The sequence below is a fragment of the Haliotis asinina genome, chromosome 2, assembly GCF_037392515.1.
Source record: "Haliotis asinina isolate JCU_RB_2024 chromosome 2, JCU_Hal_asi_v2, whole genome shotgun sequence".
NCBI lineage: Eukaryota > Metazoa > Mollusca > Gastropoda > Lepetellida > Haliotidae > Haliotis > Haliotis asinina.
Window position 1 is genome coordinate 73,168,040 of NC_090281.1, and position 120,317 is coordinate 73,288,356.

The window sequence follows — 120,317 nt, forward strand, 5'->3', positions numbered from 1 at the left end:
CTTCCATCATCAATCTCAACAAAATTTCATTACCAAATACCATTCTTACTTCCTATCACAAAAAAGCCTAACAGCACCCAAAAAATCCAAAAATTATTACGAAGAGAACTAAAAGCAGAAGTCAGATCTGAATTTCTTTATCTAATAATTGTTTGCTGACAAAAGCAGAAATCATTTCTTTCCCCATGTTATGCTCCATGTTGATCAAAATATGTTTGGGTTCTGGCGATGTATCCTGACAATCTGAGACGACAATTACATATTCTCAACAATCAATGATTTCATGGCAAATAATAAAGAACAAAAACTTAACAGAACATAAAGCTGCATGCTACAAAACAAGGGTGATAACTGAAGGGAATATAATGTAACACAAGGGACATAACCTGGGTCCTGCGTGTGGGCCTGGTTCTACACAGACAACTGGAGAATGATCTGCAACTTGTAAACATTTTAAGTCATGGTACTGATTTTCAAATAATTTCCTTTTGTCACTATTCATATTAAACAATTTATTACAATGAATTATTATCAGAACTGACCTAGCATTTCAGATACTGACCTAAATTGAAACTTACTTCAGAATCTAAAGGCTCACAAAGTGGAACATGTAACTATTTAGCTCAATCTTATGAATGGATTTATGTCTTCTTTAGTAAGAATAAACAGTGTTGAACAAACATCAGATCAACAAATAGACGAACAGCTGACACTAACATAAATTTGTCTGTGTAGCGACCAATGGACAACAGGCATCAGTTAACAGATGAACATGAGGGAATAGTCACATACATGCTGTATGTGATGAAACAAGCGTCTACTTGCAATGAAGGGTGATAGAAATATACACATTTACAGACTCTCTGCCAGCCAATATTCTATATGTACATTATCATATGACTGGGGAGTATATATGCATTTTAAAGCCATAACTCAAGCAAAATGTACAGATATTTAAAGATTATCTACAAATTCATTTAAATAAGCCTTCAGGAAAGTATAATATACAGATGTCAAGGAAGTACAAGAGAATAATCTTGTTCCTTGAACCAAATCGCTGTGTCATGAAGAGTACCAATAATGCACCATGATTTTCATGAGTATTCTCTTAGCAACTACCACCTTGCTAAGAGCAGGGTGGATACATGTATAGATATTAGGATCTTGAACTGAGTTTAATACTCAAGATATTGTCCTCACTTCCAGTAAGATGGATTTCTGCCAAAAATACAAAGTCAAAATCCATGTAAGTCTATGGAATCTTATAAACAGGTGTCACTGTCTCACTAGAATAGCAAAAGTTCTTTACTTTCAAGAAAAATCGATACGGTTTATGCCTCTTGGGTGCAGTTCCTGTGATCTGCTGTCAGTTAAGATATGGAGTTACAACTACTTTAATTCTAAGATTACTTATATAATGACAGTTCGTAATACCTAAGTGTTACAGTTGTTGTAAGATTATGTTGAAGTCTCTGAAAAAGGTAAAAGCACTGAGATCGCTTTGTCAAATAAGCCCCTGATGATGTGCACAGATTGTTACAAAACAGAACTTCCAATATTGGCTTTGTGATTGTCTGGAATAAGGAAAACAGGCACTGTCTGTTGCTTTTATTCTTGGACTATCCTCTACTTCCTGTTTACACCCAGACTCTTGACATCCTTAAACAACTGTACAGATCAATCCTTCGTGTGCACTTATTGATCAATCACCTACAGTTTCCATGGCAGTGATCACTGATACCGTCAACAATAGCAATCTTCTTGAAGTTCACATGCAAACCAATTCACTCCAAATCCTCCAAAATACCATCCCAAACATCAAGGATCAAACTATTCATTAGGAGAAACTAACTTCAAAACGTATTTAAGTGGTACTGGAATGTTGGGATAAAGTAGTCAAAGAGGTCTTTGTGTCTGCAAAAAAACTAGCATTTACCTGAGCTTTAGAAGGAGTGTGTTCAATTCTTTCGAGTCCTTTGTGATTCATCAGAGAACATTTCATGATTACATTTCAAAATCTGCATATTATCCATATTTGCTTCCCCTTAACAAATTACAATTTTGCTGCAACTGTGTGCGCTTACAGACGTTTCTCCCATTATACTGAAATGATACTCCAAAAGTTCCTGGAACATTTCAGTCAGACATGTCTAATACCTTTGTTTTAGCATCAGCATACTTCCTTATGCACTGCTTCCTGTTGCTTGAAAGCAATTAGCTGGACAAGCATAACATCAGAATCAAGCACAGTGATTGGATGGTAGAAGACACGTTCAACAACAAAGGCAAGGCATCAGCTGCCAATTGAAACATTATCAATACAATCAAAACAACTCCCGTCTGTTGTTTCACATGGTCTTGATTACAATATAAACAACATGAACTTACTGGTATGATGACAATGATATCAGTGATTAACTAGAAAGTGACCTAAAGATAGAAGAAAGTGTTTCAGCTTTTGGCCACAAGCTTAGATTCAAACCTCACTTGACTGAAACATGCAGTCTGTGCCTTTCACGATAAGCCTGTGTCCAAGATCACTTCTTGGGTACAATTGCAATGTAACTTATATGTTTCAAACTGAAAAATACATCCAGATATTGAGAAATATTCTCAGGCATAGATTGAATACTGAATCTCAAGATTCAAACAATTATAGAATTACAAATGTGAGCAATGACTTGAAAGATCTGTAACAGAGCACATCTGGAACAAATTTGTAAAAAATATTTCACAGCTACAGAACAGTATATAACATCAGGTATAAAAACTATGTCTGACCTGGCTTGTGAGATTCTCGTGACTGCTCTAACTTCCAGCACTACACTAACCACAGCAACTGCTCAAGCTGAATAAATTTATCACAGTTGCCCAATTTCCAAAAAAGACATACATCCGACAGCACATTCTATTTCCTGACAATGTGGGGTGTCATGAAGGACACTGATAGGTCGTCGAAAGACACAGCAGATTACCCTATGCTTTGAATTCTCAATACATATCCCATCATGCACTTGGCCAAGTATAGTACAACCAATGACAGCAAGCATCTTCAGTCCATAGGAAGCTATCATGACATGATGTATCATATCCCAGCATGCACTTGATTTGGTCACATGACAAGAACAGTAACCATTTTGAATCCAGAATGAGGCTATCATAATTCTTTAAGTCGAGCCAGCAACTTTTCTGCCTCGGATTCCTCTTTTGTTTTTTCACGTCTCCTGTGCTGTCTCCTCTCCTTCCTTTCAGGTTCTTGCGTCTGCTCAGGTGGTTGATTTGGAATCTCATTTGCGTGTGATTCATCAAAGTTTATTTCTTTCACCGTGGAACTGTCTAACTGTAGGAGGTTCTGTCGAGACCGTGATCGCGCAAGTTGAGCTCTCCTTTCCGCTGTTGAGGAAAAGGAAATGAATTAGTGTGACCAAAATCTAAGATGACTTGACAACAAGCATCAAAGGGTGGCTTAACAAGCAACATTAGTAAACCACAGCAAAATGTCAAGGGACATACTCCAAACTCAAAGTCATATATACAGCAGAAAACGTCATGTTTTGGGGGAGGGGGTGGGGGTTTCCAATGCACAACAAAGCATGTTTGAAGTCTTGATTCCATACTTCTGATGAATTTATTATTCATCCTTTGAATCTATCCTTCTCACATAAATCCCATAGCTGCAAATGTCTACCTTTACACATGGAAGAGATTTTCATTTCTTTGGTGTAAATGTGGAATTTTGGAATTCAGAAAAGTAACCTGGACCATATACAGAGCTCCAAATAATTTTTCATGCAATTGGGTATTTACTCTCATGTCTGTTTATGTACGAGTAATTGCATTTTTTGAGGAGTCACATGCATTTGGTATACTCCCACTAGTCAAAAAACAATTGAGTACTTTCACACATAGTTTCTTATCCTAACTGGGTACTAAACTCTTCTAAATATGTAAATATAGATCCATCTCAGTAGAGAAAAAGTTTTTAGCAATCGTCATATTGCCAACCATTTGGCAGCCATTTCTAAATACTCAACTAGGAAGTCATGTGACTATTAGAGTAAACTCCGGGCAGTGACTACAGCAATAATAGTACATGTATATAGGCCTCACCTACCATTAGCTAATGTTGTTGTAGAGTTAAGATGCCATGACGAATCATACCCAAGCCAGTTTAGTTAAGTAAAGTATGCAAGGTATTATAGGTTGTAAGTGATTCTGATGCGCTTTTTGTACTCTCAGATTTGTAATTAATTGGGCAAATGTGATTTTTATTGAGTAAAATATGCAAATACACACCTTTTTTATCTGGAGCTCTGATACATACAAAAAAGAGCCCAAAAGAAATTCAAATTCTTCATTTCACGAGTGAGTAGTGATACATATTTATTATTGGATCATCATGAAAGACTGTCATGAACACACTTTAAAAGAAAGACTTGACTTTAGACATAATGTGGTGAATTTAGTGTGTAAATGAAATTCATATTGATAAATCAACAACTCTCCCCACTGACGATATTTCTAGGTACATGTATTACCATTTTAGCTAACTCCACCTCAGTACCTCTTTAAGACCAGATATCACACCCAACTACTCAAACAACTTCAAATTCAGTTGTACACCCTGATATATATATTCTGCTATAAATGATAATCTTTTCAAAAACTTGTAAACAGCACCAATAAGCAACTGATGGAAACACTGAAATGGTAAAAACATCATGTAACATTATAAAATCAAATCACACAAAACATCCTTCAGAAGAAATGAAAGTACATCCAAATAGCAAGTTTTCTAACAATCTGAAAATATCTACAGAAATCATGCAAATGTCACAATCAACTGTACATGCAAGAATTTGATCAAACAATAAACAAGGGCCATACAGTAGACAACCCAAAGTCAAAGGAGTTCCAACAAGGCATTTGACAAAGTGCCTGTAATGTTCCAGCATGGAAACAAACCAAGTATCTGGCTGAGTCTTCCCAAGGGCAGGTTCCACAATATGCCTGGTTCTAGAAAGAAGTCAAAACCTAAACTATACATTGTACATGGATCCACAAAAGGAGGACAAAAATCACCAAATATCTACTTCTACAACAGGTCATGTCCAAAAATATACTGAGGGAAACAAACATGGGAAACACATGTTAGTACATGTGCACTGAATTATATTTCAGGTTTCTTGGCACTGTGATTGAAAATTTGACACTAAATAAGGAAACACTGTGATAAATCGTGTTCCCCTATTTGCTTTCCTCAGTATATATCTGAGCTGTTGAACACCAAGGATTTTCAAAGCCCCCAAATAATTATGGTTATAACAAGAGTTTCAAATCCTAAAATAAAACTGATTCTCCAAATAATATATATTTTGTTATTTTTTTTCTTATTTTTTTTTCATATGACAATCTTCAACAAACTGAATATTCTTCTCAGTGAAACTGTCAACAAGATTTTGCAGGTGCCATGTAGGTCACGAACAACTGATCATTACTGTTAATGACCTTCAACTGAAGGTTAAGCAATAAAAAGGATCAATCACACTTTATCAGCTAAACTACTTCACCACTAAACTACAATAGTGGGAGATAAGACCAAACAACTGTCACTGAAAGTGGAGATCCCATAAAGACATCTAAAGGAGGAATCCAACCACCACAGTTATCTGCCCGTTACAAGGTCAAGTTCAAGGTCAAATTAGGCAAAAAGTCAAAACCTGTTTAAGTCTCACTCCTGCCAGTCCTGAGCAGCAGAAGTGAAGGAAATGACAAATTTACTCTAAACAGTTCTGCTAGCAATGTTACATTTGTAAAATTATTTTTCCTCAAAAGATCTGCACCAAGTAAACATAATTATGTACAATGCCACTGGCTGCAGTGGCCAAACAGAAAATATAAGAATGATGCCATTAGGTATAAAAGTGTTATTAGTACAGGTCCATGCATATCATGTTAGAATACAGCAGAACGTTGTTATTTTATAAGTTCAGAGCAATAGTAGACATTCAGTTGGGTTAACAATACATGATTATTACAATCAGTGGAGTAGTTTTACGATTGGATATCTTACTGGGAGAGGCTATTATCAAATAATGGCTTGCTTCAAGTATGAAAGTGTGTTGAAAGCCTATGCTTTGGCAATTTAAGAAGAGTCCTGCAAAATAAAACTAAAAAAAACCCTTGCACATTTCTCATCAATTTTACTGTAAAAATACTCAAAGAGTGATAAACACACTTTTCTGAGGACTTAAATGTCATAGCCCTCTGTCACCATAGTAACAGTAGGGAAGCAACAACCCTAGAATGTCAGGCCATGTTGTTGGCAATTGGAACCAAACTGTTTGGATGAGTGGCTCAAGTTTTTGAAACTAAGGTCAAATCTGCGACCAATGAGTCAACGTCAAGTCTGTGGCAGATTGTCCTCCTTGGATTCACATAGAAGTACAACATACACTACGGGCCCTCTCAAACCAACAAACATTATGAAAAAAGTAAATAAAAATACTTTCAAAACAAAAGGAATTCAGTCCAATCAATCACAATTTTTCAATTGCAAAAGATCACAGTGATTCAATAATGACAAGCTTTAAGCCCATGTCCATTTTTCCAGTTGTGATTGTGATTGAGGTTGTGTCAGAAACAAAACATTGTGTGTTCTTTTGAGAGGCCAGTAAACATAGATGAAAACAGCAACATAAAAAAAATGATGACAAAACTGAAAGTAAAACAGGCAATGATGATCACATGCAAAGCTCGATGAGTAACAATAGTCACGTTGAGGTTACAATCCAAGGATCTAACTGGTCATGCACAGGTCACATGACTGCACCACATGATCATGCTAAGATAGGATATGTCACCTCAGCCTTAATAGGACTATCTTTCCATACCCGTGACCTTGACAGGTTCGATATACGGTCTGTGGAGAAGACATTCAACATAAACATACATTCAGGAAGATTTGTAGGAGTCTGATTTATGTGAGAAGCAACAGCTACAATCTGATCCTGCTTCATACAGAGTTCAGGGGAGTCCGTTGGCAATCTAGAGGGGTTGGCGTCAAGGAGTTTGTGATGGATCAAGCAAGAGCACTCAGAGTTTGGGGGAATTCCTTTTAAAACCTGGGGTGGTTCATTGGGGCAACACCTTTGGTTCAGGGTTCCATGAAAACTCCTGGATGTTCAGGAATCCAAGGAAATGCTTAGGAGAATCCATGGAGTGATCAGTCGAGTTTGTGTGCTCAGGTTAGGCAAAGTTACAGAAGAACCAAGAAAGTCTAGTGACGTTTAGACAGCGGAATCCATGGAAAATCTTTAAGGATTTGGGGAATAAAGGGAGGGTTTTGGCGCAATCCATGGAAAATCTTTTAAGGATTTGGGGAATCAAGGGAGGGGTTTGGGGGCAATCCATGGAAAACATTGGGAGGTCTTGGAGAATCCATGGAGCTGTTCAGAGACATCCATGGAAAATGTAAGATCAGAAGTGTCCATTGGGAATACACACAACTCCACAGAGAGTTAAGACATTAAAAACAAGATTGTTCAATTTTATGTATAATATTTTTGGCATAAAGCTCTTTGGCCGTAACTTTTATTACATGACTGATAATGTACGAACATTATCTCATGCAGACACATGCCCAGCAGCAAAAACACCAAGCATAAAAAAGTGACTACAAACACTTCTGCACCCTGAACTTTGTCATTCACTACAAATACTTGTACCCCCTGACAAGCTCTGTTTTCAAAGACAAGAAAATCATTCTATTACATTTCTATTTCCAGCATTCATCATGTCCACCCTCTAGTATACTGATATGGCCACTCTATTTTGAACCATAAAAATGAAAAGAAAATTAGAAACTTTCCCCCAAACCTATCAAGCAATAAATGAACCTGCACAAAAAAATGTGAAAAAATAGACAGTGTAATTATCACACACCCAGTGTGTTATGTACTGATTATTTAATTTCGAATCAAAAATAGATTTAGAACACAACATATTTTTCTTGCTAGGAATTGGAAGATGACATCTTGTGGTATGTGGAGAGCTGATGTAGGTTCCAATAAATGCTGTCTAACTCCACTGGAAGCAATATTCTGGCAAATATTGCAAAGGGTGCAAATTATTAAGTCTTAATGCTTAATGCATCTCAATATCATTGAATCTGGACCACGAAAACCTGTGTCCGACATGAGCTTCTATCTGATGAAATGGCATACACAGGAATCAAATCACCTGGGTATCTGATCCATTACCGCTTCTTACAAACAGAATAGGTCCATGGGGATCTATCTTTTCCCCCCAAATCCACAAGGATCAGGCAATCCAGTGACTGACATCATAAGGATCCATCTGATCAACAATTCCATTCAATCAACCAAGTCATTTTCATTCATAATAATGACAAGCATAGGTTCCACTAGAACCAGGCAACCCAGCTATCCTGATGGATTCTGGACAAGAAGTCCATAAGATGCTTGAGCATTGTTCAACAGCTTCAGGTGGTGAATCAGACTGCTCAGACATTGTGGCCACCCAATGCTCAGTCTAGTCAGCTTCAGGGCCTACATTGGGTACTCTGAATGTCCACTGAGTTCATGATAATTGGTGCTGAAGATATCATCAATTATTCTCATGACCTTGTGAGTATTCACTTGATTCTACAGGGTACAACTCTGAGCACCAGGTGTTAGTAATGTGTCAACAGTGAGACAGCTGGAGGGTAGGGTGGATGTGAGGGAGAGGCTACCTAAGGATGATTGTGGCTACTGACACTGGGTCAAGAGGCTAATGATGGTGGGTAAGGAGGCTATTGCAGGTGGGTAAGGAGACTATTGGTGGTGGGTGATGTGAGGTGAAATGATAATGTACTTAACATCAAGGCAGAGTTGGACAAGACTCATCAGATGCAATGTCCATATACAAATACTGAGCAATCATTATAATACAATAGAGATCTAACACAGACTGCTTGGTATTAGTTCATTCATAAGGACTGCATACACTGCAGCAGTCTTGTAAACTACTGTAGTGAGTCTTGCATACTATAACAGTGTTAAATAAGACTAAGATTTATTCTACATAGAAGTAATATTGTGAATGTTTAACCACAGCTTTGATACAGTAATAACTATGGCAATATTCCAGTAGTACATGGACCACATCCAACCAAACAGAAGACTGACTTGGAAGGAAGTTTGGCAGTTGTTTGATATTTGCTAGTATGGTAACTCTGTGTTATGAGTTTTGAGGATGCTTAGGAACATCTGATTTTGACTGTAAAACAAGTTACAAACTTATCAAGGACAACTTTCTCATATAAACAGACATCATGTAAGTATTTATACTGTCTCTGTGATGCAAACATCCTCATTAATGTGGCAGCAAATACTGCCGTCCAAAGACTTATGATCTGGAAACATATAATTCAACCATACTTTTATTTGGGAACCAACCAAATATTTAACTTTTAAAGTTAAGTTTAAGATGGGGACATCCACATCCATGCCTTCTTTTGAACACCAGTTCATCATCATCTTGGCCTGTGTGCACTACAATGTTTTAAACCCATATCTATGTAGATTTCTATGTACCTCCTGCTGCCCGCGGTGTCCTACGCTTGCCATCTCGCTTCTCCCGGTTGACGCTAAAGGCTGACCCTGTCTTGAGCGCCTCCAGCAGGTTGTCCATAACACCCTCTTGATCATCATCTGAAGCAACACAATTCACTCCAACTGTAAACTACAACACCAATCTCAGCAATACACTCCAACTGTAGATCACAACACCATTCTCAGCAATACAATCTCCACCTTTAATTCAGCAAATCTATGTTAAGATATCTTAAGATAGATCTTAGCTCAATCAGTTTCAACATCAGGAATATATCCAATTCTGGTATCTGCTAAATATGGAAATTTATTATATACAATTTGCCTAAGTTTATTCAATTTACTGCTCTGTTGATATCTATCATGTACACTGCTTGTGATCACTTTAGGTCTCAAATACAGTCTTGCAATGTAATTATCTGTTGTTGTTATGTATCTTCACTTTTTAATGTTTTTAACTATGATCAAATTACTATTCATGTCTCTGTCACTATTAGCCTGATCATGTAAAATTTCACAATCTGCCTAACTGTGGTCAAGTACTGATCACACCATGTCGCAATCTGCTTAACTGTGTTCACATTCAGTTTGGTAGTGTGCCCACCTGTGGTCATGTCCAGTATTGCAATCTGCCTTGCTTTCTTCTCCTTCTTCTCCCTCTCTGCCTTCTCCTTAGCTTCCTTGGCACGTCGTATCTTCTCCTGTGTCTCACGCATTTTGGCATTTTCTTTCATTGCTTTCTATACCAACAAAACAAAAACCTGTGAAACATGAGTCATCAGAAGATGACAAATACCACCAGCCCCTATATATTTGAAAGAACACAACTAAAGTGAAGCTCATCCCTCCATTTTGAGACTAAGTCCAAATTGTTTCCATGGAAATCATGAAAAATATACATGTCTAAAAACTGTAAACTGCAAAAGACACCACTTTAAGATCTGTTTGACATATCTGCCAAGTTCGTTGAAAGATTTTGCATGGTTTTCGACTTGTGCTCTGAAAACTAAGCTCACCCTTCCATTTCGAGACTAAGTCCAAATTGTTTTCGTGGAAGCCAAGAAAAATAGGAAAGCCAAATACATGTAAATAGCATAAGGCACCAGTTTGGGATCTGCCTCATACACCTGCCAAGTTTAACTGATAGATATTAAGTGTTTTTTGAGTGATGTGCCCAACCGCTCTGGACGTGAAACTATTGAAAATATGCCATCTCTGTGAAGATGCTCCAATGAACCAAGAAAGATGAAAAAAAACAAAACAGACACAGCCTAAAATTAATATTCTGAAATCTCTTCACAATTTAAACTCACTTGCAGTTCTAAATTCAAAAGACTACTTACATTAAATGATTCTTTGAAATTTTTTAAGTCTCCAAAGAAATCTTCAATTGAGTATTTTTTAGTGTCGAAGCACAGGTACTTGGCGAGCTCATTAAACAGGGAGTCCAACTTCTTGTACATCGTGCTGAGGACATCATGCTGCTCACTGGCAGATTTGTGGAACACGTGATGAAGTCAAGGAAATAGAACATAAGCCATGTACATATGTATACTCCAAAGCAAAACAAATGCTGGCTTTTTGACAAGTTTCTAAATATAGAAGACAAACAGGAGTGCTTTTATGAGACTTCATTTTTTAGAAACTTGAGTTTCTTTACTGTTCAGAATATTTCATCTGTGAACCCGTGAAGGTCCCAGGGTAGAATAGGCCTTCAACAACCCATGCTTGCCATAAAAGGCGATTATGCTTGTCGTAAGAGGCAACTAACGGGATCGAGTGGTCAGGCTCGCTGACTTGCTTGCCACATGTCATCGGTTCCCAATTGCGCAGACCGATGCTTGTGTTGTTGATCACTGGATTGTCTGGTCCAGACTCGATTATTTACAGACGCCGCCATATAGCTGGAATATTGCTGAGTGAGGCGTAAAAACAAACTCACTCACACACTCGTCTGTGAAAATCTAGTTTGTTGTTAAACCAACATAAACTCTACTTGTGAAAAAAACATGAAATAGGAAAAACATGGATAAATAAGGCATACATTTCAACACTACAAACGTTTGTTGAAACGTTTGTAGACCTGTAAGAAACATTCTTGGCTGAATTGGTTCCGCAGATTCAGCTGTAGTAAGGAAAGGATATCTCCATGACCGCTGCGAAACGGTCACCCTCTATGTTGGCCTTGCTGATGTTCTTGATATCAATGTCCAGCTGCTTCAGCTGCTTCTCCATCTGTTTCAGGTTCTTCTGCAGCGTCTCGTCTGACACTGAAACAAAAGACCACAGGTATGCTGCTACATGAGTAATACCAGTCTCTCTCTGACTCTGGCCACTAGTACACAGCCCGAGTCTAGTAACAATTCTGTTGGTTCATTTCTGCTACATGAGTAATACCAGTCTCTCTCTGACTCTGGCCACTAGTACACAGCCCGAGTCTAGTAACAATTCTGTTGGTTCATTTCTGCTACATGGGTAATACCAGTTTCTCTCTGACTCTGGCCACTAGCACACAGCCCGAGTCTAGTTACAATTCTGTTGGTTCATTTCTACATGAGTAATACCAGTTTCTCTCTGACTCTGGCCATTAGTACACAGCCCGAGTCTAGTAACAATTCTGTTGGTTCATTTCTGCTACATGAGTAATACCAGTCTCTCTCTGACTCTGATCTGCCCTGTGACCATGAGTAAACTAAATTATGATACCAGAAGGATATCATGTCTCTATCCCCGTGTACCTACCTCGAGCTGCCTTTTCTGTGTGTGTCAGCTCCTCTAGGTAGCCAATTAGGTCTGGGTGTTTCTCTTCAACCATCTGTGCCAGGAAGTGCATCAAAGTTGTCTTGCCATCCTGAGACTTGGTGTTTTCCAACTAGGGGAAGATGTGGCAGTCAGTGAATATGTTATGGTTGAAAATGAGATTTCTTGTTTGCTTAGTCCCCTTCAAAATGGCTAAGGCAGTGTTAAGTCACTTATAAACAGTCTGACTGGGTGCAAAAATAGATTTTGAATCATTTCTTTGGATATAAAGTGAATATCTTTTAACTATTGTATCTTTGTAATTTCAATATCGTGCCACGGCACATGAATTAAGCACTATTCTGATGCCAGTTATATCATAATGAACAGATGTGAGTGCTCTGGTCAAGAATCCACACAGGACCTTAAGCCAAAAACACTACTGCCCTTTCAGAAGAAGCTGATTTTTTAGATCAACACTACACAATTAGTCAAATCACACAATGCAGCCACATAATCTTCCAATTCATTAAATACTGTTAGACAACTCTGCCCTGAGAACATAATTCATTCAAGGTACATACCTTGCTGAGGAAACTGATCTCGAAGCCAAGTGACTGTGCATTCCGAGAGCCAGCATTGAGGTAGTTGCCTATAACGAGGATGAACTCCAGCAGACGGGCAAACTTCTTGCTGTTCTTCACTTCCTCACATGCCTCTGTTGCTGCCACTAAGTCCTGGAAGCAAGGAAAGCGTTGCATGTGTCTTAAGCACTTTGTACTAGCAGCTTGACAACATACCAAAAGGATAATATTAACCATTTGTAGTAGCAGCTCGTCAACATACCAAATGGATAATGTCAACCCATTTTCTAACAGAAACAGAACCCATTTAATGTTTGACAGAGCTATCATAAACAGCAGCAAGACATGAGTGTCAAATGGTTCTAAAGAGATGAAATACAATAAAGCTTCAAGACCTTGTACCAGAAATATAGAATACATTTAGAATATAAAATGTGACACACTCTGCTTTATAAATGAACAGCCAACACAAATAAAATGTTAATATTTTTCTTAGTTAAAGTTTGAAGCAGTAGTAAATACTGCAGTACTGATGGGTTACAATATCTTCAACTCACAGGCTTAATGTCTGCCACACTCTCAGAAAATCTCATCTTGAACAGCATGGAGTTGAGACGAGGAGTGATTCGCTTAATGGACGACATCTGTGAAAACGATAAATGACGGTTAATGATTTTGTTTGCTCAACATTTAATGCTGCACTTACTAATATTTCTACAAGTGCGTGAGTTAGTGAAACAGTTCACTTTTACACCACAATTAGCAATATTCCAGCTATATGACAGAGGTCTGTAAGCAATCCAGTCTGGAACAGACAATCACATGATCAACATAATGAGAATCAATCTGTGCAGTTGGGAACTGACGACATAAGTCAACCATGTCAGGGAGCCTTATCATCCGATCCTATTAGTAGACAAGCATGGCTAAGGCCAGTTTTAACCTACCTCCACTGCAAACTGTTCTGGTTCTGCGAGATCATTATACTGGTCCTTCAAGCTAGCGATCTGGTTCATCTGCTCCGGCGTTGGCATATACTTCAGCAGTTGTTCCAACATGGCTGCAGACAAGTTGTCATCGTCCATCTCTAAAATGCGTCGTTTTATTTCCTTATATGGCACCTTGATTGACCCCAGGAGGATAGCTGTAACACAAACAACAACATACAGGGTGCTCATCTTTGGCGAGTAGAGCTTGAATTGATCCTACAACAATGTCCATAATGATCACTTGCTAATAATTTAGGTAGGACACACTCTATTATGGCTACAACAAATAATGGATCAGGGTTTATGGAACCTGATTTTCTATTCTCAGCTGTTAGAGTGAGTATGTTTCTACACCAACTTTTAGCAATATTCCAGCAATATTATGGTGATGGACACCAAAAATGGGCTTCACACATGCACGGAATCAAATTTTGGTCTTTGGCATGATGAGCTGACACTTTAGACATTAGGCTACCTCACCACTCTTTACAAATATGAGCAAGTGCAATGAGGTGAACTTACAGAGATTCTGTCCTGCTTTAGGATCTAGCACCCGTAATTCTTTCGACTTCTTCTTCGGCTTGATGTCCACATTTTCACTTGTCTCTTTCTTTGCTGAAAGAAAAGTAATATTTTAAATGTCAAAAAATATATAACAAAACACAGAGTGGCACAAATGAAAACTGATCAAGTCTGACCATTTTGGTTACCTGGAAACTGACTTATCGATGACTTAAAGATGATAATTCCTGTGGTATAAAAGACAGGTGTATTTACCTGGTGCTTTCACAGCAAAGCATTCCTCTAGACCCTTGAACAAGACATCACTTTCATATGCTTCTGACGATGCCTTCACCCAAAGAGAATCTTTGTCCAAAACACGTGCATTCACCTTTGCAAGAAAACAAACAAAAAGCAAAATTCTCAGAATAGCTTCAAGTTATACATCATTAAGTACACAACTAAGACTGGAGCGCGAACAAGGCTTGTGGAAAACTGTATTTGGAGCAGGACCGGACAAACATGAGCACCAACATCACATAACACAGTGAGTGACATTGAATTTTACACTGTTTCTGACAATATTCTAGCAATATCACAGCAGCGGACAGCAGAAATGGGCTTCACTTTAACCTAAGGCTGCTCCACTACCCCAACACAGCAAGATAATTCATACATGTAACGACCATGCATGAACTACCAATACCTTATTAGCAATGAGTCTTTTGATGATATTTGTTGTGCAAGGCTATATTTAGAAATATTCCAGCTATGTCATGCTTCAGTGAGTGAGTGACTGAATGAGTGAGTGAGTTTAGTTTTACACCGCACTCAGCAATATTCCAGCTATATGGCGGCGGTCTGTAAATAATCAAGTCTGGACCAGACAATCCTGCGATCAACAGCATGAGCATCTATCGGCGCAACTGGGAACTGATGAAATCTGTCAACCAAGTCAGTGAGCCTTACCACCCAATCCCGTTAGTCGCCTCTTACGACAAGCATAGTTGCCTTTTATAGCAAGCATGGGTTGCTGAAGGCCTATTCTACCCCGGGACCTTAACAGGTGTCATGCTTCAGGGTCAGAGTCTCAGACAAACCAGTGGTTCATGTCATGAGCAATGGCAACCCTTTAGGTACAACAAAATACAATCAAACAGGTACTGTGCCTTACCAGGGGAAAAACATGCTACAATTATGAAACATAATGCCTCAAAATTATTCCAGCATTATGACTCTCCTAAGGGGGCTTTAACAAGCCTGCTATTTATATACGGATAAAGCTTCAAAAACCCAAAATTATTCTGTCACCTCAACCAACATTATTCTAGTAAATCTCAGAGACCTGAGTTTATACTTATCATTTCAGGAGCATCAATTCTTTGATGGGCAATATTGCAAATCAATGTTATTCGTGCCAGAGCGATCTTAAAACTAAAACTCCTTTATAACCAAAGGACCCTTGCACGAAGTGGTGGTAACCTAAACTAGACCTAAGACAGTCACAGTGATAAACTCAGTTTGGGCAAATGGTCTCTGGTTCCTTGTTACACTGTGTAACTTTCAACTGAATTATTGAAAGTCACAAGTTTGTTATTGCAAACAAGAAACATATTCTAAGGACCCAGTCTGCTTTCTGAACGCCTGACAAATACAATTTGACAAGAAATCTGTGTCATACATTTTCAACATGGACTTACCTTGTTCCAGTTTAACCGCTTGGTCTGTGTATTTGTTGTGTATTTCTTCTTGGGATGCATACCAAATGGAAGTACATTTGTTGGGGGAGAAGGGGCACCTGGGGGACTGAAAGCTCCTGGGGGTCGGGGTGCCCCAGGAGGGGGTGGGGGAGGGGGAGGCCCCCCACCTGGAGGAGGAGGGGGTGGAGGTGGACCACCTCCAGGAGGGGGTGGAGGAGGAGGAGGAGGGGGTGGTGCACCTCCACCAGGTGGCGGAGGAGGTGGTGGTGGCGGCGGGGGCGGGCCTCCACCTGGGGGTGGGGGAGGTGGAGGAGGAGGGGGTGGGCCACCACCAGGTCCCTTGTTCAGTGCACTGCTCACAACTGTCCCTATTCCCTGAGATATCTGTGAAATAGAAATTAAAATATACAATCACACACATTGTTAGCCGTGTTACTTTAATGATATCCTCGAAATATGCAAGAGCATAGATCTACAAAGACATTATATATTTGTGAAACAACCGGATAAAATATACAGCCTAACAAATCAAAATGCTTGCACTATAGGGGTAGTGAAAAATACCAAAAGCAGCCACACTGATATAAAAAATGTCATCCAAATCTTTGGCATGCCATGTTTTATACTTCATATTTTCAAATAAAAATTTTAAGGCATCTGTACAAATAACCACTAAAGGATGTGAACCAAATGTTGCAAGAATGTTTGGTAAAATATGTATATAGGGTCTTTAATGGAGCAGCGTAAAAGAATAAAGTCTTTTCCTCGTATGTGGTGAGTTAGATCTCAGTGCATGAGTTCAGTTTTATGCAACTTTTAGTAATATTCCAGCAATATCATGGCGCTGGAACCAGATATGGGTTTCACACACCGTGCCCAAGTGAGAAAATGAACTCAGGTCATCAGAATGATAAGCAAATGTTTTTAACCACTAGGCTACCCTTCACCCAAGTCAAATCTGTAATGTTGTAGGTCTTGAAGGGTAAGGTGCTGACATGGTGAATCAGGATTCAATCCCATGTTAACATGTTTTCTTTGAGCACAAGGGATGCAACTGGTTGACTGGGAGGTATCTGGGCTGCATGAGCACCAATGATGTGAAGTTTCATAATGTGAAGTTTCATAATGACCATTGATGTCAACTATACCAATAATGGCATTATAAACTTGCATTGTCTGCTGAGTTTGATTGTTATTTAACGCTGCACTCTGCGATATTCCAGCAATATGATGGCAGTCTGTCAATAATCAAGACTGGCTCAGACAATCTGTGATCATAGCCACTTATCTATGAAACGATGACATGTGTCAACCACATCAATGAGTCTGACCACTTAATCCCGTTGGTGGCCTCTTATAACAAGAATGAATTGCTGAAGACCAATTCTCACCCAGAAGTTCACGGATTGGTCTGTTAAGAAAATGAAGTTCAAGTTTGTCAAAAACACTGCAACGTTCACCATGAGATACCTTTTCCTTGAGTTGTGCTATCTCCTGCTCATAAGCCTTGATCTTCTCGTCCATACTTGTGGCCTTGGCCTCAGACTCCTGCTTGGCTGTCAGTGCTGCCTCTAGCTTTGTGTTCATCTCACCGATATTCACATTGGAATCCTCAAACTTAGACTTTTCTGATAAACTACCTGTAAGTTAAAGAACCAGTGTTGAAGTTCAATAACTCCATGGCCTCTTTGTAACTGTGATGAATGGTTTAAGAGATTATGCCACCATTACATGTCCTTGATCTATCTTCATTACTGAATGTTGGCAAACATTCCATTTCCACAAAAGGTACATCAAAATTAAATAAAGAAAACGTATAAATATTTTTATGCTGGTATTCGCTTGAATGAGTGTTTTAACTACCAAGCTGATTTGACTGACTACGCAACCTGTCGTTCACCTAGTATCTTCATATCAATATACTCAGTCATATCAATATACTAAGATTCATCACAAAAGTATTTTCAACCTTTTGTCTCCTCAGAAACATGATCCATCCTATGAGCATCCAAGGCTGGGAGAGATCCTAACCCTGACAACTGTGGTGGAGAGTTGATGAGAGAATTCCTATACTTGACAACTTACTAAGCAATGGCTCCACATCTATCTCAAATCTCTTGGTGTGCCGGAAGTCGGGATCCACGCCACTCTTGTGCAGCACTATCTGTGTGACACACTCCTCTATGAGTTTGTAATACTGAGGTCTGTCACAAGGAAAAGAGGATGACTGATGAACAAACCATTTTGGCATCCACGATTCAAAGATGTATAAGTTGTCTAGTCTAAATACATATGCATAGAACAGAAATGAGTGAAATGCCACATTTGTTTAGTCATGAGACAAGACAAAGACATCATTTCAAAGAAAAGACAATCCCTTCATGCACCTCTCCCTCCCTCTACACACCCATCCATCCATCAATCCACACCCTCACCTTGAGCTCCCTCCATCCATCTTAACCTGACGCAATACTCAGGCGCCTCCATAACTATTCGTTTCCCATTGTCAATGTTGTGCAACTCACCTTGAGTATAAGTCATCTCTGATCGTTAGCAGATGCTGCAAGATGGACAGGAAGTAGGGTTCCGACACAGTGTCCTTGATGGAAGCAGAAATCAGTTCGTAGCACTGGGAGGGATCAGTAAGGTGGTTAAGGAACACGGGAAGAAAGCGAGTGGCTGTATGTATGTGTAGCAGTCACCTCATCCTAAGATAACAGGCACTGTTCTCACTAATCAAAGATGTGTAACCCAAAACATCAACTGCAGAGATGCCAAGCCATCGCTCAAGAAATAGATTACCTCCCCTTGATCACTGTCTCACACAGCATGGTCTTTTTTCAGTACTTTGAGTTTTACTGTGGAATTTGTGGAGAGAGCAAGAGCAGGTGATGTTGAGGAGAGTTTGAAAGAAAGACTAATAATTATTTCTTCAAAGAATCATTTGTGCGCTTACAAGTATGGTGCTGCAATGTGTCACCTTAAAACAGTTCTGTGTTTTCAAGTACCATATATGGTAACATTTTTCACTTTATATTTATTTATTTCGGCAATGTTTACTGAACCCAAATCATAACAATGTTTTGTTCAGTCGTTCAAGACGCTAACTGATGAAGGATATTCTATCTCCATATGGACATTGTCGTATCTGTGTGAGAACTCTTCAGCATCTTCATCTTTGTGTTCATGGAAGATCTGAACCTGTGTCTTCACCTCATCGTCCGTCTGGCTATCTAGCGTCTGAAAAATACAAACAGTGAAAGATGAAGATGGAAGATGATGCACCCTGATCACCATAGCAACAATACCAGCAATGTGACAAACCAACTGATTTCTTGATTGACTGATTCTTTTAATGATTCATTCCTAAAGTGATTGATGGAAAAATTCATAAAACTATGAATACTGACATTATAGGAATGGTTACTGTCTAAAAGTTATCTCTTCTAAGCCCTGTTGCACAAAAACTAAGACAATCATAGCTCCAGGACTCTAAAGTAAGACCTATATATAAGTCACAGTGATCAGATCAGTTTGGAGTGAAATGAAGCCATGGACAAGAACACTTACTGGCATCAGGTCGATCATGCCCGTCCTCATGATCTCATTCCGTAGGTGTAATCGGAAATCCAGATCGTCCGGCGTACTCACAAGCGCGTTCACCAGCTGTATGCAGGCAAGCTAAAAGAACGGATGAGTACAGTTAGACATCGATGAAGAGTGTGACTTGTATTATGTCACATGAACAGCATTTGACGGTATGAATGTTAGTCCCATCAGTTGCTTCTTACAATTCTAAGCTGGACCCTTATTGGATTTGAATACTTACACTAACTTAAACCTAACGTTTCAAGAACAGTGTTGCTATACAAAGCCTGTGCTTTTCATTCTTTCAACACTATCAGGTCACTCTGTCGTTATGACAACGTAGGTAAGAGAGGTGTATTACTCACCTGCATGGGAAGGTTGTCCCTCATCCCCATCCCCATGATTATAGGGATGAAGCGCTCCTGACTCCGGATCTCCCCACACACTGTGATGCCCTCCAGAGCCTTCTCATGTCTGTACAACAGTCAGTTACACATCACTGAGGAGTCCTTTCATGATTATTACAAATAGACACATATTTGTAGGTATTTGATGGTATGTACTGACTATAAGGGCTACAACGATGGGACCATAACCTTAAGGGCTGTCAGGCTGCATACTGTTTGGTTTCACACCACCTTAACAGTATCTCATTTATATCATGGCATGTCAGTTATATGTCAAAGAAAAGCCTCAAATACTGCAGATCTTGAAACATTTACCTCTTACGTGATGCCCCCAAGCACTGGTATGTTGCTGACAAACCAACAATCATTATCAAGAAAAGCCTTTCACTCAAACAACTCATCAGAAGATAATGGAACACCAAAGGGGCATAACTCTGCACTGTAGCTCCTGGATTTCACCTATGCTCTGGCTGAATGAATATTGTCTCCTGAATGAATATTGCCCAATTGTGTATGTATTTCATGTCTTAGGACCCTCATTATATCATCCTTCTCGTTTGGTAGACTGACACATTTCCGTAAGTCATCCATACTACAGAAATGATCCCTAAAAGTATGAGTAGGTGAGTTTAATTTTATGCCACTTTAAGCAATACTCTAACAACGGCACAGCAACGGGACACCAGAAATGGGCATCGTTAACACACAGTTGCCATGTAAGGAATCAAACCTGGGTCTCCAGTGTGATGAGTGAACGTTTAAATCACTAGGCCACTCTACTGTCCCCTTAAAAGTATGATCTACACATACATGATAGCACACATTTAGCTTGGACAATTAAGAGCAAAAAATGCAAAATCTACCCAAATGATGAAAGAATGACGGTGGTGTACTTCCTCAAGTGACTGAGTTTTGGACAAGTTTTTTTACATGTTTAACACAGCCAACAACAGGTCATGCACTGGTCAGCTGGTCAACACAGCTCACAACTGGCCGTGTCTAACTACCTGACAAAAGTTGTGTATTATAACAAACACTCTACCTTGTTAGTAACGTGAAAGAGCACCATACACATACACAGTTCTGTCCTGTTTTTGCTACTAAGCAAACATGGTTTATGGAGTGGCTTTTTCAGTCACTAAATAGAGGATATTATATTCGTGTCCAAGTCACCATGTCATACTATGTTTATGACACGAGTGCCTAAATAGTAATATTTCCCAAGGGAGAGCAAGGGATATACTGATACTTAGGCAAGAGTGTCGTAAACATGGTATGTCATGGGCACGAATATAATATTCTGTTTAGTACCAAAGTCGTTATATTGAGGACAATAAACCCAAATCTACTTTCAAACATGTGCTGGCTACCTGCCATTGCTGCATGTAGAACGCAACATCACAGAAGAACCATGACATCATGGCAATGATGATGTCATATTACCATGACAAAGTGATATTTTTCCCTAGGGCATATTATGAAAAATATGAACACAAAAATGTTTGCCCTCGTAGGTAATAAATTCCAGCAAATCACATCAAGAAACCAGAAATGCACTTGAAACATGTCTGAAATTATATCACGTCTTCAGCGTGAGAAGTAAATGGTTGGTGCAAATTCCATTCACCAAGTCATTGTACTATTTGCTGGTGTTTTGGATTAGTGTGCATTCAAATCTCATTCTCAGCTTCCTGGGGAGTATAAAACTATTGCATGAGGTGCTAGAAGGTTTAGAGTCACATTCCCATCCACCAGGTACCCATTTACTACTGAGTGAACAGGGCATTGTTCAAATAACACCCATTACTCATTAAAATACCACATAGTAAGCAGGGCCCCGTTTCACAAAACTCTCGTAAGCCTAAGATCTCGTAACTTTTCTCGTAGCATCCGCAGCTCCTGTGTTACAGTATAGGAGGTACATTGGCTACGAGAAAACTTACGAGATCTTAGGCTACGAGAGTTTTGTGAAACGGGCCCCAGGACATGAACATGATATATGAATTAATTATATAATAACTTTTAACTCATTCTCACTGATTATATCACTGAAATAAAAATTCCAAAAGTCTTACCGCGTCACATGACTGAAATATATCTTCTGATTGGTTAACTATGTCACATGACTGAAATACGTCTGACTGGTTAACCTATCACATGATGGAAGTAAACCTACCCATTGGGTGGAACAAGACATATGGCAGCAAGGAGACGAACAGCTTCAAGCATGGTTTGTGGGTCGGATGGGTCGACTGTCCGAGAAAGGATGGTTAAAGCTTCCTCATGATTTAATATTTCCATCAAACCAAACTGAAATCAAGTACAACATGCATGGCGGTCACTGGTTAGACATAGAAAGCAGATGTGTTTGAGGGTCGGTCAAAAGCCTGCACAACACAACATAAAATATTCACACAGCTTAATAATAATAGATGTTATACTGCTTAAAGCATTGTCCTTGAGGTCTGTAAACAAGGTCTCTGGAACACAAATCAGTGGCCGATAGCATAAGCGATAATTAATATTAATCTTGGATAATGAGACATTACCCTGTCTCAGTTGACAGTGAGTGAATGAAGCTTTATGAGTAAACAAGAAACATTAATTGTAAACCAAAAGTTACTGTGTTCTGTAATCTGATTGGTTGAAAAACATGATTAAATGGTATTAGATTCCCGGAAACTGAAAGACTATTCACCGCGTATTGACACGTAAACAATTGTTTTGTTGTGTCATCGACAGTGGTGACGTCATTCAAATCATATTGTGACGTAAAGTTAGAATGACGTCACAAATGAGCAACTCCAGATGCTACCATGAGAACCAGCTGAAACGGCCAGCCGATGACACTTCACTGCTGTGTCCGTATTCGATGTAAACGAGTGCAGACACTAAAACCCCTTTGGTTTACTTTTGTGTTTACAATGTCGATAAACATCATGTGTTGGCCAATTTCCGGGTGTTATTGAGTATTTGAAGCACGGGAATATTTCATTTGAAACCTCCGGCTGACGCCGTCGATTCCAAATGCATTCCCGTGCTTCAAATACTCAATAACACCCGGAAATTGGCCAACACATGATGTTTATCTCCTAAATAAACAGTAAATAAACACAAGTGTAGGGATCAAATTCATTATTATTATTTTATGGTTTGCAGATATTTTGATTACCAATTCAGTATAGAGGTTAATATATATTAGAGTTTTGGACTATTGGAGTGCGATACCTTCATCAATTTCAGCAGAAAATTGTTTGATTCTGTTTGGTGATAAGGAAAAAAATATAACCTATTTGCTTTGATGATTGAAATGGCGGATGTTTGCAATATACATCAAGTATACAGTTAAGGTACAAAATATACTTCCACAAGAGAAGGTTTGTTTACATTGTTGAAGATGTTTGCAGTGGCCAGAGCTTTCATTCTGAAAGCTATAAAAATATAGGCCCCAGGCTCCAGGCCCCATTGCCCAAAAGGGACTTAGCATTGCAACAGTCTTCAGTCTATGTTAGAGCAAGGAGTTACTTTCGTCTTAGCGCTAAGAACGCTTTTAGCAAGTGGGTCCTATATGAACTTGCCCCAGAATCAAAACAGCAAAACAGATGTGGGATGTGTGCCCAACAGTGGTCTTTCAAATAGCTGGTTATCTAATCACTTGTGTAAATCAATATTCAAATTCAGCATAATTCGTGAGCGAGTGGGTGAGTATTGTTTTATTCTGCTTTTAGCAATACTCCAGCAATATCGCAGAAAGGGGTACCAGGTTCAGTCAATGTAACCACTTGGGAAATTGAACCCAGGTCTTCCACGTGACAGGCAAACACTTTAATCTCTAGGCCACCCCACTGCCCTGCATAATTTGTACTAGTTCTCAAATTGGAAATTTGAAATAGATGACCTCCCCTCATAACTGTGGTGTGAAGTGGAGCTACTGGTACCTAGGTACATGAGACAAGACGGTGCTGTGCGAGTTGCAAGATACGTGATGTCTTTGACAGGACCTAGGTGCTGCATATGTCATGTTAGTCTATGTACAAACATACAAGCCAGTTTCAGTACATTTGGTACTCTGTGAAAAGTTAGGCCTCAGCAGTTCAGAATGTAGACTTACTTTGCAAATAAACATGGTCAGAAACTTTTTCATGAAAATTTCAGCTTTGATCAAAGCATATCGTAATGTTTTTTCAAAGAATCAAAGTGTTAAAATCAAGTTGTGAAAGCTTCTGTAACACTGTGACTACATCTTGTATACCTGTCACTCCCACATGTTAGTCACACCACCTGCAGTAACATACCTAATTTGAACTGCAAACTTTCAAAGTATTCTAAAATCTATTAATAAGCAAAATAGTATGCATGAACATTAAACAATTCAACAGATTAAAAGAATAGAACTCTGAAGAGACGTAATCAAGGTGAATGTTAGACGTGTGCAGGCATGCAGTCTCTTACCTTGTTGTTCATATACGCCTTCAAGCATCGCACACACTCATATGTGCTTCTCCTTTCAGACTTTCTGGAAAAAATATTTGACAGAGTTAGAAATAAGAGAGAATGTTGTTTTTCTTTAGTGTGAATGTCGTTTTTCAGCAATACACCACCACCAAAACAGAATGTAAAACAAGCTTGGACAGACAAATGCATATCTTATATCAGTGCCAACAGCCTATGGAATGAAGTTATGACATGAAATCAACCAAATAACGGGTTTTGATAATCAATCCATTTTAGTCACATCTTATGACAACCTCTGGTGTCTTGGGCTAACTCTCCATCATAGTAGGGTAATTTCTTAATGAATTCAAACAGTCATCAATCCTATTCTAATACTTAAATTTATTAGATTCTGAGCCCCACTTTACAAAGCTATCATTGCACTATGACTGTAATAAGTCTATGTTTCAGTATAGGATGTACAACAGCTTTGTGAAACGAGACCATGGCAAATTTTCCTCTGCAAATGTGTCACAAGTAATGTATGTCAATCATAACTGATGTATCATTTTCTTAAACTGACTTGAGACACAAATTAAAATATAAGCTTGTCCCTGACATGCACTTAATTCTTTGAAAAGCATTCCAGTTCTATGACATTATGTCAGCTTGATACAGGAGGAAGGAAGGGATAAAGTGATGCAAGTTCCAGACATTCACCTCTTTGGGGAAACTCACAGGCATTGCTATGGTACTGACAAACCTAGAAATAGTATAGGGTTTGAACCCCTAGATGCAGGTTCCACAGCCAAGGGACACAACCAAGGAACACAGAACTGAAGCATCTTAGATGACTAGGACATGATGCCCTAATAGAAACAAGAAACTTTGCAGTCAATTCCATCACAATAAACAAGCTTACCAGAAACACCAATGACTGATCTAGAAGGACTGCATTTTGTTTCTATTTCACAAAAATAGAGTACTCCATACTGACAGTTTTAGAACCCACCAGCAACAAAGTGTCAGAATTAGTGGACAATTAATCACACACCTAGGAGAACAATTTTTACAAATCGACATCTTCTTTACTGCAATAAAAGTGATGTTTAGGTGTAGATATTAACATCGTCAAAATTATTTGAGTAAAAAAAGTCCTCCATCCATAAAAACTGTTCCTTCCTCCATATGATTTTCTGAGTGCATGCAATGAAGCAGAGATGTCAACCCTATTTTGGGTCTAAGTGTAATACTGGAGATCCAAAAGTGTAAATTGGACCTAAAAAGAGTAATACCTGTTGCTTCAACATGGTGCACACTTACATGAAAGGAATATTCTAGATAGAAATACATGTGACCATCATTATGAAGCTCAATACGTTGAAATTGTTGGTCATGTGGCACAAGTTGCAATGAGCTAAGAGTAAATGATTCCTATCAGTGTAAGGCCATATCTGAACCCCTGCACTGGTGTGTTACGAAACATTTCCCCATCGACTTAATTGATAGAGCTGTGACGATATATCGTAGTATCAATAATCGTGATACTTTATCAGACGATGAATATATCGATACATGTTTTCGCGATCGTGATATGTATCATTGACCTTAGACTTGTTAATTTTCACTAGAAATTGACGGCTATGTCAAAATTTACACTGTTTCTTGATATAAAAAGACACATTTTAAAAAGACTGTAACTAAAAATAGCATATCGAGAAATGCATCAAATCGAATCGTATAATTCCAAGATATCACGATACGTTTCATATCGTACATTTTCTATATCGTCACATCTGCATTTATTGATATTCATAAAACAAGTAAAAATGCGTAGCAGGTTATATGTAAAGTGCCTAATTCAATGGTCAAAATCTTAATAATTACACCAAAAGCGTGATGGTTGGCATCCATGATGAAGCAATCACAAAACAGATTTATTAAAGACCAATGTCTTAAAACACTTTGTTTCAATTCACCCAAACTTACGAATCACAGCAGTATGTCAAATTACGCAGAACAGCATTTAGTCCTTGTTCTCCAAAACCCTGGACCCAGCTGGAACGAAATTGTGACAATTATTAAATTATTCCTGCTACTGAAACTGAATGAAAAACAACCAGTTACTTTGGCACATTTAGCAATATTCTAGAAATATCACAGCAGGGAGACACTAAAACTGGACTCCACACATGGTAACCATGTGTAAGGAATCAAACATGGGACCACTTTAACCACTAGGCTACCTCACCTGCCCTTGAGGTAGCATTTGTTCATCATAAATTGACATAAATGTCGGAGCAATAAACCAATCCCATGAACTTTAAAAAGTAAATGAGGTGATCTCACTGGATCCATCATGATTAAACTTTGGGCAGTTAAAATGAATTAAAAAAATACATAAAATCTACAAAAAATGAAACCAGCTTGCTTTAATTCAGTGGGAACTGTATTCTTACTCTATTTCCAGAGTTTCTATCATTCATGGAATGTATTAACCTTATTATTTTCAGAATCATTATACGGATAAAGAGAATATTTCTCTCATATTTAAATATATCGCTTAAAGGCAAAACAATACAATTCTAATACCTCATATATATTTGAAACTTGACTAATAATCACTATCTGTACACCCTAACCCCTTATAGTAATATGGTAGGAATCAACTAATCTGTATATTCCCCCAGGCAAGACAATAAATAAGAGCACTGCCAGTGTCATGTTGCTAGGCAAATGCAGATTAAAATGCATTTGATGCCAACATTCAGCCTTGTCGCACATCAGGTGGGATCGTATTAGATTCAGAGAATCCTGGATGGAAACAGGATATAGTTAATGCTGTTAGTTGTTGTCTCAAGCATATCATGGGATGTATCGAATCAAAAACTGAGCTTTTACTCACAACTATTAGATATGTGAGCAAGATAGGAAACGAACAAAACAAAAAATTTTGTGAGATTCTCTCAAGCAAACGATGGTAACAGAGTTACTGACCTTGCATTACTACAGGATATGCTCACATAAGTCTTTGATAACTATCTTAGATAGGTGATCTATTTTGAGGCTAAAAGATATTAATGTTTGATCTGTCATGTACCTAACAGGGTTACTAGTGAGCGACACTCTCAGTGACTCCAACACACTGAGTCGCTTTGCTCCTTTGAGATCTGCATTCTTCAACTGAATGATGAAATCTTCTGCCCCATCTGGCTCTCCTTTCCGAGGCTGAAACAAGGAACTGGGTATGATAATAAAGTCAGTGTGCATGATATAATGAACAGATCTGTCATCCGAAATGTCCCGTTGCTTCTGTGCACCCCTCTGTGCCAACTGGCAACTATTATGGCAATAATGATAGTTTGTTAAATAGTTTTTTTTCTGGGATGCATGACAATTTCTAATAGAAGAATACGCATTTGGTATAGGTTTTTCAGGAACATCTTGCCTCATAAACTTTATTAACTAACTTTCTAAACTGATATATTTAGCAACTGGTGGGGGCACTCTCCAGTCAAACAGACTGTACATGCAAGGCACTTCCAGAAGACAATTAGACAGTCCCTCCTGGATTCTGTGACAAATTTTTAAGAATTCTGTGGCAAATTTTAACAAATTCTGCACCCCATTTTTCAATATCCTGCAAAACATTCTGCGGTTAAAACATTTAGAAAAAACAACAAAACATTATACAGACCTTCATAGTTAAATTCTCAAACAGATATATAAATTTAAGTCGACAGTACACATCACATCTCAAGTAAGCTTGATGACAAGGCACCGACAGTTTTTTCTGTGTTTGAGAATTAAACTCTAGCTGAAAATTATTTCTCTCCTCTCAATCATAACTTTGATGCAGATGAGCAACCTCCGGTTTCATGCAAATAACAATTTAATATTTAAACGAAATCCGAAATAATTTCCATTTTCAAAATGATCAATTTTGAGAACATAATTGCAGTGTCAAATTCATCTAATTTTATTTGAAACATGCTTAAACTTGCTTTATTAATAAAGTATCTTTAATCGTAATTATTTTGAAAACGTTGTCAGAATAAATAAGTCAGTTCGTTTTATGTGTAACCGATCCTACTTCTGACATTAACTTTAATGTTCGTTTTGGCTGTCAGTCAGTTTTCACTCAGTTTTTAAAATAAGCAAATTCTGCACAAAAATACATTTTACGCAGACCAGACGTTTTTCTGCTTGGGAAGGTAAGTTCCGCAATTTTTTCAGCAACCGCGGAATCACAGAGTCCAGGAGGGGCTGATTAGACAGTGAAGCTTGTATCATGTGTCAAAGTGAATTTATAAGAAAATTCCATCACACCTCAAGACAAATGGCAAAAAAAAAAAATTCAAAATAGACACCACTGTGGTGATGTCCTACATCAGATCCGCACTGAGTGCCTTTCTAGAGACCCAATCCCATTCATACAAACTTTCAGCACCATGGTCCTTACAGTTTAAAGGACCAGATGGCAGGACAAATGGTCAGCCCATACCACCAGCTGAACTCAAGTTCTTTCCAAGCCTGTGGGAACCCTTGAAAAATCAACAGGAATAGTGAAAAATGATAAATACTGAAGCTCTTCACAAATAAGAAGACTTTCAGTAGACCCAATACTCAGTGAGTGAGTTTGCCTTAGCGCCCTTGTTGATAATTAACATTTGTCTTTGGTGTTCTGAATCTGACTCCGGCTGTTAGTTGGTACCTTAGCCTTGCCCTTGTAATGCATTATTAGCATAGACCTCTTGAAGTTCTCATCACGGGATCGTAATGGAGCCTTCTTCTCTTCAGTCAGGTTCATGTCATCCTGTAACAAAAGAGGTCAAGGTCAGAATGTGTGAAGGTGAAGGTCAGAAAAATGCTCATTATGTCAGTGCAATGATGCAGTATGATAAATGGTAACAATGACCAATAAAATGACATTGTGGGATACCTTCTCATCTTAAATTGAGACAACTACACAATGCCATTTGGGGGAAAAAGGTCAAATGTAATATATGTTATATTTGGGATTACACTTTTTCAGCTAAGTACAAATTCTGGTACTTTTTTGAGTTGAGTCACATCTGGGATTCGAACCCATACCCTGAGAGTCAGGAATGTAATCTCCAACACACAAAGTCGAAAATGAAAGTCGGACAACTGGTAGTCTTGGTCTAGGTCAAGGTCGACTTCCATTATTCTTTTGATAACTATCTGACTCATCCTGCTCTGGCGATGAGGGGAATTACAATGGTTGGGATAAGCAGGCTCTGTAACTTTGATGGCAACATACCCATGAAGATATGTATTAGAATTGATCTTCAGTAACACATGCTTGTTTTAAGCATGGGCAACCAACAGGATTGGGTAGTCAGGTTTACTGACTTGGTTGACAAATGTCACAGTATTCCATTTGTGTCGACTGATGCTCACGCTGTTGATCACCAGATTGTGTGGTCCACACTCAAACATTTATGCCAACATATGGCTGGAATATTGCTGAGTGCAGCATAAAAGTAAAACTTACAAAACATGGCATCTTATTCTGTAGGCATTATTTATGCTCATGTGAGCCTATGAATAATCAACTCTAGTTCAGACAAACAAGCCATTCATATCATGTCTGATAATGCAACCTCACATTGTAGGAAGACACAATAAACTCAAAGAAGGTTACAAACACCTGACTCTCTATTCCCACGACAGCTGAACTACAGTAATACCTTTAGCTTAGTGCACATTGGGGCAGTGGGGTAGCTTAGTGGTTAAAGAATTCGCTCGCCACGCCGAAGACCCGGGGTCGTTTCCCCACAAGCGTACAATGTGTGAGGCCCATTTTCTGGTGTCCCTTGCTGTGATAGCGCTGGAATACTGCTAAGAGCCACGTGAAACCAAACTCATTCACTCACTCACTCACTTAGTGCACTCTAAGCGGAAATATTACAGAAAAAGTTTCTTTTAGTGATTTCCAACAGACTTGTTCATGTTTGATTTCGTTTTAAAATAAGTGACAGCTTTAAAAACAAATCTGACATGAATACAACATGAACACATATTGTGGCCAAACAATTTTACATTTTGTTTGAAAATCTAATCAATGTAACTGAATGACAGTTCCAATTTGTAGGTCATGTCAACAAACTAAATTCACAATTCCATAAAAAGTGAAATGCAAGACAATAATGAACTGTAATATTTCTTACTTAGACATTGACACTAGATAACATTTACATTTAAAATAATGAAACCCTCTCGAGTTTATAATGTATGCCTCACTGACATAAGCCAGTATTAACCATATTTACACATTAAAAGAAATTCATCCAAAAGCACCTTAAAAAAGATGGTTCTTTAAATATCCCTATGCAACTTCCATTGCAGACTTTACCGAAAAAGGATCAACTCAGTGCAATTATGTTTGAACTTCTCAAATATGCAGCACTTGAAAATATTTGCCCTGTTGTGACATTATGGTGATAATTACTTAAGCTAAGGTTCAAATAATCAAATATTTCTCCTCAAATATTCTTTTCAAGGGCAAACTTTCTCTCAAAAATGGAGCCATTATATCAGGAGATATAATCCACTGATACCTCTTAATATTTAATCGGTAAAATAAAATGCAAGTTACTAACAGCAGCCACTACTGATGGCCATCTATCACACACATGGCAAAAATGTAACGTTTTTGTAAAAATGTGAAATAGTGCATGAGTGTGACGGTGACATCAACACCAGTCAATAGTTGACATTTACTCTTTTTACTATTAGTCATGAGCAATGATCTACTCAACTGAAATATGATGACATGTGTGAGTCAAGTCATTTACCTTGACTACTCAATCCTGTCAATTGCCTCCTATGACAAGACTTACAGCAGACCAATTCTAACCTAGATGTTCACGGGTACAAGTCTGCCCATACTGAAACTGGGTGAGCACAGTAGTACACTATGATAGTAACAATATGAATCCAAACAATTTGTGAGCAATACAATTTGGAGCTGTGACAATACTTTATTTCATAAGTTCATATTCACTCACGTTTTCCAGGTAAATCTTAACCCTAAATGTTTTGTTGCTTGGGGATAAACATATGAGATTCTGCTATTCGAAGCAATCAGAAAATTCAAGAATATCCTCATAAACAGATTCTTGCACAGTTTCTGTTATTATTCACCTGTCTGTGCATCATTATGACTTGTATTGATAAAACATATTTATTACAATACAGGAGTTTACTACGCAGTATGGTGAGCATTGTGTTGGTGTACAACACTTTACTGCCATACAATTACAATACACACAGTTCTTTGAGAGTTAATCCACCCACTCTGCTCCTCAGAGCCTTCAGATTCAATACCTGATTTCCAATGGGAAATCCATGCTATAACACTTAATCTAATTTGTATCTGCACAGCATCAACAGCAAAAAACAAGGACAACTCTATCAAAACAGTTGAAAAGCACTAGTCGGTATGTAGGTAGTGTATAGATGCTGCTGCTGATTGGATTCAAGGTACCATCAGCAAGGTTATACACCTCCAGTCAACATACACTTATTATTCAGCTTGGAAAGAGGTGTCTTCCCTATGGGTGTAACTGTTCACTTTTCTCGATTCATCATTGATTTAATTCTTTGTTTTCAGTTTAATGCCATATTCAGCAATATTCCAGCTATATGGCGGGGGGGAGTATGTAAATAATCTTCACTAGTCTTTACCTGACAATCCAATGATCAACAGCATGAGTATCAATCTACACAACTTGGATACAATGATACGTGACAACCAAGTCAGTCAGCTTTCAGCAATATTTCATCAATGACTAATGACAGTATGACTGCAATAATTATCATTAAATAACCTGTAACATATTTTTGGCAAGCTATGAAAGATGAACAGTAGTAATAAGAAAAAAATCATGTGTTCAGTAACCTTGGACACATTTAACCATGGTATAAATAAATGATCAGTTGTTAAGTTTGTTTTGAAAGGTACATAATCAGCATCTTTGCAGAAAAGTATTTAATACTCACAATCTAACAAAAACAAAGATGAAATCAACATAAATTAATACAAAATGGGGACAGAAAGCTGTCAAGATATAATATAAGAAAACCTGACAAAAAAACCTGCTAAATCAGCACTTTCAATCTATTTTAAGACACATGTCAACATGTTGGGTCACGTAAGTGATTAAACCTGCACCTTTGACCTGCTAATCCTACTACTAGGGGCAGGGGTATTATAGTCCTCTAACATGAGCCCCAGCATCCAATACGTTTTGATCTACATGGCCCTAAATACTGTAATGAACACAACAGAATAACTCCCTGGAAGTTGCAACATAACATTACTGAACACGCGATTCTTTAATCACCATCTAATCCCAGAAAGTTATCATGTAAAATTACCATCAACTGCTTCAGATCATTAGGCAACAAAACAATTTATTTAGTCGAGGACCAAATATAGCTACAGGTCCCTATATAATCATGTGTGTGAATGTTTAAGCCAGAATGAACATCCAAAGTCCAGCCATACAATGTTGTTCTGCAGATTTTCAAGTCTCAGCCTGACAAACCAGTGGATGATATCCTGAGCAACATGCCTTTGATGCAGCCAGGGTAAAACAGGGTCTCCTAGACATGAAATATTGTATCCTTATTCATGAAATTTAAGAATGGGGCGAGTGAGTGAAATTATTAATAAACCGCATTTGGCACTATTCCTGCAATATCATGGCAGGGAACACCAGAAATGGGCGTCACACATTCTACCCATGTGGGAAACTGGACCCGGATTTCACTGTGACGAACAAACGCTTTAATCATTAGACAATCCCATTTCTCCTCAAGGAATGGAATCTGCTTAAGCTGACATTTATTCTGATAAGAAATACAACTGATTTTGGGACAATCCATATCATGCTTTCCTAACCCAGTTGTTATATTTCAATTCAAAGGAGGAAGTAACTTTCTGAAGTAAGGTAAAGGCACCATACAAATTCAATGGTCCATTGGCTGTTGGAAGTTGTCACCTCCGAACATTCATTTGAAAGCTAAGTGCTCCAAAATTCATAAGAGTGTCCAGCACTCACAAATCAAACCCATCTCGGTAATTCCCAGAAATGATGACCATTCATTTGTCACCTAACACAGATGTAGGTTACTGATGTCAGAGTGGCTTATAGACCATACACTGTGGCCTATATCAAATCCTACTGGGAAACCATCCTCAGCAGGAACAACGAATCAGGTAGTTCGCACGGCTCTGGGCCCTGTTTCACAAAGCTTTCATAACTTTTCTGGTAGCATTCTTACTCCTTATGTTACAGCACAGAAGGTAGAATACTACAAGAGAATTTTTGAAATGGCATCCTGTTACACTGAGGGTGGATTGATCATGACTGCAATAAACACTGACAGTCACAAACAGACAATTATATCTACTTAATGGCATTCAATACGATAAACTGATGCTTAGTCTCTGACTACAAACATTTTTGATAGAAATTAACACTTTCTTTTGAGATGAAATGGAGCTCCATTGAAAAGGAAGATTCAAAACCTGAGGAAATCTAAAACTGGCTTAATTTGGGCATTTAGTTTTCTAGAAAGGACTGGGTTGATGGGAAGATAATATGGTAGATGGACAGTGTGAGCATGTATGGTTTTATGACTCTTAAAGCAATATTCCTTCAAGATCATGATGGTGGACACCAGAAATAGGAATCACCCTTTGTACCCATGTGGGGAATTGAACCCACATCTTCAGTGTGACAAACAATGCTTTAATCACAAGGCTACCACCCCACCCCCATTATCCCAATGTCGTCAGTTTTGCCTTTCAAGGACCTTTGACACCATGTGACCTCACTGACCTGCTCGCCTGTCATCAGGGAAAAGCCTGAGATAGTCAGTAATGACCTGAGATGAGGACAGTCTCCATGTTTACATTGGGTGAACTTCACCTGGAGGCAAGCTGATGATGAGATAGATCTGTGTCACATTCCAGCCCACAGGTGTGGCAGGTAGATTGTCTATGTAGATAGTTCAACATCAGTATGTATATATATAGATGGTGTGGACACAGGATGGCCTGTATGCACATCCTAGCCCAGCCTCTGTTCATACATGTACCACCTTCACACTCATCCATGACTTGAATAAAGATCTGGACCAGTAATAAATGATGACCCCCCACTGGGATCAAACACTCAGGTTCACCTAATAAACAACAACCTAATAAACAACAAAAGTTGCACAAGCTTGCATTTTCAAAAATTTTATCAGATCTGTACATCACTCGTAATGCTGAGCATCAAATTATCAATATCATACAAAGTGTACGCCAGCCATTAAATAGAAACATAAGGGATGAATTCCATATATGAGTTGTTTGTATACAATGCTGAAGACATGTAACCGAAACAAACCGGCCTATGCAGCACCTGTGTATGTGTAAAATGTTCCCTGTAATATACATGTTCAGAGTAAAGTTTATGTGCAGTGTTTACAGTAATGCTTTTACATCACAAGGAGTAGGTGTTTGGCTACTACAGGCTTGATTTCCAGCAATGTGCACCCACACACGTTATACCCACATGACATGTACCTTAGACTTTCACTGCTAAACCTAGAAGCATGCATTTGTTTGAAAATTATATACACCATGCAATTTTAATAGGAGATACTACAAGTACTACATAATTTAGTGATTTTAAGTTAAATTAAAGTCTAATCAGCACTCATTTGACTGATTTCATAAACTCAGTGTAGATGTTCACCACTCTCTCTCTCTCCCTCTCACACACACACACACACACTAAAACTACCCAGATAAAAATTTAAACTGAGTCGTTTCGTTTTTCATGCCGACACCATCACACTCAAAATGACCGGCAGTATAATATCAATGGCAACAAAAAACATGAATAATTTTGCAATGGGAATGATCATATACACTAGGAGATACAGAAATCTGATATGCTTTGTGTTAATGTTCTGTTCACGACAAGTTCATTTGACACGACATCCTGTTGACCGATACTTAGACCTTGCAAAGAAGGCTAGTGGATAAAGCGTCAACTCTTCAACCCAAAGACATGGGTTTGATTCCCCAATGTATACAAAATGCAAAAAATGACTTTGCTGTCCATGCCATGATATTGTTGGATTATTGTGACTTAAAACCATACTCACTTACAGACCTCTTCATTGATCTATCAAAAATGAGTGATAAATCTCCTCTTAAATCAAATTTGCCCATGATTCATAATGGTAGCACAAACTGGGCAAGGAAAGACAACTCTTTGCTATAACTTGAACAAACATGGCTGACTTTTAAGGAATTAATATAAATCTGGATTTAATCTACCAGTCAACAATCAGGTGGCCTTGAAATAAATACTCATCGCAATGACCAGAAACCTTTTGGTACCAACAGAAAGCTTCATCAACACAATAAAACCTAAACTACGCCTGAATAAAATTTCATAATGAATGTCCCATTCCTGTCAGTACCCTTCCCTAAAAGCCCCTCCCCTTTTCAGCTTGTAACAAACATAATACAGCCACTGCTATCTCCTCATCAACAAGTTTATATATACGAGAGATCACATGGCGATAGGCATTCCAACCCGTTAACATACAAATCAGGTAACATCCGCTATAAACAACCTCCACTGTGTTATTGTGTTGCGTCGCATGTAATGGCTCATATGTCATTGTAATGCATGGTATCGTTTTCCTCCCTAAAGGAATCAGGTCAGCTCATTTAACACACTAGGTGTAGGCAGGTTGCCTACAGACATCTGGGCCAGTCTGTTCTGATAGAACTGGGGTGCATACATTTGTATTGCTGTGTGGTTACCGGGGCGAGTGAGGAAGTGTTCACTTACAAGAGGAAGTATATGGCCTCCTTATGACAATGTATTGCAAGTCAATTGTTTGACACAGCCCAGCGTAACATAGGCATACAACTCGCACACTGTGAATCATAACAGGTGACACTGAATACATGTACACTATAAGTCTAACAGTCACATTGACCTTGTCTATAATTGTAAAGATACTGTATCACCAGTCAATAGTATGTACCATTCATTACAAGTCTACAAGCCCCATTAAGCATGTTTAATATGTCTGTAGGCTAATAGTATCCCTAGTCTTTCAGTTTCTTCAACTAGCATGACCAAGGTCATCATAGGGGATTAAAGGATTGAGATAATAGAGGGAAGAGGGAAGTGTGATTGGAGACAAGGGCCCTTTGCACAAAGTAATCTTAGAGCTGCAGATGGTCGAAACTCCCAGGGGCAGATCCAAAAAAAATCATTAATGTGGTCTTAAGTCATTTTCAAAAGAAGGGTTTTGAAACAACAACACACATACACACACACTCCGCTGATTAACAGCATGAGCACTGTATACAAGAAATTTACAACTGTGGAAAACAACTTACAAACTGCACTCAGTGATGTTTCAATATAGACTGTGATACCACAATGCTCCAGTGAATTTATTATGTGACTATACATATTAAGTTGTGGTTTGATTTGCTTGCATATTTATTGCTTAACTTGGGACGTTATTCCAGCTATTTGGCAGAGGTTTAAATAATCCAGTCTCAACCAAAAAAGTCATGTGATCAACATCATGAGCATTAGTCTACGCAATTGGGAACCAATGACATTCGTCGACCAAGTCAGCGAGTCCGACCACCCAATCTTGTAAGAGACCTCTTATGTTAAGCATGGGTTACTAAAGATCAGTTCTAACCTGGATTCAGGAAAATTATACATGGCAATGAATTCCAATAAAACCTTGAAAATATATCTGGATTTGGCTTTGTATCCTATATGATAAGAACAGAATTCATGATATAAAATTGGTTAACTGAGGCCCTGGTGTAATGTTAGAGTAATACTTTTCCTACTGTCCTGACAACACAGGTTCTGCTACACAGTTTTGAACAGCCTATTCTAGACTTCTTCAAAGTTTACCTCTTCCCTCTTCAAGTTCAGTAATTAATTCAAGGAGCAGCTTTTATTTACAGTCTGTGATTCTAAAACAAGAGCTACTTTCTCTTGGTGTGAAAGACACTGACACCTGACACAGACAGATATCACAGACTACAACACAAGGAGACCAGAGTGTGTCACCCACAGTTAGCTACAGAAAACATCTGGTATCACACCAAGTCCAAACTCTCTATAAAAGTTAAACCCATGTTTATACATAAAGCCTGATTTATACTTTGAGAATGCCCCATTGTGTGGTCAGAGTTTTGCCCTACAGTTTGTGTCCTAAACTATGGTTAGATGAAAATAGTGGCATAGTGTAAAGTATCTACAGGATACATAGAATCTTCCCATCCCATCATTCCATTACAGGCCAAGGGGTGGTCTTGATTAAAGCGTTCACTCAGCACAACCAAGATCCAGGTTTCATTCCCTAAATACATGCAATGTGTGAAGTCCATTCTTCGTGTTTCCCACTGTAATATTGCTGGAATATTGCTAAAAGCGGCATAAAAAGTAAATGCACACTCACTCACTAATTCACTCCAAATTCCATTCTACAATTCCAATCCAAACTCCAGTCCAAATTCCATTCCATATAGTCTACACTTTGCCCAACACAGTTCATGTACATATTTAAAAAAAGAAAGAAAGAAAGAAAACAAAAGGATGTCAAAATCACACCTGACCAGAAAATTGTATTGTTCATGCTCCACATCTGATGGTACTATTCTGAATAAATGATCTTTGATTAACAGTGATATTTTTCATTAATTAACACTGAAATTCCCATCATACGCATCAGCATGTACAACATTTGGCAAAATTCTTTGCAATCAAGTCTTGAGTCACATGTTACCAACACAGGATTCCATAGTTATTTCTTGGATCCCAAAACATTAGGACTGAGGTCAAGCTCCAGGTCAATCCATGTGATGTGGCTTCCTCTACTGAGAAATGGACTGAGGTGTAGTCTCTACTTGATCAAGGATGAAGACAAACTGAAGTTGTTTACAGAAGTCCTGGGGCAGTCACACTGGACTGGGAGCTTCATCTTGTCTCAGCATCCATCTTGTAATTATCAGCTACAGATGGTATTTGTGGTGGAATGCCACAGTTTGTTGACTGACAACACTTGGGTTATGTTCTGTGGGTCTAAGACTCACCTGATGGTAAGCTGGACCATTGTATGTACTTTTGTACCATGCAGTACTTTTGTGTCATAAGTTCTCTTCCTTTCTGTAGGTGAATCACAACCCTTTCATAATTTCAAAGAACAAAGATGAGATATTGTAGGGCAGAAGAAGTACACAAGCATTGGGGGCAAAATGCAGAATCTGGTATTCATTCCCAACCAGTAAGTGAGTGAGTGAGTTTAGGTTTACATCACACTCAGCAATATTCCTGCTCAATAGCAGCCGTCTGTAAATAATTGCGTCTGGACTGGAAAATCCAGTGATCAACAATATACAGCTAGAATACCGTTGTATACAAACAACAAACAACAAACATCAAACAGACAGACAGACATACTCAAGCAACCATTTTTTGACTGGATATTACTATTAGGTGCAATACTGATAAAATTTCAAGAAACATCCACTTCCTGCTATTATCTGAGTTACTGTCATTCATTTGAGCAGCATGTCATAGAGGGGTGGCTGTTCAAGAATGGACATGGACTTGAAAAGAGTTTTAGCTTTATGATGATAATACTCTGAAACATCATCAAAATGTTCAAAATGTTCCTCATCACAATATGGCTGAAATACACACTCACTCACTCAGTCAGTCAAAATGCTAACAGTCAATAGGTCACTTTTAACATAATTTTGTGAAATTGAAACAAAAGTCCATTTCTCTCCTTGATTTATATCTAAAAATAATAAGAGATGTCAAAAATCTTTTTCCGTCAGCGTGCTTGCTGGGTTATTTGTTGGGTGATATTGTACTGAGCAACTAGTGTCCTATGTCTCTGTTAATTTATGGGCGTTACAATCCCGTTATCGCTGAGATCACTTTGAACACAAGTAGTCTGGTAGGTCACATACAGAAATGCGTAGCCTGATCTACAGGTGATCTCTATGAACTTTCAGCCGGAGGGAATGTCTTACGATAACACTCTTACTTTCTTGCATTCATACCTTACTTAATCTCACAAGGAGAGCTTATCTCAAGAAACATTTGCCCTCTTATCAATAAGGTCTATAATAAAATATGTTTAGGCTAAGCATCAAGAGTTTCACCTCAACTCAAAAACATACGGGTCCCTGGGACCTGTTATTATTAGTTTAAAGGGTCCTTACAAGCAAAGTGAGGGTCCAGAGAAGCAGTGGTGTTGAGAACTTTATGTTTTGATAATTTCTTTTGAGGATGGAATGAATCATTGATCATGTGGACTAATGGGTGACAGGATGCATGTAACTGCTCTGAAAAAACAACAACCAAACACAAAGTCATGAATGTGTTGTTGGTACAGTGAATAATATTGTTCATCCTTCTGAATTTTCTTCTGTGTTCATTCTCTACATTTGTGAACACATTTGCATTCATGTAAAACCCTTGTACATGGTGATGTTACAGCACATTTATTAGTTCTTGGGCGGTGGGGTAGCCTAGTTGAAAAAGTGTTCCCTCGTAACACCAAGGGCCCATGTTCGATTCCCCAGACAGGTACAATGTGTGAAGGGGACAAGACGTGATAATGCTTAAATACTGCTCAAAAAAAGCGTAAAATTAAACTCACTAACTCCACTAGTTTTTGATTATTTCAACTGAGACACTTCAAGTTCTGTAATAATAATCCGTACGACTGTGATGAATATCAGATGAAACAGGTTCAAGTGAGGAATATATCTTATTATGTCCCGTGTTTCATTAATCACATGAAGCAGCAACAAGGTGAAAGATAAATAACACTGGACAGATGCACTGTCATTTTGGTGACTGGTATAAATGCTACATAACCCATAACTTCGCACTCACTTCAACATCAGAGGGGTCAAGTGACATTAAGCCTGTCAAAATAATGTGTCTGGCTTCATAAGTCTGGAACTAAAAAATTATTAGTACTCAAATGGCAGTTACATTTTCAGGGGTCAACAACTGCCCTATCTGCTCATATGTGTTATTAAATTCTGTGGCTTAAAGGCCCTGTTTAAGAAATTTTTGAAGCAATTCACAGTCTAGTAGTCCCTGAACCACATTATATTCCCTTGCCCTCCCTGCAATGCTAAAGTTCTTAATGAGCAAAGTCTAGATGTCCCCTTGTTCCAATCTCTCATCTGACTGGTGTTCCCTTTCAATTTAAATGGGTTTATTTGCTAAAATAATAAAATAATAGGTGCTAGTCCACATTACAACCATCATAAATCTTTGTTAAAGAATATAAGTTATGATCACCATAAAGCTGTGTTGGCTTTGTGGAATGGACGACTGATCTATTTCAGCCAAACGCCAGGGTTGTGTACTGTGGCAAAAGATCACGGTAATTACAGACGATTATCATGACAACTTATTTCTGATTTAAATTTGTCAGCAAAAGTTTATATAATTAGAATTACAAAAATCTAGACAGACACACCTGAGCTATCTGGAAGTATTTCTAATACTACTACGTACCTATTACTTATTACTACTTACTACCGACATAACACAAATAGTAGTAAAAAAATAATTACTCAAAAATAAATAACAGAAGTAAGAAATACCATCCAATCTCTTACTGCCTGAGGATGAACTCATCAGTTTGTGTAACTCATTTTGTATTCTACACATTTGAGTGGAAAAACAAGCCATCAGCTGAAAGAGCTAAACAAACAATCTGGAATATATTACCCCTAGACCTCTGCCAGCTATTTTCAGCATCAGAGGACAATTCATTCAGTCTTTCAGGTCTGATTACTAAGAGAATGTCTGATGTTAAATGCAAGTCTGCAATATCCCATCTCCATCACACCTGTGTGTGAGGCATCACAAATATCAAGTAAATTTTCATGCATGCTATACCTTCCATATTTAGCAACCTGCTTCATTAATTCCCCCAAACTATAACAAATCAAAAATAAGTAATCCTTACAAATCTGAAAACTTCGAGATTGTTTTACAAAATACAGCTGACCATAACAGGCATATACAGTCATGTAGTAACTATCACTGGAAAATTGACTTTCATTACTATGACTACGGCAACACAAAAGAGCAATAACAATGCTTGGAATGCACACGTAAACAAATTGATAACTCAGTGAATGTCCCCTACTGCAAGCCTCACTGAGGTCTGTCAAGATGATCAGTCACGGACAATCTACTTTAAGTCATATCTGTGATGCCTGGAGACACATGATCATAAATATTTTAAGTTCTTGGTATGAAGATTTGTGTGCCAGCTTGACCACTGTACTGCAGTAAACAAAGTACAAAGTACCGTGTTCTGCCTTCAGCTGACAATGGGTGGAAGTGGCCTTCAGTGGACCTAAGCTAAGTGACTGGACAAGTTGTTCTGTTCAGAACAGAAATATACAATTTATGTGCATCAATGAAAGCAGTTTTAAACTGTCCACCATCCACAGATATTATCTGCGACCATTACATATATTTATTTTTAATGAACATAGGAATAAACATTTTGCTACATCTTCTGAGAAGCTAACAGTAGCACATGTCTCTGACAGTGTACCAGACAATCAATGATTGACAAGAGTGATGTAATTAATTATGTCCTCATCCCGCTAAGCCTGATGAAGCCAGCTCCATACTTAGCACATACACACACAGCTGTCACGTAACATATTGCCAGCTGAAGCAGGTACGATTCAGGAACTGTGAAAATCTAGGTTAGAACTGGTCATAAGACTGCATGGTCAAGCTTGCTGACTTAGTGATGTGATCGAACATGTGATCGTATCTCATTCATGACGATGATCACAGGGTTGTCTGGTCCAGACTAGATTATTTACAGACTGCTGCCATACAGCTAGAATATTGCTGAGTGAGGCATAAAAATTAACTCATTCACACTCAGTGTTCTGTGTCAGTGTGTCAAGGATGAATACTAGTACTGCTCCTGAATCCATAAAATCAATATACAATGCCTACTATGCGAGCAAAGGCTATATGAAAATGTTTCCTTAACAGATAACATTCAAAGACCTTCCAATAATCCCATAATGCACTATTATCTGTTCTAATAAAACCAACTGGAGCCATCCATTACATAATCATGATAGTTCGAGATGGTGAGTTAATGCTATATTTTTTCCAGACATCCAGTGTGAGGGTGAGCAAGTTCACCAGAAATGGGCTTCACATATGGTGGCCATGTGATGAATGAAACCTGTGTCTATGGTATAAAACAAGAGACATGTCTGAGAATGGCACCTGACACACACAAATGCATGTGCATGCATAAAAGATGGTCGAGACATATAGTGGCCAACACATATAGAGCTGATGACCAGAGTCAACCTTCAAAGGAAAACAGAAACAAGAAGAGAAAAGACAGAAAGAAGATCAGTCCTTGTCTACTGAAGAAGACAGATTATCAATGGATGACATGTATTAATATATACTCAAGCTGACATACTTTCAATGGAAGATACAAAGGGGGTCCTAAATGATAGAAAACAGAAAGGAGTCCCTGAAGATACAAATCCAGACAGACAAACAGTCAGATCTGTCTGATGGAGACCACAAGAGAGACAAGCATGGCCCTGACTGGAAGAAGTGACATGACAACAATGTAGGGACAGGACGGATGTAGAATCAGGATGTCTTCAGTCTGTCAAGGGTCAAGTGCAGAAGAATGATGTCACGAGATTGGAGCTGTGAGGAAGACAAGTCTTACACCCAGACAACAAACCATAAGTTTTACAACAGATTGTGTGAATTGTTGTATATCAGCTCAATAAGCAAATCCTTAACGGATATAAAAGTACATAAATCAGATCCTGTTTGCTACCCGAGGAAAAAGAGTCTGGAATTCATGGTAATTCAAAGACTGATCTTGGGTTAAAAAAGATCAACTACAAGTACTTCTTGTTAACACACACAGAACTGTTTCTCCATGTAGTCATGTATGCAACTCTTAACATCCTGCAATATTCCCTTATGGTATGATACAACATACTGCATTCATTAAAGATGTTTGTGACCTTGAAGCCTAAATATACTTCCCTTTACATCATATGACACAAGTCTGTCATTCTCCATAAGAATGGATGGCTTTTTTTAGAGTCTTCTTGATAAACAAAAAAAAAAAAAAAAAAAAAAACATACTTGAAAAGCAAGGATTAATATGGTTTATACGTTTGCAAGTGTTTGGGTGGCATGACAGCAAAAATCCCACGACCACAACACTTGTAAAGTGAAGCCCTACGTTGGCAATATGTCCATGTTTGAAGCAAAAAGCACTTATTCAAAGAAGATAACTGCAAATAAAGGTCTAGACTTCAACAACACATTAAATGTTTCACTCTCACAGACTCCACTCCACCTTTCTCCCCTGATCAACTTTCCTTTCGTAAAAACTTCATAAACATACCATATTACTCATTGCAGACCATATTGTCTTGTTGATATTATAGATTTTTACAGAGCACAAATGACAACTTGTATTTAAGTGCCTAGTTGTTTTATCAAAGCTTGAACAGACTGCAGTCTAAGTAAACTTAGTCTCAGTGTATTTCGTTACACTCCACCACTGAGTCTAACAAAACCTAGTAGAAGGTCGCGTCAGGTAACCTTTGAGCGACCAATGACCGTCCAATCAAACGCGAAACGGTTAAATAGATTTAACCAATCAGACAACGGCTACTATTTAGGGATCGGAGGGACTTTCAAAATATTCAGGTCACTGACACAGATCGCTTTGGGGTTTCTGTTGACATAGTTACCATTAGCTAATATTGCCACAAGACGACATCCTTGAATATTGCCAAAAACACCATTTCAGCGACTGTTTACTCACCGTTATCATGGTTGTGCGTACGCCGTGTGCATCACCCGGAAGTGAGCGAACACTAAATAGCAATTGGAATCATTCGGGTACAAACCTTTTCCAAAAGTTCTAAAGGTATGTGCGAATGTGCACTTTCGCGATTTGGTAAGTTGTGTTCTGATTGGTCAATCTCAAAGGCTTCCTGATGCGACCTCCCATAAGGTTTTGTTAGACTCAGTAGTGGAGTGTAACGAAAAGTACTGAGGATAAGTTTACTTAGACTGGAACAGACTGTTGAATATCGCTGAATGTCAGACAAAAACTTATTGAATGTGGTTTGAGAGACGGTTTCATTAATGATTCATACATTAGTAAATATCTCAGCAAATATGGTAGTAATTCTTATAAGAATAGAAGTGCAGTCAAACAAAGAATAATAGTCGGTCCCAGAATATTCCTACATTAGTCAGAATTTCACGGTTGTGTCCAACTTTGAAAGGGTCACAGTATTTACATAAATTTGTTAAACTTTGGACACAACCATTGGGTTGAACCTTAAAACCTTGAAGCAATTTTACATAGGTCTGACCAACTTATTCTCATATTATTTGTGTTCATTCTTATTCATCGTATGTATATAGGATACCATACTTTGTATTCATGAAATCCATGTTCTTTCTCCCACTTATTTCATCTACATCTTGCGTAACATCTGTTCAATTCAACAACCAACCAACCAATAGTCAACCAACAGTTTCGTTGATAATGACTTAATAGCAGCAAATCTTTTCTCTACTAACAACCTATTTATGCTCTTCCTTTATATTACATTGCTTTATATTGCTTTGCTTACACTAGTATTCTTGCAAACAATGCTTTAACTGTTTCTCATGTAGCTGCAGCTACAGCATAATGTATCCATGCCATCTGTCATCTACAAACAGAACGTAGTGTTTCCATTGACCCAAGTACTTTATAAACAAAGCAACAGGATAACCATGTTTAGACACATATATGATATTAATATATACAATGGCAAAGCCAGATTGTTTTTCTCATTGAAGACAATAAATTACATTCGATTAAAATATTAATAAAAACATTTTACACTGAAAAAAATTATAGACAGACAGACAGACATTTCAAACATGTTCAATTCCTACTTCTTCACATATAAATAAAAACATATCATGATATAAGAAAATAACTTCATACGGCTTAATGAAAAAAAGTAACATGTCTTCAGAAAGGAGAATACTACAGTATGATATACCAAAGATATACAATGTGCTGACACATGATGTAATCATCCAACACCTGTCTATACCCAGGGATAGGCATTACAGTATCATCAAAGCACCATGCCGTTTCAAAGCTCCAATGATCAATAACAACCATATACAGTAGTAATACTCCAGATAATTCCACTATGACGTCAACAATGGCAACTCTAGAAGGAGGCTATATATCACTGGTATGAGGACATCGCAAAGCAATGAACCTAGAATTAATGATACCTGAATTCTATAACAGCTGACCATTGATTTGGTGATACTTTTCCTGCTTTTTCTGCTTCATAAGGCATATTTACAGTTTTCAACTATGTTTTCATTAAAACCTTTGTATAAGATGTGCACACACAGGATTTCAGTTTCATACTGGGCCACAAACCAAGTCGCTTTCTGATGGTGTATACCTGAGCTTGTAGAATTTCAGTCTATTTATGGTCTTTGTAACATGTCCTGGTATCACAGCTTGGGTTGGGGAAACTGACGCCATTGATTACCACAGATGAACATCAAGTTTAACATTTTCATTCAACAAGAAATATCACTGATCAAATGGTTTCAAAATGAGTAATTTCACCCCCAAATCTCAAACACCACTTCAGTAAAAATATATTAACTCTGCATGTTTTATCAACCAACCGCAGGAGGAGATGAAAGTGAGTGAGTTTAGTTTTATAACTTACTCAGCAATACTCCAGCTATGTGGTGGTAATCTGTAAATGATTGGGTCTGGTCCACACAATCCTGTGATCAACAGCACGAACATCGATCTACACATCTGAGATATGATGACTCATCAGCAAAGACAGTCAGCCTGACCACCCGATCCCATTAGTTGCCTCTTATGACAAGCATGGGTTAATGAAGATCAATTCTAACCTTGATCTTAAAGAGTGAAGAGGTAATAAAAGAACACATTATGACTTAACTGTTAATCCACAAAATGCATAAAATATTTAAGTTAATTGAAATCTGTGTTTTGGAAAGGCATTTAGAAGTTGGACAAATATAAATACATGATATGTTTGCATGGATAACACGAGGAACACCTAATGAAGGAGCAAGAAATCTCTCTGAAACATTGTACAAAGAATAAAAAGTTGTTATTCATAGAAACGTGTCACGCATTCACAGTGAAAACTTGTTGAAATGATTGCAATTGTGTCTACATCATAAGAGTTGGGATGTGTAGATATTATACAGGTGATTGTTGGACCATGCAGACTCTGTATTGGAACACCAGGGCAGCACAAGTCAACACAAGGAGGTTAGTGTGACACGAGAACAGATAGTACATGTACGCTGGTGACAGAAGAGATCAGGTGTTACATCTCACACCCAACTCTGCTTCAAAGCTCTGTAATAGTCTCTATATGTCACTGTTTACTTAACCTGGTGTTGATCCAGGTGAGCGAATTATCTGGGAAATACATCTTGGTTTGTGATCAAACAGGGATCTTCCCTCAGCGGGAAATATTGGGACAAGAGTTAAGCTTTCATGTATCATACCGTATAACACTCACGTGAATATGCTTCACTTGTGGTGTGCATGAGAGTGCAAGATGTACAGTGTGTTAAAATACAAAACTGTCTCTGGGGTAAGATGATTGTAATTCCTGTGTTTCAGTGTTACTGTAACTAAGGTGGCTTGGGGAAGGAAACCCTTCATACTTGCTGGTGATACATGTAAGTCAAATGCCTAACCCACCTCCAACTTGCACAACTCATGCACACTGGTGTATCACGGCATCAGAGCATTCATCGTCCATGCACAACAAACTGTCACCCAGATAGACAGAGCCTAATAAGGTGTTCAGCCAAAGCTGCAAAGCCATGGGGGGAAGAAGCAATTTATACTCAATACTGACAAGTCCAAGTCATACTACTAGATCACCTGTAACGTGCACAAGGTGTCTGCTCATCATGCTGAAGACCATGCTTGAACTCAGCGCATGGGTACAGTGAAGTCTATTTCCGGTGTCCTCTGCATGATGTTGCTGGATATTACTAAAAGCATCATAAAACCTCACTCACTCACTCACTTTCTAACCTGCACAAGACAAGCACTCACACAAAAGAACATGCAGTGTAACAAGTTCTAAACCAAACAGATTCCCAATCACAATGATGCAGAACCCACTGAGCCATCTGGCAAAAGAGGCTTTGGGGAAAGAAGCCCTTTACACTATGTCATGCAAGTCATATGCCCAACCTGGTTCTAACCTGCACAACACAAGTACACAGGAGCATCACAACATCCATCATTAAGGCACAACAACTTGTAAATCAAACAAGCTGATTTCACAACGATTCAGATCCTAATGAGGTGTTCGACCAAAGCTGCCTCTTCATCTAATACAAGCTACCAGTCCTGTTTATTGTGAAAGGTCACATGTGTTATTGTGACATATCCCTGAGTATCGAAGCGACATGTACTCCACACGGTTGTACCCACACTAACAACTGACTGGCGCACCATCCCCAAACACTGCTACAGAAAGGCCAAAGTGTCAATGGCCTGATATCCATGGCAGAATTTTCTGCTCTGGTAATCTTTTTGTCCAGGGGGAATTATCGGAAGTTAACGACAATAAATAGCTTCTGGCTGAGCTGCTTGAGATTTCCCTGTGGTGCAACCAAAGAAATACTTTTTATTCACTAAAGCAAAGGTTGAGAACTCCGTCAAGTTTGCACTACTGTATATACAACCATGTACACAGTAGAAAGTGGATTCCTTAGGTGTGCAAGTAACAGTGAGTGAAAGAGTATGTACAACCATGTACACAGTAGAAAGTGGATTCCTTAGGTGTGCAAGTAACAGTGAGTGAAAGAGTATGTACAACCATGTACACAGTAGAAAGTGGATTCCTTAGGTGTGCAAGTAACAGTGAGTGAAAGAGTATGTACAACCATGTACACAGTAGAAAGTGGATTCCTTAGGTGTGCAAGTAACAGTGAGTGAAAGAGTATGTACAACCATGTACACAGTAGAAAGTGGATTCCTTAGGTGTGCAAGTAACAGTGAGTGAAAGAGTATGTACAACCATGTACACAGTAGAAAGTGGATTCCTTAGGTGTGCAAGTAACAGTGAGTGAAAGAGTATGTACAACCATGTACACAGTAGAAAGTGGATTCCTTAGGTGTGCAAGTAACAGTGAGTGAAAGAGTATGTACAACCATGTACACAGCAGAAAGTGGATTCCTTAGGTGTGCAAGTAACAGTGAGTGAAAGAGTATGTACAACCATGTACACAGCAGAAAGTGGATTCCTTAGGTGTGCAAGTAACAGTGAGTGAAAGAGTATGTACAACCATGTACACAGCAGAAAGTGGATTCCTTAGGTGTGCAAGTAACAGTGAGTGAAAGAGTATGTACAACCATGTACACAGTAGAAAGTAACAGTGAGTGAAAGAGTATGTACAACCATGTAGACAGTAGAAAGTGGATTCCTTAGGTGTGCAAGTAACAGTGAGTGAAAGAGTATGTACAACCATGTACACAGTAGAAAGTGGATTCCTTAGGTGTGCAAGTAACAGTGAGTGAAAGAGTATGTACAACCATGTACACAGTAGAAAGTGGATTCCTTAGGTGTGCAAGTAACAGTGAGTGAAAGAGTATGTACAACCATGTACACAGTAGAAAGTGGATTCCTTAGGTGTGCAAGTAACAGTGAGTGAAAGAGTATGTACAACCATGTACACAGTAGAAAGTGGATTCCTTAGGTGTGCAAGTAACAGTGAGTGAAAGAGTATATACAACCATGTACACAGCAGAAAGTGGATTCCTTAGGTGTGCAAGTAACAGTGAGTGAAAGAGTATGTACAACCATGTACACAGCAGAAAGTGGATTCCTTAGGTGTGCAAGTAACAGTGAGTGAAAGAGTATGTACAACCATGTACACAGCAGAAAGTGGATTCCTTAGGTGTGCAAGTAACAGTGAGTGAAAGAGTATGTACAACCATGTACACAGTAGAAAGTGGATTCCTTAGGTGTGCAAGTAACAGTGAGTGAAAGAGTATGTACAACCATGTACACAGTAGAAAGTGGATTCCTTAGGTGTGTGCAAGTAACAGTGAGTGAAAGAGTATATACAACCATGTACACAGCAGAAAGTGGATTCCTTAGGTGTGCAAGTAACAGTGAGTGAAAGAGTATGTACAACCATGTACACAGTAGAAAGTGGATTCCTTAGGTGTGCAAGTAACAGTGAGTGAAAGAGTATGTACAACCATGTAGACAGTAGAAAGTGGATTCCTTAGGTGTGCAAGTAACAGTGAGTGAAAGAGTATGTACAACCATGTACACAGTAGAAAGTGGATTCCTTAGGTGTGCAAGTAACAGTGAGTGAAAGAGTATGTACAACCATGTACACAGCAGAAAGTGGATTCCTTAGGTGTGCAAGTAACAGTGAGTGAAAGAGTATGTACAACCATGTACACAGTAGAAAGTGGATTCCTTAGGTGTGCAAGTAACAGTGAGTGAAAGAGTATGTACAACCATGTACACAGTAGAAAGTGGATTCCTTAGGTGTGCAAGTAACAGTGAGTGAAAGAGTATGTACAACCATGTACACAGTAGAAAGTGGATTCCTTAGGTGTGCAAGTAACAGTGAGTGAAAGAGTATGTACAACCATGTACACAGTAGAAAGTGGATTCCTTAGGTGTGCAAGTAACAGTGAGTGAAAGAGTATGTACAACCATGTACACAGTAGAAAGTGGATTCCTTAGGTGTGCAGGTAACAGTGAGTGAAAGAGTATGTACAACCATGTACACAGTAGAAAGTGGATTCCTTAGGTGTGCAAGTAACAGTGAGTGAAAGAGTATGTACAACCATGTGCACAGCAGAAAGTGGTTTAGGCATGCAACATATTGTGAATGACAGAGTTCAATTTTATGCTGCTTTTAGCAATATTCCAGCAATTCTGTGACACCAGAAATGAGCTTCACGTTCAGTTCAAATGAAGGAAATCCAACCTGGGTCTTTGGCATAATGAACAAATGCTTGAAACATAAGGCCACCCCAGTGCATCATGTAATTTTAAATATTTAACTGTCCTATCAGTGTTTAGTGGCTGTTATTGAAGTTCAACAGGTATTGTGTCTCATCCTGAGAATATTTCTTTTCTTCACGACCAAGATCAGAAAAACCTCAGCTAATTTGATGCTAATGCAGTGTAAAACAATATGTAAAAGCATTTCACTATTGTTAATTGCTATTTCACTTGATCAGTGATACATGTCAGATATTGTGAATGAGTGAGTGGGTTGGGATCAATGCTAATTTGAACATTATCCAAGTCACATCGGCATGTGAGTTCAACATGAGAGGGTAGCCCAAACACAGCTAAGCTGTAAACTACTTTGATAAAACCTACCAGGTTCTGGACATATTCAGGGTGAACCAGAATTTGAACCTCTAATCACTAACAGTGAAACGGAATATCACGGTATTAGTAGAGTCATGGTATCTTGTTTTCTGTACCATAATGCACGATGTCATATTCAGTTATCATACCATCATTTTGTTAACCTTTAAAACCTGTTCTAACATGTCAGAAAATCGAATCATTTTGTCCAAAACCTATATAGGTTTGGTTCTTGTCAATTTTCTGCAATATCTCATACCAATGAAACGGACCAAACCAAAGGCCTTGTACTGCTATACACACTGTACCATGGTAAGAGTGTACCATTTCAACCCTAACAATCAGTTTCACGACAAGGCCACAACCATGGGCATGTAGGAGGTTAATAAACAGAGGCACTTAGTAAAATCCAAGCAAAATCTTCAATAAGCAAAACTTTTTGTCTGACTGAGGGTACTAGTGACAACAAAATAGTTCAGGTGCTGACATAAAATGTTGGTTTATCTTAAATTAGAGTAATGTTGCAAGTATCTTAAATCTGCTATTTTTTTTTTGTTTATTTATTTTTTTTTTTAAAGAAAACTGTAACATTCTAAAGCAGCATCTCATTTGGCATCACTCACCAACTACAAAGAATACCAACAACTTGTTTGAAAAATTGGGGAGTGGCTGTTATTGGCACAGAGTGTTCAATACTGCAAAATACAGAATTTCATTTGCGTCAGTATATCAAGACACATCATTATACTCTGACCAATGGCTATATAGCTAACACCAGATAAACTACTAATACAAACAATTTGGTGCATATTCCTCAAACAAGGAAGACAACTCACCAATATGACTTCGAACCTAGCATTGACTTCATCTGTGGAGTATCCTTTGACAGTTGTCTCCCAAGACGGCTCAGCTTGACCGCCATTCTGATCCTCAATGTACTGTTTGGGATAGCTGGATACGCTTTTCTGTTTATTTCGATCCTTTCCGAGACGGAACGTTCCACCAACCTTGTCCAGCTGTAAAAGAACAGAGAAAGTCAGTTACACACACTATCAATGACACTTGTTGAATGTTAACACACAAAAATAATATTCAGCCAAATCATATTCTCTTACTGCAATAACACAATGCTTATCCTACTCCTGGGACCAAACACCTGACAATACCATGGAAAGATTTATATTATACTAAATGAAGATGCCACTCAACAGAAAGCAAGGTCTCTGATAATTTTCTGAACTGACTTGAGCTACTAAAAATAGAATTGGAATTCCCAGATGAGGCATCTCCCAAAGCTGAGTCTGAGCCTATGGGCTCGATTTATGAAACCTTCTGTCAATGTAGATAATATACATCAATATGGTTAATCTAATTTTGTCTCTTATTGTATATATTAGAACAATTAAAAGCTTTAAATTAGGCAAACCTGGTTAATACAAGTTTCTTTGAAATAATTATAAGTATTAATGAATGAATCATAAATACAGACGAAAACAGAATTTATGTGAAAAACTGAAAGATCTGCTGCAGTTGTTGTATTATGTTTAACAACACATTGAGCAATGCTCCACCTTTACTGATATCAGGCGGTTATGGTTTCACTCTGGACAAAACAAATCAGTGATTGTATAATGAACAATTTCTACACCACTGACAAGCAACAAGCCTGACCAATCGATCCATTCACAACTATTCACTAGTTCTACAAGGATTCCCTTGTGAATAAGTGAATGGAACTGTGTTCTTTCATGATTGTCATTCACTGCTCATGGCCACTAGAACCGAATATTTACAAAAATGTTTAAAAGAGTGTCTTTTAATTCACAAAATTACAGAAGATAAATCATGGGGTATTAACCAAGCTAATACAGACAGATAAACAGGTCTTAAAGCTGTATTTAATCCAACTGCTATTCTTATTCATAAATGATGATGTCTTGCTAGTCACATAGTCGTCATCATGTTTGACCGTTGCTGCATGCAGCGTCAAACAAACAGATGATTCACAATTAACAGCTCTTAAAGTGTAGCAAAAACATTTTGTCCAACAAAAGCCATAATCATGGTAACAGTTACCTCTCAAAACAAGATCTGATCTCGACTGATTGCCATTTCAAGCCATTATTCATGTTATGTAAAACAAAACGTAATGAAAAATATTTTATCAATAAATTGTAAAACAAAGATAATATACCTAACTTTCTCCAGAAAAGTCATTACATGTGACATATTACTTCAAAAGTCTAAAATTAAACGTAAAATTAATCTGACAATTTCATGAAAAGAATTCAATGGCTTATGGGCTGTGATGGACATTATGAGATTTAAACATATCGTCTTTCAATCAAATTATGAATATGGTTGGTCAAATCACCCATTTTGAAAAGTGATGTACTAGATTCTGTAAGTATACTATATATAACCTTGTCCTTTTCAATCCATACAACACTTTAAAAATAAATGTCAAGGAGCATCAGATGTTCCTGGCAACTAATTCTTGGCAAATCAGACAGCATGTGGCTGAATAAACGTCCACTAATCCGTGCTTTCTAAGACCAAGCCACAAGTACTGCATGTAAAGAGCAGACTAAGTAATGAAAGGTGTAGGTGCAAATTCAGTTACATATATAAACATATATAACCATGAAGGTGTAATGAGGAACAATGGACATTCCTAATGCACCCTCTATGTCCAGCTGGAGGTCATTAGGCACGATGGTGTAAACCAGACCTTTCGCAAACACACCCGACTGAGAGGCGTTTCCGCCTTCACTGAGGAGCATTCCACAACCTGAGGCTGGATAATCATGAACCTGCCATGAGGATGAGAGGCCATAAGGGATGACAATCAATGAATCATCATCATCATCATCATCATCATCATCATCATCATCATCATCATCATCATCATCATCATCATCATCATCATCATCACCACCACCACCACCACCACCACCACCACCATGATGCTCTACATACAACAAATGTCACAGTATTTTAATTCCGTATTGTGCCTGGTGAATACTGGTTGAAAGCCAAAGATACAGATATATACCAACACTAAAAGCGACTGTTCCGTGTTTGCAAGAAGACATACAACTTTGTGGAAAACAACTCCATTCTGTGATGTTTCAATATAGATTGTGATGTCACAATGCTCTAGTGAAATCATTATGTAAACATAAATAATATGTTGTGTGTTGATATGTTTGTTTATCAGTTGCTTTATTTTGACTTTGGACATTATTCCAAGTATATGACAGGGGTAAAAATAATCATGACCAGAAAATCATGTGATCAACATCATGAGCATCAACCTATGCAATTGGGATAGCATGACATGAGTCAACTCAGTCATCATGTCTGATCATCCTTTAAGTACTTATGAACAATTCTAACCCATGTTTTCAAGAGTGATATATGTTATAAACAACAGATTAACGTTACAACACTTAATCGAGTGCAAAATGCAATAAACCAAAAAAGTTGTAAACCATGAATTTGTGTGTGTCATTATGGACTCACCAGCTTCCAGTAAGCCAATCAAATGCTTGTTACACATATGGTGTGGAGATGTATTGTGGATAAGGAGTAACTGGGATTCAAACCCATTATCATTCTCTACAGTGTGCCATCTGAGCACAAACAAATGAATGAATGAAGGAAGGAAGTGAGGAATGAGACTGGCTGTGTGAGTGAATAAGTGAATGAGTGAAATCTATCTCGACACATTTAAAATAAAAAGTAATAACAAAACATAAAAATAAAAACATGATCCTAATACTTCACTGCAAAACAAACAGATGAACATGTGACCCATTTAACTTGAACAAGGCATATAGCATTTGAGAAACACTTTGGTTCACTGAAATTGATGACGTCCTGTCAATAGACTTAAATGGTAATTCACATGAAACAAAACCATAATATATTCATGCAACACCTGTGTACTCTATCCCCTATGTTACACTTACCGCAGCAGCCCATTTTAATTTCACTGTCGGAATCCTAGACATCCTTGACACAACGAAAACAAATAAAAGCCTTGCAGCTCTGAAGATGAGGACCTTTTACTTAGTTAGGTGTAAATCAGTAAATCCCATTTAGAATCACAACACATATGGCCAGGGTTTCATCACAAAGAGTTGCACAATGCTGACACGGTATATCCCTTTAGAAAGCTTGCTGTCAAATCCAACGTCAGAAAATTTGACGCAATATAAAAACAGAGCAAGAGTCTACAATCCTGTGTTATCACAAACATTTTGTTTTAAACATTAACCAAACATCCCGACTTGACTTCAAACAACCTGATCAAACATGGCCGACTAACGGAGTATCCGAGTCGGAAGCATCTCCCAACAGTTGTCGACATCGTCGTATCACAGCAGTTAGAAGGACGTACGTCTTCTATAATTCATGTCCTCATAATTACCAAAGGGAACACAGTGGATTCAGTTCAACCATAGCTGTGTCAACACTTCCTGAAGTTTTTACATTTCTTACACCTGTAGCTAAAAACATGCTAGCAAACACACCTGTGATTACACATAAATTAACAATACCCCGTAACACTAGGTAACACAACAACAATAGGTGGATCGTTCAGGCACATTCACCATAATCTACTGATTGTGACCATAGGAGAACATTATGTCACTCAGCTCATGATGGTTGTAGCCATTTGTCACAGAGCGTAACTAAACATAAGCAAATCATTCATGCATGTTTGACTGGTTGCGTAACTTCCCTCTGCATGCGATCATTTTGCACTATGTACGTACAATATAAGCTGGTTATCATGTAGTTACGGTAGAAAGTACTGCATAACCTGCTTGGAACTGTATCCAGACAGGAAAAAACCTGATGATCTAAATGTCAAAATATTATCAGTTTAATTATCAATATTATCAGAAAAAGCAATATTTAAAAAACTGAAATCTTCCAAAAGTAAGCGTTCATGTTTATGTCCTCCATTTAAAACCTTGTCAAAAAAGCAGAGCTGTGTTTCTTCTGCTGGTTCTAGAATTCGAACATTACTGAGAAAGTGTAATCCTTAATACAAACTGAGGTATGACTGATTGATCTTTTATGCTTCTTCAGTAGAAATGCTTCCGAGACTTAAATTAAAGTGAGTGAGTTTAGTTTTATGCCACTTTTAGCAATATGTGGGGAATCGAACCCAGGTTTTGGGCATGTCAAACAAACCCTTAACCACAAAAATGCTCCTCCGATATAATATACCAGACTTCACTTGTTCAATGATGCCACAATGTAAGTAACACAACCAGATTAACATCATGACCATATACATACCCACTTGCAACTTATTTATTAAATATCTGAGGCAGATTTTACACCACTTTTCGTGTCAGCAATACTACAGCAATATCACCGCAGGGGCTTTGTACACTGTGCCTATGTGGGGAATCGAACTTTTGATCTCAGTATGACGGAGAATGCACTAACAGCCAGGCCACCTAACTGCTCTATTCAGTATTATGCAGTGTTTGTATGACTTTGCATCATATTCATTGAGCATGATACATTAACATGATAAACCTGTCAGAGGTGAATCCACAAAATACTCAAATATGTGAGATGCTGACAAACTGTAACAGCAAGGAATACCCAATGAACCAAAAGTCTGTCTTGTGTCTTTTTCACAAGTGGTTGTCAATGCAGAAATCAATTTCAAGGATATTTAAGGAAGCAGCAACACACAAGGTTTTTCAAAACACTATTGAATTCAACTTATTTTCAAGATTTTTCATGCACTGTAATGTAAGAAGAGACAAAAATGACAAGCCACTGTGTACCATGGGTGAATAAGTCAACTCCCTCACTGGGACTTCTGAAAAACTTGAACTTCCAACATCCCCTGATAAACCATAAACACTTGGTTTAGCAGACTACTGACAAGTTGTATCTCTGCCTCATTCTTCCCTTGGGGCCATGGGGTAGCTGAGTGGGTAAAGCGTTCAACATCATGCAGAAGAGACAGGTTTGAATCACAACATGGGTACAATGTTTGGAGCCTATTTCCATTATTCTACATGCAGCATAAAAATCAGCCTGTCAGACCTTTTTCAATGGACATAAATGAAATCCAGGAAAGCAAATGCCATATATCTATAGATGTGCAGTTCAGTCTGTGGAATCAGAGACTCGCCAACCACAGAAAACATTCAAGTGGTTATTGTCACTTCACAAACATCATTTTTCAATTCAAAATGTCATTAACCCACACAAAGCAAACATGAACACAAATGAACCCTACGAACACCTGAACACCTGAACACCTGCATTATTAGAACATTACTATATTCATATTTAAGATCCATGTGACGGGCATTTCGCACAGATCTCATAAGCCAATCACACTTTCCCCGGAGACAGAGGAATTCACAAAACACACAGAACTTCCAGCAGGTCACATGTATAAATTTCTATTATTTAAACAGTCTTGTGAGCTTTCTAAAAGGATACACCAGGCTACAGTGAGCTGAAGTGGAAATGAAACCACAATCCTTTATCTCTCAAATTTCACAGAAGCAGTGTTATGTCTTAACAACATAAAAGTCAGTCATCATTATGACAAAAACCTCATGCTCACTAAAGTTGACATTGGGGCCATTATGCATTAATTACTGAATTTCATTCTACAGTCCATAATTTTCAATAGGGAGAAAATCACTGCATTAATGAAAGATTTCTTTCTGTGATGAAAACAGCTCACATGTAGTCTTAGCAAACTTGAATCTTTCGTGTGATTCTTTTGACAGTAAAGCTGGGCAAAGATGTTGAACTTTATAATTCCTGAAATAGTTAATAACATATTTGTATTTATTGTGACTCTGAGTCAAAAACTTACTGTCCTTTCTGAACAAACCACATACAAACAAACCAAAAGAACCCATACACCACCATGTAAGATGGAAGAGAAATAAGGTATCAACAACAACATGGCTGACGTTAGAAAAATCACACCAAGCTGTTGCTCCATAATTCAATGAACAACTTCCACAGAAGCTCATTGATTCAACTTCCTGGGGCAACATATTACTTTGATTTTTCCATTACAGAACAATGCATCATAATACATTAATCCCAAATGGATTATTCAGCCCTCAAACATCAGTTGTTTTCACCCAAAACTGACAAATTTAGCGGAAAAGTTAGGGAAAATAGCTTGCGTTGTCTTTATAAAGTCTCTATTCTTTCTGGATGAATGGCCGTGATCCTTCATCAGGAAGGTGTACATGTGTACATTTCAAAATCTGCTACGTTTGACAGTGTAACACTGAATATATGTCAATATCTTCATTCATCACTAATGTACTGCCATTCAAATGAATCCTGAGTTCAATCAATGATATCCCATCATAATTATGACCCGATGTACAATTTCACCCCAAACCACAAGCCAAGTACCCAAAGAGTTTCCCTTTGTGGTGGCGGTCCACACATAAACATATCATTGCTATACAGACGTTACCATCATTGTTGTGAAAGCTGGCGACTTTGAAGAGCCTGAAGTGCAATTAACATCTGAGCCTGCATATCAGATATACACAAAAACACACAAAACATTTACAGCCAACATAATCTCAGTCACAAGAACCTTGGTACAAGAATCAGGCTCATTCAAACACAGGAGCACTAACCAGTCCGAGACGTAACGTGTACGCGAGACGGCCTATCGTCTCTTGTCCGCGAGACGGTGCGCTCCGCGGTACTAACTGAAGCGCTTCCCCCTAATTAATTCAATCACCGTGGAACCACCTCGATTGGGTGCGAACACGATGCAGGGTAATTAAAGCGTCCCGTAAAATCCCCAAGGGTGGTGGGGTACTTGACAGTCGTGAATGAACAGGTTTTTCGATCTCGGATGCCACGCTTTCGTCATTTGCACTGAACAGATTACAACCTGCAGAATACAAGTTGTTTGTCCGACAAAATATTTACAATCATCCTAGGTTGATGCATACTTGGCCTCTGTATTTTCGATTTTTTCGGCACGTGAAAACATCGGGAAAGCAGAATACCACGCCCAAGGTCGGCTGTTTACACATGCCAATTACACAAAAATCAACTCATCGCTCATGAAAAGGTGATTTATTTCATTTGAATGTATTACTGGTGGAAATGTCAACGTATTCATCTTGCAGAAAGTTACAGAATATTTTGAAACTAATACGACCCCTACCGCATCTTGCATGAATCAAAACTTTGCCAATTTCGTCAAGAGTAATCCTGCGAAAACTATTAAATCATTTGCATATTTTTCGGAAGTGACGTACGTCCATTGTGTAACTCCACACAGCACACAGAAAAGGGACTCGCGGTGCCAGCCAAAGCTGACATCTCGTACTGATCAAAATTAGTGTTATACTAAAATACCTGCTTCGATATTTCATTACAGCTCATGGTGTTGACATGTGGATATCGTATCTTCCTGAGTACATATCAGTTTATGCCCGCATTAGCCGTGCATGCTGTTTTACAGAACATACAGTCCCTGTAAACGTGCGCGACTGTTTCAGCCAATCAAATGAAGCGTGAACCCCTCGTATGTGAGGTGTTATCCGAACGAAGTGAGCATGCAGTTTCATCGGTATACACACTATTTTGTAAACACATCTGAAAAAATGTTATTGATGTATGAAAATTAGGCTATGATGCATATCTCTCTGAATATCTGCACGGGTATGAATCTGCAATACTTCATTGCCCAGACGATTACAGCAAACAGATTTGTAGTCTTACCAAACCGAACCAAATGCAAACGTTTCTGAACCTCTTGAAAGAGAAATGATGTTTCTTTTAAGACCACCGTAAATAGATGTGCATTGTGTAAAATGACAGAAGTTGGGAAGAAAACAAACTAATTAGATGGTAACTGTTATAAGGTTTCTGGTGAGCCGCTCAAGCGGCTCACTGATCTCGTGTTTGCTTATTGCAAGTTGAGGATGGTGTTCCTCTGTACGGTCCAGCTTGCGAATGATGACTTGTTGATCATGAAAATGCATATAAGTAACTTGAACCTAATTTATGCCTTCGGAAATTGACATGATTTGATAAAGGCATTTAAAAAAAGAAATCACACTTTGTGACATAATTTCGAAATGAAAAAAGTACGAAAATACAAATTTAAATAAGGAAACATAACGCCCCCTGCAGGTTGTAATATCTTTCGCCCCCTCTTTCGATCAAACTCCATATGACCTGGCGGATACATTACGCATTCGGTAAGATCATGTTAAGTCTACAAATCATCATTTTCTGAAGAATTGTGCATCATGTCGGCGATTTGCGTAACATCCCTCATCCTGGAAGACATCATTCCTCCATCCCCTTCAGTGTGCACAGTATATTCAGGTAAGAATGTGTTGTTTCACTTACCCTGTACACATACAGGCAACTTCAATTAGATCGAATACATACGTATTTGCATACATACCCTTTCTACAACAAAACTAACAACACACATTACCAGATCTACTTCAGGTAAAAACTGGGACTTTCTTGTTTACACATATTCTATGTATATGCTTGAAACAGAAAAGGTTTTCGTTCCTGGAAGACAGCATGGCCAGTGGAAGACAACCAGCCCCGTGTATAATCCTGCATGCTGCGTTGGACTGGGAACGGCCAAATGCCCGTTTCCGCCAGGAGTCAGCAGAATGAGGGAACACGCACATTCCTGAGAACATTGCATTATTTGTTATAAAAATGAAAATGTATGAAGCTTTCACTGAATGTTTTAGATGTATCACAGTATGTAGTACAGCTATGGTTATGAAACACAGGTACATATTTCAAATACATCAGTGCGGCGAATTGTGCTTGTCTTGGTTCATCTTTTTGGCCGAATGCAACACAATTAACTTTCATTTGGATTACGCAATTTATTGTATCACACACGTGACACTGGAGTGAAGGCTGGGCCGAACGCGGCCAGGCATAGTTAATGACTGTAGTTGGGTATCACTGCATATACAGGTGGAGACAGGCAACAGGTGTGATGCAGTACAGCACGTTACTTCAGGGTGTGTACATCTAATGAGTTTGCAGACAGTTTACACGGCTATCTGGTGGACACGGGGGGCGATTGTGCAATTTCCTGTTTACGGTGCCTTTGTCGTTCGAGGTATATTTTATGATAGCTTGAAAACACATAATTAAATGCTAATTATATGTATTCCGTTTCCTGTTTGTGTTTGATAATCTGTGAAAGGCCACAGAAATGTTTATTTTGTGGTGACAAATATTCAAGTCGCATGGAGGTGGGCAAAATAGCGTTTTCTTACTTCATTCCGATTGAACTGATCACGTGATAACGATCTCTCACGTGATAATGAGATGACATATTTATGAGGAAGAAAGGAATAAAATTGTTCCAGATGATTACAAACTCAAAATATTGTCCATAGCATTACTGATCGACGACTTATAAACAGATTTTTATTGCTTAATGTTATAATGCTTTTCAAAGTGTTCTGTTTTGGTATGAAGGAGTTATTCTTGTACTGATTATCTTCGAAGAGTACTTGAAAGTGCTGTGCGTCGTTGTCAACACTATCATCGGCTTTCCTATCTTTTACTTTGGTAGATGATTTAAACAGTATTCATAGATAAAAACAATACATTCAAAGCCAACACAGAAATATATATTTTATGTATATGCGTGAAATAGGAAGGGTTTTCCTTCCTGGACGACAGCATGGACAGGGGAAGACAACCAGACCCAGGTACAGTCCAGCATGTTGGTTTGGACAGCCTTTTCAGCCATCATCTACAGAATGAAGAAATATGTGTGTACCAGGGAGTTTTGCATTATTTGTCATTATTACGTAACCTTTCACTGAATGTTTTATATGTATTTAGTATAACTATGGAAGTAGTTATATATTCTCGGACACAGGTGCATGTTCAAAATTCTTCAGTACGGCGAATTGTATTTGTCCCCTGACAGAATGAAACACAAATAAATTTCACACAGATTATGCAATATCACACACGACACTGTTTTCCAACAATGATTAAGCCGGAATGAAGAGGATGCAGTCAGGCGTAGTTTATGACTGCAGTTGATTAGCCCTGAATATACAGGTAGGAGACTGGATACCCATTTATTGGGTTTGGAGACAGTTGACACGGCTGTCTTGTGGACACTGCCAGCCACTGTGCAGTTTCCTGCTGACGATGCTTTTATCGTCCGTGGTAAACTTAAAAACGCACAATTAAATGCTAACTATTTTGTTTGGTGTTGTTAAGCTGGTAAAAGACAGAATCATGTTTATTCAGTTGTGACAAAAATTCAGTTGATATGTAGGTGAGCAAAATCTGCTCAGGGAAGTGGCATCTTCCGTGTGTAACAGGGATGGCTCGACTGATTTTATTGCTGCAGTTGACTAATAATACAGCTTTGAAACAATGTCAGTCTAAGTAAACTCAGTCTCAATGTTATTCCTTAAACACCACCACTGAGTTTAACAAAACCTAGCAGAAGGTCGCATCAGGCAACCTTTGAGCGACCTATGACCGTCCAATCAATAGCGAGACGGTTATATAGATTTAACCAATCAGACAACGGCTACTACTTAGGGGCACAGATCTCTCCACAAACAACAATCCGCAGAAAATACAGATATTTGACCTGCGATATATACGCTTTGGGGTTTCTGTTTACATGGTGACCATTGGCTAATATTTCTGCAAGATGAGATCCCTTGAATATTGCCAAAACACTGTTTTCGGAGACAGTTAACTCTGTTGTCATGGTTGTAATGTGCGCCGTGTGAATCACCCAGAAGCGATCATACGCTAAATAACATTCGGAATCGTTCGGGTACGAACCTTTTCGAGATAAAAAGTTCAAAAGGTGTGTGCGAATGTCCACTTTCGCGATTTGGAAAGCTGTGTTCTGATTGGTCAGTCCCAAAGGTTACCTGACGCGACCTCCCATAAGGTTTTGTTAGACTCAGTAATGGAGCGTAAGGAAAAGTACTGAGGCTAAGTTTACTTAGACTGGAAACAATATATATGAATACATAAATGTCCGTCTAAATAACTCTTTTTTTTATCACATTCACGTCATCTGTTTAAAAGTGGAGAAATCGCATTTCTATAACATTACGTGTTGATGACAATGACATAAAACTTAAGGAAATGAGTGGTAATTCCTGCATGCAGTGTGTTCAAGAATACATTTTGCTTAAACTATTAAAGATCATGCAGTCCTCCGAAGTTACTTACCACTTGATGCGACTGAACATATTGAGCACCGGGTCTGCTCCCGTGGCAAAAGGCGTCTCTCGTAGTCGTAACGATCTTGTGGGTAAGGTTTGAGTGTCTGACGAGCAGTGGGAGGAAAGTAGATGTGTTTCATCGCGATTGTACACCTATGTGCATTCGTGTACACGAACAAGTACTTATACGAGGTAAATCTGCATGGAATTAGCTTTCAGAAAATATAAAGATCATGTTTGTGTGAAATGTGCACATAGGTGAAAATTGCCGTCAAAAACTGACTACTTTTGTTCGTGCTTCTGGGAAGCGTCTCTGGTACGCGTAACGAAATTGTGAGGACGCTGTGTGTGTCTGTGACGAGCGGTGGGTGGAAAGTAGATGTGTTTCATCGCGATTGTACACCTATGTGCATTCGTGTACACGAACAAGTACTTATACGAGGTAAATCTGCATGGAACAAGCTTTCAGAAAATATAAAGATCATGTTTGTGTGAAATGTGCACATAGGTGAAAATTGCCGTCAAAAACTGACTACTTTTGTTCGTGCTTCTGGGTAGCGTCTCTCGTACGCGTAACGAAATTGTGAGGACGCTGTGTGTGTCTGTGACGAGCGGTGGGTGGAAAGTAGATGTGTTTCATCGCGATTGTACACCTATGTGCATTCGTGTACACGAACAAGTACTTATACGAGGTAAATCTGCATGGAACAAGCTTTCAGAAAATATAAAGATCATGTTTGTGTGAAATGTGCACATAGGTGAAAATTGCCGTCAAAAACTGACTACTTTTGTTCGTGCTTCTGGGTAGCGTCTCTCGTACGCGTAACGAAATTGTGAGGCCGTTTGTGTGTCTGTGACGAGCGGTGGGTGGAAAGTAGATGTGTTTCATCGCGATTGTACACCTATGTGCATTCGTGTACACGAACAAGTACTTATACGAGGTAAATCTGCATGGAACAAGCTTTCAGAAAATATAAAGATCATGTTTGTGTGAAATGTGCACATAGGTGAAAATTGCCGTCAAAAACTGACTACTTTTGTTCGTGCTTCTGGGTAGCGTCTCTCGTACGCGTAACGAAATTGTGAGGCCGTTTGTGTGTCTGTGACGAGCGGTGGGTGGAAAGTAGATGTGTTTCATCGCGATTGTACACCTATGTGCATTCGTGTACACGAACAAGTACTTATACGAGGTAAATTTGCATGGAATAAGCTTTCAGAAAATATAAAGATCATGTTTGTGTGAAATGTGCACATAGGTGAAAATTGCCGTCAAAAACTGACTACTTTTGTTCGTGCTTCTGGGTAGCGTCTCTCGTACGCGTAACGAAATTGTGAGGCCGTTTGTGTGTCTGTGACGAGCGGTGGGTGGAAAGTAGATGTGTTTCAACGCGATGCCACACCTATGTGCGTTCGTGTACTTGAACAAGTACTTGTATGGTGTAAATCTGCATTGAATATGCTTTCAGAACATGTTAAGTTAATGTTTCTATGAAACTGGCACATATGTGAAAATCGTCTTCAAAACCGACTACTTTTGCCTCTCGAACGTCTGTTGATGTTGTGAGGGCGGTGTGTGTGTCTGTGGCCAGTAGCAGGAAAGTAGATGTGTTTCATCGCGATTGTACACCTATGTGCATTCGTGTACACGAACAAGTACTTATACGAGGTAAATCTGCATGGAACAAGCTTTCAGAAAATATAAAGATCATGTTTGTGTGAAATGTGCACATAGGTGAAAATTGCCGTCAAAAACTGACTACTTTTGTTCGTGCTTCTGGGTAGCGTCTCTCGTACGCGTAACGAAATTGTGAGGCCGTTTGTGTGTCTGTGACGAGCGGTGGGTGGAAAGTAGATGTGTTTCATCGCGATTGTACACCTATGTGCATTCGTGTACACGAACAAGTACTTATACGAGGTAAATCTGCGTGGAATAAGCTTTCAGAAAATATAAAGATCATGTTTGTGTGAAATGTGCACATAGGTGAAAATTGCCGTCAAAAACTGACTACTTTTGTTCGTGCTTCTGGGCAGCGTCTCTCGTACGCGTAACGAAATTGTGAGGACGCTGTGTGTGTCTGTGACGAGCGGTGGGTGGAAAGTAGATGTGTTTCATCGCGATTGTACACCTATGTGCATTCGTGTACACGAACAAGTACTTATACGAGGTAAATCTGCATGGAACAAGCTTTCAGAAAATATAAAGATCATGTTTGTGTGAAATGTGCACATAGGTGAAAATTGCCGTCAAAAACTGACTACTTTTGTTCGTGCTTCTGGGTAGCGTCTCTCGTACGCGTAACAAAATTGTGAGGACGCTGTGTGTGTCTGTGACGAGCGGTGGGTGGAAAGTAGATGTGTTTCATCGCGATTGTACACCTATGTGCATTCGTGTACACGAACAAGTACTTATACGAGGTAAATCTGCATGGAACAAGCTTTCAGAAAATATAAAGATCATGTTTGTGTGAAATGTGCACATAGGTGAAAATTGCCGTCAAAAACTGACTACTTTTGTTCGTGCTTCTGGGAAGCGTCTCTGGTACGCGTAACGAAATTGTGAGGACGCTGTGTGTGTCTGTGACGAGCGGTGGGAGGAAGGTTGGTTTGTTTCAACACGATTGTACACCTATGTGCGTTAATGTACACGAACACGTACATGTACGAGGTAAATCTGCGTTGAATAAGCTTTCAGAAAATATCGCAAGAAATATCGCCATGTACATTACGCACGCTTTACACAGTCTCAGACTCACGACGGATGTTTTGACTGGGCAATTTAGTCAGGCATCAGTTACCTCCCATTAATGACACGCGAGACGATTCGCGCGGTTTCGAAGAAAGTAAACATGTTTCAACACAATAACAAACAGGTGTGCGTTGGTGTGCATCGAAAGCTGCATATATATTATGAATCTACGATAAATGAGCTTTCAGAAAATACTAAATGTAAGTTTCTGAAAATTATGCACATAGGTGAAATTCGCAGTTGAATATCGCCAATTTTTGCTCAAATTTTGCACATTTTTGTCACTTTTTGACAATTTAATTTCCTCTTTTTATGTTTTCATTCACGTCATCCAATAACTTGACCATCTGTCAATGACTGTAGCAAATTTTGTTTAATTATTTTCACAAATAACAATTTTAGACATGTTTTTGTGTGACATGCAGAATTTCTCTCTCTGTGATCAGGGAGTCACGCGTATGAGTGACCCCCTCTCAGGTAGTCACTTGTACGCGTAACGGGAGACCGTCTCGCGTACACGTTACGTCCTCTACTGCTAACAGTGACACCCAAAATCACACACACAAAAATATTATCCACAATACTATCTAGACTTATATTTTGAAGCCTCTTTCTATCATATGTCAAAAGACTAAAGGATATATAAGCCATGTAATAACGAGAATGTATATGAGCTTAAGTTACACGACATTCACAGAACGTTTCCAGGTTTCACCTTCTCTTTGAGCCACACAATTCTCACTTGAATCATTGCAAATATTTTTCTTATCTTGTGAAGCCCAGTTTGGGCCACTCGTCCAAAGCCCAAATCTTGTAAAATTCCATTTGGTCAAGTAATAAACTATCATACGACAACACTGAAATTTACATAAAAGATGTTATGAGCGAAGTTTGGGGTACTCACTCAACTTATCATCATATTCTTCACAAATTCTTTCCTTTTTGGACGTCTCTTGATCACAAGCTTTTCCGAGAATGCTTTTCGTATGTTTCTCAACTACAGAATCTTGATTCCTCAACGTAAGAATAGATCGTAATGACATTTCACCAACAACATACACACTGGCTAAATGAGTGATTAAAGGACTGATTGGATGATTGAGGGAATTAAGACAAAACAAATTGGCTCTACAGCCATACCATGGTGTTACAAATGATGGTGGACTCTTAAGACCTTGTAGCATCAGAATGCAAGTTTCTCAGCTACAGTGAAATGTATTTTTGCATCAATTTCCCTGGTAGAGTTTATGTATGTGTTAAGCTCCTGGTAATAATATCACAAAATGAATTTATTTGCCCTGTCCTCTTTGTGGTCTCTATGACCATAGTTATCAGTCACTAGAACCATACTGACTGGTGACAGGAACCAGGAGTATGAAAGTTCCTCTTGGGATTCGACCAACCTGGTTTGTTCGATTGTCAGACAAAAAGTTTTCAGGTATGTCATGAAAAAAATACAACATAATAGTCCCTTCAAACACCAAAATAGAATTCATTTTGTTCAATGTAACAGACCGGGTGTCTTGAGTCTTATAGAAGAAAGTGTTGGGTTTGGTCCACACATTTATCAATTTCAGACACAAAAGGTATCATGACCTCAATCAAAAGAAGAAGATCCATGTTAGAATTGATCTTCAGCAACCCATGCTTGTCAAAAGAGGCAACTAACAGGATCGGGAGGTCAGACTCGCTGACTTGGTTGACACATGCCATTGTATTCCAATTGCATAGATCGATGCTCATGATGTTGACCACTGGATTGACTAATCAAGACTGGATTATTTACAATGTGCCATTAACAAACATATTGCAGCAGATTTTAAGTTACTACAGTCTAGAACATGCCATCAAGTCCCAAGTATTTTACAATTCACCTGCACTCACTGTATGTGTTGGGACCAATTACACACAAGCAAAGTAACCAGCCTTGTCCATCTAAACCACAACATTGCCATTTACAACAGGGGTTAAAAAAAAAAATCACCTGACGCCCGGGACAAGTCATTTCAGGCAATCAAATAATGCCACCTTTCTAATGTGAGAGGGCTACAAGATAATATCATTTCATATCAGCTGAAAAAGTAGCTATTACATTTCGCAATGATTAAGAAAGTAGGGTTCCATTTCCTTGCTGCTTATCTCTTTTCGATAAATAGTTCAGAAAATATTACCATCAAATACCATGTTCATTTAATCTTTCAAAATTTCATAATCATGATGTCATAAACATCAGGGCAAATGGAAAATTAGTCAGGACACATTACTTTCTTACAGTCACATGCCCTGTGGCAAGTAGGTTTTTAAAAAATATTTTCAACTCCTGTACAACCAGCATGGGGAACCTAGTCAGCTAATCCTAAGTCCAGTGTGTGGATATTTACCAGTAGCCTTGGCTCAGAACAAGTACATCATTAAACTTAGTATATATGCACACACGCCATTTCTGGGTTGTCACAACACTATGAAGCTACATGAACTTACAACAACAGGCTGATCAAACAAGGTCAAAAAGCAGAATCTATCTGTGAGAATTTAACCAACCCTGCCAATCACTGCATGGAGGTCTGTCCATGGCCTGATGGTACCACGGATCTAGATATGACTGGTGCATTCTGTGAACACTGCCCTCTAGTAATTAGCCAATTTGCCAGATGTAGGACAAACATAAAAGGGGGGATTAAATATGAATAAATGTCATATGATTGAATTGATTCAAACTTGTAGGAACTGCTTAACCATGAGTGTCTTTGAGCCAAGGACAGAAACAGGCCACAAGACTGTTAGTCCACAACTAGTTCAAATCATGGATAAATACTGTGTTGTTTTTGTTTTTCCTATAAATCCTAGTTATTTTACATCAAGAATGAGCTGAGGAGATGTTGCATTTGACCAACAGTGTATTAATCAAATGTTGTCCACATAGAAGGGCAGCATATTACACATAAACAAGAACAAAGTTCTCTTCATTGTACTGAGCAATCTAGAACACGGACAAGAGTCATCCAGATTCATGGCATTTGCATTAGACTCATTAATCAATGACCCAACTACAGCTAGTTGAAACCAAGTTAGATTGTGATGCAAAAAGACCTACCAGCGAACTCAATGTGTATACAAAAAGGATTCCAACTATTAATGACAACTGAAATTTCATGAAAACCACCTGTCTGATTCACACAAGCACTCACTGCATACTTCTATTGTCTTGACCTTGCCTATGAATGGACAGGAGATGGGAAATCGGTTCCTTTTCAGTCTGAACAAGTTCAGCAACAAAATAGATTCTGGCCCCCATATAACAAACCATTCTACATTGGAATTACCTGTTGGTATCCCTTCCCTGCCTTCCAATACCAGAAGTTGTTCATCATTACATCATGGCTGCAGGTTGTAAATGTCCTTTGTAAATGCACATCTGCTTGCCCCAAGAGAGGTGAAATGATTCCGGCCACGACAGGTGTTACCTACGCTCTAAACACAGCATTTGAGGCTCTCACTGACAGGACACCATCTCACCTCTAGACAAATTCCCTATTGGCTGAGTCTGCAGCTTGTACATATTGGATGTGTGAAAAGACGCTGCCGATCAAACTAACATCAATACTGGTAAAGAGGGTTGTGAAAAAACACCAGAAGTAACAATTTACTAACATGTTCTTTGTTGTTTCAAGTTTGCCGATAGTAGCAGCAGTTATAAAAATGATAAATCAGTTTAATATTACGAAAATGACTTCAAAATGAATACTACAAATATGGGCACTGTCATACACTTATAAATCTTCTTCAGTTCTTGTCTTTTGTCAGTTAAATATTGTACTCGGCAAACTTTCTCAACATAGACATGATAGAAATCCGGAAATTCTTCTGGTGTCCCCAGCCATGACCTTAGTGGAATACCGATAAAAACAGCACATGTATGTGTTTAGACCATACAGAAATTTGAGATAACCTGTCACAATCCCGAGCTGGTCTTCAGCAAGCAATGCTTGTAACAAGAGGTGACTAATGGGATCGGGTGCTCATCAACTAATGGGATCAGGTGATCAGGTGATCAGGTGATCAGGTGTATCTCATTTGCATAGATCGTTGTTCATGTTGTTGATCACTGGGCTGTCTGGTCTAGTGTCGATTATTTAGACCACTGCCAAATATCTAGAATGCAGTGTAGTGTTAAACAACAAAGAAATTAAAAATCATAACATCAGAAATTCATTGGAAAGGTTATCAATCTAACAGTTGATTTTCAGTCAACAAAACAGCAAACATGAAGTCCATAAATACATCACTTATTGTTCAGTTATGCACATCCAAGAAAATTATAAAATTTGAAGTCATTAAGCTATGCGAGATGCAATTACAACAATTACTGGTATTACTGCAGCACATGGAAGCAAATGAGTACAAAGTTCATTACAGTTTACGTCAGGTCATTTTTGAAATTACATAGATTGATGAGAAAACATCAGAAGTTGATCCACCAACCAATATGTTCAATGAAGTCCCTACAGATTTGACCTCTAAATACTGCCATGTTTTTCCTTATCTCAACCAGTCCACGCTTTTGTGTAAAAACTGAAAGTGAAAGTCTTTTATGCATGACCAGTATTTCAACTTGCAACAAGTTTCCTCATGTCAAACAACTTTACTGGGTTGACAAAGTAGTCACAAATATCAGTGACCATTTCAATTTCCTGTGAAACAACAGTCCATTATTTCGCAGCATGTATTGTTTCATGTGGAAGCAGCCTGAAAATAACTGAGTCTAGACAATCAAGTGATTGACATCATGAGCATCAGTCTATGTAATTGGGATTTACTATTAATTGTCAACAAAGTCAACAAGCCTGACCACCTTATCCCGTTAGTCACCTCTTGCAACAAGCAATTCTAACCTGGATTGTGACAGGTTATCTCAAATGTAGTTTCTTTATTGTCTAAACACTACATAGTAAACCTGTAGCATTGCTGATCCACAACCAACAAAAACTGAATCAAGGCAGACAACACTTTCAATGTATGCCTTTACATATTGGGAGCTTGCTACTTCAAGCAACTAGCAGAATATCATGACACATTGGTATTCAACAATGCACAATCCATGATACGTGATACAAGAATACATGTCACACAAGCTCTGCTTATGTTGTCTAGCTGACAATTAGCAGTCTCCTCAAGGTTGTCATGCAGTCTACTCCACTACTGAGTCTAACAAAACCTTATGGTCTCGTCAGGTAACCTCTGAGATCGACCAATCAGAACACAGCTTACCAAATTGCGAAAGTGGACATTTACACATACCTTTTTGAACTTTTTATCTCGAAAAGGTTCGCACCCGAACGATTCCAATTTCTATTTAGCGTACACTCGCTTCCGGGTAATGCACACAGCGTACGTAACCATGACAATGGTGAATAAACAGTCCCTGAAAATAGTGTTTTAGGCAATATTCAAGGATGTCATCTTGCGGAAATATTAGCTAATGGTAACCATGTCAACAGAAACCCCAAAGCATATATACTGCAGGTCGAATAATTGTGTTATATGGGGATTTTTGTTTGTGGGGAGATCTGTGTCAGCGACCAGAATAATTTGAAAGTCCCCCTAATCCCTAAATAGTAGCTGTTATCTGATTGGTTAAATCTATTTAACCATCTCACGTTTGATTGGACCGTCATTGGTCACTCAAAGGTTACCCAACATGACCTTCTTCTAGGTTTTGAGAGACTCAGTGGTGGAGTATAACGAAATACACTGAGACTAAGTTTATTTAGACTGGGTTTTCATGTGATGAATCATGCAAACTGCTCCAAACACTCAATCTGACAATTCATTTTTGATGCAACACATGTGTCAGTCTGTGTTAACCTATACCAGAATGAGTGAGTGAGTGAGTTAAGTTTTACATAGAATTGTGCAATATTCCAGCTATATGGTGGCAGTCTGTAAATAATCAAGCCTGGACCAGACAATCCAGTGATCAACAACATCAGCATCGATCTGCGCAATGGGGAACCGATGACATGTGTCAACAAAGTATGACCACCCGATCCCGTTAGTCGCCTCTTATGACAAGGCAAGCATGGGTTGCTGAAGGTCTATTCTACCCCAGGACCTTCACGGGTCCAATCTATACCAAAACATAGAAAGGACCATAAAAGACTTGGTTCATGCCCTCCATTAAAGCCTGTGCTAATCACCTTTGAGTCAAACACTTAACATAGCTTTTCATGCACGTTGGTGTGAATATGGTTACTTTTATTACCAAAACTTAGACTTCAAAGACATTTTACTAGTCGCTGGCTACAGACTACTGGTTTAAGTCACAGAGAGCCATTTTCATATTAATACTCATGCAAAATCTGATACAAACAGTTGTCAACTTGTATCTAAAAATACAACCTGGTAATAAACAAATGGATTCCTGGTTGTTCAAAGGCTGACAAATTCTACAAAGGACTGTTATGACGCAACAAAACCTGAATGGCCCATAATACACCTGAGACAACCTAAAGCTTGAGATAGATACCAGTGACTGGCAGACAGAAGATGCATTCATACAACTGTTGATCAAAAAGCAAACAAACACACAAACAAGATGTTTGTTTTTGAATGTTTAGGGTCTGATATTTTTCACAACAGGGTATTTTTTGTGTCATATATGGAATGTAAAAGGGGCATGCTTTACATGGTGAGCCATGTTCCAATGTCATTGCATCATCTTAGATTCAGAGCTCTCTGCTCGGTACCATCTGCCCATGCATTATTTCATCAGCCAAGACTTGATGATCAAGTTGGAAAATAATGTGGATGGTGCCAAGAATAATTCCAGTGCTTAGTCTGCCTCAATCCCAAAACATTCTTCACAGTCATGTGTCAAATTCAGATAACTTTTCATAACATCTGGTTCCAACTCCATTTGACCAGTAGATCTGACGATACTGTCTGCTCACCTACTCACTATATATTCCGTCCTATATATATATAGGCATATCAAGACCAATGGGAAGCAAAAATTTAACTGTATAAATCATTAATACTACTTTATATGTAGAATGCTCATTAAACTGAACTGAACACAGCTGACAGAAAAACAATCCAACTCCTGACTAGTCTATTTCTGAGTATGTCCACTTGGTCTCAAAGTTTCATTTCAAGCACATCCTCGTGGATTCAGAACATTGAAGTGTTACGATGTTAAAATTCTTGGAAGTCAAGTGTGTTTTATGACACCAAAGGAAGACTTCAAGTACGGCATGCTCATCCAAGGAATCCCAGAGCATGGGTTTTTGTAAGTCCACCATCATTAAGCTGGAATATTGCTCACTACGGCGTTAAACACCATCGCAGTCCCTGAATCCTTGTTTCACTTCTGCCAAGCTCTTCCAGCAATGTGAAATTCTCAGGTGATGCATGTCTAGATTTCCTCAGGGTCAGGATCTGACTGGGTCTCTTTTTCAAGTTCAAATGGAGTTTCTTGTTTGCATAAAAATATATACAAATTCAACACAAGAATATGTTTGTGTGCATGCATGCCTGCCTGCATGTGTGTAAAAATAAAACAACAAAACTGTACTATGAGTCACATGGCCTGAAATACTGAATAAACGTGTCTTGTATATTCAGAGACTGAGTGTTGGTACTAACACTATCACCACTGTTCTTCTAAGACACTCTGACTTGTAAGTTTACTGATCCATGTAAATGTCTGGTACCTATCTCCTGCAAATCATGAAAGACACAGTTGATTTTGTGCTAGGCTTCTGCATCGTTTCATATATGCCATTCAGAAGACAGAGTTTCCAAGCAAAATAACCCTTACTTAGCAGTTCAGAAGTTTGATACTTTTTGATGCCTAAAATAAAAATGTTTACAATGTTCTAACATTTGTTTAATATAGATAAAGGAATCATGTACACTGAAATATTTATACAGCTTATGGCAAACAGTAAAATTAGACTTGCCAATTCATAATGACGAAAACATGTGAACAGCTTTGACAGTTCTCTCTTAATCATTGCTGATAGTAGTGAAAGTCGTAACGTAAGTTATACTGGGGATTACACATTCATAGTAAAATACAGATTCTAGTACATTTGTTGGGTTGAGTCCTATCTGGGATTCGAACCCACATCCTCAGAGCAAGGCACCTAATTGCCAGCACACCTAGCTGCCTAACCCGCTCAGCCACCATGGTGTGCATCATCATAACTTAAGGTCTCATATCAAAGACTGTTAGGGCAGGAATCCACAGTGAATAAGATCATCATGAGAAATTACACTTGAGTCTGATGCATCGTTGTCATGAACTGGATTCACAAACAGACTTCACCATCTTGCTTTACAAACTGCCTCAACAACCAAATGGGAGTGGTCTTGTGTAACAAGTATAGGGCACTCCAGTGTTTGTTCATGTCAATGGTTTGTACAAGGAGATACATTCCATTGGGATGTTGAGTCAAGAACAAACCAATCGTGTCATCAAGTAAACAATGGTAATAACTAACTCAAAGGAACCACTGACGTTAGTTCACGACAACCACGGTTCGCTTCACGCATTTGGACTCAAATATACAGCAAGAGGCCTGGACCAAATAGCCACTCTGTTGTATGTGTCAGTTCATTGTAAACATGTTTCTCGATACTATATTGTTATTTGAATTGTCTCCATAGTTGTTTGATCAAGGAATGATAAATAGTCTAAAATGTGAAGGAAACTGTCTGTTCCGACTTGTACACAATCAGTATCACTGCTCCCCTTCGGCCATCAAGATTAATGATCATGTTATTTACTGCAGGCTGAGGGATGACATTTTACAATCTGTTCCAAAACTGTCTAAAAACCTGAAAGTCTTGTACAGCTGCCTGTCGATGTCATGTCTGACAACTAACTTCTCCATCCAGTGAAATTTTAGTCACTGAAAACAGTATTCCACTTCAAACCACTACAAGAGCTTAAATCACAGGCATTTTTGTGCACCAGAAACATGCTTGACACATTGTGCCCATGTGTGGGCTCAAACCTCGGTCTTCATGTCACAAGCAAACACTTTAACCGCTAGGCTAGCAGAAATGTTTTGAGATAATGGGGCCAAGAACGTAAACCATGGAAAAGCAGGTCCCTGTTTTGTGATATTAGAACAGTGATGGCCTCTGTCCACTGTATCAAAGCATCTGTATCATGATGCAACAATGCAATAGTGAATCATCCCATCACGACAAGATATATCCAAGCATCCTCATGCTTGAAGATGTTGATATCTCCTTCCACAGTCTCCCAACACACTTCACAATTCCATAAACAGACCCTGAAATTGAAATTCCCACTGATCATTGACCAAGATGGTCACATTCCTGACCGAAGCTTCTGACAACAGAAGCAATATTGGAACACATTACGGTGACATCGGCAAACAAGAGTCAGCCAAAGGATTACACCATGACCGCACACAATGTGACCAAGACATAACACAGCTAGTTTGTGAATTACCACACTGACATTTAGTCCCACAAACAAAGTTCTCTTATTTAGAGTAATTATTTAAAAACAACCAAAAAAAGAGAAGTGAGCAATATCAAAATGGTGACAAAAATTCAAGCTTGAGTTGGACACCAGTTTGAATACACCCCCCTCGGTCTGGGAGACAGACTAGAGGACAAAAAGGGGTCAAATTTTGCCCTTGTGACAACACATCACCATGCTAATACCACGGTTAAAAAGATACCAAGATGTCCTTTTCACAACAGATTACGATCCAACTTCATTTAAATCAGACTGGACTCTCTCATGTATTTTCATAATGTTTTCAGGTTTTGGATAACCAGATAGCTAAGTACACAAACACTTTCATTATACTGAATCATGCTCTCATTTTACAGTCGTGAATGGGTGTAATTTTACGCCATTTGTAGAAACTGCTTTATGTGACTGAACATGAACCTTTGAAAGGAAAACACTTTGATAACAAAAACTTACATACATGATATCTATGTTACAGAAAATGCCTATTCAAAGCTTAAGAATGACCATACAGACGAAAATGGTCACACCTAACAATCTACCAATGATCTGAATCCTACAACATCTGAAAACATCAAAATCATAAAAAGCATTTTTGATAAAAATCCCCCCCCGTCTGGCCCCTCCTCATCAATAGTGACCAATAAACCAATACAAACTTGATGCAACGACTACACATGGCTGGGTCTTCATGCAGACCCTTCAGCAACAGATGTCCCTAACAACAGGATCTCCACAAAACTTGAGCATTGATTCACAAGATTCAATAACTGAGGATTTCAATTTGGACAACTGTACATCTACAAACGAAGGTGTCGTCTCATAACTTGTCATCATGTCTTGCCACACAGCTGAGGTAAGCTTCAGACTGATATACATACAACACATGGTTCTATTAATGTTATTGTGTGTAACTAAAGATAAAACGTTTGAGTGGAGTAATCAATAACCCTTTTCTGGGGCAGCTGATGTTTATGCAGACTATACTATGAATTATTGATTGGAAGGATATTTTCATCATCATTTTACTGTTTATTAACAGGATTTAACTCAAATGGCAATAACAATGATTTACCCATGCTCTGTATCATGACAGAATGTTTGTATCATGGCTGATTCTAGTAGCAGTGTTGGATTGAGTCCCATTCAGGATTCAAACCCAAATCCTCAGAGTCAGGCACCAAATAACCAGCACAGAAAGACAGCAGACTAACCCACTCAGACACCATGGCTCCCACTTTATCTCAACAGAAAAACAAACAATAATAATCAATAAATGAAAGTAGATTCATTATCAAAACATACAAAAGAGCAAACTAAAATAAAAAAATTGAAAGAAATAAAATCATTTTGCATCACTTATATTATAAGTCGTAAGTGTTGCCATATTGGATTACTTGGCATGAATTATTAATAACTCTCCATCCTAAACATAATTTAGAAGTAGCCCATCACTAAAGATCTAACTTTGTATATTGTCAGCATAAATAATAAACATTACTTCATCACAAACTTTTATGCATGATATTACACACAAATTCATTTTTCTTATCAATGATCATTAACAATTTTTCCAATGATATATTTGAACATCACTCCTCTAAGCCAGTGCTATGAGGCACTAAAAGACCCCAGACAAAGCTTCTAATATCATTTCACAAAATCACTATCAAGGTTCATACTGAATCACGACAACATGAATTGTTGCAGGGCTAATTGCACTCCATTTCAAGTAGCACTAAAGGCCGAACAGCTTCAATTGCATGACTATATTAACAAGGGTGTTAATCATGTTGGCTTAGCACAGCTTACAACAGCTTTCCAGTTATAGATGAAAGGTGAAAATAATTAAAAGTGTGTGCAGACATGTTTAAATGACTGAACTTACAAAGGAGAGATTGGAAAGTCAACAGATTTTTGACAGCATCAAACTATCAGGGGAAAGAACAGTCCAAGTCAGATAAAACTCTAAAAGGTTTCACATTCCAATTGAATGGGTACAATTAAAACCTTAATTACACAGTTGAAATGCTTCCTAAGGTCTTTTCATTAGAAAAATACCTTCTGCTCATGGTGTGCAAGTGAGTGAGTTTAGTTTTATGCTACTTTAAACAATATTCCAACAATATGACGTCGGAAACAGCAGCAACATGCTTCACATATTGTACTCATGTGGGGAATCAAACACAGGTCTTCAGCATGATGTGCGGACGCTCTGACCACCAGGCTATGCCATCACCCCACTTCGGCTTCTGCTACATGAAGCTTTCACATATGTACTTGACAACCACAGGTGGAATATATCAACATATGTACATGTGACAGAAAAGATTTTTGGTTATCACTGTCACATGAAACCCAATGTCTTTCTGCTATATCTACAGTCAAACTTTCAGTTGTTTCAAAATAAAAGCTCAATCACTGCACTTTTCCTATTCACTAATTCATTTTGAAAAATCAATCAGTATTGAAGCTTAGGATAACATGAAGTATATATGTATCTCCAAAAAGAAACACTTGTAGGACTGCAGAGATTCAATATGCTTTGGGTGAAATTTTAAGCACATGCTGTATTTTTTTTTGTACTCTACCTTGCCCACAAATTTCAAATAATTTCTATCCACAAGATATACACAAGCAGTTGAAAGTACCAGCGTACAATAGTGACAGAAGTGACAGGGTCTTTATAACATAATATTATGTTGTGAACGTGATGAAAAGGAAATATATGAATGTTTGTTACATTACAAACAGTCAACAGTACCATCAGTGTTGCAAGGACATGATGACAAACTGCTAGGTTACAACCAGAGGTCAATAGTGGGACCAGTGTTGCTAAGGCACGACCACACCGAATTATGCTACAAGTAGTGGTTGATAGTAGGACTAATATTGCTAGGACATGATATCACACTGCTAGATTACATCCTGAGGTTGATTGTAGGATCAATATTGCTAGAACATGATAACACAGCTAGGTTACAACCCGTAGTTAATAGTTGGATCAGTGTTACTAGATGATGACAAACAGTTAGGTTACAATCAACGGTCGATATAGCATATTGTGCATGATGTTTTTCTTTGTATACTAAACAATATGAAGGGGTCCTTCCTAGTACAATGTGTGCCAATGGTACCATCAATCACATTCATCTGACAGATGCTATGAATAGTTTGTTCAAAAATACAAAATAACAATTAACATAAAATATAAATTAGTTATACAAATGCCAAAATTTTAGCTTCATGTAGGGTTGAGCATAGCTTTCATAAAATATGAACTCAATTCTGAAGCTAGTGGCAGACACTGGTAATTGAGACTATTAATAAAGTAATAACTATTAGTTGATGTTACTGACTTACTGGTAAATTACCCATTCCAAGCTTGTGCACTGCTCAATGTGGTTTCTATACATAATAACATTCACACAATTACACATTCATAGTTAATGAGTTGAGATGACCCATTCAGTACAAAACTATAGAACTATAGAAAAGAAGTTCATATGACATAGACATCTGCATCAGCTGGCAGTCAGCTTGTGTATTGTGAGTGAGTGAGTGAGTGAGTGAGTGAGTGAGTGAGTGAGTGAGTGAGTGAGTGAGTGAGCGAGCGAGTGAGTTTATATGCTGCTTCTAGCAATATTCCACTTCACAGCAAGAGACACCTTCACACACAGCACTCAAGAGGTGAATTGAAAATTGGGTCCTTGGTGTGACCAAGAAGTGCTATAACCACTGTGCCACACTGCCACTGCCACTTGACACTGTTTACTCACCATTGTCATGGTTGCACGTACGCCGTGTGCATCACCCGGAAGCGAGCATACGCTAAATAACATTCGAAGTCATTCGGGTTTCGAACCGTTTCGAGATAAAAAGTTCAAAAGGTATGTGCGAATGTCCACTTTCGCGATTTGGTAAGCTGTGTTCTGATTGGTCAATCTCAAAGGTTACCTGACGCGACCTCCCAGAAGGTTTTGTTAGACTCAGTAGTGGAGTATAACGAAAAGTACTGAGGAAAAGTTTACTTAGACTGCTTAGACTGGGATTTAAACACAGATCTTTGGCCTGACAAGTGAACGCTTCAATCACTAGGCTACCCCTTCACCCTTTTGGAGATACATACATTTTGAGACACTATTGAAACAGACTGAGTATAACCTCGTACAGTGTTTCCACTGAACTAATTACTTATCAGACACTGTGTTTGGCAACCTGAAATTTTACCAGTCATGAATGAAATTTGCTGGTACTTTCCTATTATGTGAAATTTTAAAGTTTTATCTGCCTTCAAGCCATTGTGACATGTGGCCAGACAATCTGAAAAACTTTGACTCTCTCCCATTTATAACCTTCTAAGTTATAATTCAAGGTAATAATAATTAACTGAAAATTCTTAATGACTGATCAGTTGACCAATCACAACATGCCAGATCGACTGGCATTTTAAAGTTATTTTTAGTATGCATTATTCCGAAACATGGGAAATTTTTGGGACCATGAAAGCACAGCCAAGACTGTTATTTTGTTTACCCATGATTTTTTTTATTTCAATACAAGACATTTACTGGACAAATTTTACCAGTGATTTCGAGGTATGTACAGGTGAACGGAAACAGAGTCAAAGTAAAACCAGCAACTTAAAACCCTGCTTGGTATAGTGGCTAGTAGTATGTCATACAGAACTAGAAACTTACGAAAAACATTTCTGGACTAATCTTCATTACATATTGTGAATAATTTTTCTGTACTTTTTTTCTGTAAAATATGTTCATTTCAGATATTAGATGTATGTGGCCACCTCCTTGGCTGATTTCTCATTATAATTATGTTCACAAACTAGCTGCCTGCAGATGGACAATATCTGTGATTTAACGGCCTTTGCAGTCTGCACAGTAGTCCATATGAGATATATCCAACAAGACCAGAATAACTTTGTATCTGTTGATCATTTAGACCACTGACAATTTTCAGTCATTGTAAAATGCTAATCAGACATCATATGACATCAGTCAGTAAATGATCAAGCCAGAACCCCATGTGAATGATACCGACTGGCAACGAGCCTTGCCACTAGGATACATTGATATAGTCAACCAAGCCATGGACTCCATGTCCCAAATACTGCCTGGACTGCTGGGACAAATTCCAAGCTGGAATCACCATAATGTCAGTCCAGGAAACATTAACAATAGTTATGTATTAAAGGAAAGATCTGATAACAAATCACAAAAACACAATAACAAGGCATGTGGCGTCACAGTTCAGGAAGTGCAAGATATAAGTTATAGATAACCTGTAATGGTGACAGCAGGTAGTTGTGCTTGACTGCACACCTCTCAGTTTGCCACAACAATGACTTAATACACCACCATCTGCATATAAACTTCTTCCATTGCAGCTGATGTCCTTTCAACACCAGTTCAATACATATAAGAATATTTCAATGCCAATATGATCAACAGATAAATGCCTTTCATTTTGTGGGTGATAATTCATGCCTATGAAATGTTTTCACCTTACACTTTAGATGTATGTTATTCTAATTTCTACGAAAAGTTTGAAAATAAAACTGATATTCTTCATACACAGATACAAGCCATAATATTCACGTCTGCTTAATCATTTTCTTTCACAGTCTTACTACTGCAACTCTCCAGTTAGAAAGTGATTTCTTTATTCGTTGTCCAAAGCCACACTCCGCATCATTCCAGCTACATGATGTTGGTCTGTAGATAATCAAATCTGCTCCAGAGAATACAGTGATCAAAAATTTTCAGTTTGGTAAGATCTGATTTTTATCCAAAAAAATCTCAATGACAAAAATCCTTTAACTTAAAAAACAAGCACTTTAAAAATTCAATTTTTTAAAGAAAATTTCACTGTAAACATCCTAAGAAACCCTGAAATATCAGAATTCAAGATAGAATTTTTTAACACATTATGTGTTTCGAACAAGATCTGTTCCACATAAAGCACACCCCTCAAGCCTCAATCAGACACTGAGACAGACATAACTATGTCAGATAAATAATATAGCAATCCCTTTAACTCATATTTTCCAAACTGTGTATAAGCAATACAATATCTTGCTCTGCAGTTATAAATTTCAGCTCAACACTTTAGTGCCACTGGATATTGTTTTAATCCTTGGAAAGGTTGAACGCACGACTTAAATCTTACATTCCGCCTAATCCTTGTTCCAATATCTCATTCTGTGATCATCACACTCCACATTCCTCCCCACAGATGTGGGCGTTAACTTCTGTTGATTTAATAATGCAGCCATGAATATAATGGCATGTGTTTACACAAGTGATCCACACCTGTAAAGATGATCCACAATAACCTTTCTGTAAATGAAATCATATGTATTGGCTACAGCCCCAGTATACTGGGTTAAGGACAGATTTCTCTGAGTAACTCCATGTTCTTCCACCAGACAATGTCATTGCTCTACTAAGATCACTAGAGACAAAACCGCCAAGGTCACACTAGAGATGAATGCTTATTTTTTCACAGATACTTCAGTTTCTACTTTGGAATAATCAATCACTGGATAACTGAAGAAATGGTTCGTGAATTTGTCAACTAACGTTCTATTTACACAAAAAAGATACAATATCTGTTTGTTAAGCCAAAACAAAGACAATTCTTAAAAATCATTTATATAATTAAGTTATTAATTTCAGAAATATATCTTATTGTAATAATATTCTACTTTCTCAAAGGAAAAAAACCTTCAAGTTCAATTGATTTTCTCATTATCAGGAACTGTCACTGTAAGCATTATCTACATGAGCATGGTTGTGTTGTGCCATTTGTCACTAGCTCATGTCTGGTGAGGTGAGACAAAAGCCATGGGCAGTTATTATACTTTATCTTTATCTAAACAGTATTTCAACCTTTCAGACGACATTCAACATCCTAGAAATATATCCTGCTGAAAGCCTACAGCTTAAGTAGCATGTCAGAAAAACAGGAAAGTCAGCCCTTCCTGGTTATCATTCATACAACACTGCCCACACTACAAGGTGGTGAGTGACTGAGTGAGTGAGTGCTGTGGGCATGCCTTGTGGAGCTAGTCCTACACAAAAGTATATATTACGTTTTAGTGAAGGGGAGGAAATAAGAGTGATGGACTGTTTGGCATGTAATCTGATAACCTGAATGACATCTCAGTGAGTCTGTTTCTTGTTGAACCTTGCACACTGCGATTTTCCAGCTACTTGACAGGTTCAGCCATCTATAATAATCAGGCTGGGCAAGACAATCCAGTGATTGACATCATGAGCATCGATCTTTGAAACAGGTAACATGCATCAATCAAGTAAGTACGTCAGTGGCATAACAGAAATGTGAGTTACAAATGTCAATTGTCTACTGTACCATTACCAACAAATCTATATTCTATGTAACAATACAAGATCTGAAATATTTAGTTCACAAGTCCAAGAGACACATACATGAACTGTGTGTTGTAAGAGTTGACTAGTATATGTAAATATGCATACTGCACATGAATGTCTAATTCTAAAAATGACTTGGATTCTCCATCATTGCTTTTTTTTCGGTCATGATTAAATTATTTATACAACTTACATGTCTCCATGTTTCTGAGAATAATTGGTTTTAGACATCCATGTTGGAATAAATATTTTAACTGAGTACCATCAGCTGGTTCAGCGAAATTTACACAACCACCACAGAGCAACAGCAGCCACTTAAAGGGGCACTGATGCGGAGCGAATAATGTTTCTCGCCAACGGTCGAATTACGAAACCAAACCGCAAATTGGTCAGCGCCCGCTCCTTCGACCGTGACGGACAAAGGAACTGGGCTCCTGTCCATATTAGCAGAATTTCTTCACCTTAACAGTCAGGAGGCCGGATGCCCATCATATGCCATTTGTTCAAAAATATCCATGGTATTCCTTGTCTGATCGTAACAAAATATCCCAGGAGTGTAGTTCTTTTCGGATGCTTGGATGGTATAGTTACTGATCCAATTTGATCCTATTTCTGTGTTTTTAACCTCGATATTTAATCATGTTACATGAAAATATGATGTCTACAGGCACGTAGCAAGCCATTTGTTTCAGTACGGAAGATTGCAAAGCTTTATATATATAGGTAGTTTTGAGTGTTGGTTCAGCTGTGATAGCAAATATCATACGTAAATGTTGGTAGCTATGGTAGCTACAATGGTTTATTATTTATGATAATAAAAACACACAGTTGATTTATTTCAATTCGTAAACAAAAAACGATGACTTTGCCTTTGGTAGAGAAATCTGAAAATTTTCTTACGTAAAAAAAACCCCCTTATTTCACCTATTTACCAAAGTACACAGCAAATGCCTGTGTGTATTCCTTATGTAACGAAATTCCGTTGGTATCCTCAAAACAGTTTCGGCCCATAAGTGTTCTCAGGCTGCATGCGACACAGAGATTACATCCTCCTTGCTGTAACTCACGTTTGATGGTGTAAACCTACACGTGTTATTTGTCATCATTCTCTGGATGGTCAATTAATGAATTTATAACAGGTATAATTAGTAGTAGCACCACTTCGGTTACTCAACAAAGGTTCCCATTTGGCATTTCTCCTGTCTGGAGTAAATACTCAACATTATAAATTAAGGTCTGTAATGGCAAATGTATTGTATGTTATGTAATATGTGCATGTAAGTGATGCAAGAGGGTTTATCAGCTGAGTTACAAAAACAAACATCGATCAAAGGATTAACCGATAACACACTGATTGATTAATTACTTTTATCTTCTAGCGGATTTGTCAAAAGGCAGTGTGTGTGTAGATGACTACACCCTGTCGTAAAGAGTGAGTGCAAAAACAACATCCTCCCTTCAAAGAATTAACCACCCTTGCGTTGATTGATTGATTGCTCATTATTGGTTAACTAAATTACTTAGAATAGTGGACATCATACAATTAGTTGCCAGGTGTGCTATCTTGGGAGACCAATGAGAGGTTTATCTGGTTTTCACCAACGAAAGACGTGAAACGATGTGTTACTTTTTCGCAAATGAGACAGTTGTAAGACACGCGACACAGAGCAGGATTATTTACCAGCTGCAGATGAATGGAATATGATTTCTTTTACGTGGATATTGATGGATACATTCCTGAACAAGGTAGTAGCCTGACATTGTTGCTATAAAATTAGTCTGTTTTACATTCATTATTTGCATTTTGTTTTAATTTATTTTTTGTAGCATTCAGCAGAATCTGTATGACAGAAAACACACACTAGATCGCGTATGTGTGTGAAATAGGATCCACATTGGCAATCTATACAATGTATAAATGTTGCTGTTATGTTAGAAATTTACTATGAGTATAAGCAGATCGTGTGTTCTTTTATTAATTTTCAGAATCATACAAATATGACAATAAACCAATTAGGGTTATGAGACAAAATATAGAGACGTACATTGGCTTCGTTATTTTTCCGTCCTAATAGTTTTTTACCATTTCTACCACTGGCAGATGATTAACCTTCTAAGTGTTTCATTTGTTTTCAAAATACATTTGTTATGAAGTAAAAATGACTTCACCTAAGTTGATCTGTCTATAATTAAACTATCAATTGCGCTTACGGAATGCGCAGCAGAGGTCACGAACCAGTCACAAATTCTGGGATATCATCTGGGTACGCACGGGAGAAAAACAATAACAAAAGTTTACACCAGTCCACGGAAATTGCTCCGCATCAGTGCCCCTTTAAATCAAAAGATGGCTACATACACTTCACTCATAGAAAATGCAGTACTTGTTTTGATGCTAAACATGCAACTGGGGTTCATAAAAACGTGGAAAGGCAATGACTCCATGTATATGTATGTTTACGACAACGATACTTGACGTTTTGTCAAAACAAACAATAAATGCCACCCTAAATATCCGACAATTCTTCCTGCGCTGAATCCTATAATACATTATTATAGAATTTGGACCCTATTAAACACTATTATAGAATGACGTTTACTGAAATTATATCGTTTACCTTCATGTAAGTTAAACTAAATATCTCAAGTCCGGAGGCAAACGTGTTCACTTGAACAAAAACAATGACTTGGAACTTGGAAAGTCATCTTGTCATTGTCACAATGACGGTTCAAATTAAGCAATGACAACTATAAACAGATGTCTTGATGCTCAAATATGCAGTCTACTTACAAAACTGTTTCTCTTATCCTTTTCCTTCCTGTCCATCTTCAAAGTATAACAGCTCCAACGTGTTTAGTAATCAAGTTTAGCAGACGCAGCTGCCCCAAATGTAGGTGTGACTACACCAAAAACCTCATCGTAAGCAGCGTGTTAGGCCTTCAGTTTATAATCAGTGCACATAACCGCTCACAGCGATTGCTAAAATCCTGTCAAACACTGCACACAGGTGTAGGATCGACTCGACAAATGCAACAATGCCGACTGCTGTCAGCTTAGTAGATGTCTCCTTTCACCACAAAACAACGGTCGTTCAAAAACAGTCCACTTCCCAGTTAGTCATCCCTTTCCGCCATTTTCAGAAATTTACAAGTCTCAGGTCAGGGGTCACTTGTGTCCAATGAAAAGTAGTCAACAAAAATAATCATCCAATCAAAATATGCTTTACAACTGGGTGGGACACCTGCGGTTGCTGCGGGAATATACGTTCTATTTTTCCTGCTTAAATGTTGCTAATGTACGTAAGGTGTTAAAGTGATGTGAAACATCTCTATGAAAGCTATCAGCTTCTAAAGTTTGTAATATATTTTTTCTAGTTGTTTGCTGCGGATCGATCCATTTAATTTTCACCAATGAAATTAAGCTTTACTTCGTGGAAGAAATATGGCGGGTGATGAATTGGCTCGTCGGGGATGGTAGGTGTGCAGTATAAAAATTATATGAAGAAAAGTACACGTGTGTATGACACATGGGCAGGTGCATTCTCTCCATTTTCTTGTGTATATTTATGAAAAGCCACAGTCATTTTGCGCCTGTTTGTAGTAGTACATGCCCAGAATTGGAATGTGTAGAATTTCTGACTTGGCAACTTTTACTTTAGCCGTTTAGGAGGGGCATGACAGAACGTATGAACTGTTCTTTGTGGGCGTAGGACTGCAACTACCCATTTACTGAAAAAGAACAATGCCGATTACGTCATGAGGCGAATGACCTGTACATTCAGCCTTCGTGTGATCACTCACCATAGTGATGCTTACTTTAGTCAGTTCACTTGACACTTAACAATCACGGAATCAGTGAAAGAAAACCTAAATTTAATTTACATTATCTAAGTATTCTTATGGACATCTTTAAAAAATCCTCATGAAGAATGCACCTTCCAAGTGTTGTATTGTGCTGCAGGTGCTTCAGAATGCACATATTTTTTTTTCATTTTGTGCACAAGTTTTGACAATTATGTATGACAGCAAAGTTTTCATGCTCACAAGAGCTTTGTCTGTTTCCTAAAGATTGAAAATCACACATCTTGCACAACATCAGCAGAAAGCCATATCTTCGAGTTTCATTTGTCCTTTGCTTAACAATTTACTGAAACTTTCAGCTGCTGCACACAATGGCACCCTCACACTTTTCTGTAAACTGTTGTGGTACTTACAGATCATATCATATCAGGGATAATCTATAACAGGGATAGGCCACTCGCATGCTTTCTTTAGCATTTGTACTAATTAACATGTGCCTCGTCATGCTCCAACGCATACAGTGACTTGGCTTGTTCTTAGCGCTACTTCAGCTGTGTTTAACAGAACTTCAGTCAGTTTATTATATCAGTCGGAATTTTACAATGAATGAATTATAGTAAGAATTAAGAGCAAGTATTATGTGAATGAGTGAAAGAAACACAATGTAAGAAGTACATAAGTGAAGGAATAAAAGAATAAATGATACACCGCAGCCTTCCATCCCAAAACACGTTACTTGAAGAATGCAAAACTATCGCGAGAACACGTTTGCATTTTTGTTTACATTAATAATTAATTCAGATATCTTATTGCATGTGGAGAATGGAATGGACATTAATAAAATGTTAACTGACACTGTCGCACACCCCTCAAAAACAGAAAGTGTAAAACTGTCACAAAGCATCCTAAACAACTTTCCAATTTTGTCAAATAATAAGGTCAACGAGAAAGAAAGAAGTTATGGCACTATAACCCTCAAGGATCACAAGCATCAATGGCCGATCAGATCAGATCTAAAAATTAAACTAATGTGTGAAAGAAGTTTTTATCAGCACAATTTAGCCTGTCTTCACGGTGAATCGAGAATAAAAGCCAGTGAGCTGTAAGTTATATAACATACCTAAAGTATGAAACTTAAGTACAAATCTACTGTCCTAAAACGCACACAAATACCAATTATTTGACTTAAACTGAAGTGACAAAATAGTTAAATTATCCTCTACATGTAGGATTTCAGTTGTTGCAACGCTCAGCAAATGTAGTCAGCTGCTGAAAATAAACCAGACTCACTTGTTTGAGAGGCATTTTTAGAAACCAGACTCAATCTTAAATACTACGCTGCCGCCATATTGGCTACACTGGTTACGTAACGACCCAAGACATATGTTCAGGGGCTTCTCCCTCTGTATATAGTCTCACTGATCATATTTTAAAAAATAGCTGAAGCACAATGTCACTGAAGTAAAGTTGTCAGAGTCAATATAAAACAGTTGGAATAATAATATCATGTGAGTTGCAATGTTGTGATTTGTTTTTAATTCGAACAATATTTAAGTTTACATTTGATAAAATTAACCTCAGTGGGGAACCAACATGTTACGGATGAGAAACATTGTTTCTTTTAATTGTGACTGATTGAAATGCCTAAGAATGTGACAGAATCAATAGTCATTTATAATCAGTAAGTTGCAATAAATCACCTCTTATTAATCACCTCTTACAAATGGTAGTGATCATGATAACAAGCATTAATGTGTCAATACTGCAATTTGGAAACTATTCCTGTGGTTCATGTCAAAAGTACCAGTGCCTGTAATTGGATAATTTGCTTGTTTTACTAACCTTCAAAGATGGCTCCACACTTGTAAGTTGTGTATTCCACTGTATATTTTTACAGGCATTTGACGGCAGAAGGCATCGCAGAGCTAGAACAAAATGGGAAAAGAGGAGTGGATCAACTTATCAAAACAGCCATTGATGTATGTTGTGTCCTCTCAACGTCATTTCTGATGTGTCAGGGAATGAATGTTTTCTGTGTAATCTTTCTGAAAGCAAGATCTATGAAAGACCCTCCATGATCTTATGTTTTACAGAAAAGTCTTACATAATTTCCTAAGTTTTATAACAATATACTCTAAAAATCTTTGTTTTCTGAATTGTATTTGTTATTTTTGTTGTAAGGAAATTGAGATCACAGTAACCTTGACTGTTGGTGTTTGGCTAAAAATTCACCATAAACATGTCACAAAGAAATATATTGATCTGTTTCAGTCTGTTCTAAATGTCATGTTGCATTTTATGTTGATATTTTACACGTTATCATCAGAGTATTTCGTAATGTTTGCTTCATGTCAAAACATTCATGAAATATATATCAGCAACTCTCACTGGAACATAGCTGTCTGGACACCAGCATCAAATGAACAAAACGTCCTTTGTTGCATGTTTGTCTGTTAATGTGTTCAATGAAGCACATTAAACAAATAAGTTGAAAAAAAACAAAACACAGAATGCAAAAAGAAATCATCACTGAAGCAGGCAATCAACATAAATTGGTATCGCTTGTTTGCAGACTGACTTGCGGGAAGTGGGAGCTAGATGGCTGCCTGAGGAACTACACAAGGGCAGACTGGACTATGTAAGCCTTCCATTGCCCCATTGCTGTTTTCTAATTTCGTTTGCTGTTTTCTGTGCATTTTTGCTACACTTTAGTTAATCTTGTGGGTTAAACTGATCTATCTTAATCTACTTAGAAGTCATTATTTGGCTCCAAATGTCGTTATTAATTCTCTGTTCATAATTAAGTAATGTCTTTGTGGATATGGATTTTATTCATATTTCATTAATTCACTATGAACAATGATGATGAAGCATGAATGCTTGGTTTTTGTTATTGAATTTGGGGTTAAATTACATTGTTTGATACTGATGTATTTAGGAATATTAGATAATTTGATAATTTTTCCTTATCCTGACTCATGCATATTAAGCCTTCCGTTATGTGAAGATAGTGAAATCCCTTGAAGTTCCCTTCTAATTGAAGTGGACATACAATATACTCGCCAACCGGAAGCCCCCCCTTTCCCGGCAATATGGTCACATGACCAGCCATGCATGTCACTCTCGCCATCGCCTGACAAGCATGGTTAGAGGCACTTTGGGTCCCGATGAAGCAATAAGTTTTTGCTTATGTTTCAGTCCTTTAAACTAAATTGTGTCATATTCAGTTTTTGGATTGTAATTATCATCATCGTGTAAAATTATTGTTGAAATATATAAATTTTCATGTGTTTTGGACACGTTTTCTTCGACTTAGACTTGGTCTTAGTTGAAGAAATTGTGCTCTCAGTGTAAGTTATGGCTGTCGGCGGTCGATCCACATATATTATGTCCTTCATGCAAACCGATTTGTTCTTCCACTGTCACTGTGAAATTTGTAACAATTTATCTGATTCAGAATTTGCATGATATTTATGTGAGTGAGTGAGTTTAGTTTTATGCCTCACTCAGCAATATTCCAGCTATATGGCAGCGGGTCTGTAAATAATCAAGTCTGGACCAGACAATCCAGTGATCAACAACATGAGCACATTCGGGAACCGATGACATGTGTCAACCTAGTCAGTGAGCCTGACCACTCGATCCCCTTAGTCGCCTCTTACGATAGTCACCTTTTACGGCAAGCATGGGTTGCTGAAGGCCTGTTCTTGCCTGGGACCTTCATGGGTCTTATATTTATGTACTATTCAAAGGCGTGCTAAGAACAAACAATGTAGGCTCTCACAAGTCATGTCTAATGAATTAGTTGATCCTGTGTCGAGGAACCATATGTTGATCACAGCTGACATTCATGATTTTAGTCATTCATCTTACATGACAGTTCATCGGCTGCACTTGGTCCGTTTGATGAAGAGGAGGCACTGTATGCATGCTCCCGTTCACGGAAATCATCGCTGTCGGATGTATCTTCTCGTCACAGTCTGGATGAAGCTCCTTCCATTGACTCGCAGAGTGCTCACACTTATGCTTCCCGCTACAGCCACAAGCGTTCACTATCTGCTTTCCCCATTCGTCGGAGATGCTGTCATCTTTTGTTTTCTTCACACAGTCATACACAAAGGCATTCACGAAATGGCATTCATTCCAGGGATACACACAGACAGAAAGATCATGCTGACGTTCACTGTATGGATATCATTCCCCACTTGTGAATGCATTCGTGGAAGAACAGAGAGGCTTCCATGTACAGGGATAGACGTTGCTGATCTCCATCAGCTGATGAAGCCCTCCTCCTTGACTCAGAGATTACGTCGTGAATTACGAACAAGTTGGACCATGTTTCACCTTCGAAGGACTCCAACGAAGTTGACACCTATAAGATGAGTTACAAGGACATCAACATGTTGACGTTTCATCTGAATGCGCCAGTATCTACAATCCCTGAAACTTTATGAACAGTCTTCCAGACAATGACCAAGTATCACCAACAACACATTTCAGCCTTTAGTGCTCGTCGATTCCCATTAGATCACATGGACCCCTTCATGAATGCGCCTGACGTAGATGACGTAGCTTCTTCGGACTTGCCCATTCCAGGGCTATCAACAAGACTCTCATCTCTACTTTTGACAGTCCGGAAACTTAAGAAGAAAGGATGATTTTCTCTGCACTTCTCTTCTACTAAGCCCTGGTGTCAGGTTCCCTGGTTAGCATCTACATTATTCAAGAATCGAGGACATCACTAACTCTGTCACCCATTACTCCATGGAAGTAATGATGATAAAGTCGGTCAACACTTTGACTGGTATCCTCAAGTAGACATCTCAGCATTACTCCAATAAGTCAAAGTTCTCCAGGGCCCAGAGAGCGAGAGACAAGAAGTACAATGTACGCAGTGTCAAGAGCTCCCTTAAAACAGGATCTCCTGCTAGAGGTGCCAACTTAGAAAAACCACCTTCCACCTCTAGCCGTTTCTGTACTACCTTCACGAGTGGGTGGACGTCTGGAGTGCTACTGGAAGAAGTGGGGACTTTTCAACAATGATTACATCCTGAGCATCCTACAAGATGGCTACAACATCCCACTATAGGCAGCACCACCGCTTACAAGAGACCCAGCACTCTTCGTGTGTGTCAGGGATCAACGGGACAGGAAATATCTGTGCTTCCTATTCAACAGTCAGCACTACCAGTGGACAGTTCTACTATCTGGAATATCTGCAGCCACGTGGGTATGTACTCAGGTCACCAAGCCCATGAATATTGGAGAACAGGACCGAACTACTGCCGTTATAGTTCCTGAAAAGGAAGCACAAGATGTACTTATATGGCAGCCAACAGAATTCAGCTTGGCCTGACCCATCACTATTTCTATCGGATTCTGTAAGCAAAATAAGCATGAGTTAGGATAAGGAAAAATGTGCAATTTTCTACATAAAACTGATATTTTATAATTATCCAGACTCATGGTGTTAAGCCCTTCCAACCGCTAAGTATAAATATCAATTTTATTCAGAAAATTACATTTTATTCCCAAATACTTCAGCTTCCAAAGTAAACCCTTTGTGGATGTTGCTATTTTAGGTTGGTCCTGATGGTTGATATGTGTTTAATTAGAAGAAATAATTGTATCTAAAGTATGACATAATGGCCTCAGAATTGTGTATTCTTGGTAATTCAAATAGTTGCTAACTGTGAAAGTATTCAAGTTACTCACTTTTATAGTTAGGCGGTAGGGTAGCGCAGTGGTAGGACATTTGTTAAGGCATTCACTTGTCATGCTGAATACCCAGGTTCAATCCCAAAATGTGCACAATGTGTAAGGCCCATTTCTGGTGTCCCTTGCCATTATATTGCTTAATGTGGTGTAAAACTAAACTCACACATTCACAATTTTAAGCTGATTTTCTAAAAATTTCCAATTTCAGATGTACGAAACATGTTTAACATTTTATTCAATCTTCATAATGTCACCAACCATGTTTTATGTTAGTTGATGAAGTCAAGAGAAAATAGCTGAGGGTTGTAGTCATTTATCCTTAGTTTTACATTATTTCCGTATCAGACTGTTATAATCAAAGGCAGACATGACTGTCCACAAGAAAGCAATGTCGTTTTCTTAAAGTCTTATTGGAAAGCATTGTTTGGAAGAGTATGCATTGTTGTCAATGTTCTGTTGATTTAATGATGCATACAGATTCAAGGCCCGGCAGTGCTGCAGTTGATGAAGCTACGGAACATCTCGGCCCCCAAAGAAAATGAGGAATCTCAAACGGCTCCTCGTCTTCTCCGTCTCTCATTGACTGATGGCCACATTAACTGCACAGCCATTGAAATTGAGAATCTAAAAAACATCAAGTAAGTAATCCCAAGTGAAGGTCATAGTTTCAACAAGTGTGCACCAATATACAGATATATGTAAGCAAGGGTGCCAACGTGTTACTTTGCCCAACTAAATTGTACAGTGCAACACTGCAAGGTGCTGCATTTGGCTGTGCAGAGTTGTGTCCCTTGGACATGAAATGCCTATGCTCAGAAGCAAAGTTCATTGCACTGATGTAACATGGTTTGTCATCATCATGTATATACATGTGTTTGTTGGTTTTACTAAAATGGTTAACCCATGAAGTTGGTCTTGATGACTTGGATCACACATGCCAATGGCATAAATCGATGCCAACATTGTTGATTATTGTACATGGTCCAGACTCAGTTGCTTACAGACCACCACCATATAAGGGTAATATTGCTCAGTGCAGCATTAGACACAAAACGAACAACCAACGATGAAGTGGTTAATGCCTACAGCATGCCTTACTTCAGGTTTTCTCCCACTGAAGCTGACATGTCTTGATGTTACTGGAATATTCAATCAGTCATTATGTTTGGGTAATTGTAATTTGACTGAATTGGTTTGGTTAGGGTCACACAGCGTAGAAATATTTCATCCATGTTACTGCATAGAGTTGGAGACAGGTTGACATCCATCACTTCTGTTGCAGCCTTGGAACTCCTCCTGGCACAAAGGTGTTGCTAGAGGGCGCTGTTGATGTTGAGAACAACTTCCTCTTACTTACCAACAAAAACTTCCGGTGTCTAGGAGGGAAAGTGGAAAAGTTAGTAGAGACCTGGGAACTGAAGAGGGTGAGCAGTGCTTATTTCTTGAACCTACATAGTTTTGATCCCAGGTTACCCAAGAACAAGTGATGGTCATAAATGTCAAAATGCAGAGGATAGTCCAATTTCTTGAATTGTCTGATTGTCACTGGATTTTGACGGCTTCAATAGCAGCTGATATTACCATATTGCCAAGTGTAGTTTAGTGTAAATATTTCTAGGAACTACCATCAATTGGACATGCTATTTTCTTTTGTCTCCTAAATACAGTCGTCCCTCGCAATAACGCACTCCGCGATACCGCGGATTCGGTTAAACCGCGGGGTAATCCGTGGCTCCCAAAAGTTCATGTCTCATACACATGGCGTAATGAGAGCAAAGCAATGACCTAATAATATATCTCCGCGTGTTCTCCATATCTAATTGAGGTCATAAATTAATCCTTTATTGTTAAATAAACATCTACCTCACATAGCTGTTGCTGGATTATCTGTTGAGTAAATTAATGAGATCAGCCCTTTTAACAGTCAAAACTAATGCCGCGTGTTGTCATTGGAGAGCCCCCATTGGGGTAACAACATGGCGGATGCATACTCAGTGTCAGCCGGAGTGTAATCCGGACAATAACCAGAAAAAATAGAATCTCATCAGGTACATTTGTATGAAAAAGACAACATATTCTCAATACAGATAACCAGAAACTTTCAGTTTTCGTATTTTTATCATGCCATCAAATAAACGTAGTGTCCGTTAAAGTTCATTTCATGTTTTCTCTTCAATCTTGTCACACCATGGACATTCTCTGGATTTTAAAGCGATTATCCATTCACTGCCTTTCTTTATGTAAACAAAATGATACAATATATTTGATTGGCTAAACTGCTTGCATGCCACTGCCTCTCCATGTGTTCGAGAAATTGAGTTGACATCGGCATCTGAAAAGAAGGAAGTCATTGCTCACCTCTAATTCCCATACATTTTAATATCTGAACGATTAGTAACAATCATGTATACTGTTACATTATGGAAGAAAGTCTACCGCACAATATGAAATTTCCCTTTATTTGGAAAAAAATGACAGCGCCAGTTTGACGGCACTAAGTAAAACTACTGACCATATCATACCACATTAGCAGATTTGCATATTAAAGATCGGTCTTACCTAAAGAAAACACAGAAACACTTTTGTAAGTTTTATTTTCTCTGTCACACGCTAGTTTCATAACCATTTACAAATGCACATACGTTTTGTATATACACACACACACGTGTACCAAATGCAATGTATATATACACTCTTGTTGCTGGGTCTTTCACTGGACCTATATTCATGTGAGCAATAACGCGGGTGTCTAATAACGCAGGGGGTTGTCCATGGACCCCGAGACCCGCGTTATTGCGAGGGACGACTGTATCTTCATTAACTGACAATGAACTGAAAGGAGCCAGTGATAGTTTTAGTTTCAGTCAGATTTGAGGGTGTAATGGTGAAAGAAGTTGTCCAGGTTGTATGTGATTTACAGAGTGTATCTGGTAAGACATGAAGGTGTTGACATTACTTGTCAAACGAAGCATACCTTGTCAGATTGGTCCATATTGTTTTTCACAATAGAACAGCATCCACTCTGGCATTTTTTGGACAAAGTGACCAGCTAGTCTTTCAAATACCAGTCATTTGTAACTTTTACCGGTCAAGATGATAACACTTTTCATTGTGCGCTAGACCTTGCACCCTACCCACCAATCAGATGTAGAGGGTATCAATATGCACCACTGCCGCTATTGTAGCCTTGGGTTTTCCATAAAACTGCTATTTTTTATTTCATAAAATAAATATTTCCATATTTTATAAATTTTTTTAGAGGGGAAATAAAGTCAACTGAAGTGACGCAAAAACTGATTTTGAAATTTGCTGTACACAATGTTACTTGACATTCTTAATTTGTACAGTCAAAGTCTGGTATATACTGGATAAAGGAAACACTATAACTTTAGGCGTTACCTCAGGATGATCAGGGATCATGGTTGAAATGGACCACAGATTAGTTTTATGAAGTTTATTGTTTGGATTCTTGTAATCTTGAATATTTTTCATGAAGAAAATGGCGCTATATTCGGCAATACATTTAAGGGTGTATATATATCATTTCAAGATATATATATCAATGTTCCTTTCAATGACAGAAACTAGCCAAGCAATCAAGATCCGGTGTGCAGACGGAAGGCGGCCCACCTTCCTTTGTTCCATTTGGAAAGAAGATGCCAGCAAATGATTACAATCCCAATCACAGAGGTGAGGTGCAAGAAAACCTTCAGTTCCTTGAGCTTAAAGGGCACACTTGGACATGGTCTCTCAGTATTTGCCCTAGACATGAAAATTTATAAGTCCTCATGACTCCCTGGTGTCATGAGAGGGAGTCATGGATATGCTTTTGGGAGTCAACTTCAGTATAGAACTTTCATCAGGACATCAACTGTGACTGTTTAATAACGATTAAAAAAGGGGTAAAGAAGGTTAGGTACTGAGCAGTTAACTTGCTAACAATAAACAAAGTAGTTTTAAGCAACAGCAAATTACAGGCTTAGATTATCTGAACTTGGGGCCCAGTGGCATTGTGTCTGTACTTAACTGTGTATTTGTGTCAAATCAAGTGCGATTGTTTAATAACAAAAAAAAAACATGGTAAAGGTTTTTCATCAAGACTGATCAGTTAACTGGCAAACAACAAACTATAAGTAGTTTTTTAAAAAACCAGCAAATTATAAGCTCAGATTATCTGAACTTAAGGCCTAGTGGCATTGCGTCTACAGTGACGCAAACGTTATATTCACTGCATATTTGAAATAATTTGTCTATTTGTCTATGAAATACACAGGTTTTCTGCATCACTGCAAACACTGGCCTTTCTTTAAAATAGATGCTATGTGATGAGTTCAGCCATATGAAGCCATTGACATTTTTTACTTTAAACAGTTCAAATAATTAGACATTAGTTACAGTGTCTTTTCTAGGACACGCGATTCGCACTAATAGCTTGAGAGCGCGAACTGTATATAGTAATAGCATAGTAATTTGCTCCCTAACTACCTTTCAAAAAACATACGAAAGAAGCTTTATATTGACATGGTATGACTTTTTAAAGCGGAGTCAGCCACAGAGTCAAGTTCGAGTGACAACATGTAAACATAATTGTTATCCCTTACACAGAGTAACCTCCCTTTGTTAAAACCTCTATCGGCACTGGGGAAACAAAATTCCATTCATATCAGTATGAAAATAGGTAACATTTTTCGATGAAGTTATGATTTGATTAATTAATTGACAACGTTAGACTATGAACTCTAAACATAGTGCTTGTGTACAGCTCTTGGCAAACACAGTTTCATCGATTTTTTTTAGGACATCAGTTCGTTTTAGCTTCGTTTTTTAAATCAGACAATATTATCACTTGAAGTTGCAGACGACAAATGAATGCAAAATTCTTATTTACAACGGTTTGTATTAATTTGGCATGAATAATGCCACGCAAAAGAATGAAAATTACTGACTTTTTTGCACAAAATACCACTGAGAAAGCAACAGTGTCCGCCATGTCTCCCAGAACGATACGTCTGTCAAGGAGACGTGTGAATCGAAAGGCGAGCAAAACCCCGAGACTGACCCCGACTCTGAAAAAAAATGTTTGCAAGAATGTCCATGGCTCTCTCAAAATGAGCTTAGTGCTATGATATGTGACTATTGTAGCCAAAATAAAATGAGCAATAGTTTCACTGGTGGTTGTTGCAATAACGTTCGTACATCTACACTATTTTGAAAGATGGTAATACAGGTATTCCCCTCTACGTTTTCCAAATCCCCATCCTTTTTTGTGTAAGGGGGCAACAAATCCCCCCTACATTTTCAGTTCTAGAATAGACACTATAGTTACATATTCAAGGTTTGATCTTTACACTCGCCAGCACGCCTGAGGCGAATATATATTTTGTTGAGCAAATGGAAATAAAACTGCACTAGTTTTTTTTTCAGTGGTTACTATTATTCATCAAATACTCGAACTGAGATAATGTATTTTCAACTCAAACCACCAGACTAATGAATCTCAAACATTGCAAAACTCTAAAGTTGACATCTACTTTGTGTCACTTCTTTCAAATCATGTTATCGCTCCTTCGCTTTACCACATGGTATAGGTTGGAAAGAGTGGCACGGCTTACGATTTTAGTTATCCCTTTCCATCCCTCCAGTTCTTTACAGATGGCCCTGATAGAGAATAACTATCTGACAAATCACAGCCTCACACACGCCCCTCATAACATCTGGCAAATTCAGTTATACATTTCCACATGTTCAGTTCTTTACTACTGGCCCAGATGGAGTATAAATAATTGGATAACTATTGGTTTTTAATGACGCATTTCCGCCTGTCTGCTATAAAGATCATGATTGGTCCAAATAATGCACATGACCTAAAGCTTGAAACCTCATAGATTTAGATGAAAGTTTTAGGTAAACTCATGCCAATTAGAACGTTTTACTCAAAACCTCGCCACCTATACATAAATTATGGAACTTAGTGGACGCATCGTGCTAAGTTATTACCTGCAATAAAAATGCTTCATGCATATATTTTAGCATTAGACATCGTGTCCGAGCGTGAAGTTCGAAGCGACGGAAACCGAGATGTCACATGACTTCACTATTACGTGATTGCATAAAAAGTATAAATAGCAACTTGATATACCATGGTGTAACATGTTTTCGGGGTAGTAGCACAAAAGATGATCATGGACATTATTGTGTATCAGTAGATTATCAAAACTGTAATTTCGTAAATAACTATCACCTCACCTTTCATGAATTTATTGTTAGAATGTTCTGTCGTCCCTTGGTTTTCAGTGCAAAATACATTTCATGTCTTGTCCGCAAGCACGAGCGCTAGAAGTGACGTACCATGTTTTCGGGTAACGCGTTATTGAGCGGGGTAACGCCCTTGTATGGAAGCACATGTGATGCATTCTTCTCCACAGAAATCAACAAATACAACATATCATTTTACTTAAAAGCCAAGCTAACAGGTCATTTTTTTTCTTGCTTGTTTTAATGGGGTTTTATGGTGAAATTTTTTTAATGAAATTTGTTAAAAATAAACATATTAAAGGCAAGTTATTCAATCATTTGCACATTCCTTCGTCTTGTCTGCATGGCCTGCTATGGCAGGGACAATAAAACGGGTCATGTCCGTGCGGTATGGTATCATCGCAGTTGTATTTTAAATGAACCCAGAGGTCATATGCCTGGTGTGAATTCTGCTGCACACAAAAAAAAAACATGTAAGAGATGACCAATTCTGTGTTCAATGTTGTTGTTTTTTATTACAGGTGATATATTATGTTTGGCTTTTCACTCTAGCAGACGATGATCTGCTTGACAAGTTGCAAGCGTTATTTCAAAGGGTATGATGACAATTACGAAGGTTTTCAAATCGCATTATGTTCTTTGGTAGAATTTTAGTACTTTGACAGAAATTAGGCCACAACTTGCTTGAAATCTGAACATTTCAAACATTTTGTGTTCCAATTGCGATTTTGTTTTATTTTGTTGACAACTTTGATGTGGACACATTGCCAATCCATGAATTCGATAATCGTGTCTTTCAAATTAGAATAACACTGTGAATGCAAGTTTATAATTCGAATTCTGTGAATAATGTATGGCCATCTAAACTGCCATAAGTGTTTTCAGACATTGTGACGTTCAGGTTGGTTCCTAAAATTATTCCTATCATTTTGATGTGCATACTGCCTCCGTTGTCTGGGGACCTGCTATTTTCGGTAGATTAACAAATCAAAAAACGACTTCAGGCACTCCTGATGTTGATGAACTCGGAAAGATTGAAGCAAGAGCCCATGACCTTCTTTCAGCAGCCCTGTCACTAGTGAAGCAATCTTCTGTGTCAGATGAATTGTAGACAGTGCCACGATATTAACAATAATAACTTTCATTCCTCTGGACTACTTGTTTTGTGTCTGGGCTAGTGACAGTTGAAGGTTACTAGCCCAGAGGGCTAGTGGCCATTTTTTGTTTAGTTCTAACCCTGCATATGCATGCTCAAATTACAGAATTTCCAATAACTTGCGGTATTTGTGCTGAAATATGATCTCATATTTCTTTTTGAAGAGTGATGAGGACTTGCAATATTCCCAGACCATCTTAATGTGTTCATAATATATGTTATGGTTTTGTTTTCCGGGCTAGAATTGATCTTTAGTAACCAATGATTGTCATAAGAGGTGATTAATGGGATTTGGTGGTCTGGGTTGACAAAGGTCATCGTATCCCATTTGCTTAGATCATTGTCCATGCTGTTTTTCACTGGATTGTCTGGTCCAGATCCGATTATTTACAGACTGGCACCATATAGTTGGAATATTGCTGAGTTTGGCATAAAACTAAATAAACTGAACTCACTCACTTACTCATACATGTTTTATCGGAGGGCATCAAGTCCAGCATAGAGAAAGCAGTTACTGAAACTTGGTTTACATTATGAAATTGAATGCAGTGTTAAAATACAACATTAAGTTTCTGCCAGATTTAAGGAAATTATATACATCCACAACTATATATCACAGTCCTCTAATTCTCATCACTGACAAAAATAATGCACGTTTTTCCTTTGTGTTCAGAATGCGGGGTGAGAAATGTTTTTTCATGTGTGCCTAATAACACTCACAGACACTATGAAATTCAAGATTGATGAAAAGAAACAGTGATTCCAGGATAAGCAATAGTGGCAACTAAATTGTGAACATTTTTATCAAGGTTTCTGTTTTTACCAGCAGCGGTGAAGAAAGAGAATTTCAAGAGCTTGGAGTCTGGAAAGAAGGATAAGAAGACAGAAGAGAGTGAGTTCGAGCAGCAGAGACAGGCAACTATAGCTGAGGCCCTACAGGAGGGGAAGACAAAGACATTTGGTGGGGGAATGAAACAGGTGAGGCTGTACAGCTGGGAAAGACAAAGACATTTGGTGTGGGAATGAAACAGGTGAGGCCATACAGCAGGGAAAGACATAGGAGGGGAAGATAAAGACATTTGTTGTGTAATGAAATAGGTGAGGCTCAACAGGAGGGGAAGACAGACATTTGGTGGGGGGGGGAATCAAATAGGTGAGGCTGTATTGGAGGGTACAACAGACATTTGGCGGGGAAATGAAACAGGTGAGGCTGTACAGGAGACGACAGACATTTGCTGGGGGAATGAAAGGTGAGGCTCTGCAGGATGGAAAGACAAAGACATTAGTTGGGGGAATGAAAGAGCTGAGGCTCTACAGCAGGAGAAGACAAAGACAATTGATAGGGTAATGAAACAGTTGAGGATCAATTCGACTATACATTCAGAGGTGGGATGGGTGAAATGAAGGTTGCATTGGAGAAGAAGAAATAGACACCGGTTTAGTGTGGGTGTTACTGGTGAGGTATACAAGGGGATACAACTGGTGTGGGTGGAACTGGTGAGGTAGGAGGAAAGACAAGATGAGACATTCAGTTGGGAAATAAGTCAGGTTTACAAAATATTTTGGCAATTTGGATTAAGGTGTTTTTTGTTCTGAGATGATAAAAATTTCTGTTTAATTGGCATGTGCAAACAGACCAAGTAAAGTATGACATCTCTGTTGGCAGCATGTGAGTGACAAAGATGTTGCTCGGATTGTCGAGATGGGCTTCACGTCAGATCAGGCAAGCACAGCACTACGGCAAACCAGTGGCAACGTGAATGATGCCATCAGCTCCCTCATATCCAGGGGTGGTAGGGGTGGTGGTCGTGGAGGAGATCGAGGCGACAGGTTTGAACGAAGACAGCAAACAGAATCAAGACAAGGTGTGGATTTGTTCATGGCTTTAATACTGTTTTGAAAGATTTATGGTGAATAATTAATCAAGAGTTATAAGAAATGCACACTTCTTGCTGCTGCTGCTGCTGCTGATGATGATGATGATGATGATGATGATGATTAAAAGATGATTTAATACAGTTACAATACAGTTGTAGTGGTTTGATTCAATCAAACCACCCTTGTACTAGTTTTGTCTCCCAGAGGCAGACTGAAGCGCAAATGAGTTGCGCAGCATAAAGAAAATGACCAGCCTTCTTACATGTGAGCGAAGCGAGCAAAGGTTGGCAACGTACTTTCTTCACTTCGGTTCAAAAAATATTTTTCATATCAAAATAAAATATCGCCACCATTAAAAGTATACACCCATTTCTTCACTGGGTTGTGCTCTCACACTTCTAACCCCATGTTGAACCGTCAGACCGTTCTTCGCCTCCATTCCTCCTTGCAGCTTCCGGTTCAACAGAGTGAAGGAACAGGAGGGTATTATTCTATAGGGAGTACCTACAGTTACCTCCCCTTCATTTGCGCATTGCGCCAGAAGTGTCTTTATGTAGAATAAATGTTACGAAAATTCTACCAATAGCGACGACAGATGAGACAAACTCCAACAGGTTCATGATAAAAGTAGGCAATGTGGTATTTCTTTCTAATTTCTGCTTATGCTTGTTCTGTCACTCCATGCAGCTGGAAGCTGTCAGGGGTAATGGAGGCGGAGAACAATCTGAATGCCACAAGTGGCGCTTAAAATACTGAATAAAACATATTTCGTGTGAGTAATTACTAAACGTGGGGTAAGAAATGTGAGAGCACAGCCAAGTGAGGAAATGCAAGTGTACATTTGCTGATGGCGATATTTTATTTTGACATGAAAAATATTTTTGATCTGAAGCGAGGAAAGTACACCTTTGCTTGCTTCACTTGCATATAAAAATGTTCACTATGCTGCGCAACCCCATTTGCACTACAGTTTGTCTGTGGGTCCCCTAATATAATATGATCGCCCAATTGACGAAAGCCCCAGTGGCAACCACTACATTAAGAATATTGCCTAATTTGTTTGTCATTGTTTACTGATTCCTTCAATAAATTTAGACAAGTTTGACCCAAAAATTTGAGCGATCTGCCTAGTGAACTAAACCAATGTTGATTGCATAGGTGGGCGTGGCCGTCGAGGGAGAGATCGGGATGATGATGAAGAGGGCGGAGTATCATCCAGACCGAGTGGTCCAGCCACACTCTTCGATTTCCTTGAAACCAAGATACCTGTCAAGGAAGGTAATGTGATCGCTTGATATTTGTCTGAGGTTTCCGATTACTCTTCACTTAGAAACTAGTGGTAAGTTCAGTGTTTTTTTTTTCAGAATCACATACTTGCCTATCTATTCAACTACACATCTATAAATCAATCCACTCACAGATCAACTCTTGAAGATCTAGTTTAGAATTCATCATCAGTGACCAACTTTAGCCTAGGAGGTGACTTGCGACATCAGGTGGTCAGCCTCGGTCACTTGGTTGGTGCAAACCATCATGTTCCTGTTCCAAAGGCTGATGTTCATGATATCAATCACTGGATTGTCAGGTCCAGACCTGATTGTTTACAGATCTTTCTCATATAGCTGGAAAATATCTGTGTGCGAGGTTAAACAAGAAACAAACTCACTGACATGTCAGTCAGTTTACTTGATGTCACACTTAACAATCTATCCATCGTCTTATTTTCTCACCTTTCACAAAAATTTCATAATATTTCAACAAGGCATGATCACAGCACATAAGGGAGGTAAGTCTATGAAAAAAATTCTGAAAGACACATCTTTCCATTGTCTCAACTTCATCAGTCCAGCCCCTGGTGGTTTATTTACTAATTTACTCTTCTGTCCATCCATCAAACTGTCCATTTCAACCATTTGAGTTTCATATTAGCAGCCCTTTATTGATATTTTCTGTCCATCATTTATCCAAACTATTCAAAGATGCCATCTTCTTCCACTCAACAAGTAAACCATATCAGGTTAAGCAGTCACTTTATGTTACAGAGTCAAAGTCATCCAGTGCCTCAGGTCGTCCCACCTTCAACAACAAGTCAGCGTCAACAGACAGCAGCTCAAGCCGCAGCAACTCAGGGCCCAGTGGTCGGCCTCACTATGAAAATAACTCCAGGTCCGGGGGCTACAAGTCCACACCCAACCATCACCATCAACAGTCTCAACAGCAAGACTTCTCAGGGCAAAACTTTCAGAATCGCAAACAAAATCTTCCGCCAAGGTTAGCTGGGAGGCACGGCCAGGATGGGCAGAACTATCACCAACAAAAACCTTCTAGTCAACACTTTTCTAATTTTGATTCTGAAAGGACTCAGAGAGGAGAGGATTCTCAACGGAGAACAGACAATCAAAGCCGGTCAAACCAGTCAGGTTATAATGCATATGAACGTGGTCAGAAAGACTTTAATCAGTCCCGTCCAAAGTCTGGATCATACAATTACAGTGATCAGCAAGAGTACAAGGAAAATAGATATAATAGTCGGCAGGATTCACATCACAGTTCAAAGAACAATGGCCACCAAGAAGACAGACGTGATAACCGTTTTGACAACCAAAGAGGCAATCGCCAAGCTCAAGGTCAGAGAAGTTCAAGGTCACAGCAAGATGGATCAAGGAAACCATATGAGGTAAAGAAAAATGGAGAATAAAAAGGGGTGGTAAACAGACAATAACGATGCATACTCGCTGCACATCTGGATTATCCTGGAATAAAGGGCATCTTGCAGCATGGACTTGCAGCCAACAATATGGGTCTGTTGTCAGGCTAGATGATGTGAGGCCTTGTTCCATGTTAGTGTTGTATGTCTGTTGTGTTGCCATACAAGGCTCATGTTACAATGCATCTATTTACAACTCCTGTGTCCCAATGTATACGGGTTATTATTTTATTAGGTATGTTCATGTAAAATGTGAATAATAGCTCAAACTGTTTAAGAGCCATTTTCTACAGATTCTTTAGTATACTGAACAGCAAAAAAAACCCGCAATTTCAAAGAAAAATGAAATCATGTAAAGTGAGCATCTTTCTTTATGTCTCCTGTGTAAGAACTTTAAAAACAACAAAGAGTTGGGGTTTTTTTTGCTGTTCATTATATATTCTAACTGGATATTAATAGAATCTAAACAGTGCACCAAAGCTGAGATGTTTCTCTTCAACAAAATCTAATTTTTAGGTGTCTTAAATTTAAAAATTCAGAAATGTTTAAATTTAAATTTCAGATTATTCATTTTTGTGATTCTCTGTAAAAGAGATTAGAATCTGAACATTTGACATGAAAGTACTGTATCATGATACATATCTTGCCATATTCTCGGGATACATATTATGTTGTTGCCCCATTGATCTTTATACCCCTACTGCTACTGTGTATATCATGAACTGGATTGTCTCCTCCAGGCTTTCAACCATCATTATTTACAACCACCTGGAATATGATGAAGTGTGGCATAAAGAACATGAAATCTCTTGCTTTAGTTCATGACGATTGCCCAGTTTCCTTGTTCGTCTTTCACAGCAACAGCAACATCGTCATGAAGGTCATGCACAAGGTGAAGGTCATTCATGGAGGAAGGGAGATCAGTGCATGGCCAAGTACTGGGAGGACAGTCGGGTAAGTGTCTGGGCAGGGGAGATTAGCTTGTCACAGGTTCTCAGATTGATACCTGATCACTAATGTAATCAAGGCTCCTGAAATTCCCTGGATATTAAACCTGTGAAGGTCTCGATTAGAAGTGATATTCAGTTACCCATGTTTGTCATAAGAGGCAACGAACGGGATTGAATGGTCATCCTTGTTGACTTGGTTGACATACGTCATCGGTTCCTAATTGTGAAGGTCGATGCTCATGTTGTCAATCACTAAATTGTCAGTTCCAGATTTGATTATTTACAGTCACCATATAGCTGGACTGTTGCTGAGTGCAGCATAAAAAGCCCATGTCTGATTTCTCTGCTGCAATTGATCTTGGGGGAATATTGCTAAAAGTCCCAACTCACACACTGAGATGAGGTTGTATAGTTACAGCCCCTTTTCTGTTGTTGCAGTTCTACATGGCTAGGATCGAGGATTTTGCTGCCAATGGAGCAACATGTGTTGTGACATTTTTGGAATATGGCAATATGGAGGAAGTGCTATTGTCTGATATCGAAAAACTTTCACAGCAAACTTGGGTAAGTTGACCAGGCAGGATCTACACTGACACATGAATCTTGTGATCGTAAATGTATGGATGCTGTGATGTCATATCGATGAGGGCACAGGTTAAATCAGGACACAGTACTGGTCGTGCAGAGTAGTAGGCTGGTTGTTAGGTGTGTCTGTAGTTCAGACATCTCAGGGTTTTAGACTTCTGTTGTCCTGTCCCTCACTGAAGTACATGTAGCAAATGTGCTGGCCCTTAGGCAAGTGGCTTTGTTTGTAGAATGCTTCTGTTCACCTAACAGTGAATGGGTCCCAGGTTGGATGATTGTTCTGACACCCCACATGCCCCTGACCTTGTATACTCTCCACCAAGCTGAGAATAATCATACTTTTAACTGAAACAATGGTTGAAGTCAGTTTTCTTGGTACTGTGTCAAATAGGGGAAAGTCCTCAAATTATTTTTTATATTTCCAGTCTAAATATATTATGATTAGCCCCTAGTATTTTTGTCTGTTTCTCTTCAGCAGCAACCCTCAAACAACTCCCGCAGTTACCAAAAGGGCCCCCCCAGTCAGCAACCGTACTACAACAACCCTTCTCACAGTGCGGGGACAATGGCCATGCAAGGTCCACCCCCTTTCCCTGGCCAGGGTGCATTCACAGGGCCAATCAACTCCATGGAGTTTCGACGTAGTGGTAATGGAGCCAGCTATCAAGGAGGACAACCCCGCCAGGACAAGCGCCGACCCACCCAACAATACTACCAACCCCAAGCCCGTCAGTTCCAGTCATGATGAGGGTGGTGTTTATTTATCAGGATGTATTTCACATAGTGCTAAAGACATTGTTTTGCACAACATTGACAGTGGAGTCCAGTTAGGTCCAGGACCACCCATTAATTTTTATATAACTTGTTCCAGAGTGAAAGATATAGTGTCATTTTTCATCCAGAGATTCGGTCTCGCTCTCTCTTTTTTTCTCCTCTTTAGGCAGACCATTACCCATAGAGAGCTGAACATTTTGAAGTAGTCTCTCCTGTTAGGTTCATATGTCTCTATTTGTAGATGATATTTTTTAAACTACCAGTACAAGTGTTGATAATCTGTTTTGAACCAGGGTGGTAGGATAGCCTAGTGGTTAAAGCATACACCCATCATGCTGAAGACCTGGGTTCAATTCCCCACATGGGTACAGTGTGTGAAGCCCATTTCTGGAGTCCATGCTGTGATAATGAAAGACAGTAGAGGATGCCACTAAAGTACTTAAAGGCAAGACACAGCACCTTACATTGACATTTTTGCTTCAGTAAGTCAAAAACGAGATTTTGATATATTTGGTATATTGAACACATCTACTTTGGGATACATCACATTGGGGTTTTTTTTATAAAGAGTCATTTTAATTAATATAAACTAATTAAAACAAAGACTTGTTAAGCATTTTGTCATATGTGAGGTGCAGTATCTGGACTTAACATTTCTATGCTCTTTTTGTAAATGTGGGTCAGGAATTGCATTGCATGGTCCTAAAATATACAAGTTCTTTAAGGTTGTATTTTTGCCTCTTGTGGGGTACACTTCCTAAACAATTCTTTGTCTAGTGAAGTTTCCCAGTGACCCAACGTGCAACAACTTCATTTAGAGTTGTTTCCCATTTATGTGAAAGCATCTGCTAGTCGTGACTTAACAAGACACTAGCTTCAATATTTTAACCCAAATGAATGGTTGGCTGAGTCCCAGGTCAGTAACAGTTTTGCTGTAACATACTGTAACAAGTTAATGGCAAATGTAATTTCTAAGCTATCTTAAATCAGAACATGACAAATGTTATGCTAACTGCACCTGATAATGGAGACGTATTTTGAAAGTGTTTTGGCTACATGTTTTATTACCTTAATTTCATCTGTAATATGACCTTGTACAGGTGATGTTTTAGTCCCTACTTTGTATTGCTCATGATAATTCTTTTTTTGACATCTCAGCACTAGCCATTTTAGGTCAACATTTACAAACTGTTGTCTCATGCCCTTGTGAATTGGTGTGTGTGAGACTAAAACATTTCATTTGCTAAACAAATAATACTTAGTTCAAGTTCATCAGATGATTTATGGCAAAATCAGGGCTACAGGTAAGGGGCATACAATTGTAATTTACACCTAAAAACCAATAGTGTCGTACAATATAATATAAGATTTTAAGAGTATCAAGTACACACATAAATACCTGTGCACGCCTAAACTAAATAAATTTTAATAGCTGAAAGGTTGTTTAATATTATAAATAACAAACCACATCACCAAGTCACTCACACAAAAATATGTCTGTACTCCTTCAAAATTCTCAGACACCCTGGCTTGCAATGTGAGGTGAAAGTACACCCACACACAAGAGACCCGGATTCATTTCCTCATATTGGTACAATGTATGAAGCCCATTTCTGGTGTCCCCTGCTGTGATATTTGTGAAGTACTGCTAAACAATACTAGAATATTCTGATATGTTACCCCTACATGTAGATACTCATCCAGTTTAGGATTTTGTACTTTCACGATTTTTTTTTACATACAAAAGGCTATACAGTAGATTCTACATTTGCCAGGTTATATTATTTTGTGAGAAAACAAGTCATCACAATTAGGCATAATAATAGAATTATGATGTGGCTGACCGTGCCACAGTAGTATTTGTGCATGAGTAGGTCTCTAGTGTTTATTTTTTTAAAATATTATTTACTTATTAAGAGTCGGGTGGATCAAGTTGTACTATTTGTGGGTACAAATTGTGGTTGTGTAATGACGGCTGTGTTGATATTAATGGTATGGTGGTTGTTGAAGTGTAAGGGATAAATGGTTAGCATATTTACATTCAGTACTGAGCTAATGTTGATTCTACAATGTTTAGGAGGAAGATTATGTCACTTAGGCAGCATTCAAGAGTAACGTATCGTTCCTGCTGCAGCATTCAAGAGTATGGTATCATTAGCATTCAAGAGTATAGTATCGTTCCTGCTGCAGCATTCAAGAGTAAGGTATCATTCCTGCTGCAGCATTCAAGAATATACCTATTTTACTCCTGTACCCAAAGACTTCAATCACTGCTGATTACTTGTTTCAATGACTTCTTAGGCCAGTTTGACAAGTCACTATGAATCATTAGTGTCCATGTATATCGGCATGTATATCAGTATACATGTACCAATAAATTGCATTTATAGTTGATGACATAGGGCAGTTTACAAATGTTTATTTACAAGAATGTACATGTATCCTATTAGGATCTTTCAATACTTAGTTTATTGGGGCATGTTTAATATATGTACCATCACCTTCGCTCCTGAACACCCACTTGCTCATTTGTTTATAGCTGGTAACTCTCATTGTCTGACATCTATCACCATGTTATTATTTCATTTATTTATTACATATAAATATTACAGGGATTATTTTTGTTATCTAACGATCCTGCACTGTGAATACACAGGCATCAGCAGCTGTTCACAATAGGAATTGTTTATGATCCTACATCTGCATCTAATACAAACAACCATTTCACTACAAGTACACACAAAACACTAACTCTATCTGACCTGGGGCAGTGTGGTAGCCTAGTGGTTAAAGCATTCGCTTGTCACGCCAAAGATATGGGTACAATTTGTGAAGCCCATTTCTGGTGCCGTGATAATGCTGTAATATTGCTAAAAGCAGTGTAAAACCAAAGTCACTCACTCCAAGGTGACTAAAGGCCTTGTGGAATAGAGGAGTCATAAAAAGGGAATGGAGCTCAGCAAAGGTGGCTAAACTAAATCATATTGAATGGTTAAAGGTAACCCGAAGACACCCTTATATATTAACACAGGCAATATGGTTACCGGTAAATGTTTCAAGGTCAGTTTCATCCCTCAAATTAAAAAGTTGTTTGTTTTGTTGTTTTTTTTTTGTTGTTTTTTTTTTGTTTTTGTTTGTTTTTTTTAGTTTTTTTTTTATATTAATTCAAGATCAGCTGCAGAATTCTGTGTACAGGTTTTCTACCTTATACATTGTGTCTTGGTTAAATCAGGTTGCCTGATTTGAAATGTGATGAAATATTGGCATTGGTTATTTAATCTAAACTCAGTCAACCAAGGCACTACTGTTTAATTAACAGGGTTGCTTTCCCTTGATGGTGCGACACCTACGGTCGTGAGATGTAATCCAAGATTCACAATGACCATTTGTTTCTAGGTTGTCAGGCCAATACCAGTAATATGTGCAAGGTTAAACCCTAACAGTGGTACAGGTTTATGTCTTGCATTACTTCATGGTGTCTCCACATACCGAGCTGCCATACCAACATGTGACTGGAATACTACACAGATCAATTGGAAACAGAACTCGCTCAAATTTTGGACTTCCATAATAAATCTTTATCGAAAAATGTGGGTCACACAGGTTAATCATGAGCTTGCCATGAATGAGTGGTATTAAAAGTCCGAATGCAGCATCAAGACCATAACAGCTGTGCCATTTTATCTGCTGGGGAATATGATAAAGCTTCATATCATGGCTCACAAAGGAGATAACTCATCAGAGCCAGTTGAGCGCAGCCTCAAATTGAGGCTGCATTATGAACATGTGTGGTATGTATATTACATCAGCACTTCTCACTGCCAGTTAAATCAATCATTACCAGGTATCTTCTTAGAAGATTTGTGTAGGCATTTTGTTTAGAATGCATGTTTACAAATAGGGCAGGTTATGTCCCAGCATGTGTCGGGACTCATGGCAGAGTCTGAGATAAAGGTTATTACAAAACATATGTAACCATGTATGGATACAATTCTTAATGTTATCTAATTATTTGAATGTATGAAATGGACATTTTAGCTGTTTGAAACACTATTACTTTAAGTTTCTGATAGCCAGCATTGTACCTCTGCCACAGGCTACCAAAATGTTAGTCATTTGATGTACAGTGATGTCGTGCCCTGCTGCTCACTGTTACTTTTGTAGAAGACACACTTTCCCTGGGGAAACTCTAGCCTTGGCCAAGCTTTATCCCCCTTAGGCTTAATCTTCCCTGAAGAAAGTCCGTCCTGGGCCAAGCTTTCCGCACCCTTGAATCTACTTTAAAGGCTACTTTTTTCCAAAATTTGTTCTTATATCAAAAGGAAACTAAATCTGGAAATATATTTGGAGTGAGAAAAATGGCTGATTTATTTCAATTCAATACCAAACAATCAAAGTTGAAACTTCAATTTGTTTGTTGTTTGCAGTAGACCCTTTAGCCTAACATGAAATCAAAGAAAATAGTTGTGTATTCATTATGTTTGAAACAATGCCATGCCCTAATTCCAAATATTTAAAACTGATTTAATATTTCACAGTTTATCTTTACTATATTATATATTGTATCATTACTATTGTTTTATATTATCATTTACTTATTTTCACATTTCAGTAATTTAGCTATCCCCACTTATCTCAAAATCATTACTGCAGTAGAAACTCAAACTGTTGTAATACACAGTTTGCACCTGGATGTCAGTACCCATAACATGTGCAAGTGAATGTTTACATCTGGCAGTGTATGAAACTCCTCCAAAAGGACAGGAAGCCCACAGGGCTGATAACTAAAACGTGTTGTGGTCCCTGTTAATGTGTAACCTGCCCTGTATTAAATATAGGAAATTGAGATATGGTGTTAAAAGAAAGTAGTCAATGAATTACTAACTAAAACGTGTTGCCGACCCTGTTAACGTGTAACCTGCCCTGTATTAAATATAGGAAACTGAGATATGATGTTAAAAGAAAGTAATTAATGAATTACTAACTAAAATATGTTGCCAGCCCTGTTACCATGTAACCTGCCCTGTATTAAATATAGGAAATTAAGATATGGTGTTAAAAGAAAGTAATTAATGAATTACTTGAAGTGATGTAAACTTCAACATGTGCAAAAGCAAATTTACTGTTAATTCATGTAGTGTCACTGCCATCAGAAAAGAACGACATTATTCATTGACTGAAAACATTCTCTAGACCAGTCACATTTAGTATTAGATAAATGGGTAGGCTGATCTGTGGAAGTTAGTTTGATTGATCATGAACTATAAGACATCTAGTTACCATAGATGTAAATAATTTTCGAAATATTCCCACAGTCAATGACATGGTCAAATATATACACTTGGAAAATGTATTGGCGCATAGGCCCGACTATAAAATAAAGTTGTAAGCCCACCATATAACTAGCAAGCAGTGGGGACACCAGACAGACGCAATTTCATACACTGCTTTTGGTGATTTGATATGGACAGACGGCACAGTATCTATATCAAATGGTGAACAAGAACAAGGATGGGGAAAAAGCAGCCTAGCTAAGTTAGAATCTCCCCCATTTTGATGTAAAACAAGAGTAGGGAAGAAGTAGCCTGGTTAGGCCAGAATCTCCGCTTTTTAATGTAAGAACAAGGGTTGGGAAGAAGTGGCCAAGCTCAGACAGAATCTGACCCTTTTGACAGACAGAATAGCCAGGTTGGGAAGAAGTGGCCAAGCTCAGACAGAATCTGACCCTTTTGACAGACAGAATAGCCAGGTTGGGGAAGAAGAGGCCAAGCTCAGACAGAATCTGACCCTTTTGACAGACAGAATAGCCAGGTTGGGAAGAAGTGGCCAAGCTCAGACAGAATCTGACCCTTTTGACAGACAGAATAGCCAGGTTGGGAAGAAGTGGCCAAGCTCAGACAGAATCTGACCCTTTTGACAGACAGAATAGCCAGGTTGGGGAAGAAGAGGCCAAGCTCAGACAGAATCTGACCCTTTTGACAGACAGAATAGCCAGGTTGGGAAGAAGTGGCCAAGCTCAGACAGAATCTGACCCTTTTGACAGACAGAATAGCCAGGTTGGGAAGAAGTGGCCAAGCTCAGACAGAATCTGACCCTTTTGACAGACAGAATAGCCAGGTTGGGAAGAAGTGGCCAAGCTCAGACAGAATCTGACCCTTTTGACAGACAGAATAGCCAGGTTGGGAAGAAGTGGCCAAGCTCAGACAGAATCTGACCCTTTTGACAGACAGAATAGCCAGGTTGGGGAAGAAGAGGCCAAGCTCAGACAGAATCTGACCCTTTTGACAGACAGAATAGCCAGGTTGGGAAGAAGTGGCCAAGCTCAAACAGAATCTGACCCTTTTGACAGACAGAATAGCCAGGTTGGGAAGAAGAGGCCAAGGTTGGTTAGACCAGGTTCAATTACTTTCGTAAGTACAATGCATAAAGCCCATTTCTGGTGTCCTTCTCTGATATTACTGGAATATTGCTGAAAGAGGTGTCCTCCACTGTGATATTGCTGGGACATTGTTGAAAGCAGCATAAAATTTAATTCACACTTTTGTAGTGAGATATCTGTATCATCGAATCAAACATCAAATACAGTTCACTGAAAGGCTTCCATACCATGCTTTGATTTTGCTCACTACAGGTTCATGATATGCAAATTAGCCTGTGGCAGTGGTTGTATGTCAAACCATCGCAATTCAAAAAGTGGAAACAACAGTACATGCAAAAACCATGTTTAGACAGTACGGTTGTTAAAGATTGTGGTAACAATTACGCAATAGTATAATGTAGATATTGTTATTAAAATGTACCAGCAGCACAAGAAAAATGAAAAACTGTTGGAGTATGTTTCATATGTTTTTTAGGCAAATGATACTAGTTTTGCATACGTATCACGCCCACTTTAACTTGATAAAACAAAAGTACCCACTTGCTACTGACTGTTAGCTGAGATTGATAGGGCAAGGTTCGATGCCATATATGATCTTATATATTTGTCCCCAAACAGTCATTGTATTGTCTATAACTAACATGCTGCTTCTATAATGTTAGTTGTGAAAGATATGACTTGAATTGTACAGAGCCATTAGAGAACCAGGAGGGAACATTAGTTAGACTGGTGCCTCCTGCCTACTGTGTGTAAACTATGTACATAGTAAACTCCATCTTTCTTTGCTCTCTTGTCTTCCTTGATTAATGCGGAGTTCCTGACGATCCGGGTTACAATTGGGTTTTCATCAACCCATGCTTGTTGGAAGAGGTGACGGGATCAGGTGGTCAATTTCGCTGACTTGGTTGACACATTAGTTGTCACTGTATCACAATTTTGAAGATCATTGCTATGCTGTTGATCACTGGATCGTCTGATCCAGCCTTGATTATTTACAAACCATATAGCAGATGGTTAATGCACAAATCAGCACTCTACTACTAAATCATGGGAGCCTATGATTTCATGTGAGGAATGGAAATGGTGGATGGGTTATCCCAATATGAAGACATGCAAAACAATCATGACAGAACATGTGGTCGAACATGTTAAAGACAATGCAAACAAATCACCTACCAGTTTGATTTTGTACAATATGGATTTAAAGTATTTGTTGGGAATAAAATGGTTTAGATATTCTCCCAAAACAAACAGACCATAATGTATTTTTTACGAAGACGACTTTCAGCAAGATTGTCATCATTCGTGTGTGATAGTTTGTCTAGACTGTCGATTGTAAGTGTGATAGTTCATTTGCCCAAACCCATGTTTTCTGGAAGTATTCTGCAACAATTAACTTAAAAGCCTGCCATGAAATCCAAGGTTGACGGCAAGATCAACTAACCCTAGTGGTACATAGTTTTAAAAACTTTCTTCCTGGCAATGTTTATTTTTCATTGAACACTAGATACATGAGGTACAGTTAAGAATACTTTTGCCCTGAACTGTTATAGCTGAAGTACAAGGACATTTGCGTCTGAGCGCTTTGACGTCACAATACTTTAGGGCAAAAGCGCTTTCAAGAAGAAACAACTGTACAGGTACGGCGTTGACCAAAACATGAAGATCAGTGGATCATTTTACATTGGAAACCTTCATTGGTCTGAGCCGTCACTAACCAGTTGCACAACGCTATCGAAACATCTTGACCTGCAAGTAATGCCACATGAACCCTATGGAACTATCTTGCCGCTGAATTTTAGGCAGAGATCCTGCTGTTAAAAAAATGTAGTTGCACATTCCAAGCAAAACTGGCAGAACATTATACTAAGAATATGATGCTTTACTGCCATTACAAGGGGACTGTTGCAAAATCTTCAATCATTATTTCAGAAGTGTGTGATCAGACTGGTGGCATAGTCACTGTTCCTGTATTTACAGTGCGGTATTTGGTTTTCAAAGCATATACAAGTAGTGGTTTGTAATTAGGGTGCATCATTAATGCTCATGCACAAAAAGCACTTAAAGTCCTTAACTCACTGCAAAAAAAATAACAAGACAATTCACTGAAATAAAGATTTTATTTTTTTCTATAAACAAAGATCACAGCAAAATATGCTTATCGTATTGAAAATTTCACTATATCTGTTTGCAAGATGTCAGTATTTACATTCAGCTTGAGTTTCACTCAGGTAAGCCCCACACAACCTCATGTCTTGAGCAAAACCAACTCAGGCTGTGAAATCTAAGACAAACTTGGCATAAAAATTTAATAAATGTCAAACTTTCAACACTGAGCTCCAAAGGACATTTGTCCTGCAGTGAAGATTAATAAGGTTAGAAATTTTCATTAACTGATCAACCAAACTCACTGACACAAGAATAAAAATGACCCTGAATTATGTCTTCAAGGTCCAGGTCAAATTGTTCAAGGATTGTTACAAATGATTCCAGTTTATGATAGCCAACCAGCAACAAATGCATCATATCTTTTCATCCACACCCTCCTGAGTTTGGAATAAAGAAAGTAAAATACTGCCAGAATATATAGAGTTCAGTCCTCCAACACTTGCTATGAATAGGGGCACCTTTCACAAAGTCAACTTTACTATGGTTCACCATAACAACACTGCAATAATGTTAACCTGACCTCCCATTCTTTAACATTGCACGGAGGTTACCTCAGCTTACGATCACCTTAGTGAATCAGCACTATGGATACACAAGCTCCCATTCACTCCTGTCCTAATGTAAAAATAAGAGTATGTGCAAAGGGGCCCCGGAAGGTTTAAATATCTATGTGTATGTTCATTCCATTGTGTAGAGGCATGGCTGCATGTTATTCATCTGGCCCTCATATGATACATTAGGATAAATAAAATAAGTGAAATGTTTCTCGAGCATCGGCGTATCATTTCAGTTTGTGCTTGTAACAAATTTTAATTGCCATTTGGAAAAAAAAAAAAAATTTGACTTAGCTGCGTTCCATTCATCTACTTGTCCACTAAAAGAATGAGTGTCTGTAAGAACAAGTTTTACTGAATCTAATCCTCATTAACATGTGCAAAACTCCCCAATCTGTAGGTCTGAGAGAAAAAACAAAAAACAAAAAAAAAATGTGTTCCTCCCTCGTCACTTTTTTTCTATAAAAATAAAATGTAAAGTCCTACCAATCTTGTCACTTTTGCATAAAATGTGAGCGAGAAACATTTAATTTGTTTTATGCAGCCTTAGTCTCAAGATTCATGCCAAGATTTTGCACAAATAAGCTGTCTAAAGCCCAGCCGACACATTCTTAGAGGAGGTGTCTCACCACTTCTCATCCTGGTACTAACTTTTGTCAGGATTTTATAGGTTCAGTCCTTACAAATTGCTACAATGACTTCTTTTCCATTGTCAAAACACTATAAGTCTGTTGAAGCTGCCTTGAATTGTGAATGAGTGAGTGAGAACGGTTTTACACCGCTTTTACGAATATTCCAGCAATATCACGACACCAGAAATGGGCTTCACACATTGTACCCAAGAGAGGATTCAAACCTGGATCTTTGGCATGTTAAGCAAAAGCATTAACCACTACTTCAATGGCCCCTTGTACACATGGGAACATTGCCATAAAGTGTTAAGATTAGGGAGACTATATATTTACAAAACAGAACCTACCAGACAACATGTTGTTGTCATCAATGAAAAGTTAAACAAAAGTATAAAAAAAGGACAACAGCCAAAAATGCAGCAAAAGATCTTTAGAAACTGTTAAGTAGAATATTGAATCTCAAATTTCACGTGAGCCAGGCTTATGTAGGAGCAAACAAAGAGTCATCCAACTTGGAAGTGACAAACTAGTGGTTAATAGCGTGAGCAACAATCCATAGTCACCTCATGTCAGCTGTGTTGTTCTCTCCATATTGTTCTGCCAATGGCATGGTCAATTTCAGCCTTATTTTAAGACAAGAATGCGGCACATGAGAACTATTCAGCACTTTCATCTCCAAGTCAGGCAAAATTTCACTGAATAGTTCAATCAAGGATCTACCAGCCCAAATCCGAGCATAACAGGGAATCATAATCCTGGAGAAGCATTTTCTTCTGGCACATGCACAAATGTTCTGGAATTCTTGGTGCAAACAAAACTTAAGTTTCTTCCCTCAACACGGAGAATACCATAAATAACGACAATCGTGAAAAGCCAAGAATGTGTACACTTACAGAACATCAATGTGCAATATCCTTGATTGTGCCATGGACTTCACTTTTACTTTACATTTTCAACACCTACATCTGACTTTGGTAGGAAAATTGATGCAACAAATATAAAGAATAATGGCCTCATGTTAGTCCTGTCCTTAGAGTGCAGTGATAATACATGACGTATAGGCATTAATACTGGTTGCTATACTGGAATAATACACTGGTCAGTATCATGCAAGCTTGTGGTGTCAGCTTTGATATGTATAGTAAAAGTGTTACTATGCAATAGTTCTTATGCATAAGTAGAATTGCAGTGTGTTCATTCTCAAACCAAGCTATAATACAAGTTGTTCACTGGTCACAAGGGGGGCATGGGTTGATGTGCCCTCAACGTTTATTTATGTTCCCTTAGCCCAATGGACCAGTGAACAACGTATTTATCTCACCAAACAACTCAATGTTAATTTTGAACTGTTTGAAGCATGGGCATCAGATTGTATGTTTCAGCCAAACCGTGTGAATCAAATGATTCAAATCTTGCATCTTGCTGTTTTTCCCTGCAGATATTGTCTTAGTAATATTGCCGTGGTGGGATTCCCCTTCTTAATATTCACAGGAACTACATTTGAATGTATTGTCAAAACTTAATGGAATGCAAGGCAAATCTTTTCGTAGCCATTACTAGATTTTGCAGAAAACACAAGAAAAACAAATTTAGTGTTATTTCCCCTATATCAATTTGCATTCGCAAAACATCAGTAATGTCTATGCATCATGCATGATTCAATATTATTTGAGATAAAAAGAAGTTCTACCAAAAAGTATCGAATGAGTTGCCACTGGCAGCAGGGTACATTGAAAGTAATAGAAGAGCGCTCAACCAATCAGATATTTAAGTGTGAGGTAAGATAAACAACCAAGATGAGGTACATTTATCTACATATCGGATACGCATTTTGCATATGCTAAGACCATGCAACAGTATATGCGTTTACGTAGACACAATGTAAACGGTGCATACCCAATTTACACCATACTGTTTCACTGTAATGGTGCATCTGCCTTATACCAACAGGAATATAGTTCAAATATTGAGCGTGGACACTTTCACACTCGGCATAATGATATACATACTTATACACTGTCCAGTACAATATACGTGCAAATACTATGTAATGTTCATATATGCAATGTACAAGCTTCAACAGTGCAACGTAAGTAACAGGATGCCATTGCTGGGTGTGACTTTTCATTGACAAGACTTCACTGGTGCAGGTTGAAGTCAGTCTGAATAACAATTGTTTCAGTAAACATCACTTTCTTCAAATATATCAAGTACACTACATAGAAACAAACTAAACTGTTATTCCTTTGAGACTCATTTTTGAAGTTGTAAAGGTGAAGGAAAATGAAGTTCTATTGACAGTCAACTTTCTTCACTGCAATGAGTGCGATGTTTCGGTGCAGGTAATAACATTGTTATCAACCAAGTGATCCACAAAACTTGCATTTCCCAACATATAATTACACTTGTCATGATTCTTGACTGACATCATAAACATTGAGTTACGCATGTCCCTGACAACCCAATCCTTTTGAAAAGAGGCATGAGCCCAAGTACAGACAATAAACGTGCTTCATACAGTAGGAAATACTTAGAAGACATAGCAGATATGCACTACAGCAATGGTGTTTGCTCTTAGAATCAAGAACAAATGTTTTTACCTGTAAAAGTACTGTTCTATTTATTGACTTGTTTGCACAAGAGTAGCAATGTTGTGGTGGATATATGAGAGGAAACAAAAGATTACTGATACTCCATAATAATAAATTCCATTTAGTACTCTAATTGTACTCTAAAGTTTTTCCAGAACTCCCATATTGAAAAAATGAGGATATGTACTCCCACTGTCAAAAAATTATCTGGAGTCCTGCTAAATTGTATGAAAGACCTGTCTGTGATCATAAAGTTTATCAGACGTTAAATGGAGCCTGCACAAGACAAGGGAGACAAAAAGAAAAATCACACCCTGCATTACACTGTAATATAGATGTTACAAGTTGCAATATGGTATGAGTCCAGTGTTAATGGTGTTAATGCTTAGACAAACCTTATAATGTAATCGACACAGCATGATGTAAGTGTGCAGGTTTACACAATGAGCCATACAGTGCATATAAGACTGCAAAAGAGCAGTGTCAGGAGACAGACAGTAGTCTGGTTGGCAAGGTGACATCAATACTGGCTTAATACATAATCACAATTAGTATGCTGGGATGACTTGCTCAGAGAATAGTAGCTATGATGATGATTACAAACCTACGGCAAAGTCTTTCATAGTGCTTCTTGGATTCGTCGTAATATATGCATGTAATATTGTGAAGAAGCATTATGTGAGGGGCATACGCACACGCACACGCACACGCACACGCACACGCACACGCACACGCACACGCACACGCACACGCACACACACACACACAGAGGCAATCATAACATGACTATCATAGAAATTCCTTTAAAAAGCAAATCAACCCCACTGATTTCTCATTTACCTCTTAGTTGTATATGATATATCATATGAGCTGTTATCTGTTGACTTAAACTGTAACAGCTGAAACAACCTGCAGACTTAATAACCCCCCAAAGCAAAAACACAATAAAGCCTCGTTATTTAACATGGAACTGTCTAATGTGATGAGGCATTATATATACTGGACAAAAATAGTTAGGGATATATGTAAATTTTGAAATTCTGAATAATGATCTATTTGTTCATTGACACAC

The 120,317-nt window shown here is 38.3% G+C and overlaps 2 protein-coding genes across 9 annotated transcripts; one reads left to right on the forward strand and one right to left on the reverse strand.

Moving 5' to 3' along the window:
* Nucleotides 1–3,070: 3,070 nt before the first annotated feature.
* LOC137274275 (protein diaphanous homolog 2-like) lies at nt 3,071–86,257 on the reverse strand. 5 transcript variants are annotated; one of them, XM_067807393.1, is made up of 26 exons: nt 85,888–86,257; nt 52,004–52,183; nt 29,274–29,375; nt 27,660–27,787; nt 26,549–26,617; nt 24,578–24,641; nt 22,302–22,435; nt 20,084–20,192; nt 19,701–19,811; nt 19,252–19,370; nt 18,656–18,772; nt 18,216–18,334; nt 17,601–17,770; nt 16,131–16,514; nt 14,707–14,821; nt 14,452–14,544; nt 13,888–14,084; nt 13,498–13,584; nt 12,941–13,093; nt 12,360–12,489; nt 11,763–11,887; nt 10,961–11,125; nt 10,222–10,357; nt 9,600–9,716; nt 6,894–6,922; nt 3,206–3,393 (listed from the first exon to the last, which is right to left on the reverse strand). In XM_067807393.1, the coding sequence occupies exons 1-26, from the start codon at nt 85,921–85,923 to the stop codon at nt 3,337–3,339; spliced, it is 3,246 nt and encodes a 1,081-aa protein (XP_067663494.1). In that variant the 5' UTR covers nt 85,924–86,257; the 3' UTR covers nt 3,206–3,336. The 5 variants fall into 5 exon arrangements, with proteins under 5 accessions (XP_067663489.1, XP_067663491.1, XP_067663494.1 ...); XM_067807391.1 differs by having other exon boundaries at nt 3,249–3,393; nt 6,864–6,922; XM_067807392.1 differs by having other exon boundaries at nt 3,249–3,393; nt 6,864–6,922; nt 18,656–18,759; nt 19,239–19,370; nt 85,888–86,250.
* A 266-nt stretch (nt 86,258–86,523) lies between these two features.
* On the forward strand, nt 86,524–110,022 carry LOC137274276 (tudor domain-containing protein 3-like). 4 transcript variants are annotated; one of them, XM_067807394.1, is made up of 13 exons: nt 86,524–86,570; nt 88,795–88,876; nt 89,470–89,535; nt 93,093–93,253; nt 93,898–94,039; nt 96,197–96,305; nt 100,853–101,004; nt 101,693–101,891; nt 103,063–103,182; nt 103,947–104,581; nt 105,470–105,565; nt 106,000–106,125; nt 106,622–107,182. In XM_067807394.1, the coding sequence occupies exons 1-13, from the start codon at nt 86,539–86,541 to the stop codon at nt 106,889–106,891; spliced, it is 2,190 nt and encodes a 729-aa protein (XP_067663495.1). In that variant the 5' UTR covers nt 86,524–86,538; the 3' UTR covers nt 106,892–107,182. The 4 variants fall into 4 exon arrangements, with proteins under 4 accessions (XP_067663495.1, XP_067663496.1, XP_067663498.1 ...); XM_067807395.1 differs by having other exon boundaries at nt 86,534–86,570; nt 100,856–101,004; nt 106,622–110,022; XM_067807397.1 differs by having other exon boundaries at nt 86,534–86,570; nt 100,856–101,004; nt 106,625–109,317.
* Nucleotides 110,023–120,317: the final 10,295 nt, after the last annotated feature.

Coding starts and splice junctions, on each gene's coding strand:
- LOC137274276 (XM_067807394.1), top strand. CDS start 86,539: ATGGCGGGTGATGAATTGGCTCGTCGGGGATG. Junction 105,566..105,999: donor AGTACTGGGAGGACAGTCGG/GTAAGTGTCTGG, acceptor CTGTTGTTGCAG/TTCTACATGGCTAGGATCGA. Junction 106,126..106,621: donor AACTTTCACAGCAAACTTGG/GTAAGTTGACCA, acceptor GTTTCTCTTCAG/CAGCAACCCTCAAACAACTC.
- LOC137274275 (XM_067807388.1), bottom strand. CDS start 85,923: ATGGACAGGAAGGAAAAGGATAAGAGAAACAGTTTT. Junction 29,376..52,003: donor CTAGGTTCGAAGTCATATTG/GTGAGTTGTCTT, acceptor CTTTTGTTACAG/GATGACATGAACCTGACTGA. Junction 17,771..18,215: donor AGATGTGGAGCCATTGCTTA/GTAAGTTGTCAA, acceptor TTTAACTTACAG/GTAGTTTATCAGAAAAGTCT.